The sequence below is a fragment of the Panthera pardus genome, unplaced genomic scaffold (assembly GCF_024362965.1).
Source record: "Panthera pardus isolate Hobbes unplaced genomic scaffold, ASM2436296v1 HiC_scaffold_20, whole genome shotgun sequence".
Classification (NCBI taxonomy): domain Eukaryota; kingdom Metazoa; phylum Chordata; class Mammalia; order Carnivora; family Felidae; genus Panthera; species Panthera pardus.
This window is the reverse complement of record NW_026526766.1, coordinates 81,268,928-81,408,909: the sequence shown is the minus strand read 5'-3', so window position 1 is coordinate 81,408,909 and position 139,982 is coordinate 81,268,928. Positions and strand designations below refer to the sequence as shown.

The 139,982-nt window shown below is 38.6% G+C and overlaps 8 protein-coding genes across 8 annotated transcripts; 3 read left to right on the top strand and 5 right to left on the bottom strand.

Moving 5' to 3' along the window:
* Window positions 1–9,892: 9,892 nt before the first annotated feature.
* LOC109261928 (olfactory receptor 1L3-like) lies at window positions 9,893–10,870 on the bottom strand. Its single transcript, XM_019440340.2, has one exon. The coding sequence runs from the start codon at window positions 10,868–10,870 to the stop codon at window positions 9,893–9,895; it is 978 nt and encodes a 325-aa protein (XP_019295885.2).
* Window positions 10,871–37,788: 26,918 nt separating this feature from the next.
* On the bottom strand, window positions 37,789–38,736 carry LOC109261209 (olfactory receptor 1L1). Its single transcript, XM_019439779.1, has one exon. It carries the CDS (start codon window positions 38,719–38,721, stop codon window positions 37,789–37,791), a length of 933 nt encoding a protein of 310 aa, XP_019295324.1. The 5' UTR covers window positions 38,722–38,736.
* Window positions 38,737–65,639: 26,903 nt separating this feature from the next.
* On the top strand, window positions 65,640–66,614 carry LOC109261198 (olfactory receptor 1B1). Its single transcript, XM_019439767.2, has one exon. The coding sequence runs from the start codon at window positions 65,640–65,642 to the stop codon at window positions 66,612–66,614; it is 975 nt and encodes a 324-aa protein (XP_019295312.2).
* Window positions 66,615–77,462: 10,848 nt separating this feature from the next.
* Window positions 77,463–78,446, top strand: LOC109261199 (olfactory receptor 1361-like). Its single transcript, XM_019439769.2, has one exon. The coding sequence runs from the start codon at window positions 77,463–77,465 to the stop codon at window positions 78,444–78,446; it is 984 nt and encodes a 327-aa protein (XP_019295314.2).
* Window positions 78,447–89,547: 11,101 nt separating this feature from the next.
* Window positions 89,548–95,654, bottom strand: LOC109261200 (olfactory receptor 1Q1-like). Its single transcript, XM_019439770.2, has 2 exons — window positions 95,469–95,654; window positions 89,548–90,492 (listed from the first exon to the last, which is right to left on the bottom strand). The coding sequence occupies exons 1-2, from the start codon at window positions 95,535–95,537 to the stop codon at window positions 89,548–89,550; spliced, it is 1,014 nt and encodes a 337-aa protein (XP_019295315.2). The 5' UTR covers window positions 95,538–95,654.
* A 10,121-nt stretch (window positions 95,655–105,775) lies between these two features.
* On the bottom strand, window positions 105,776–106,708 carry LOC109261208 (olfactory receptor 1361-like). Its single transcript, XM_019439778.2, has one exon. It carries the CDS (start codon window positions 106,706–106,708, stop codon window positions 105,776–105,778), a length of 933 nt encoding a protein of 310 aa, XP_019295323.2.
* An 8,474-nt stretch (window positions 106,709–115,182) lies between these two features.
* Window positions 115,183–135,555, bottom strand: LOC109261201 (olfactory receptor 1J4-like). The gene is made up of 3 exons (XM_019439771.2): window positions 135,059–135,555; window positions 133,372–133,374; window positions 115,183–116,122 (listed from the first exon to the last, which is right to left on the bottom strand). Exons 1-3 carry the CDS (start codon window positions 135,553–135,555, stop codon window positions 115,183–115,185), a joined length of 1,440 nt encoding a protein of 479 aa, XP_019295316.2.
* Window positions 121,722–129,430, top strand: LOC109261202 (olfactory receptor 1N2-like). Its single transcript, XM_053908650.1, has 2 exons — window positions 121,722–121,761; window positions 128,463–129,430. Exon 2 carries the CDS (start codon window positions 128,483–128,485, stop codon window positions 129,428–129,430), a length of 948 nt encoding a protein of 315 aa, XP_053764625.1. The 5' UTR covers window positions 121,722–121,761; window positions 128,463–128,482.
* Window positions 135,556–139,982: the final 4,427 nt, after the last annotated feature.

The following is a 139,982-nucleotide window of genomic DNA, read 5'->3' as shown; positions in this document are numbered from 1 at the left end:
TGTGTTGTTAATTTGAGCCATTCTGACAGGTGTGAGGTAGTATCTCATCATGGTTCCAATTTGTGTTGTCCTGATGATGAGTGATGGTGAGCTTCTTTTCATGTGTCTATTAACCATCTAGATGTCTTCTTTGGAAAAGTGTCTATTCATGTCTTCTGCCCGTTTCTTCACTGGATTATTTGTTTTTTGGGTGTTGAGTTTGGAACATTCTTTATAGATTTTGGCTATTAACCATTTATCTGATATGTCATTTACAAATATAATCTCCCATTCCATAGCTTTGCTTCTTGGTTTTGTGGAAGAGAAATATTTCTTCTTTTCTCCGAAAGGTCATTGTCTTTTTCTTCTCTTGTTCCTCTTCACACATTGGCTAGGGAAGCAGGAGACTTGAGTGGTGCTTGATGGGGACAGACCTTGTGCTAGCTCCTCCCCCAAAGCCCTGATGTGTGGGGGCTGGTTTGCCAGTGGTAGAGCATCCTTTAGAATGTAGTGATTAGAACTTCATCCTTGGCTTTGGACCTCAGTTGCTGTTCTGTCACAACAGGTTACCTACCACTGGAAGTCCTTTTGCCAGGTGCATTTTGGGCAGCCCAGCACAGAAAATTTCCCATGGGCACTTTCAGTTTCACACTCCCCAGGCTCATGCCATCTAATGACTCCTTATTCCCTGAAAACTTATTGAGAGTGTAGGAGGGACAAGTTTGGGCCCCTTAGACACCCATAGTTCCTTCTTTTTTTTTTTTCAATATATGAAGTTTAGTGTCAAATTGGTTTCCATACAACACCCAGTGCTCATCCCAAAAGGTGCCCTCCTCAATACCCATCAACCACCCTCCTCTCCCTCCCACCCCCCATCAACCCTCAGTATGTTCTCAGTTTTTAAGAGTCTCTTATGCTTTGGCTCTCTCCCACTCTAACCTCTTTTTTTTTTTCTTCCTCTCCCCCATGGGTTTCTGTTAAGTTTCTCAGGATCCACATAGGAGTGAAACCATATGGTATCTGTCTTTCTCTGTATGGCTTATTTCACTTAGCATCACACTCTCCAGTTCCATCCATGTTGCTACAAAGGGCCATATTTCATTCTTTCTTATTGCCATGTAGTACTCCATTGTGTATATAAACCACAATTTCTTTATCCATTCATCAGTTGATGGACATTTAGGCTCTTTCCATAATTTGGCTATTGTTGAGAGTGCTGCTATAAACATTGGGGTACAAGTGCCCCTATGCATCAGTACTCTTGTATCCCTTGGGTAAATTCCTAGCAGTGGTATTGCTGGGTCATAGGGTAGGTCTATTTTTAATTTTTTGAGGAACCTCCACACTGTTTTGCAGAGTGGCTGCACCAATTTGCATTCCCACCAACAGTGCAAGAGGGTTCCTGTTTCTCCACATCCTCTCCAGCATCTATAGTCTCCTGATTTCTTCATTTTGGCCACTCTGACTGGCGTGAGGTGGTATCTGAGTGTGGTTTTGATTTGTATTTCCCTGATAAGGAGCGACGTTGAACATCTTTTCATGTGCCTGTTGGCCATCCGGATGTCTTCTTTAGAGAAGTGTCTATTCATGTTTTCTGCCCATTTCTTCACTGGGTTATTTGTTTTTCGGGTGTGGAGTTTGATGAGCTCTTTATAGATTTTGGATACTAGCCCTTTGTCCGATATGTCATTTGCAAATATCTTTTCCCATTCCGTTGGTTGCCTTTTAGTTTTGTTGGTTGTTTCCTTTGCTGTGCAGAAGCTTTTTATCTTCATAAGATCCCAGTAGTTCATTTTTGTTTTTAATTCCCTTGCCTGTGGGGAAGTGTCGAGTAAGAGATTGCTATGGCTGAGGTCAGAGAGGTCTTTTCCTGCTTTCTCCTCTAGGGTTTTGATGGTTTCCTGTCTCACATTCAGGTCCTTTATCCATTTTGAATTTATTTTTGTGAATGGTGTGAGAAAGTGGTCTAGTTTCAATCTTCTGCATGTTGCTGTCCAGTTCTCCCAGCACCATTTGTTAAAGAGACTGTTTTTCCATTGGATGTTCTTTCCTGTTTTGTCAAAGATTAGTTGGCCATACGTTTGTGGGTCTAGTTTTTCTATTCTATTCCATTGGTCTATGTGTCTGTTTTTGTGCCAATACCATGCTGTCTTGATGATGACAGCTTTGTAGTAGAGGCTAAAGTCTGGGATTGTGATGCCTCCCGCTTTGGTCTTCTTCTTCAAAATTACTTTGGCTATTTGGGGCCTTTTGTGGTTCCATATGAATTTTAGGATTGGTTGTTCTAGCTTCGAGAAGAATGCTGGTGCAATTTTGATTGGGATTGCATTGAATGTGTAGATAGCTTTGGGTAGTATTGACATTTTGACAATATTTATTCTTCCAATCCATGAGCAGGGAATGTCTTTCCATTTCTTTATATCTTCTTCAATTTCCTTCATAAGCTTTCTATAGTTTTCAGCATACAGATCTTTTACATCTTTGGTTAGATTTATTCCTAGGTATTTTATGCTTCTTGGTGCAATTGTGAATGGGATCAGTTTCCTTATTTGTCTTTTTGTTGCTTCATTATTAGTGTATAAGAATGCAACTGATTTCTGTACATTGATTTTGTATCCTGCGACTTTGCTGAATTCATGTATCAGTTCTAGCAGACTTCTGGTGGAGTCTATCGGATTTTCCATGTATAATATCATGTCATCTGCAAAAAGTGAAAGCTTGACTTCATCTTTGCCAATTTTGATACCTTTAATTTCCTTTTGTTGTCTGATTGCTGATGCTAGAGCTTCCAACCCTATGTTAAACAACAGCGGTGAGAGTGGACATCCCTGTCGTGTTCCTGGTCTCAGGGAAAAAGCTCTCAGGTTTTCCCCGTTGAGGATGATGTTAGCTGTGGGCTTTTCATAAATGGCTTTCATGATCTTTGAGTATGTTCCTTCTATCCCGACTTTCTCGAGGGTTTTTATTAAGAAACGTTGCTGGATTTTTTCAAATGCCTTTTCTGCATTGATTGACAGGATCATATGGTTCTTATCTTTTCTTTTATTAATGTGATGTATCACATTGATTGATTTGCGAATGTTGAACCAGCCCTGCATCCCAGGAATGAATCCCATTTGATCATGGTGAATAATTCTTTTTATCTGCTGTTGAATTCGATTTGCTAGTATCTTACTGAGAATTTTTGCATCCGTATTCATCAGGGATATTGGCCTGTAGTTCTCTTTTTTTACTGGGTCTCTGTCTGGTTTAGGAATCAAAGTAATACTGGCTTCATAGAATGAGTCTGGAAGTTTTCCTTCCCTCTCTATTTTTTGGAATAGCCTGAGAAGGATAGGTATTATCTCTGCTTTAAACGTCTGGTAGAACTCCCCTGGGAAGCCATCTGGTCCTGGACTCTTATTTCTTGGGAGATTTTTGATAACTGCTTCAATTTCTTCGCTGGTTATGGGTCTGTTCAAGCTTTCTATTTCCTCCTGATTGAGTTTTGGAAGAGTGTGGGTGTTTAAGAATTTGTCCATTTCTTCCAGGTTGTCCAATTTGTTGGCATACAATTTTTCATAGTATTCCCTGATAATTGTTTGTATCTCTGAGGGATTGGTTGTAATCATTCCATTTTCATTCATGATTTTATCTATTTGGGTCATCTCCCTTTTCTTTTTGAGAAGCCTGGCTAGAGGTTTATCAATTTTGTTTATTTTTTCAAAAAACCAACTCTTGATTTCATTGATCTGCTCTACAGTTTTTTTAGATTCTATATTGTTTATTTCTGCTCTGATCTTTATTATTTCTCTTCTTCTGATGGATTTAGGCTGCCTTTGCTGTTCTGCTTCTATTTCCTTTAGGTGTGCTGTTAGATTTTGTTTTTGGAATTTTTCTTGTTTCTTGAGATAGGCCTGGATTGCAATGTATTTTCCTCTCAGGACTGCCTTCGCTGCATCCCAAAGCGTTTGGATTGTTGTATTTTCATTTTCGTTTGTTTCCATATATTTTTTAATTTCTTCTCTAATTGCCTGGTTGACCCATTCATTCTTTAGTAGGGTGTTCTTTAACCTGCATGCTTTTGGAGATTTTCCAGACTTTTTCCTGTAGTTGATTTCAAGCTTCATAGCATTGTGGTCTGAAAGTATACATGGTATGATCTCAATTCTTGTATACTTATGAAGGGCTGTTTTGTGACCCAGCATGTGATCTATCTTGGAGAATGTTCCATGTGCACTCGAGAAGAAAGTATATTCTGTTGCTTTGGGATGCAGAGTTCTAAATATATCTGTCAAGTCCATCTGATCCAATGTATCATTCAGGGCCCTTGTTTCTTTATTGACCGTGTGTCTAGATGATCTATCCATTTCTGTAAGTGGAGTGTTAAAGTCCCCTGCAATTACTACATTCTTATCAATAAGGTTGCTTATGTTTGTGAGTATTTGTTTTATGTATTTGGGGGCTCCTGTATTCAGCACATAGACATTTATAATTGTTAGCTCTTCCTGATGGATAGACTCTGATTATTATATAATGCCCTTCTTCATCTCTTGCTACAGCCTTTAATTTAAAGTCTAGTTTGTCTGATATAAGTATGGCTACTCCAGCTTTGTTTTGACTTCCAGTGGCATGATAAATAGTTCTCCATCCCCTCACTCTCAACCTGAAGGTGTCCTCAGGTCTAAAATGAGTCTCTTGTAGACAGCAAATAGATGGGTCTTGTTTCTTTATCCATTCTGATACCCTATGTCTTTTGGTTGGCGCATTTACATTCTATTTACAGTCCATTTGCATTCAGTGTTATTATAGAAAGATATGGGTTTAGAGTCATTGTGATGTCTGTAGGTTTCATGCTTGTAGCAATGTCTCTGGTACTTTGTCTCACAGGATCCCCCTTAGGATCTCTTGTAGGGCTGGTTTAGTGGTGACGAATTCCTTCAGGTTTTGTTTGTTTGGGAAGACCTTTATCTCTCCTTCTATTCTAAATGACAGACTTGCTGAATAAAGGATTCTCGGCTGCATCTTTTTACTGTTCATCACATTGAAGATCTCCTGCCATTCCTTTCTGGCCTGCCAAGTTTCAGTAGAGAGATTAGTCACGAGTCTTACTCACGTGCTCCCTTTAGAGCACGTTTATCTCTAGCTGCTTTCAGAATTTTCTCTTTATCCTTGTATTTTGCCAATTTCACTATGATATGTCATGCAGAAGATTGATTCAAGTTACATCTGAAGGGAGTTCTCTGTGTCTCTTGGATTTCAATGCCTTTTTCCTTCCCCAGATCCGGGAAGTTCTCAGCTATTATTTCTTCAAGTACACCTTCAGCACCTTTCCCTCTCTCTTCCTCCTCTGGAATACCAATTATGCGTATATTATTTCTCTTTAGTGCTTCACTTAGTTCTCTCATTTTCCCCTCATACTCCTGGATTTTTTAATCTCTCTTTTTCTCAGCTTCTTCTTTTTCCATAATTTTATCTTCTAGTTCACCTATTCTCTCCTCTGCCTCTTCAATCCGAGCCATAGTTGTCTCCATTTTATTTTGCAGTTCATTGATAGCATTTTTTAGCTCTTCCTGGCTGTTCCTTAGGCCCTTGACCTCTGTAGCAAGAGATTCTCTGCTGTCCTTTATACTGTTTTCAAGCCCAGCGATTAATTTTATGACTATTATTCTAAATTCACTTTCTGTTATATTGTTTAAATCGTTTTTGATGAGTTCATTAGCTGTTGTTATTTCCTGGACGTTTTTCTGAGGGGAATTCTTCTGTTTGGTCATTTTGGATAGTCCCTGGAATAGTGCGGACCTGCAGGGCACTTTCCCTGTGCTGTGGTGTATAACTGGAGTTGGTGGGCGGGGCCGCAGTCCGACCCGATGTCTGCCCCCAGCCCACTGCTGGGGCCACAGTCAGACTGGTGTGTGCCTTCTGTTTCCCTCTCCTAGGGGCGGGATTCACTGTGGGGTGGCGTGGCCCGTCTGGGCTACTTGCACACTGCCAGGCTGTGGTGCTGGGGATCTGGCGTATTAGCTGGGGTGGATCGACAAGGTGCACAGGGGCGGGAGGGGTAGGCTCAGCTCGCTTTTCCTTTGGAGATGCACTTCAGGAGGGGCCCTGTGGCACCGGGAGGGAGTCAGACCCGCCAGAGGGATGGATCCACAGAAGCACAGCGTTGGGTGTTTGCGCGGTGCAGGCAAGTTCTCTGGCAGGAACTGGTTCCCTTTGGGATATTGGCTGGGGGATGGGTGAGGGAGATGGCACGGGCGAGGGAGATGGCGCTGGTGAGCACCTTTGTTCCCTGCCAAGCTGAGCTCTGTCGTCTGGGGCTCAACAACTCTCCCTCCTGTTGTCCTCCAGCCCTCCCGTTCTCCGAGCAGAGCTGTTAGCTTATAACCTTCCCGATGTCAAGTGGCGCTTGCTGTGGGAACACACTCCATCTGGGTCTCTGCTTTTGCAAGCCAGACTCGGGGGCTCTGCTGCCGGCGGGCTGCCCCTCTGCCCCTGGCTCCCTCCCGCCAGTCCATGGAGTGCGCACCGCCTCTCCGCCCTTCCTACCCTCTTCCGTGGTCCTCTCGTCTGCGCTTGGCTCCGGAGACTCCGTTCTGCTTGTCTTCTGGTGGCTTTCTGGGTTATTTAGGCAGGTGTAGGTGGAATCTAAGGGATATGCCACCCATAGTTCCTTCTGAGCAAGATGACCTCACCATAAATCCATGACAGGGAGAGAAACCCTAAGCAGAATCTCATGCAATATACCTGTGTTCCTTCTTGTAGGAGTTAGGGCTGCCAGGACAGAGGTTGACCAAAGGTGAATAAGCCAGCAGCTGAGTACCTGAATTGTAACCAGAATGTTTTACTATTTCCTGAACATCTTTTTCAGTCTTGGTAGTCCTTGGTTTTCTCTTTTTTTTCCTGACCTAGTAGTGCATCTGAGTTCTTATTTTTATTTGTTTTTACTTTCAGTAAATTCCTACAATAAATGCTCATAATTTAAGATGATAAACTAATTACCAATCTTAGAAAGAAATAGAAAAGGAAGTTCAATTAATGGCAGGTCAAGAAAATGTTACCAGGAAATACCATGTACTCATCTTTGCCGTCACCTGTGTTAGAAGGCAGGATAAGGCGCTGTCACAGGTTCTTCTTTGTCAGAGATTGACAGGAAGGTAAGACCCTCTCATTTCTCCCACATAATTCATGAGACTGATGACGGCCATATTGAAAGGTCCCGTGGTCACATTAATTCTTTACCTACTTGAGACTTCAGTTTAATCAGTGTTCCCTTGTCTTTTTGTTCCAATGTTGATCTTGTTCACCCCCATCTCTCATTAATTGAGTTCTGGGTCTTATTTCTAGGCAAGCTAAAGACTATGGTTAAGTTCCCAGTTTTATATCGCCTGAGATAATCCATCAATTAGGGATAGTCAGGTTTTGAAAACAGATTTCATTGCCAAAATGGAAGATTCGTGGCAAGCAGATATTGTGAATTAAATATTTGAGGATTAAGTTCTGTTTATTCGTCAGTTCTCACCAGCAAAATTATCAAAGTTATTGTATTAGTTTTCTGGGGCTGTCATAGCAAAGTGCCACAAACTGGGTGGCTTAAGCAATGGAAATTTATTTTTTCACATTTCTGGAGCCTAGGAATCTGAGGCTAAGGTATTGACAGGCTTGGTTTCTTTTGAGGACTCTTTTTGACTTGCTATCTTCTGTGCCTTCACATGGGGTTGCCTCTGTGTGTCTGTGTCCTAATCTCCACCTTTTGGAAGAATGCTACCTGGATTAGGACTCACCTGAATGACATCATTTTAAGTTAACTACCTCTCTAAAAACCCTATCTCCAAACAAATCACAACTTGAGATGAGGGTGGTGGTGGTTAGGATTTTAATCTACAAATTTGGGGGGGGGGGGACACAATTCAGTCCAACCCCAATGTATTAGATACCAAATTCTTAGCTTTTTAAGAGTCATCACTTAGGATCCACATATAATCCGGGGAAGAGTTGCAGGAGAAATCAAAACAATGGAACACATTTGATGATGCTAGAGAGTCTCTTGCAAGGTCCTTTAAGTCTGTGAATCTCAGAGTAGAGTGGATGTGTGCCTTGATCCCAATATGAGGGCTGTATTTGTGCTCCTCTTGTTCTTGCAGTTACAAAGAATAATAGAAAAATGGTGGCATTGTATTTGTAGACAGCAGAGGACTGGCTATTGCCCTCAGTGTTTTTCTGGAGGGAATACAAATGTTTTCCAAGGCCTGGAATGGTTCATGTAAGTAGATGAATGAGAGAGACAAAAGTCAGGTTGATGGAGAGAAGAGGCTAGACTAAGATCAAAGGGCTGTGTCAAGAAGCCCTTCATGATGGCCAAGGCTGGTATCATCACCATTGAATCATCATTACAGAGCAGAAGGAATCATAAAAGCCAGTCACCAATCTCAAAAGCAAGCCCTAACCATCATTCATGGTGACAAATGACTGGAAAAAATGCTGACTTCAGATGTCAGCAACTGATTCCAGTACAGGACCAAAGGATAGACTAATCTAAAAGAAAGACCCTGTCTGTCTTTGGAGACATCAGGGAGAAGCTGGATAATCCCTGATAGTTTTAAATGGGGCTTGAAAGGAGCAATGGTATCCATGAAGGGTGAGAAATGAATAAATGGGGTTATGAATAAATCAAAAGTCACTGGGGAAATATTGGATTGGATGGAGAAACGTCCATACCGAGCTATGATTAGGTAGTCTGAGGGCTCAAAATAAAAGATAAGTGAAACTATAGACATAAATTTATAGAAATTAATTCCATTTTTACATGCCCAGCGTATGGTGGCTAAAACTGCACTTTTTATATGTACCAGTACTTTTTGTGTCCATATTTACAGCAGACATTGTAATCAGTCTTTATTCATCCTTGTGTATTCAGCCCAGAGTTCTTTTGCTACGTAAGTGTAAAGTAATTCACCTTACTGGTTTCTTAAATAATTCATTTTCCAGCTAATTTGTGAGCCTTTTCATATCAGGCCTTTTAAACCAAAGGCTCTCACTAGTAGTTTACATACATTGATTTTTACTCTATCTTCAGTGACCATATGAAGCATTTCTGATAGAAAAAAATACTACTTCATTAAAAAAAAAACACTACAGAAGAGATGGAGGTATAGGCCTCTGTAGAGAGGATACAGGTAAGGAGCTCCAGAAAGTGTAGATTGATGAATGCACCCTGAGCATATGAAGGGTGCGATGTGTAGAGGCCAAAACATGTATAGAGGCACAGAGCTGGTTTACTAATAGTCAGTTGGGTGATTGATGTCAGTTGTTTTGACTCTAATGACTCCAGAGCCCAAGATATCCAGCTGTTTTGAGAAGTAAAAGCAGGACCATGGTTATATCATGGCATGATCAGGGAACACGGCCTCTATATTTGGGAAACTCCTAGTCTGCTAGTCTGAGAGTGAGGTTACACACACACCCACACACATGAACAGACATGCATGCACATGCGGATACACACATGTATGCACACCTGTAAAAATTTTTCTAACAGTTTCAAACAGAATAGGTGGCTATGTGTGCAAAATATATTTGCACATATATATTTGATTTCTACATAGTTATATATAAAAATTCTCTGGTAATTCAAGTGACCAAACTTGGCTGGAAATTTATAAACAGAAGGAAATATGGGAGGTTCCTAATAAGTATGGAAGGAGTAAAGGGATTGTGATTTTCTGGAATCAGGGAGTATTTGGGGATGATCTATACTGAAGCTTCGGTACCAAGACTGGGTAGTCATGTGGAACCATGGTATGACAGAAACAGCAGGGTAGGAAAGTACCCAGTGCAGGTAAAGTTGATCAAAGTGTATTCCCTCAGGTGTGTCTATCTGGATGTGTGTGTCTGAACACACACCCACACCCACACTCACACCCACAACTTGCAATCAGGGTTCATGGATTTTGTTGGCTTGTGCAGTAGAAAGCATATCCATTTGAGCCTTAATCCTGCTTATCAGTTTCTCTAAGCCCCGTTTCATGTCTTTGTTTCTCAAACTATAGATAAATGGATTCAACATGGATGTCAGTACAGTGTAGATGATTGTTGCTATTCTGTCCTTGACAGTATAGTTGGACAAGGGTTGGAAATAGACATAGGTAATACTCCCATAAAACAGAGTCACCACAGTGAGATGGGAGCTGCAGGTGGAGAAGGCTTTGCATTTTCCAGCCACTGAGGGAACATTGAGGACAGCAATGAGAATTCTTAGGTAAGAGATGATGATGCAGATACATGGGGCCATCACAGAAGCCAACCCTTCTGTCATGGCCATAACTTCATTGACAAAGGTGGAAGAGCAGGCCAGTTTCAGAACAGGGTTGACATCACAGAAAAAATGTTGGATTACATTTGATGCGCAGAACGTGAGCCGATTCACCAGGAGGACATGTAGGAGGGAGTGGAGGCAGGAGAAAGCTACGGAGAAGGCCAGCAGCAACGTACAGCGTCTGTGGTTCATCACAGTGACATAGTGGAAAGGATTACAAATGGCTACATAGCGGTCAATGGCCATAACTGCCAGGAGATAACTGTCTATGTTTCCAAAAACCAGGAAAAAATACATCTGTGTCAGACATTCAGCATAGGAAATGGTCTTTGTCTCTGATAAGAAGTTCACTAACATCTTGGGGACTACGACTGTTGTGTAGCAAATATCAGCAAAGGACAAGATGCTCAGGAAGAAGTACATGGGGTTTTGGAGTTTGGGATCAGAGCGGATAGCCAGGATGATGAGCAGATTCCCCGTTATAGTGACCAGGTACATGATAAGAAAGAGAGCAAAGAGTGGCTTCTGGTCCTCAGGGTGAGAGGAGAGTCCTATGAGGATGAATTCAGACAGTCTTGTCAGGTTGGACATTCCCATAGACTTGAATGCACCTACAGGTAAAAGGTCCTGTCAATTAATAGTTCTTATGTCATCTAGGACATGCACCTTTCCATCTGGTTCTTGCAATGAGAATTGGCAGTTACTAATAGAGCATTTACTTCAATGTTTTTCTTTACGAATATGGGCAAATGAGAGCCAAAGTTGCGTTTTCACTTGTTCTTTTAGAATCTTTGATATAGAGATCTATAGAAAACTGATTGAAGGAAAGAGAGAGACAGAGAGGAAGAAGGAAAACTAAACGGTGGAGGTGGAGGAGGAGGAGGAGGAGGAGGAGGAGGAGGAGGAGGAGGAGGAGGAGGAGGAGGAGGAGAAAAGAGGGAGAGCAGGCTTGATTCCCTTTTCCTCCTCCTTATTCTGTGACTAGTAATCACAGGAACCACAGATGCAGTCTATGAATCAGGTTAACGTCAACTTCTCATAAAGATTACCCATGGCTAATGCACATCTATATAATCATGAAATAGCTATTTCACCTAGTTTATGGTTGATGAAGAGCCATCTTTTTAAATCAAGATGCTTCTTCCCACACCATTTGCAGGGGAAGTAAGAATGGCCTACAAAACCATTTGGTTGAATGTTGAAAGTAAGCAGAGGGCAAAGAAAGATGGAGAAGGGAAAGTGAGAGAGACGAAGTGAATTTTCAAGAGAAAATTCTCTCCCCAAATTCCCTGTTCTTCAGCTCGTATTTCATATCTTGAGGTCAGGGGAAGGTGGCTTACAAGTGGACTGGGTAAAGAAAGATTTGACTATAGAATATAGATACCTAAATCTCAACATTTAGCACAAACGTTAAGTTATCTTTCTTAGTGTCCAATGATGACTAATTATCTGTCTGAGATCAAATATTTATATCTTCTCACCAGGCATTCTCAAAGTTCATTTCTTACCTGGGAAGGACATTAAAATCTTACTTCATGTATTCATTCCACTGCCTTCATTCATGCTCCATGGAATTATTAGTGAAAAAGAAGACAAACTGTGCCAAGAGATAGCATACAGAAAATGTGTCTGATTGTAGAAAACCTCCTAATTCTCCTTAAATCTGAATGCTCCCTTCCATGGATTCTTACCATCCTTTCCAAGATATATATACTTACAGCCCCTGCTTCCCTCATGGGAATATCCTCTGATGCTGTGTCACTAAGTCCCTGGTGTTTGATCGGGGAGATAATAAGAACAAAAACATGCATTAACTTTGTGCAGGATTGTCTCCAAGGATCCCAAGGAATTACATGTGTTCTCCTTCTTCAAATGGCCCCACATCCCTGTCTTCAATGGTCTGGGCATAGTGCAACATCTGCTTAGCCTGGTGTAGGTGTCCGTGGGAGACAATAACTTTCTGTCCCTGGCTATTGCAACCTCTCTGAGGGTTACCTTGGTTTGTGCCATGTGGGACTGAGGATAGAGTACCGGGGAGGGACACCTGGTTTCTTCCTTGAACCTATAAAGCTTCAATATGGACTTCCCCTTTTTCCCTCCATTTGTCTAAAGGACAACTATCTCAGAGCACCACAACATCACCAGTACCTTCTGCTCTGTCCTCCTCAAGTTTATTCTGATTTATTTATTTTTTATTCAAATGTCATTGACATACAATAATATATTAATTTCAGTGTTAATATAGTGAACTGCTAATACAATGAACATAGTTTTTGAACATTTATATGCATTCTAAAGTGATCACCAGGATAAATTTAGCTGCCATCTGTCACCATACGAAGTTGTTACAATATTGTTAACTATATTCCCTATGCTGCAACTTTCATCCCCTTTAATTATTTATTTTATAACTAGAAGTTTGAGCCTTTTACTCTTTTTCTCCTATTTCAACCATTCCCCACTGCCCCACACCCTGCCCACTCTAATCCCCTCTGGGGACCACCTGATTGTTCTCTGTATCTATAAGCCTGTTTCTGTTTTGTTTTCATTTTTTAAGTTAATTTATTTACTTTCAAGTTAGTTGACATACAGTGTAGTATTGGTTTCAGGAGTAGAACCCAGTGAGTCATCACTTACATATAACACCCTGCTCATCCTAACAAGTGCCCTTCTTAAAGCCCATCACCCTTCCCCCCACCCACCTTCCCTCTAGCAACCCTCAGTGTTCTCTGTATTTGTTTTGTTTTTTAGATTCCATGTATAAGTGAAATGATATAGTATTTGTTTCTCTCTGTCTGACTTATTTCAACTTAGCAAAATCCTTTAGGTTTATCAATAACATGTTGCAAATGGCAAGATTTCAATATTTTTTATGGTTGAATAATATTTCATTATCCATGTATACCACATCGTCTTTATTCATCTATTGACAGACAGGTTGCTTCCATATTTTGACTATGATAAATAATGCTGCAGTGAACATAGGGGTGCATGTATCTTTTCAAATTAGTGTTCTCATTATGTTCTAATAAATACTCAGAAGTAGAATTGCTGGATCTTATGGTAGTTTTATTTTATTTTAATTTTTTAATATAAGTTATTGTCAAATTGTCTTACATACAACACCCAGTGCTCATCCCAACAAGTGCCCTCCTCAATGCCCATCACCCATTTTCCCCTCTCCCCACCCCCCACCCCATCTACCCTCAGTTTGGTCTCTGTATTTAAGAGTCTCTTGTGGTTTGCCTTTTTCCCTCTCTGTTTGTAACTATTTTTTTTTAATTTTGGGAGGAATCTCTGTGCTGCTACATCCCCCAACAGTGCATGAGAATTTTCTTTTTCTGCATTCTTACAGCACTGTTTATGTCTTGTCTTTTTGATAATAGCCATTTTTACAGGTGTTCGATTATAAACAGTGGTTTATATTTGCATTTCCCTGATTATTAGTGATGTTGAGCATCTTTTCATGTGTCTATTGGCCATCGTATGTTTTCTTTGGATAAATATGTTTAGGTCCTCTGCTAATTTTTTTTGAAAAGATGACAGCACTTATTTATATTTGATAATCTGTTAGCAAAACTGAGCAAAAGTGAAAAAAATCCCTCAAAAATACAACTTTCACAAAACACAGGAATGAAAACATCAACAACAATGCACACTGCTGCACACCTGTGTTCCAATTTGTCTTTTCATTCAAAGCATGGTTTTGAAGTATACATTTTTCTTTCCCCTCTTACATGTAGCTGCCAAGAGAATCTGACTTTATAAATACAATGAATACTATTTATTGGCCAAGCACCACAAAAACTATATGAAATCTCCAGAAAACAGAGATAAAAATAAATTTAACACTGATCCTAAACATTCTACAAATTCTTTTAAGTTATTTGATACTTGTATTCTTAATTTTTTTCTTTTTATCCCATACATAACTAAACATGTGTATGATTTAGGCAATCTATTTTTTGTTGTTCAATACTAAAAATATATTTTGTTGAGTTGATGAAGGAAAGGTTATCTTTAATATGATATTTTTCTTTTTCTTCTATTACTTTACAGAACTATTTAAATTAGTACATTAATTATAATACTTAAATCTTACTGTAAAATGATAAATCATTCCAAATATTGGATTTATATATTTTTCTTTTAAAAAAATTTATTTCTTTAATTTACATCCAAATTAGTTAGCATATAGTGCAACAATGACTTCAGGAGTAGATTTCTTAATGCTCCTTACCCACTTAGCCCATCCCCTCTCCCACAACCCCTCTGGTAACCCTCTGTTTGTTCCCATATTTAAGAGTCTCTTATGTTTTGTCCCCCTCCCTGTTTTTATGTTATTTTTGTTTCCCTTCCCTTAGGTTCATCTGTTTTGTCTCTTAAAGTCCTCATATGAGTGAAGTCATATGATATTTGTCTTTCTCTGACTGACTAACTTCGCTTAGCATAATACCCTCCAGTTCCATCCATGTAGTTGCAAATGGCAAGATTTCATTCTTTTTGATTGCCGAGTAATACTCCATTGTATATATATATACCACATCCTCTTTATCCATTCATCCATTGATGGACATTTGGGCTCTTTCCATACTTTGGCTATTGTTGATAGTGCTGCTATGAACATTGGGGTGCATATGTCCCTTCGAAACAGCACACCTGTATCCCTTGGATAAATGCCTAGTAGTGCAATTGCTGGGTCATAGGTTAGTTCTATTTTTAATTTTTTGAGGAACCTCCATACTGTTTTCCAGAGTGGCTGCACCAGCTTGCATTCCCAGGTCCTCTGCTAAGTTTTTAATTGGATTGTTTGGCTTTTTAAAATAGGAGTCATGTGAGTTCTTTGTATATTTTGGATATTAACCCATTATGAGAGATGTCACTTGCAAATATCTTCTCCCATGCAGTAGGTTGCCTTTTTGTTCTGTTGATGATGTCTTTCACTGCATCACCCAGGTTTTAAATTAGGAAACCAAAAGAAATGGGGGAATTGATTTGTGTGCTTCAAGGATAATGTTATTCAAAGAATACAAACTAGTTCAATGGTTAGAACTGGTTTAAAAGCCATCTCCACGTGCATTGAAAATAATGCATATTTCTGTAGCTTAAAAATTTTTTTTTAAATGTTTATTTATTTTGAGAGAGAAAGAGAGACAGAGAGAGGGGGGGAGAGAGAGGGAGACAGAGAATCCGAATCAGGCCCCAGGCTCTGAGCTGTCAGCACGGAGCCCAACATGGGGCACAAACCCATGAACCGCAAGGTCAGACCTGAGCCAAAGTTGGATGCTTAACCAAATGAGCCACCCAGGTGCCCCTTCTGTCGCTTTTAGATGAAATGTTCTGTATATATCTGTTAAGTCCATCTGGTCTGATGTGTCATTCAAAGCCACTGTTTCCTTATTGCGTTTCTGTCTGGTTGGCCTATCCATTGATGTAAGTGGGTATTAAAGTTTCCTGCTATTATTATGTTACTGCCAATTTTTCCTTTATGTCTGTTAATATTTGCTTTATTTGTATTTTGGGACTTCTACATTGGGTGCATAGATATTTACAATTGTATATCTCTTGTTGGAATGATCCCTCTATCATTATGTAATGTTCTTCTTTGCCTTTTGCTATAGTTTTTATTTTAAAATTTATTTTTTCTGATATAATTATTGCTACTCTGGGTTTTTCACTTCTACTTGGAGGTAATATCTTTATTCATTCTTTCACTTTAGTCTGTGTATGTGTTTAAGTCTGAAGGGAGTCTCTTATAGGCAGCATATAGATGGGTCATGTTGCTTTTTTTAATCCATTCTGTTACTCTATGCATTTTGATTGGAACATTTAGTTCATTTCCATTTACACTTAAAAAAATTATGGATATTTTTTACTTACTAGAATTATGTTCATTGTTTTCTGATTTCTTCTTTTGTTGTCTTCCCTTATGATTTTGTCTTTCCTCAGTGTTGCTTGTATTCTTTTCTCTTTATTTTTTGTGTATCTGTTATTGGTATTTGGTTTGTGGTTACCATGAGGTTCATACATAGCACTCCATATATGTAGCAATATATTTTAAGTTGATGGTTGCTTAAGTTCAAGTATGTTCTCAAAGCACTAAATTTTGACCTCCCCGAGTTTTATGTTTTTCATGTCATATTTTACATAGTATTATTTCGTGTATCCCTTGACTAATTATTGTAGGTATAGATATAGTTGTAGATTTTACTACTTTTACATCCAACTGTAAAGTTTCTGCTGAAAACTCAGCTGATAGTTTTATGGGGGTTCTTTTGTACATAATTAGTTTTTATTCTTTTTCTGCTTTTAAGATTTTCTCTTCATCTTTAACTGTTGACATTTTGATTATGATCAGTTTTGGTGCTGGTATCTTTGGGTTCATCTTATTTGTGACTCTGTGCTCCCTGACTTATATGTCTGTTTCCTTCTCTAGGTTAGGGACACTTTTAGCCATTATTTCTTCAAGGCTTTTTTTGTCCCTTTCTTTCTTTCTTCTCCTTCTGGGACCCCTATAATGTAAATGTCAGTATGCTTGATGTTATCTCAGAGGTCCCTTAAACTATTATTTTTTTCCTTTTTGTTGTTCCAACTATGTGATTTTTACTACTCTTTGTTCCAGATTCTGATCCATTCTTCTGCATCATATAAGCTGCTACTGATTTCTTCTAGTGTACTTTTCATTTCAGTTATTGTATTCTTCAGCTCAGATTGGTCATTTTTTATGTTTTCTATCTCTTTGTTGAAGTTCTCACAGTGTTCATCCATTCTTTTCCTGAGTTTAATAAGCATCATTATTACCATTACTTTGAACTCTTTTTTTAAATTGTATTTAAGTTCAAGTTAGTTAACATACAGTGTAGGCTTGGCTTCAGGAGTGGAACTCAGTGATTCATATTTTACATATGACACCCAGGGCTCAACCCAAAAAGTGCCCTCCTTAATACCCCTCACCCATTTACCCCATCCCCCTACCCACCTCCCCTCTAGAAACCCTCAGTTTGTTCTCTGTATTTAAGAGTCTCTTATGGTTTGCCTCCCTCTCTGTTTTTATCTTTTTCCTACCCTTTCCCTATGTTCATCTGTTATGTTTCTTTTTTTTATGTTTATTTATTCTTAGAGAGAGAGAGAGAGCAAGAGCGAGCATGAGCATGGCAGAGACAGAGAGAGGGAGACACAGAATCTGAAGCAGGTTCCAGGCTCTGAGCTGTCAGCACAGAGCCTGAAGTAGAGTCTGAACCTAGGAACTGTGAGATCAAGACCTGAGCCAAGGTCGGACCCTCAACCAACTGAGCCACCCAGGTGCCCCTCCTCTGTTGTATTTCTTAAATTCCACTTATGAGTGAAATCATGATATCTGTCTCTCTATGACTGACATATTTAGCTTAATATAATACACTCTAGTTCCATCAATGTTGTTGCAAATGGCAAGATTTTATTCTTTTTCATTGTTGAGTAGTAGTCCATTGTGTGTGTGTGTGTGTATGTGTGTGTGTGCATACATACATATCACATCTTCTTTATTCATTCATCAATCAATGGATGTTGATCTGTTTCCATAACTTAGCTATTGTTGATAGCACTGTTATAAACATTGGTGTGCATGTGCCCTTTCAAATCAGCATATTTGTATCCTTTGGATAAATACCCAGTACCCAGTAGTGCAATTGCTGGTTCATAGGGTAGTTCTATTTTTAGTTTTTTTTTTGAGAACCTCCATATTGTTTTCCAGAGTGGCTGTACCAGTTGGCATTCCCACCAGTAGTGCAAAAGTGTTCCCCTTTCTTTGTATCCTCACCAACATCTGTTGTTTTCTGCTTTGTTAATTTTAGCCATTCTGATAGGTGTGAGGTGGTATCTCATTGTGGTTTTTTTTTTTAAATACGAAATTTATTGTCAAATTGGTTTCCATACAACACCCAGTTCTCATCCCAAAAGGTGCCATCCTCAATGCCCATGACCCTCTTTCCCCTCCATCCAACCCCCCATCAACCCTCAGTTTATTCTCAGTCTTTAAGAGTCTATTATGATTTGGCTCCCTCCGTTTCTAACTTTTTCCTCCTTCCCCTCCCCCATGGTCTTTGGGTAAGTTTCTTAGGAGCCACATACGAGTGAAAATATATGGTATCTGTCTTTCTCTGTATGACTTATTTCACTTAGCATAACAGACTCCAGTTCCATCCACGTTGCTACAAAAGGCCATATTTCATTCTTTCTCATTGCCAAGTAGTATTCCATTGTGTATATAAACCATGATTTCTTTATCCATTCATCAGTTGATGGACATTTAGGCTCTTTCCATAATTTGGCTACTGTTGAATATGCTGCTATAAACATTGGGATACAAGTGCCCCTATGCATCAGCACTCCTGTATCCCTTGGGTAAATTCCTAGCAGTGCTATTTCTGGGTCATAGGTTAGTTCTATTTTTAATTTTTTGAGGAACCTCCACACTGTTTTCCAGAGTGGTTGCACCAGTTTGCATTCCCACCAACAGTACAAGAGGGTTCCCGTTTCTCCACATCCTCGCCAGCATCTATAGTCTCCTGATTTGTTCATTTTAGCCATTCTGACAGGCATGAGGTGATATCTCACTGTGGTTTTGATTTGTATTTTCCTGATGAGGAGCGACGTTGAGCATCTTTTCATGTGCCTGTTGGCCATCTGGATGTATTCTTTAGAGAAGTGTCTATTCATGTTTTCTGCCCATTTCTTCACTGGATTATTTGTTTTTCAGATGTGGAGTTTGGTGAGTTCTTTATAGATTTTGGATACTAGCCCTTTGTCCGATATGTCATTTGCAAATATCTTTTCCCATTCCATTGGTTGCCTTTTAGTTTTGTTGATTGTTTCCTTTGCAGTGCAGAAGCTTTTTATCTTGATGAGGTCCCAATAGTTCATTTTTGCTTTTAATTCCCTTGCCTGTGGGGAAGTGTCGAGTAAGAGATTGCTACGGCTGAGGTCAGAGAGGTCTTTTCCTGCTTTCTCCTCTAGGGTTTTGATGGTTTCCTGTCTCACATTCAGGTCCTTTATCCATTTTGAGTTTATTTTTGTGAATGGTGTGAGAAAGTGGTCCAGTTTCAACCTTCTGCATGTTGCTGTCCAGTTCTCCCAGCACCATTTGTTAAAGAGACTGTCTTTTTTCCATTGGATGTTCTCTCCTGCTTTGTCAAAGATGAGTTGACCATACGTTTGTGGATCTAGTTCTGGGGTTTCTATTCTATTCCATTGGTCTATGTGTCTGTTTTTATGCCAATACCATGCTGTCTTGATGATTACAGCTTTGTAGTAGAGGCAAAAGTCTGGGATTGTGATGTCTCCTGCTTTGGTCTTCTTCAATATTATTTTGGCTATTCGGGGTCTTTTGTGGTTCCATACAAATTTTAGGTTTGCTTGTTCTAGCTTCGAGAACAATGCTAGTGCAATTTTGATTGCGATTGCATTGAATGTGTAGATTGCTTTGGGTAGTATTGACATTTTAACAACATTTATTCTTCTAATCCATGAGCACGGAATGTTTTTCCATTTCTTTGTATCTTCAGTTTCCTTCATAAGCTTTCTATAGTTTCCAGCATACAGATTGTTTACATCTTTGGTTAGGTTTATTCCTAGGTATTTTGTGATTCTTGGTGCAATTGTGAATGAGATCAGTTTCTTTATTTGTTTTTTGTTGCTTCATTATTAGTGTATAAGAATGCAGCTGATTTCTGTACATTGAGTTTGTATCCTGCGACTTTGGTGAATTCATGTATCAGTTCTAGCAGACTTTTGGTGGAGTCTATCGGGTTTTCCATGTATAATATCATGTCATCTGCAAAAAGTAAAAGTTTGACTTCATCTTTGCCAATTTTGATGCATTTAATTTCCTTTTGTTGTCTGATTGCTGATGCTAGAGCTTCCAACACTATGTTAAACAACAGTGGTGAGAGTGGACATCCCTGTCATGTTCCTGATCTTGGGGGAAAACTCTCAGTTTTTCCCCATTGAGGATGATATTAGCTGTGGGCTTTTTATGATGTTTAATATATGTGCTGATGAAGTGAGCACTTTTTATGATGTTTAAGTATGTTCCTCCTATCCCAACTTTCTTGAGGGTTTTTATTAAGAAAAGATGCTGAATTTTGTCAAATGCTTTTTCTGCATCGATTGACAGGATCATATGGTTCTTATCTTTTCTTTTATTAATGTGATGTATCACATTGATTGATTTGTGAATGTTGAACCAGCCCTGCAGCCCAGGAATGAATCCCACTTGATCATGGTGGATAATTCTTTTTATATGCTGTTGAATTCGATCTGCTAGTATCTTATTGAGAATTTTTGCATCCATATTCATCAGGAACATTGGCCTGTAGTCTCTTTTTTTCTCGGGTCTTTGTCTGATTTGGAAATTAAAGTAATGCTGGCTTCATAGAATGAGTCTGAAAGTATTCCTTCCCTTTCTATTTTTTGGAACAGCTTGAGAAGGATAGGTATTATCTCTGCTTTAAACGTCTGGTAGAATTCCCCTGGGAAGGCATCTGGTCCTGGGCTCTTATTTGTTGGGAGATTTTTGATAACTGATTCAATTTCTTCGCTGGTTTCAGGTCTGTTCGAGTTTTCTGTTTCTTCCTGTTTGAGTTTTGGAAGTGTGTGGGTGCTTAGGAATTTGTCCATTTCTTCCAGGTTGTCCAGTTTGTTGGCATATAATTTTTCATAGTATTCCCTGATAATTGTTTGTATCTCTGAGGGATTGGTTGTAATAATTCCATTTTCATTCATGGTTTTTCTATTTGGGTCATCTCCCTTTTCTTTTTGAGAAGCCTGGCTACAGGTTTATCAATTTTTTTCCCCAAAAACCACCTCTTGGTTTCATTGATCTGCTCTACAGTTTTTTTAGATTCTATATTGTTTATTTCTGCTCTGATCTTTATTATTTCTCTTCTTCTGCTGGGTTTGGGGTGTCTTTGCTGTTCTGCTTCTATTTCCTTTAGGTGTGCTGTTATATTTTGTATTTGGGATTTTTCTTGTTTCTTCAGATAGGCCTGGATTGCAATGTATTTTCCTCTCAGGACTGCCTTCGCTGCATCCCAAAACGTTTGGATTGTTGTATTTTCATTTTCGTTTGTTTCCATATATTTTTTAATTTCTTCTCTAATTGCCTGGTTGACCCACTCATTCGTTAGTAGGGTGTTCTTTAACCTCCATGCTTTTGGAGGTTTTCCAGACTTTTTCCTGTGGTTGATTTCAAGTTTCATAGCATTGTGGTCTGAAAGTGTGCATGGTATGATCTCAATTCTTGTATACTTATGAAGGGCTGTTTTGTGACCCAGCATGTGATCTATCTTGGAGAATGTTCCATGTGCACTCGAGAAGAAAGTATATTCTGTTGTTTTGGGATGCAGAGTTCTAAATATATCTGTCAAGTCCATCTGATCCAATGTATCATTCAGGGCCCTTGTTTCTTTATTGACCGTGTGTCTAGATGATCTATCCATTGTTGTAAGTGGGTTATTAAAGTCCCCTGCAGTTACCACATTCTTATCAATAAGGTTGCTTATGTTTGTGATTAATTGTTTTATATATTTGGGGGCTCCCGTATTTGGTGCAGAGACATTTATAATTGTTAGCTGTTCCTGATGGATAGGCCCTGTAATTATATAATGCCCTTTTTCATCTCTTGTTACAGCCTTTAATTGAAAGTCTAGTTTCTGATATAAGTATGGCTACTCTAGCTTTCTTTTGACTTCCAGTAGCATGATAGATAGTTCTCCATCCCTTCACTTTCAATCTGAAAGTGTCCTCAGGTCTAAAATGAGTCTCTTGTAGACAGCAAATAGGTGGGTCTTGTTTCTTTATCCATTCTGATACCCTATGTCTTTTGGTTGGCGCATTTAGTCCATTTACATTCAGCGTTATTATAGAAAGATACGGGTTTAGAGTCATTGTGATGTCTGTATGTTTTATGCTTGTAGTGATGTCTCTGGTACTTTGTCTCACAGGATCCCCCTTAGGATCTCTTGTAGGGCTGGTTTAGTGGTGATAAATTCCTTCAGTTTTTGTTTTTTTGGGTAGACCTTTATCTCTCCTATTCTGAATGACAGACTTGCTGGATAAAGGATTCCCGGCTGCATATTTTTTCTGTTCATCATATTGAAGATTTCCTGCCATTCCTTTCTGGCCTGCCAAGTTTCAGTAGATATGTCTGCCACTAGTCTTATCGGTCTCCCTTTATATGTTAGAGCATGTTTATCCCTAGCTGCTTTCAGAATTTTCTCTTTATCCTTGTATTTTGCCAGTTTCAGTATGATATGTCATGCAAAAGATCGATTCAAGTTACGTCTGAAGGGAGTTCTCTGTGCCTCTTGGATTTCAATGCCTTTTTCCTTCCCCAAATCAGGGAAGTTCTCCACTATGAGTTGTTCAAGTACACCTTCAGCACCTTTCTCTCTCTCTCTCTTCCTCTTCTGGAATTCATATTATACAGATACTGTTCCATTTCATTGCATCATTTAGTTCTCTAATTTTCCCCTCATAATCCTGGATTTTTTTATCTCTCTTTTTCTCAGCTTCCTCTTTTTCCATAATTTTATCTTCTAATTCACCTATTCTCTCCTCTGCCTCTTCAATCCGAGCTGTGGTCACCTCCATTTTATTTTGCACCTCACTTACAGCATTTTTAGCTCCTCATGACTATTTCTTAGTCCCTTGATCTCTGTAGCAATAGATTCGCTGCTGTCCTCTATGCTTTTTTCAAGCCCAGCGATTAATTTTATGACTATTATTCTAAATTCTTGTTCCGTTATCTTGCTTACATCAGTTTTGATTAATTTGTTAGCTGTCGCTACTTCCTGGAGTTTATTTTGAGGAGAATTCTTCCATTTCATCATTTTAGGTAGTCCCTGCAGTAGCTCCTAACTGCAGGGGACTTCCCCTGTGCTGTCCGGAGTAACTTGTGTTGGTGGGCGGGGCCGCAGTCAGACCCTATATCTGCCCCCAGCCCACCGCTGGGGCCAGTCAGACTGGTGTGTACCTTATCTCCCCCTTTCCCAGGGGCAGGACTCACTGTGGAGTGGTGTGGCCCCTGTCTGGGCTACTTGCACACTGCCAGGCTCGTGGTGCTGCTTCAATGGGATCTGGCCAAGGGTGTATTAGCCCAGGTGGATCCCCAAGGTACAAAGGGGTGGGAGGGGCAGGCTTAGCTTGCTTTGTTGTTGGTGGTCCCCTGTGGGAGGGGCCCTGCAGCATGGGGAGGGAGGCAGGCAGACCCGTTGGAGGGATGGATCCACAGAAGCACAGAGTTGGGTATTTGCCTGGTGCAAGCAAGTTTGGTGACAGGAACTGGTTACCTTTGGGATTTTGGCTGGGGGATGGGAGAGGGAGATGGCTCTTCCCAGCGCCTTTGTTCCCCGTGGAACTGAGCTCTGTCTTCTGGAGCTCAACACCTCTCCCTCCCAGTGTCCTCTCGCCCTCCTGCTCTCTGAGCAGAGCTGCTGACTTTTGACATTCCAGGTGTTAAGTCCTGCTGGCTGTCAGAACTCACTCCATCCAGCCCCTCTGCTTTTGCAAGTCAGACTCGGGGGCTCTGCCTTGCCAGGTTGGCTGCCCCTCCCCCGCCCAGCTCCTTCCCGCCAGGCCGTGTAGTGCGTACAGCCTCTTTGCCCTTCCTATCCTTTCCATGTGCCTCTCATCTATGTTTGGCTCTGGAGAGTCCATTCTTCTAGTCGTCTGGTGGTTTTCTAGGTTATTTAGGCAGGTGTGGGTGGAATCTAAGTGATCAGCTGGAGGAGATGAACCCAGCGTCCTCCTATGCCGCCATCTTCCCAGGTCTCCCTCAGGAATCTCTGTGGGTTTTTTTTGTATTTCCCTGATGCTGAGTGATTTTGAGCATCTTTTCATGTGTCTGTTATCCATCTGGTTGTCTTCTTTTGAAAAATGCCTATTCCTATCTTCTTCCCATTTCTTCACTGGATTATTTGTTTTTCAGATCAACCTTACTTTAGGTCACCATTCCCATATTAGCCAATTCTCAAGTTGGTTGGTCAGATACATAATTATAATTCTTCACAACCACTGCTAGGAAAAGCCATCAGTTTTGGATTTTACTCTTCTTAATCATGAAAGCACACAGAATCCCTACATCAGAGTCCCAACATGCCCTGGCAAATACATATTGCCCATTTCCTATCACTTAATGGCTTATTATCACATCTTACAATTAAATAACCTCACTCTTTAAGATTTCTCCCTTCACCTGGGTCTCTAGGCCCAAATGCAGACCCCCTACGGAGGCATTCCTTGATGACCTGATTGGAATAAAGTATCTAGTACCTCATTAATACCTGAATTTACATTAAACACAATCATGTTCACTGTCATATACTTTTTCAGTTAAATGAAGGTAACTAGTATTTATAGGTCTTTCTCGAGTCAACCACAAAACAACCTCATAACATGTGTACTTACTACCTTTGTTTTATGGTGACTTAGAAAAATAAAGTAACTGGTAAAATGTAACTTGAACCAAGGGCTGCTTGAAGACAAACTGTGTAGTCAATCCACTTCACAAAAAGGCCTCTCTGTTTTGCTTTGACAAAATTAAAAATTTTATGTTAAGAAGCAGCTTTCAAACAACTAATGGAGTCAAAATTTTGTGCAGTTTCTCTCTTTGCCAGATTAAACTGAAAAGCATAGACTTTTTAGCATGAAGTCTACTATCCCTTGGTACCCTGATTTAAATCCAGGCACATTTCTAGGCACTGTGAATTAAATTGTTCACGATCCAGCTATTTTATTGTTTATATGATTCATTTTTGTTTTTACATTTTAACATCTCTTATATTGGGATGCACTTAAATCCATGGCATGTCACACATAATTGGTAGCTTTTTTTTTGTCAACGGTACATTAAAATAATGCATGTCACAATTGATGGCATTTTAGATTCAATAAAATACAATAATTTAGAATCAGTGAAGTCAAGAATAATGTTTGTTTCATCTATGTTTGTCCCAGTCAGTTTATAAATCTTTCTTATGCAGTTTCTATGAGCTACACTTTGTTATTCACTGGAGGCATATAACATTGAGGAAAAGAAATATTATTTTTCCCTTTGTATCTTACAGACTAGGATCCCATAGCACTTAACACCCAGCCTTTACTGCAGAGGGTGCTCAGGAAATATTTGTGAAATTGACTTAAGCATGGACAAAGCTAACTAATTAAGCAATGTTTTCAAATGTTAGAAGACAGTAACTATCATTTACTTAGTTCTCTGATCCTACAGTTATTTCATCTATCTCTTACTCAGTTCTTTCCCATCCTGAAACTTCCATACTTATGATAGTAGAATACAAAAAAGTAAAATACTCATTTTAATCATGCTGTTTGTATCAAAGAGGAGACCTACTGAATAACATCCATGAGGTTATTATAATTAACACTCCTTCTAGTAGTCTTTGTTTCTCCTGAGATCTCTACTATAATTAGAAGGTATAATTAGTAGGTTTTCATTCTAAAGAAAATATTTTGCTATTCTAGAAAATAAGACACCAACTACAATGGAGGAAGTAGGTTTAAGTATTATTAAAATAATGCGCCTTTAGCTAATTACTGTTGTCATCCAAGAGCTCTAAATACTGGAACATTGGTATTAATCTAAACTAGATTATAATAAATATAAGATGTTAATATCAATCCCCAGGGTAACGACTAAGAAAATGACTAGTATATATTTAGATAAATATATATACATAAATACATATTTAATAATACAAATTAATATGCTAATATTGTTATATAATAATTATATATAATAATTATATATATAGTTAGAAAAGGAAATGAGAAGGGAAACAAACTGTACATTATAAAAAAACTGATTAAACACAAAATAAGGAAGTAATAGTTCTTAAGTCTTTTTTGGGGGAACAAAAATTGACACAAATCATATAGAAAACATGGAATAAAATGACAGAAATAAGTCCTTACTTTGCAGCAATTAACGTAAATGTAAATGGATTAAACTCTTCAATTCAAAGGAGAGTTTGGAAGAATGGATTAAAAAAGAAACCAGGATCTAACCATATACTATCTACAGGAGATTCACTTGAGGACTAAAGATACAAATAAAAGCAAAAGAGTGGAAAAGATATTCAATGAAAATAGTGACCAAGAGAGAGCTGAGATGGCTAAAACAGACTTTAAGTAAAATGTTGTTACAAGAGGTAAAGAAGGACATTATATAAGGAAAAAGAGTCAGTACCTCAAGAAGATATGAATGCTGGGACAATCCTCTTATCTATCAGAGTTTTAAAGGAAACGTGGAGAAAAGTGCACAAAAACTCTTAATGTTTGCAATTTGACAAGTAATAAGACAAAATGTCAAAGGTAAAATGTGGAATCACACTCATCTAAGGCTCTTCTGCATCACTACAAGCATAAAACATACAGACATCACAATGACTCTAAACCTGTATCTTTCCATAATAACACTGAATGTAAATGGACTAAATGCGCCAACCAAAAGTCATAGGGTATCAGAATGGATAAAAAAACAAGACCCATCTATTTGCTGTCTACAAGAGACTCATTTTAGACCTGAGGACACCTTTAGATTGAGAGTGAGGGGATGGAGAACTATTTATCATGCTACTGGAAGCCAAAAGAAAGCTGGAGTAGCCATATTTATATCAGACAAACTAGACTTTAAATTAAAGGCTGTAACAAGAGATGAAGAAGGCATTATATAATCATTAAAGGGTCTATCCATCAGGAAAAGCTAACAGTTATAAATGTCTATGCACTGAATACGGGAGCCCCCAAATATATAAAACAATTACTCATAAACATAAGCAACCTTATTGATAAGAATGTGGTAATTGCAGGGGACTTTAACACCCCACTTACAGAAATGGATAGATCATCTAGACACATGGTCAATAAAGAAACAAGGGCCCTGAATGATATTGGATCAGATGGACTTGACAGATATATTTAGAACTCTGCTTCCCAAAGCAACAGAATATACTTTCTTCTCGAGTGCACATGGAACATTCTCCAAGATAGATCACATACTGGGTCACAAAACAGCCCTTCATAAGTATACAAGAATTGAGATCATACCATGCATACTTTCAGACCACAATGCTATGAAGGTTGAAATCAACCACAGGAAAAAGTCTGGAAAACTTCAAAAGCATGGAGGTTAAAGAACACCCTACTAAAGAATGAGTGGGTCAACCAGGCAATTAGAGAAGAAATTAAAAAATATATGGAAACAAATGAAAATGAAAATATAACAATCCAAAAGCTTTGGGATGCAGCGAAGGCAGTCCTGAGAAGAAAATACATTGCAATCCAGGGCTATCTCAAGAAACAAGAAAAATCCCAATACAAAATCTAACAGCACACCTAAAGGAAATAGAAGCAGAACAGCAAAGGCAGCCTAAACCCAGCAGAAGAAGAGAAATAATAAAGATCAGAGCAGAAATAAACAATATAGAATCTAAAAAAACTGTAGAGCAGATCAACGAAACCAAGAGTTGGTTTTTTGAAAAAAAAAAAAAAATTGACAAACCTCTAGCCAGGATTCTCAAAAAGAAAAGGGAGATGACCCAAATAGATAAAATCATGAATGAAAATGGAATTATTACAACCAATCCCTCAGAGATACAAACAATTATCAGGGAATACTATGAAAAATTGTATGCCAACAAACTGGACAACCTGGAAGAAATGGACAAATTCCTAAACACCCACACTCTTCCAAAACTCAATCAGGAGGAAATAGAAAGCTTGAACAGACCCATAACCAGCAAAGAAATTGAATCGGTTATCAAAAATCTCCCAACAAATAAGAGTCCAGGACCAGATGGCTTCCCAGGGGAGTTCTACCAGACGTTTAAAGCAGAGATAATACCTATCCTTCTCAAGCTATTCCAAGAAATAGAGAGGGAAGGAAAACTTCCAGACTCATTCTATGAAGCCAGTATTACTTTGGTTCCTAAACCAGACAGAGACCCAGTAAAAAAAGAGAACTACAGACCAATATCCCTGATGAATATGGATGCAAAAATTCTCAATAAGATACTAGCAAATCGAATTCAACAGCATATAAAAAGAATTATTCACCATGATCAAGTGGGATTCATTCCTGGGATGCAGGGCTGGTTCAACATTCGCAAATCAATCAACGTGATACATCACATTAATAAAAGAAAAGAGAAGAACCATATGATCCTGTCAATCGATGCAGAAAAGGCCTTTGACAAAATCCAACACCCTTTCTTAATAAAAACCCTTGAGAAAGTCGGGATAGAAGGAACATACTTACGCATCATAAAAGCCATTTATGAAAAGCCCACAGCTAACATCATCCTCAATGGGGAAAAACTGAGAGCTCTTTCCCTGAGATCAGGAACACGACAGGGATGCCCACTCTCACCGCTGTTGTTTAACATAGTGTTGGAAGTTCTAGCATCAGCAATGAGACAACAAAAGGAAATCAAAGGCATCAAAATTGTCAAAGATGAAGTCAAGCTTTCGCTTTTTGCAGATGACATGATATTATACATGGAAAATCCTATAGACTCCAGCAGAAGTCTGCTAGAACTGATACATGAATTCAGCAAAGTTGCAGGATACAAAATCAATGTACAGAAATCAGTTGCATTCTTATACACTAACCATGAAGCAACAGAAAGAGAAATAAACTGATCCCATTCACAATTGCACCAAGAAGCATAAAATACCTAGGAATAAATCTAACCAAAGATGTAAAAGATTTGTATGCTGAAAACTACAGAAAGCTTATGAGGGAAATTGAAGAAGATATAAAGAAATGGAAAGACATTCCGTGCTCATGGATTGGGAGAATAAATATTGTCAAAATGTCAATACTCCCCAAAGCTATCTACACATTCAATGCAATCCCAATCAAAATTGCACCAGCATTCTTCTCGAAACTAGAACAAGCAATTCTAAAATTCATATGGAACCACAAAAGGCCCCAAATAGCCAAAGTAATTTTGAAGAAGAAGACCAAAGCAGGAGGCATCACAATCCCAGACTTTAGCCTCTACTACAAAGCTGTCATCATCAAGACAGCATGGTATTGACAAAAAAACAGACACATAGACCAATGGAATAGAATAGAAACCCCAGAACTAGACCCACAAACGTATGGCCAACTAATCTTTGACAAAGCAGGAAAGAACATCCAATGGAAAAAAGACAGTCTCTTTAACAAATGGTGCTGGGAGAACTGGACAGCAACATGCAGAAGGTTTTAACTGGACCACTTTCTCACACCATTCACAAAAATAAACTCAAAATGGATAAAGGACCTGAATGTGAGACAGGAAACCATCAAAACCCTAGAGGAGAAAGCAGGAAAAGACCTCTCTGACCTCTGCCGTAGCAATCTCTTACTCGACACTTCCCCAAAGGCAAGGGAATTAAAAGCAAAAATGAATTACTGGGACCTTATGAAGATTAAAAGCTTCTGCACAGCAAAGGAAACAACTAACAAAACTAAAAGGCAACCAACGGAATGGGAAAAGATATTTGCAAATGACATATCGGACAAAGGGCTAGTATCCAAAATCTATAAAGAGTTCACCAAACTCCACACCTGAAAAACAAATAACCCAGTGAACAAATGGGCAGAAAGCATGAATAGACACTTCTCTAAAGAAGACATCCAGATGGCCAACAGGCACATGAAAAGATGCTCAACGTCACTCCTCATCAGGGAAATACAAATCAAAACTACACTCAGATATCACCTCACGCCAGTCCGAGTCACCAAAATGAATAAATCAGGAGACTATAGATGCTGGCGAGGACGTGGAGAAATGGGAACCCTCTTGCACTGTTGGTGGGAATGCAAATTGGTGTAGCCACTCTGGAAAACAGTGTGGAGGTTCCTCAGAAAATTAAAAATAGACCTACCCTATGACCCAGCAGTAGCACTGCTAGGAATTTACCCAAGGGATACAGGAGTACTGATGAATAGGGGCACTTGTACCCCAATGTTTATAGCTGCACTCTCAACAAGAGCCAAATTATGGAAAGAGCCTAAATGTCCATCAACTGATGAATGGATAAAGAAATCATGTTTTATATACACAATGGAGTACTACATGGCAATGAGAAAGAACGAAATATGGCCCTTTGTAGCAACGTGGATGGAACTGGAGAGTGTGATGCTAAGTGAAATAAGCCATACAGAGAAAGACAGACACCATATGTTTTCACTCTTATGTGGATCCTGAGAAACTTGACAGAAACCCATGGGGGAGGGGAAGGAAAAAAAAAAGAAGAGGTTAGAGTGGGAGAGAGCCAAAGCATGAGAGACTCTTAAAAACTGAGAACAAACTGAGGGTTGATGGGGGGTGGGAGGGAGGGGAGGGTGGGTGATGGGTATTGAGGAGGGCACCTTTTGGGATGAGCACAGGGTGTTGTATGGAAACCATTTTGACAATAAATTTCATATATTGAAAAAAAATAAAATTAAATTAAAAAATGATATTGTTAGTATTGGTGTTCTAGAGAAAGATATTTTTGCTTTAATAATATTTATATGCAGAATGACTATTAACAGAAGGGGATGCAAATGACATTAAATAATATCAAGGGTGTGTTCAGTAGCTCAGGATAATCAGATATCATACTGAGCCCAAGTTGCCAATAAGTATCTTCAGACACCAAAATTACTTAAAAAAATCACTTTACAACTCTTTACGGTTGTCTTATTCACTTGAAGAAAAGTTTAAAATTTTGACTTTGTTTAGATCAATATTGAGTATCCAGAGAGCTAAAGAGATCTATCATCACGTCATGCTGTACATTAGTAGTAGTAATAATAATAAATAATAATTATTTATGGAGTCCACTGTTGTGCTAGTCAGTGTCCCAATCACATTATAAACACTTTATTATCTTATAGTCTTTATAGTACCTCATTATCTTTTTGTAGCAATAAATCTTAGAATAAGGGAAGACATAGGGTTTCTGTCTGAAAGCCACTGACGGTGACCTTTCTAATGTAAAATAATGTAGCCCCCATGACCACATGGCTGTTTTCTTAGACTGGTGAGTGGGAGAACCCCTGCGTTTATGTGCTTGCCTTCTGGAAAGGTGGCAGGTAAACACAGTACGGCAGGCAGAACTCTAAGTAGCCCCCCAATATCCATACCCTGTGTATTTTCTGGGACTCTGAATATGCTGGATTTTCCTCCTGTGATTAGGTTATGTCGTATGGCTCAGTTGAGTTTAAGAGATTATTTGGGTGGGTCAGACCTAATCACATGAGTCCTTTAAATCTGGGTAGGTAGGAGGTCAGAGACAGGGGAAGTCACAGATTAGAAACATGAGGAATACTAGCAGCACTTGTTGGCCTGGAGATGGAGGAGCCACATGGAGAAGATTGTGACTTGCCTCTTGGAGGTGAGAGATGTCCCTGGCTTACAGCTAGTAGGCAAATGAGATCCTCTTTTGCAACTGCCAGGAGCTGAATTCTGTCAACAAACTAAATAAGCTTGGATGCATAGTTTTCTCCAGAGCATCCAGACAGGAAGTCAGCCTGGTACATGCCTTGATGTTGCCCTTGTGATACTATCAACATGATTTATGACTGTTGAAGTTGACCTTGATTATCTGGATGAAGTAGTGTTGGTGAGCCTTCTCCACTATAAAGCTACTCTGGTCATACCCTCCAGCCTTTTTCTATATTGTCCTCTTCGGGAGAAAATCACTATACACAGCATATGCCTTAAGAGTAGGAAGTTATACTCCTTTATAAGGATGGGGTTGCTTTGTTTTAAACCTTTTTTTTTTTTTTTGCTTGTTTTCAATGGTTTTCTAATATATAATTTTTAAAATTTTAGTTTAATTGAAAATTTTTTTATTTGAGTATAGTTGACATGCAGTGTTACCTTAGTTTCAAGTATACAACATAGTGATTTGACAACTCTATGTATTTTGCTATGCTCACCACAAGTGTAACTACTGTCTATCACCATACAGTAGTATTACAACACTATGGACTAGATACCTTATGCTATGCCTTTTATTCCTGGGATTTATTCATTCCATAACTGAAAGCCTGGATCTTCCTCTCCCCTTCACCCGTTTTTCCCATACCCCAACCTATCCCCTCTGGCAACCATCAGTTTGTTCTCTGTATTTATAGTTCTGCTTCTAACACATAAGTTTAGAAAATGGCTTTATGTGGATATCTGATTGGAGAGCGGGGTCGGTGTCACAAGGAGGAGGCTCTACCAAGCACTACTAAAGGCTCTGTGTTGTCTGCCACAATGCCCAAGGCTCTAGAGTGATTGGAACTGGAAGCATTTGGGTACTCATTCAGGAGGAGACACATTTTGGCTCATGGAATTAATGTAATTGGGGTTCAAGGGACTACCTCAATGGCTGATTAGTCCCTGCAGGAGGGAATCCAAAAGTTTGCATCATAGCCTCTTCAGAGGGTTAGAAGTCTGGGCTGCATGGTGGCATCTTCTACTAAGAGGAGAGCACTGAACATTTTCTGGCCCATTTAACATCTGGGGACTCATGACTCCTTTGAGGCTGATTCCGCCTCCTTCGTTCAAAGATGGGAAGATAGCGCTTTTTTAAGGCTGGATTTGATGACAGACTCCTGCTGCAAACATCATGTGAAGACTTACACTACCCTCCCCCATAGGATTTATTGTCCAGTTCTGTATTATCTGGTCTTTTCAAACAGGCTAACAGTGAAATTCTTCTGAAACTTAAATGTAACAATTAATAGACTTAAATTTTGGATGTATGCTCTCCGATTGAGGAAGTTACACATAAGGAAATAGAAAAGCAACAACAAGATAGCCTCAACAGCCTATCTAGCTACCAAAAGAAGGGAAACAATGAGAACAAAGTATAAAAACAGAACGTTTCCAGCAATTCTCAGGGAAGCAACTCCACCATTTGTAACGTAAAGGAAATCAGGTCATGTTTCCACATCAAATGACTTTCATCATACTTTGGAAAAAAATGCAAGTTCTTTACCAGGACTTAAAAAGGCAACTCCATTCTAACCCTCTTGTTATAATCCAGCCATGCTGACTTTTGAAATGTTCCTTGAACTAAGGTTTTCCATCTCAGGACATTTGCACCTGACATTCCTTCCCTCCGAGCTCTCCACAGCTGGCTCTGTCTCCTCATTCATGTCTCAGATTCACTGTCAGTTTTTCTGAGGACACAGTCAATGGAACATTAGGTTTTCAGACAGCAATGACTGTGTGGGGTGTAATGGGGACAGCGTTGGACAACCTGGTTTAGTTAAGTGAGTGTGGCTTTTGAGCTGGACCAACTTAGAGTGGTGGCTCTGGCCACTTAATAGCTGCATGTTCTCAGACAAGTCCGTTCACCTTCTCTCTGCCCCCATTTCCTCTTCTGTACATAATGGGCAATAAGATCTTTCTCAAAGCTTTCTCTTGCCCTCAGGTGAAAATAATTGACTTGCATAAAGTGCCTACAATAGTTCTTGGTGTTTATTAGGCATTGAAATATTGCAAACTCCCCCTCCTTTAAAAAAACAGCTTTATTGTGTTATCACTGATACCCAAAAACTACACATATTTAATGTACACAATTTGATCGTTTGGACATTTGTATACACTCATGAAACCATCACCCCCAAGCAATTCCTCTTCTTTACTCCTCAGCAGTACTCTGAAACATGGCATTTCTTTTAAGTTAAAAAAAAATGTTTATTTATTTTGAAACGGGGTGGGGGGAGGGAGAGAGAATCCCAAGCAGGCTGCATACCCAGCATGGAGCCTGATGCGGGGCCCAATCCCACGATGATGAGCTCATGACTGGAACTGAAATCAAGAGTCGGATACTCAACTGATTGAGCCACCCAGGTACTCCTGAAGCATGGCATCTCCTAACTACTTCTATAATTCATGAAAGACCTCTCTTCTTAGTATGGATCCTTTTTTGAAATTGCTTAAGGCAAAATTGGTATCTTTGAGAAAATTTTCCTTGTGGTCATATTGGACCCTTAGGGTAAGGGAGAAGGTCATGGTTAAGGGTATGGAACTGAAGGACTGCCTTCCTCTTGAGGTCTAAGTTATTGTGGCTCAATTCCCCCATTCACCAACCTGCAGAAGTTTAAATTGTCCTGGTGATTTCTGCACATTTTAAAAAGGTATATGTCCTCTTGGTCATCTCTACCTCTGGGGCTCCTGTTTCCAAGAATGTCAAGTTGGAGCTCCACCTCACTGATCTAGAATCGATTTTTTCCCCAGAAATTGCAAAAGGCAGAATTAATAAGTCAGAGAAATTCTCTTTACAGCCACATATGCACCCTTAGGGAGGCAGGATAGGGGTTAACAGTAAAAACCATAATTATCCAGACAGATTTCAATCTCTAGAACTGAGGTTAAGAAATGTTTGATCTCCAGAAAGTTATTTATACTTTTTTGCTTGTTTTGTTTCAAGTTTTTATTTAAATTCTAGTTGTTTAACATATAGAGTAATATTGGTTTTAGGAATAGAATTTAATGATTCATCACTTATATATAACATCCAATGCTCATCACAACAGGTACCCTCCTTAATACCCATCATCCATTTAGTCCATCTCACGCCCACCTCCCCTCCAGCAAACCTAAGTTGGTACTCTACCACTAAGAGTCTCTTATGGTTTGCCTCCTTCTCTTCCCCACCCCCCCGCCGTGTTGATCTGGTTTGTTTCTTAAAATCCACATATGAGTGAAATCATATGGTATTTGTCTTTCTCTGACTAACATTTTGCTTAGCATAATACACTGTAGCTCCATCCACGTCATTAAAAATGGCAAGGTTTCATTCTTTTTGATGACTAATATTCCAGTGTATATGTATACCACAGCTGTGCACCCTGATGTTTGTACTAGCATTATCAACAATAGCCAAATTATGGAAAAACCCCAAATGTCCATTGACTGATGGATGGATAAAGAAGTTATTTATACGTTTTGATCCTCATGTATCCCATCTGAGATATGCAAATAATGAATTTGTGTTTTCTGTTAAAGACTTAGTAGAGAATTAGTATCATCCTGTATGTAAAGTCCCTAGTCTGGTCTCTTTTAAAGTTAAGTGCTCTATGGTTACTGTGATTATATAATCTTGAGTACCAGCAGGGTTTCTCTGCTGAAAGTCTAGGTAAGGTCAGATAGAATCCCTCACTTCCAAAGTCAGTGGAAGTTTAAACCTATGCCAATATTTCTGCAAGTCCAAGAGGATTGTGATTTTATTGTGACCTCTTTCTATTAGTTTCTGCTTCTGTTACTCCCCACATGACCAGATATGCAACTTAAGCCCTTTCCTAATGACTCATATAAGGAGTGGGGTTTGCTAAAGATGTTTAGAGTATATGTGTTTGTGTGTGTTTTGGAGGAAGTTGATACTTTCATAAAAGGAACAGTTTCTAACTGATCCTTCATCAACCTGCTATCAGTATCCATTGACAGGTCTGTCTTGGGAAAATTTTCACGTCTGGTTAAGTCCTATGTAGTCTCCAGTTTACCCCACCTGGTTGACCCCTCTCTCCTGTACATCTTTATATGAGAGTAATGGAGAAAAGCCTCTTACCCTTTGTGTGCTTCCCAAGACCACTGCCCTCTTCTGTGAACTGACTATAGAGGAGCAGCAAAATAACATATTCATGAATTTCGTATTTTCTGATAAATAACTGTCAAGTGCCTCAACCGTGTTCCAGCTCCGTTGGGCATGTCCATGCTTTGGTTCTTATTCTTTTGTGAGATTTGTTTGTGTAGCTGAGGTTTATGTGTCTCTTTTTCCCTTGTGAATCTTTACAATAAACCCCTGTGACAATATTGAATCCTACCTGAGCCCTGTGCTCCTGGAAAACAGTAACAGAGAAGAAATCCTCCCACCCTTTTGTGCTCTGAAAAATGACTGGACTTTGACCCTCAGCCAAAGTCCACATACCACCCCTGTGTGATGGCCCATCTGAATGTCCACTGATTTCTGGGAAAAACTTTCCCTGATCAACTATCCAATCTCACCACTGTCACCTGCTCATCCCACTTTACCACACGTGGTTCCTTCTAGCTTCTTCCTCTTCCTCCTATAAAAGAAAAGCCCTTTTCTGCCTGACCTTTGAGGCTTCTTGCAGATCTCCTGGCTGGGTATTCTTCTTGTTACAACAGTCGTCTCTCACTTACTACTGTGGCCCCTTCCCTCCATCTTGGAATAATCCTTTCAAATACAGTCTCTCTTTACTTAAGCCCAGAGGTTTTTTGTTTTTTGTTTTTTGTTTTTGACACCTGTTACTTAAAAGTATACATGTTCCTCTGTACCTTGTAACTGGAAACAACCCAAATAACACAAAATTTCACTCTAAAGTCTTGTGTTGCCCATTTTATTTTGTTTCCTTTGGCTCCTGCAGATTTTTGGCCATCAGACTGTTGGCTTATCATCTAGCACATAATCTTTGTTTTTAAGTCTCAGAGACTGGCACATAGTGGATAATAAATAGAAATTTGTCAAATGAACAAATGAATTCACAAATCTCTGAGTGGCCAAATAAATTTATGGACTAACAGCGACCTTAATATTTTTCAGAACTCACCAATGGACAAAAGCATTTTTCCATGCCCAATTCTGTTTTTCTGGTTAGTAGGTTGGGTCACATCTGTTAAGGAAGAAGAATCCCTAGCAGTTGGAGGCATCTATTATCAGGGTAATTGGGACATAATATCTACTCCCTGAGAGAGTGGCACCCTTAAATTTGGGTCAAATGAAATTAATAAGGAAAGACAATGCATAGTCGACTGTGCCAGGTGGGAAGCAGGGAAGAACACTGAGATGCTGTGCTCTTGAGGAACTGGCCTGGGACTGATTCACCAAGAGTCATCTACTGGGGTGATTTCATTTTTTTACCATATAATAACTATAGAAGTCAGGACCTTAGTCTTTGAAATTGACCTAGAGGAAGGAGTCATGACCATTATAAGGGGAGAAAGAGAGACCTTGCTATTGAAGGGCACTTGGGCTACCATATAAGTTACACACTCATACATGAGTACACACACACACACACACACACACTTAAAGTCATTCAAACAGCTTTAAATGACTACATAAGAAAACTCAGCCCTATGAATAGGGATACCTATAAATAAGGAGTTTCTAGTGATCAAACTCAAGGATAGGAGGGATTTCAATAGGATTGGGATTATGTGAAAGGCATGTGATGTCCTGGAAACCAGATGTGTTTTCCAAATTTAGACTGGTGCACAGAGAACAAGATACAGGTAGACTTTGTCCCAGTCAGATAATATTAGAGACCACTGGGAAATAGACATCATATTTAGGGGTAGCTTCAACACATTAGTTTCATCACACGCAATAAACATTCTTCTATCAGGGATGAAACAAATCATTAAAGTTACCATCCTTCAGAATTGAATGACAGACACGTTAAAAACCTGCAGTCAGGGGTGAGAGATTAACGGGCTTCTCTTAAGACCTCAGATTCCTTATTGGCATTTCACCCAGTGTATCAGCTTTGTCAAGCCCTGCTTCATGTCTTTGTTCCTCAGACTATAGATAAATGGGTTTAGCATGGGGGTTAGTATGGTGTAGATAATTGTTGCTATTCGATCCTTGACAGTATAGTTGGACAGGGGCTGGAAATAGACATAGCTAATGCTTCCATAAAACAGGGTCACCACTGTGAGGTGAGAGCCACAGGTGGAAAATGCTTTGCGCTTCCCAGCAGCTGAAGGAATCTTCAGAACAGTGATGAGGATTCTTAAGTAAGAGATGATGATGCACGAAAAGGGTGTCATTATGACAGCCAACCCTTCTGTCATTACTGTGATTTCTTTGACAAAATGGGAGGAACAGGACAATTTCAGCACTGGCTGGTCATCACAGAAAAAATGGTGGATGACATTAGAGGAACAGAAGATGAGTTGATTGGTTAGGAGAATGTGCAGGAGGGAGTGGAGGTGTGGAATGCAGAAGGAGAGGATCAGAAGCAGGACACAGCGTCTGTGATTCATGATGGTGATGTAGTGAAAAGGATAACATATGGCTACATAGCGGTCAATGGCCATGGCTGCCAGGAGGTAACTGTCTGTATTTCCAAAGGCTATGAAGAAGTACATCTGGGTCAGACACTCACCATAAGAGATGGTCTTTGTCTCTGATAAGAGGTTCACCAGCATCTTGGGGATAATGACTGTCACATAGCAAATGTCAACAAAGGACAGGATGCTCAGGAAAAAGTACATGGGTGTCTGGAGGCGAGTGTCTGAGCGAATGGCTAGGATGATGAGCACGTTTCCTATCACTGTGATGAGGTAGATGGGGAGAAACACAGCAAAGAGTGGCTTCTGATCTTCAGGTCGAGAGGAGAGTCCCAGGAGGATGAATTCAGACGGTCTTGTTAGGTTACTTTTCCCCATAGCTTTGAGTTCACCTAGAGATAAAGTAACACTATAACAGACTCTTCCAACATTCGATATAATCTACCCAAGAATTTTTTTGTTTATTCTTCCTATCAGCAATTAAAACAACCAAAATATTACAATTACCTGGATTGTGGCTTCTTTCCATTAACGTTCAGAATTCAGAATTTAATGTATATTTTAACCCCCTTTCAGTCTTCTGCTGTAAAGAGAGACTAATACAGGGAAAACAGAAATGGGAGAGAGCAAAAAGAAGATAGATACAGAGAGGGAATGAGAGAAAGAGAGAATTCTCTGAAAGGGCAGGAGCAGAATCCTGGAGAAATTATCTTTTGATTGAGGATTTTCATTCATTAATTCATGGCAGGAGGATCAGCAGTTTGCTTCCCATCTAATTTCCAGCTGATGGAATGATGATTTCTGCTAACTCTGATGTTTTTCTCTGCATCAATTATTCTGGAGGTTGAAAATTATCTGAAAAGGCATTAAAATATGAGATCACCCAACAGGTATTCCGTGCCTCTCACTTTCTAGTGAAAATTAATTGGAGCGAAAGAATAAGCATAAAAAGATAAAAGATAGGCAGAGATAATAGGACAGTGAAAACATTTCTTTTAATGATAATATCAATCCCATCCTGTGCCCAATCCCTGGATCTAAAAGTGTTATTGGTGGTATGTGCTTATTTGTGTTGGTGTAATTCTTTTCCAAATTCCTGTCTTAGCTATAGACAGGCTGCCCAGAAAAATCACAGAAGGAAGGCATCTGCTCCTAGACAAGATTTCAACCTTCATGAATCTGAAGGTTTTCTTCCCTGCCTCCTCTGGACCTTCTACAGGCTGAGGGGACTATAGACATTCATAGACTCCACCCTCTGTCAAGGGAGCATCCTTTGAGACTGTGAAGAAGTCCCCAAAGCTTAGGTAGAGGAGACATTAGAGCACAAGAGAACTTCAATTATTGAAGTTTTGGAGTTTCTTCCCTAAGGATTCTGTGAAGTATCAGTGCTTTGTTTCTCCTGTGGCAGTCACCATTTTGACCTTTCTCCTTTAGGCCAAAAACACCCTATATGAGGTTGGCTCTGGTGACAGAGGTGCCCAGTGCTGGCTCTCCCAAAATTCATAAGCATTTATCCCATAGCTGTATTATTTATATTGAGAGACAGTCTATGGTCAGATAACCTTTTTTCAGAGTGCACATAGCTTTGCATTAAAAAGACTAGAACATCTGATGCCACCACTTTTCCATCTCTCAGGTTTAGAAGCAGCCCCTGGTTGGTCAATATTTTAAAACTTCAGAATATAAAAGTTAATACTTCAGATTTTAGACCCCAAACTATACTCTTTACTCTTCTGTCTGAAGCATCTCTAAGTCTGGTTGTAAAATATTGATGTATGACCCTTGTTTTTTGACTCAGGGAAACCACCAGGTGAATATATTTTATGTTTTATGGAATCCTGAGTTCTTGGTCATTTGGGGCATCTCACTGTGTGTGCACTGCAGAATTACCCAATGAGGACTCAACTCCCTCCTGGTCTCCCAGTATAACCATTACCCAAGAATATCCCATTCTTTATTATTGATTGCCCCTTTACCCATTTATATTCTCATGCCTTTGTTTAGACTCTCCCTCATCTGCTCACCTAACCTGCAAGGCTTGAATTTAGCCTCCTCTAGGACACTTTGCTGGATGACTACCAGTTGGAATGAGTCTGTCTTCTGTCCTTTTTTAATACTTTGGACTTTAACTGTAGTCAGTGTCTCAATCTCTTTCTCTTATTGCTTATACATTAGGGGCGCCTGGGTGGCTCATTTGGTTGTGTGTCCCAGTCTTGATTTTGGCTCAGATCATGATCCCGGAGGCATGGGAGAGCACCGTGTTGGGCTCCACGCTGAACATGGAGGCTGCTTGAGATTCTTCCTCTCTCTCCCTCTGCCTCTCTTCCCCACTTTTGCTTTCTGTCTAAAGTAAAAAAAAGAATATAAATAACCCCAACTGTTATATGTAGGGTTCTATTGTTTAATGTACAATTTTTTGTGATGTTATTTAAATATGTATAAGCTCAAACTAACTGTACATTCTTTGTTATTTACTAAACAAATGTTTAAATGTTTATTTATTTATTTTGGAGAGAGAGAGCAAGTGAGCACAGGTGAGGGTCAGAGAGATTGGGAAAGAGAATCACAAGCAGGCTCCATGCTGTCAGTGTGGAGCCAGATGTGGGGCTTGATCCCACAAACCGTGAGATCATGGCCTGAGCTGAAGACAAGAGTTGGATGTTTAACTGACAGAGCCACCCAGGTGCTCCCTAACTGTACATTCTTAATATTTATACTGTTCATAAATCAAAAACCCTAAAAAATAGGAAATAATATTTTTACAAATTAAATTCACATAAAGTCATGTAAACTGTAACAACTCAAATGAAATTGAAAATAATTTAATTGGTGAATAATGTTATTTTGATTAAATTGATTACCTTTATTGGTATTAAACAATGAAGAGTATAGCTTCTAATCCAGTTCTTTATCTAATCTCTCTTTTTTTGTATTTGAATTTCAATAATACTAATGAAAGTAATGTTTGTTTGCACAAGCAGGTAGTAAAAATGCCACTAACAGGTTGAAGAATTTCTTTTTGGTGCAGAAAAATTAACACATCATACTAAATCAAAACTCTACTAGTTAGCAATTCATGATCATTAATATTAATGAGGTGTTTTTAGATACCTTCATGTATCTGTTTATTTGAAAAATAGATTAGCATTGGGATCATATTTAAAGATGCAATGGAGGGTACTCAGACTAGTAAAGAAATCAAACCACTAAAGACAACAATAATAACTCTTAACATTTTCGAATGGTCTATATGAGGCAGACTCTTAAGACTATGACAAATATTACTTATTATCACAGCATCCCATTGTGTACTGGAGGAAGACATGATGTCATTTATAATGTAAATGGGCATTCACCAAGACTACTTGGCTATCCTCCTGAACTGTTTAGGAAGGAAGTCCTATGTCACTGTCCAAATCTTCGTGGCAGGTAGTCAGATTGGTACTTGTTTCAGAGGAACTGGTCTGAAATTAGTCACACTGGAAAAATCAAGATAGCTAAGTAGCTATTGGGACTTCATCAAAATAAAAAACTTCTGCACAGCAAAGGAGACAATCAACCAAACTGAAAGGAAGCCTAATGGAATGGAAGAAGATATTTGCAAATGACATATCAGTTAAAGGGTTAGTATCCAAAATCTATAAAGAACTTGCCAAAGTCAACATCCAAAAAGCAAATAATCTAGTTTAAAAAAATGGGCAGAAAACGTGAATAGACATTTTTACAAAAAAAGACATACAGATGGCTAATGGACACATGAAAAGATGCTCAATATCACTCATCATCAGGGAAATACAAATCAAAACTGCAATGAGATATCACCTCACACCTGTCAGAATGGCTAAAATTAACAACACAGGAAACAACAGGTATTGGTGAGGATGCAGAGAAAAGGGAACCCTCTTGCACTGTTGGTGAGAATGCAAACTAGGGCAGCTACTCTGGAAAACAGTATAGAGTTTCCTCAAAAAGTTAAAAATAGAACTGCCCTATGACCCAGTAATTGCACAACTAGGTATTTACCCAAAGGATACAAAAATACTGATTCAAAGGGATATATGCACCCCAATGTTTATAGCAGCATTATCAACAATAGCTACATTATGGAAAGAGCCATTGACTGATGTCCATCGACTGATGATAAAGAAGTGGTATATATATACAATGGAATATTACTCATCCATAAAAAAGAATGAAATCTTGACATTTGCAATGACATGGATGGAGCTAGAGAGTATTATGCTAAGTGAAATAAGTCAGTAAGAGAAAGACAAAAATGCCATATCATTTCACTCATATGTGGAATTTAAGACACAAAACAGATGAACATATGGGGGGAGGAGAGGGAAACAAACCAGGAGAGACTCCTAAAGATAGAGAACAAACTGAGGTTGATGGAGGGAGGAGGTGGGGGATGGGCTAGATGGGTGATGGGTATTAAGGAGGACACTTGTTACGATGAGCACTGGGTGTTGTATGTGAGTGATGAATGACTGAAATCTACTCCTGAAACTAATATTACAGTGTATGTTAACTAACTGGAATTTAAATAAAAACTAAAAAACAAAACAAAAAAAAAAAAACAATAGAAAAGAAGGATATCGTTAGAAGATACGATGAGGAAATTGGTATAGTAACGAATAATTGAAATTTCAAAACAAAAACATTCAGAAATCCAAGAAATCTACCCTATATGGTTAGAGCAGAAAGAAGGGGAATATTCTTGAAGCAACAAGACACTGAATTTTCATGTCTTCTGCTTTTCATGTGGACGAAAGTATGGCCTAGTGGAGAAATTAGAATCAGAAAGACGTTGTGGGTTAGAATCAGCACATTTTTTTCCAAATTGTGGGGATGCAGGAAAGAACCTAATCCTTCTTATAGTTTCAGTCATCCACGTGAAAAGTAGTGTGAATAAAACTTCCCCCATCTTCACCTGTGCTTCTCTTTTGTTTACATGACACTTGAAATTATGTCTTACCTTTTATCCTCACTAGACTGAGGATCCATTAGGGACATAATCAGATATTTTTCATTGTTGTACCCTTAATGCCCCTCAGAGTTCTTTATAAAGAACAATGACCAGTTTTAAAAAAATACGTGGATGAATAAATTGTCTAGTCCAGAGTCTTGAATTAAGTAGGCTCTAATGTAAATGAGAGCTTCCTATCCCCTAATTTCTAACAGTATCTTGAGCCTGAATGTGTTGAATGATACCCTCATGACAAACTCTCTATCCTTAACAAGAATATATTCTTGCATGAATTAGTAAGAGAAAGATTGTAAAGGCTGAGAAATGTGATTTTACAACTTCAGTTAGCATAGCCATAGGAAAGTGCTACAGGTGGAGGTTAAGAACATAAGTTTAGTTTCAGACAGACTAGGAACTGAATCTTACTAAAATACTTTAAGACTGTAAAGAACCTCAATTTCCTACATTTGAAATATTTCAACAGTAATTTTTTATGTTTATTTTTGAGAGAGGGAGAGAGAAAGACAGAACACAAGTGGGGAAGGGGCAGAGAGAGAGGGAGACACAGTATCTGAAGCAGGCTCCAGGTTCCGGGCCATCAGCACAGAGCCTGAACCAGGGCTCCAACCCACAAACCGTGAGATCATGACCTGAGCCGAAGTTGGACGCTTAACCCACTGGGCCACCCTCAACAGTAATTTTTTAAATGTTTATTTATTTGACAGAGAGAGAGAGGGAGGGAGGGAGAATGAGTGGAGGAGGAGCAGAGAGAGAGACGGAGAGAGAGAGAATACCAAGCAGCTCCACACTCAGTGCAGAACCCAACATGGGGCTTGATCTCATAACCGTAAGATCATGAACTGAGCTGAAATCAAGAGTTGGACGCTTAACCAACTGAGCCACCCAGGCATCCCAACAGTAATTTTTCCTATGTATTAGGGTTGTTTTAATATTTTACATAATCTCATTTATTACCAATTAACAACCTTATGAGTTGTGGACTATTATTAATTCTCATTACTGGTTAGAAAACCGAGGTGCATATAGATTAAGATACTTGCCCAAGATGTCACAGCTGGTAAGTGGTAGAGCTGGGATTATAACTTCACAGTCTGTTAGCCCAAACATGAAGCTATACTGCCTTTCAAAGTACTGACACAAAAGTTCTATTGTGAGTATGAAATGAACAAAAAGCATGTGATAGTATGGTGTGTGTCATATAGTCCTCACTCAATACAAATTAACTAGTACTTGGTCATCATTACACTCATAATCCTCAGAGACTTTTCTGTCCCTGAGGAAAGTGTCTTCTTTCCTTTTGATCAATTTACAACATGTCCTCAATGAACTGTTCTTCAGCCTAACTTTTGTAAAAGGCTTAACTTCTGTCAATAATGGCCAGAACTCATCACACCATGAGTACACTGTACATGTGCAATGTTTCAATATTGATTGAAACAAATCAATAGTGGTGGCTTCAATAATGGGGATTTAAAGTTAAAGTCCAGTTATGACTTAATTTCAAACTGTTATTGACTTTACCAATGCAGATTTTATACCTATATAAGATTTATATATAAGGATCATATAAAATTTTTTTGAAAAAGGTTTTTATTTTTAATTCAGCATGGTTTGCTGATTGACTCTCAATGGCTCTTAATGGAATAAACAGATATTGGAAGTGATAGTTTAAAAAATGAATTCATAACAAATCAAATTTCTTACAATTATTTCCATTTTTATTAAGATTGGAATATATGTACTAGGAAATGCCTTCTTTGAAAACATGAACTAGGAAACACCTTCTTTCAGAAAAGCGAAAATAGTGAGTTAATTTCTATGTTACACCAATAATTGTCTTAATGTTTCAATGCCTTAAACAATTCAAGAAACTAAAGACTATAAAATATGTTTCAATTCTAAGAGTTTTGTTTTTAAATTTAAGTAATTCAACAGATGTATGTTGAAGGATGTTGAATTGTTTTCACATTTACTTTTAAGAGTAATTAGATTTCTGTAACTACACATTAAAAATTAATTGCTATCATTTTTATGTTATTCTTTGTTATAATTAACATGATAGATAAAACACACCAATGCCAGTGTTGAATTTGAAGGCCAGTTCTCCAATATAATGTGCTCACTTAGGTAAGTCTGAATATGTTTTACACTAATTGTTTTAGATTATTCCTGGCATGAAATTGCATTCTTAAGGTCTAGTAGAGATGATTCTGAACCCCTGAGGATATGTTCATAGTTCCCCAGGTATCCGTGCATCTCAGTTTGTAAAATACTTCTTAAAGTCCAAACTAGTTTTCCTTCTAAAACTTTGGCTTCCTTCTTTTATTTTTCTTTTTTTCTATCCTTTTTTAAAGTATTTTTTGAAGTATAGTTGACACACAATGTTACATTAGTTTTAGGTATACAATATACTGATTTGACTTTGTATTTTTATTTTTTTATTTTTATTTTTTGTTTATTTTTTTATTATGAAATTTATTGTCAAATTGGTTTCCATACAACACCCAGTGCTCATCCCAACAGGTGCCCTCCTCAATACCCATCACCCACCCATCCCACCCTCCCACCCCCCATAAACCCTCAGTTCGTTTTCAGTTTTTAGGAGTCTCTTATGTTTTGGTTCCTTCCCTCTCTAGCCATTTTTGACTTTGTATTTTTATTTATTTATTTTTTTTATTTTTTTTAAAAAAAAATTTTTTTTTTTTAACGTTTATTTAATTTTGAGACAGAGAGAGACACAGCATGAACGGGGGAGGGGCAGAGAGAGAGGGAGACACAGAATCGGAAGCAGGCTCCAGGCTCCGAGCCATCAGCCCAGAGCCCGACGCGGGGCTCGAACTCACGGACCGCGAGATCGTGACCTGAGCTGAAGTCGGGCGCTCAACCGACTGAGCCACCCAGGCGCCCCTTGACTTTGTATTTTTAAAGCAATGCTGTTAGCTAACATGATCAAGGAATGTAGACTCATAGTCATATCATTATTTTTAGCAAATGGAATTGGCAAATCTAATCAAACCAAGAAACAGTAAACATATAAGTCCAACCAAATAAAACCCCAAACACATGTTAATTTAAGTGAAAAGACTCTCATAGTCTGTCAAAATAACTGAGTAATATTCCACTTTATACATATACCACATCTTCTTTATCCATTCATGTATTGAGGGACAATTGGGTTGCTTCTGTTGTCTTAGCTATTGTAAATAATGCTGTAATAGGGAGTGCATATATCTTTTTGAATTAGTGTTTTTGTTTTCTTTGAGTAAACACCCAGTAGTGGAATTACTGGATCATATGGTAATTTTAATTTTAATTTTTTGAGGAACCCTCATTCTGTTTTCCAACAGAATGGCTGCACTAATTTGCATACCAGCCAGCAGTGTATAAGGGTTCCTTTTTCTCCACATCCTCACCAGCACTTGTTATTTCTTGTCTTTTAGATTTCAGCCATTCTGACAGGTGTGCAGTGATATATCCTTATGGTTTTGATTTGCATTTCCCTGATGATGAGTGATGTTGAGCGTCTTTGCAAGTGTCTTTTTGTTTTTTTAATGTTCATTTTATTTTTGAGAGAGAGACAGAGACAGAGTGCAAGTGGGAGGAGGGGAGAGAGAGAGAGAGAGAGAGAGAGAGAGAGAGAGAGAGAGAGAGAGAATCCAAAACAGGCTCCAGGCTCTGAGCACAGAGTCTGCATGGGCTCAAACCCATGCGTTGGGAGATCATGACCTGAGCTGATGTCAGTGTTCAACCAACTGAGCCACCCAGGCAACCCTCCCTGCATGTGTCTTTCCTGTTGGCTATTTGCAATAACCAAGATAGACCTAGAGGATGTAATGCTAAGCGAAAGAAGTCAGACAGAGAAAGACAAATACCATATGATTTCATTCATATATGGAATTTAAGAAACAAAATAAATGAGCAAACAAAAACCCAAACTCTTACATGTAGAGAACAAACTGGTGGTTGCCAGAAGGGAGGTGGGTGGGCAGTTGGGTGAAATAAAGGGGATTAAAAGTACACTTATACCTTGATGAGCACTGGGTAATGTATAGAATTGTTATATTGTACACCTGAAAAACTAATGAAACACTGTATGTTAATTATACTACAATAAAAAAAGAAGACAGGCTAGTAAATTGTAGGTTGAAAGTGTTTAAATGTTAAAGTAAGAAATAAAACAGTTTTGAAGGCTCTTATTTTTGCAGTATACATAAGGGAAAAGAAGAAAGTGCTCATGGCCTTCATCTGACTTCACAGAGAAAATTTTAATATGCTTATATTGTTTAGAAACAGAAAGCTTTCAATTTTAATATTATTACTATGGAAAGAAGTTATCAAAACAACCAGTCAGAGTTCTGGGTTTCTCTTTAAAGCTTACTTTTTCAGAATATGACAACACTTTCTAAAGTCTTTGGAATTAAAAAAAAATCATTTTCTTCAAATTGTACCTCCAAGAATAAATGAATAATAACAAGATAAATGAATTACAATAGAACAAGTTGGTAACAGCGATGAATATTCAGGCAAGTCACCAACTTTGATGCTCTTGTGAGAGTTCTCAACCTAACACCTTACTAAATCAGATTCTTTGAACGAATTTTATAAAAAAGAATGATATTTCTCCCATTGATGATTGGGTTAAAGGCCATTTAATTCATCTTTTTCTGAGATTCTCCTTGCTAATTATGAAAACTTAACATTTTAACATTTAAGCCAGGCTTTGGAATTTCACTAAGTTTGTAAACATAAATCACTCTGGAATATGAAGCAATCCTTGCTCTCCGAGATCACAGCATGGGCCTGAGTCCTTGCCACATCTGCCTTCACTTGTTGAGGACTGTGCCTATTTTGCCTTATGCATACTCCTAGGATAAAGCTCCATATAAGTTTGTTAGAGTATATTTTATTATTATAAAAAACATTAATAATAAATTGATCCCCAGATAAGGAATGTTCAATTAGCCTAGTAAAGAGATAGGAGAATGGATTAGCTGATTGCAAAAACAAAGGAAATAATGAGAAAACAATGCATTGATCTTTTTCATATTTACTCTTGGTAAATAACAGTTCTGTGTTGGAGAATGATAGACAAGGTAGGACATTTTGCTGGAGTTGGGAAATTAGGGCAAATGAGAGAAGGATGGTTACTCACTGGCCATTTATCCAGCCGGTCTTTTTTGAGTGCTTGCTTTCTGCGAGCACTGTGCTGAAATACTGGGGACAGAGGTGAGTTCATCACAGCCCCTTTCCTCCAGGAGCACATCATCAAATGGAGGAAATGAGCTGTAAACAGTGCATCTTAGCAACGTCTGAAAAACCTGAACTTACTTTGTTGTAATACCCACAATAATCATAGCAGTAGCGGTAGAAGCAGCCACAACAGCGATTACCATTTGAGTCTTTTACTACACGGGAGGCCCGTTCTCAGCACCTTATGTATAATATTCTAATCCTTAAATCAATGATTTTTAGAAGATTACATATTATTATAATTTTATTATAAGGAGGTGAAACTTCAGAGAGTCTAACGAATTTGCCAAATCCACAGAACTTGCAAGTGGTATGCCCTGGAATTATACTCAGTTGTTATTTGGCTCCAATGTTCTGGTCCTGGCCATTACGTCATCCTTTAATTATTGTAGAAAAGTAATAAGATGATGATGGTGTGAGTGACTAGAATAATGATACACAAGTGTCTGTCATTTGGGGTTGCCTGTGCATAGACTGAATGAAGAGCGGAGTGGAGCCATTTGGAGGGGCTTCCAGTGCTTTTAACTTTCCCTTGAGATCATGTCCACACTCTCTTGCTCCATGGTATGGTAGATGTTGTACTTGGTCTCCCCCAAGGAGACTCTAGGGGAAAAGTCTCTGGGGCCCCACAGCCTCTAAATCTCACTCAACCTTGCCAGCACTGACTTCCAGTCCCACGCACTGATCTGTCGTCCTTCAGCACCATGGCTATATCCCTGAGTTTGTAGGCTGGAGCCACAAAATCCAGAATCAGAGCAGTCCTTTCTTGCCAGGTGAGTGTGCAGGTCGGGAGCTAGCCTTCATTCTCCATCTTGTCTCTCCTTGACCCATTCTAGGATTTCTCTATCAACATTCTGTCTCTCACTCTGAACCTATTTTGTTTAGCATCATCCTTTGTGCTTTATGTCTTCACAGACATACCCCCCCCCCACCCTGTCCATCTCTCTTACCAGCCCTCCTTTCTGTTCCCATTCTTGATGTTCCGTTTCTCACACCTGCCTTCACTTTTCTTTCTATCTTCCAGAAACCATTTCATGTCACTCTATTCTTCTCTCCTTCTACCCTATACACATCATCACCCTTCTCTCACTCATCATCTACATGCCTTTCTCCTTTCTTCTAAAAAAGAAATCTTTATTTCTGCTTATTATCTATGCCCCAGTCATTAAAGTAATCCCCACCCTTAATTCTGCTCTTCTCCAATCAAAACTCTTCCTATTTTTTCTTATGTTTCTTTCATTCACCCATGCACTCTGTACTCTTATTCCATCATGCCTTTCTCTTCTCTTACCCCAGCACTTTGCATTCTTTTTTTCATTTCCTCTTCCCTTTTGTCCTTTCTTCCACTGTCTCCATTTCCATGTTTCTGACTCTCATTATTCTTCCCAGTCATCTCTCTGTGACAGCACACAATTATTTTTAGAAGGCTGAAATTTTAGGAAATAAAGTTTAAGAGAAACTCTCAACTGACAGTAAATTCTGCTTTCCAAGAATTATTTTCTAAATCTTTGTCACCTACTTACAGCTTATACACAGCACACACACGCACACACGCAGTTATATCACATTCACATTCTTCATTCAGAATGCCAGCTGTTCTATGAATAAAATAGAGGGCAGTTTTGGTGCCAGCCAGAAGAGTTTATATGTTACACTTTGCTGTGATTTTGCTATCTTCTAGAAACCTTTTCATGACCTCATCCCATCCCTGACCTCATCTAAGGCTGAGAAGGGACGTTCTCCAAGTAAACTCCACAAGCTCCTTTGCTTATATTTATCATATAAGTTATCACACTGTTTTTCACTTAGTGTTTATCTTCCCTTCTTTCCACACTGTGGCTTCCTCATGGCAGAGCCTTTGTGTGGTTTATTTCAATGTGCCATCATAGGTAAAGAAGTGCCATCATAGGTAAGAAATCCAGTATTTATAGAACAGATGAATTAATCAACAAATGGATGAATGAATGATCTTCTGGATCATGTGATTACCTTCTGCACTTGATCTAGCCAAAATTACTTTGTGGGCACCATAGGCAAACTTAGGTATTCAGATCAATTTTTAAATTCTTCATCCTTTCTGTTATCTCTCCTCTGAGATATTTCCAGAGGCACAGTTTCCAGTTGCTAATTCCTGCTTAGAGTAACAATTGTACTTTGAGGGAAAAATATTCTTTGGCAATTACTCTTATAAATGATTAAAAGCCCCTGGCATGAGTGATTCATAATGATTAGATCTACATTTTTTCCCCTGATCCATACTCCACCACCTCCTTTCCTGCTTTTCTTTTGGCTGTTATCCTGTCTCCTTTTCTCTTCCAGTACTCATATTCTCTCTATAATCTTTACCTATATTATTAATCCTCCCTGGTACACTCTGGTTCATTATGTGCTTCATTTTTTACCAAAAGTATAGGATGAATTCTTCTGCCTTTTACTATAGCAGTGAGGTTGGTCAGGTTTAAAGGTGTTGATTTATGAAAAATTAAAATTACGTTGGTCAATGAGGCTCTAGGACTGGATATGTTCTTGTGGTTTGCTTTTGGGGAGCCTCCATAGTGAAGGGAATGGGGGAAGAAGGGAGAAAAAATATATAGAAAAGCGCTAACCACTGAAAGAAGGAGGATGAAATTCACAATTTTACCGTATTCAAGAGATTGGAAAAAACCAAATGTCAAGAACATTGAGTATTGGTAGAGAAGGAAAATGAAGGATTGAGAGAAGCAGCGGTTGAGGTGTTGACTGTTCTCTGTGTTAAAATTCCAGTTCTTCCAGTGACTAGCTGTGCAATATTAAGCAAGTTGCTTAATTTCTCTATGCCTCCATTTCCCCATGTATAAAACGAGAATAAAATCGTATTTACCTCATGGAGCACAGGTTTAATAAAATCATACATGTAGAGTGTTTGTACTATTGTCACGTAGCAAGGGGTCCAGAAAGGTTACGTATTTTACTACTATGACTACGACTATGACTACCATCACCACCATTTTTACAGGTCATTGTATATGGTGAGGGCTGTTTATTGACAACCTTGGAAACAAAAATTTGAATAAATCATTTTAGAAGTAAACTATATTTAATTATACTATGTTTAATTATACAAACAAGATGGAGAAAATGGTTGATAGGTTAGAAAATATGAATCGTATTTTAAAATTTTTGAATATTCATTTCATTTCTTTTTCTTGCCACTACTTCAATGGCCAAGACTTACAAAGCAATGTTGAATAGGCCTTTAAAAAAGTTTATTTATTGTGAGACAGAGAGAGAGCAGAGGAAGGACAGAGAGAGAGAGAGAGAGAGAGAGTGAGAGAATCCAAAGCAGGCTCCATGCTCTAAGCACAGAGCCCAGTGCAGGGCTCGATCTCTCAAACCTTGAGATCATGACCTGAGCCAAAATCAAGTCAGATGCTTAACACACTGGGCCACTGACTGAGCCAAGGATAATAGTCATCCTTGCCTTGTTCCTGAACTTCAGTGAAATTATTTTAGAAATGCGCCAAGTATGACTTTCACTCTAGATTAATAGTAGACAAACTCTATTGGGTTATTCTTTTTATTTCTAGTATACTAGGATATTTTGGTTATGAATGGTTACCAAATTTTATCAAATTCACTTTCTGCATTTTTTGAGGTGACCATACTTTTTTATTTTGTAAACACTAATGGGAATTTTATTTAATTCTTCTAACATCTTTGTGAAAATAAATTCTATGTCCATTTTAGAAATCCATGATTCAGACAAATCGAGAAACTTGCCCATGTAAGAGTTACTAACTTGGAGCACAGAAATATAAACTATGTTAGCTTGGACCCATACTCTGTAGCAGGAATAACTAAGCAACACAAATACACATCACAGAAAATAGATAAACACATTGTGGTATATTGATACAAGGGGCTATTATGTAGCAATGAAAAATAAATAAATAAGCCATGGCTATATCCAATAATATCAGTGAATCTAAGTAGTATAATATTCAGACATAAAATCAAGTAACCCCAAATCATTTAAATTTGGTTATCCTTTTATAAATTTCATATCATTTCAAACTTAGCACTATTCTTCTTGGAATACCTTAGGAGATATATATCAAATATAAACATGTATTAATGAAAGAAAAGGAATGATTAACCCAAGATTCAGGAGGCTGGTTGCCTTAGGAAGTGACAGGGTGAAGTAATGTATGAGTAGATATGAATTATAATCAATGTTCTAGTTTCTGTGTTAACACCAATTTAATGGGTGTTTGTAATAGTGTTCAGAACTAAGGGAGCAAGCAGGTGATGCTTGGACCAATGAAGAAGGTGCAGTATGAACCAGGGATTTTGATTAATCCAGTCTTGGGCTCCTGAGGCCAGAGAAATATAAGCAGTTATGAGTCCTCCATCTCTGTCTATTATAGTCTTGCTGAAGATTTTTCCCTTCTCTTCCAGAGACCTGTCTAAACCTTGTTCCTGGCTATAGATCTCTAGAGTCAGTCCCAGATGAAAGAGTTTCTATCAGAAACTTACTGTAAAATTTACTACAGCCAGATAGAGAAATAGGAATGGTAATTGCAAACATGAAACGTACCTGGAATTAGGGAAAGACAATTTAGGGAAACTTCTCAGCCCAGTGGCTCATTATAGTTCTGATGGTTAATATTTCACATGTATTTTGAAATCTTCCTCCTTCCACAAGGTTTGGAAAATTGTTTTGGAAGTAAATCTCTGATTCTCCCTGTTCTAAGATAGATATTACCTAATTATGGATTCTCCATGATGTTCTGGCTTGAGTGTCCTGATGTTGAGTATGTGATTGAATTAACTGGTGGGTATTATTTGGAACTAGAATGGAATGCTTAGTCTTATGAAGGAATAGAGAAAGACAGAAATCATATGTTTTCATTCATATGTGGAATCTGAGAAACTTAACAGAGGACCATGGGGGAAGGAAGGGGAAAAAGTAGTTTCAAACAGAGAGGGAGGCAAACCATAAGAAACACTTAAATACAGAGAACAAACTGAGGGTTGATGGTGGGAGGACTGAGGGGAGGGGAAAATGGGTGATGGGCATTGAGGAAGGCACTCATTGGGAAGAGTACTGGGTGTTGTATGTAAGTGATGAATCATGGGAATCTACTCCCAAAGCTAAGGGTACATCGTATACACTGTATGTTAGATAACTTGACAATAAATTATATTAAAAAATAAAATAAAGATAAAAATAAGTTGCAAAAAAATATAAGAAAGTAAAAGCTCTTATATCTCAGTTTCTATTCTTGCCTTTACTGTTTATAGTTTTTAGTAAGAAAAGTTTCACAGTATAGAAAAATATATGGAAACCAAGTTAATACATATACCCAACATCCAACTTAAAAAAAACTTAACATTTGCCTTTTTTGGTTTCAGTTCTTATTTTGAAAAAAAAAATAGGTGGTTACAGATACAGTTAAAACCCAAACTAGGGGCACCTGGATGGCTCAGTTGGTTAAGTGTCTGGCTTTGGCACATCTGACTTTGGCTCAGGTCATGATCTCACAGTTTGTGAGTTCAAGCCCCACACTGGGTTCTGCACTGACAGTGTGGAGCTTGCTTGGGATTCTCTCTCTCTCTCTCTCTCTCTCTCTCTCTCTCTCTCTCTCTCTCCCTCTTTTTCTCTGCCCCTCCCCCACTTCCTCTCTCTCTCTCTCTCTCTTTCAAAATAAATAAACTTAAAAACAAAAACAAACAAACAAAACCCCAAACTACTTCTCCATCTTATCCTTATACTTTCTTCCTTCCCCAAAGATAACCACTATCCTGAATAAAGTATTCATTATTCTCATGCATGTTTATATATATAATATTTTTACATGTTTTAAATCTCCATATGTGTCATATTTTCCTGTCATTCTGAACTGACATTTTTAAAGTTAATATTATGTTCTTGAGACTTAGATTTATTGGTGCATCCTTTCTACTGATATATACTATGAGTAAACCACACGTTAAAATAAGTATGTACAGTTGTGGTACTATATTTAACTGAATAACCTATCCTTCAAAGACTGAGAATGTCATCTCTGTTATATATTGCAGGTTCTAGAAATTGTGAGTTTGCTGTGGGGTTGCCATTTGCTGTATTCCACAGGCCCGCACTTAGCCACGTATTAGCCACAATGTGAGTCTCAAAAAGCTTAAGAACTAATCTCATGCCGATTTAATTCTCAGGCCAGGACATTATTAAATTAGAGCTCAATAATGAAAAGATAGCTTAAGAAAACATATTTGGAAACAAAAATACAACTCAAAGCATTATTTAAGGCCTTACACAAAATTTGAGCAAGAGGTCATGTGCAACTCCTGTCAGTGCACGGATAAAAGTTAGAGAAGGCTGCATTTACAGAATCTGTTAGGATAAGGATGTTTGAAGCTTTCTAGAGTGTATTGTTGCTGAGAAATCTTTTACCAGAAAGTCTAATTATCTTTCCTTTGTAGATAATCTTTCTGTTCTCTCTGGTTGGTTTTAATATTTTATCTTCGTATGTAGGTTATGAATTACTAAATTTTACACTTGAAACTAATATTACACTGTATGTTAACTAACTGGAATTTAAATAAAAACTTGGAAAAATAAAATAAACAGTAAGGAAAAAAGTATTTTATCTTTGTATTTGCTGTATAGCAATTTCCCTAAAATAGTGTCTATGCATAGATTTTAAAAAATTTATCTTATTTGGAAGTCATTGTGATTCTGCAGTCTGAGGCCTTGTTTCTTTAATTAAATCTGGAAAATTCTTAGTCTGTTCCTTCAATATTGCCTCTCCTCTATTTCCTCATTATTTTTTTTTCTTGTACTTATTTGGTATCTTAGTGGATCTCCTTTATTTTTTTTCCCAAAAGTCTTGGCTCCTTTCCCCACATCTTGGTCACTTTTTACTGTTTATATGTATGTTGTCAGAACTAGCTCTTCTCTTTAGTCACTGCCCAAGTCACCCATTGAGTTTTTACTTTGAATGTGAATATTTGTGTTTTCTAGTAATTCATTTTGAGTCTTTGCCAAATCTGTTGTATTTATTTTATTTTATTTTATTTTATTTTATTTTATTTTTTATTTATTTTTTTAAACTTGTTTTATTTTTTATTTTTTTAAATTTACATCCAAATTAATTAGCATATAGTGCAACAATGATTTCAGGAGTAGATTCCTTAGTGCCCCTTACCCACTTAGCCCATCCCCCCTCCCACAACCCCTCCGGCAACCCTCAGTTTGTTCTCCATAATTATGAGTCTCTTCTGTTTTGTCCCCCTCCCTGTTTTTATATTATTTTTTGTTTCCCTTCCCTTAGGTTCATCTGTTTTGTCTCTTAAAGTCCTCATATGAGTGAATTCATATGATTTTGTCTTTCTCTGACTAATTTCACTTTGCATAATACCCTCCAGTTCCATCCAGGTAGTTGCAAATGGCAAGATTTCATTCTTTTTGATTTGTGAGTAATACTCCATTTTATATATATACCACATCTTCTTTATCCATTTTATACATTGATGGACATTTGGGCTCTTTCCATACTTTGGCTATTGTCAATAGTGCTGCTATAAACAGGAGGGTGCATGTGTCCCTTCGAAAGAGCACACCAGTATCCCTTGGATAAATGCCTAGTAGTGTAATTGCTGGGTCGTAGGGTAGTTATATTTTTAGTTTTTTGAGGAACCTCCATACTGTTTTCCAGAGTGGCTGCACCAGCTTGCATTCCCACCAACATACAAAAGAGATCCTTTTCTCCGCATCCTTGCCAACATCTGTTGTTGCCTGAGTTGTTCATGTTAGCCATTCTGATAGGTGTAAGGTGGTATCTCATTGTGGTTTTGATTTGTATTTCCCTGATGATGAGTGACGTTGAGCATTTTTTTCATGTGTCGGTTGGCCATCTGGATGTCTTCCTTGGAGAAGTGTCTATTCATGTCTTTTGCCCATTTCTTCACTGGATTATTTGTTTTTTTGGGTGTTGAGTTTAATAAGTTCTTTGTAGATTTTGGATACTAACCCTTTATCTGATATGTCATTTGCAAATATCTTCTCCCATTCTGTTGGTTGCCTTTTAGTTTTGCTGATTGTTTCCTTCGCTGTGCAGAAGCTTTTTATTTTGATGAGGTCCTAGTAGTTCATTTTTGCTTTTGTTTCCCTTGCCTCTGGAGACGTGTTGAGTAAGAAGTTGCTGCGGTCAAGATCAAAGAGGTTTTTGCCTGCTTTCTCTTGAGGATTTTGATGGCTTCCTGTCTTACATTGAGGTCTTTCATCCATTTTGAGTTTATTTTTGTGTATGGTGTAAGAAAGTGGTCCAGGTTCAATCTTCTGCATGTCGCTGTCCAGTTTTCCCAGCACCACTTGTTGAAGAGACTGTCTCTATTCCATTGGATCTTCTTTCCTGCTTTGTCAAAGATTAGTTGGCCATACGTTTGTGAGTCTAATTCCGGGTTCTATATTCTGTTTCATTGATCTGAGTGTCTGTTCTTGTGCCAGTACCATACTGTCTTGATGATTACAGCTTTGTAGTATAGCTTGAAGTCTGGGATTGTGATGCCTCCTGCTTTGGTTTTCTTTTTCAAGATTGCTTTGGCTATTCAGGGTCTTTTCTGGTTCCATACAAATTTTAGGATTATTTGTTCTAACTCTGTGAAGAATGCGGGTGTTACTTTGATAAGGATTGCATTGAATATGTAGATTGCTTTGAGTAGTATCGACATTTTAACAATATTTGTTCTTCCTATCCAGGAGCATGGAATCTTTTTTTTTTAATTTTTTTGTGTCTTCTTCAATTTCTTTCATAAGCTTTCTATAGTTTTCAGTGTATAGATTTTTCACCTCTTTGGTTAGATTTATTCCTAGGTATTTTATGGTTTTTGGTGCAACTGTAAATGGGATTGATTCCTTGATTTCTCTTTATGTTGCTTCATTGTTGGTGTATAGGAATGCAACCGATTTCTGTGCATTGATTTTATATCCTGCAACTTTGCTGGATTCATGAATCAGTTCTAGCAGTTTCTGATGGATTCTTTTGGGTTTTCCATAAAGAGTATCATGTCATCTGTGAAGAGTGAAAGTTTGACCTCCTCCTGGCCAATTTGGATGCCTTTTATTTCTTTGTGTTGTCTGATTGCAGAGACTTCCAATACTATGTTGAATAACAGTGGCAAGAGTGGACATCCCTGTCTTGTTCCTGACCTTTGGGGGAAAGCTCTCAGATTTTCCCCATTGAGGATGATATTAGCGTTGGGTCATTCATATATGGCTTTTATGATCTCAAGGTTTGCTCCTTCTATCCCTACTTTCTTGAGGGTTTTTATCAAGAAAGGATGTTGTATTTTGTCAAATGCTTTCTCTGCATCTATTGAGAGGATCATATAGTTTTTGTCTTTTCTTTTATTGATGTGATGAATCATGTCAATTGTTTTGTGGATGTTGAACCAGCCCTGCATCCCAGGTATAAATCCCACTTGGTCGTGGTGAATAATCTTTTTAATGTATTGTTGGATCTGGTTGGCTAATATCTTGTTGAGGATTTTTGCATCCATGTTCATCAGGGAAATTGGTCTATAGTTCTCCTTTTTTGGGGGTCCCTGTCTGGTTTTGGAATCAAGGTAATGCTGGCTTTCATAGATTTTGGAAGTTTTCCTTCCATTTCTATTTTTTGGAACAGTTTCAAGAGAACAGGTGTTAACTCTTCCTTAAATGTTTGGTAGAATTCCCCTGGAAAGCCATCTGGCCCTGGACTCTTGTTTTTTGGCAGATTTTTTATTACTAATTTGATTTCCTTACTGGTTACGGGTCTGTTCAAATTTTCTATTTCTTCCTGTTTCAGTTTTGGTAGTTTATATGTTTCTAGGAATTTGTCCATTTCTTCCAGATTGCCCATTTTATTGGCATATAATTGCTTGTAATATTCTCTTATTATTGTTTTTTATTGCTGTTGTGTTGGTTGTGATCTCTCCTCTTTTATTCTTAATTTTATTTATTTGGTTCCTTTCCTTTTTCTTGTTGATCAAACTGGATAGTGGTTTATCAATTTTGTTAATTCTTTCAAGGAACCAGCTTCTGGTTTCATTAATCTGTTCTACTGGTTTTTTTGGTTTTGATAGCATTAAATTTTGCTCTAATCTTTATTATTTCCTGTCTTCTGCTAGTTTGGGGTTTCATTTGCTGTTCTTTTTCCAGGTCCTTAAGGTGTAAGGTTAGGTTGTGTATCTGAGATATTTCTTCCTTCTTTAGGAAGGTCTGGATTGCTATATACTTTCCTCTTATGACCGCCTTTGCTGCATCCCAGAGGTTTTGGGTTGTGGTGCTATCATTTTCGTTGACTTCCATGTACTTTTTAATTTCCTCTTTAACTGCTTGATTAGCCCTTTCATTCTTTAGCAGGGTGTTCTTCAGTCTCCAAGTATTTGTTACCTTTCCAAATTTTTTCTTATGGTTGATTGCGAGTTTCATAGCATTGTGGTCTGAAAATATGCGTGGTATGATCTTGATCTTTTTGTACTGACTTAGGGCTGATTTGTGTCCCAGTGTATGGTCTATTCTGCAGAACGTTCCATGTGCACTGGAGAAGAATGTATGTTCTGCTGCTTTAGGATGAAATGTTGTGAATATATCTGTTAAGTCCATCTGGTCCAATGTGTCATTCAAAGCCATTGTTTCCTTGTGGATTTTTTTGATTAGATGATCTGTCCATTGTTGTGAGTGGGGTGTTGAAGTCTCCTACTATTATAGTGTTACTCTCAATGAGTTTCTTTATGTTCGTGATTAATTGATTTATATATTTGGGTGCTTTCACATTTGGCACATAAATGTTTACAATTGTTAGGCCTTCTTTGTGGATAGACCCCTTGATTATGATATAATGCTCTTCTGCATCTCTTGATACAGTCTTTATTTTAAAGTCTAGATTGTCTGGGGGCGCCTGGGTGGCTCAGTCGGTTGGGCGTCCGACTTCGGCTCAGGTCATGGTCTAACGGTCGTGGGTTTGAGCCCCGTGTCGGGCTCTGTGCTGACAGCTCAGAGCCTGGAGCCTGCTTAGGATTCTGTGTCTCCCTCTCTCTGCCCCTTCCCCGCTCATGTTCTGTCTCTTAAAGATGAATAAACGTTAAAAAAAAAAAGTCTAGATTGTCTGATATAAGTATGGCTACTCCGGCTCTATTTTGTTGACCATTAGCATGATAGATTATTCTCCATCCCCTTATTTTCAAACTGAAGGTGTCTGTAGGTCTAAAGTGGGTCTCTTGTAAACAGCATATAGATGGATCTTGTTTTCTTATCCATTCTGTTACCCTATGTCTTTTGATTGGAGCATTGAGTCCATTGACATTTAGAGTGAGTACTGAAAGATATGAATTTATCGCCATTATGATGCTCGTAGAGTTGGACTTTCTGGTGGTGTTCTCTGGTCCTTTCTAATCTTTTGTTGCTTTTGGTATTTGTTTACATATGTGTGTGTGTGTATAGATATATATATATTTTTTCATCTTTTCTCCCCTCAGAGAGTCCCCCTTAAACTTTCTTGCAGGGCTGGTTTAGTGGTCACAACTCCTTTAATTTTTGTTTGTCTGGGAAACTTTTTATCTCTCCTTCTACTTTGAATGACAGCCTTACTGGATAAAGAATTCTTGGCTGCATATTTTTCTGATTCAGCACACTGAATATATCCTGCCACTCCTTTCTGGCCTGCCAAGTTTCTGTAGATAGGTCTGCTGCGAACCTGATCTGTCTTCCCTTGTGTGTTAGGGACTTTTTTTCCCTTGCTGCTTTCATGATTCTCTCCTTGCGTGAGTATTTTGTGAATTTGTTATGCCTTGTTGATGGTCAGTTTTTGTTGAATCTAGTGGAAGTCCTCTGTGCTTCCTGGATTTTGATGTCTGTGTCTTTCCCCAGGTTAGGAAAGTTTTCTGCTATAATTTGCTCGCATAACTCTTCTACCCCTATTTCTCTCTCTTCCTTCTCTGGGACCCCTATGATTCTGATGTTGTTCCTTTTAAATGAGTCACTGATTTCTCTAATTCTTAAATCATGCTCTTTTGCCTTAATCTCTCTCTTTTTTTCTGCTTTGTTATTCTCTGTGAGTTTGCCCTCTATATCACTGATTGTCTGTTCTGCCTCATCCATCCTTGCCACTGCTGCATCCATCTGTGATTGCAGCTCAGTTATAGCATTTTTAATTTCATTCTGGCTATTTTTTACTTCTTTTATCTCTGCAGAAAGGGATTCTAATCTATTTTCGATTCCAGCTAGTATTCTTATTATTATGATTCTAAATTCTGGTTCAGACATCTAGCTTGTATCTGTGTTGGTTAAATCCCTGGCTGTCATTTCTTCATGCTCTTTCTTTTGGAGTGAATTCCTTCATTTTTTCATTTTGAAGAGAGGAAAGGAATTAATGAGGTAGAAAAATTGAAATTAAAAAAATTAAAATTAAAAAAATATTAAAATTAAAATTTAAACACACACACACATAAATTGAATAGATGACGCTACATCCTAGATGTGTTTTGGTCTGGGTTTTGAAAGTGATTTGACAGATTAGAGGAAAAACAAAGGTGGGGGAGAGAAAAAAAAGGAAATAGTTTGAGAATTTGAAACAATGAATACATTAAAGTAGACTAAAATGAGATGATGTGGTTAAAATAGAATTTGAAAAAATATACACAAAAGTAGAGAACATAGGAGAAAAAAATTAAAGAAAAATTATTTTTAATAAAAATTAAAAAGAAATATGAATTTTTTCATTTTCTGTATTTAAGAAAAAAGAAAAAAAATGAAAAAGATAAAAAAAGAAAAAAGAAAAGAAAAAAATCATTTGAAAATTTGAAAAAGTTAATACACTGTAGTAGACCAAGATAAAATGATGGGAGTAAGATCGAATTTGAAAACATTTACATAAAAGCAGAAAATATAGTAATAAAAATTAAATAAAAATATTTTTAGATGAAATTGAAAGTAAAAATGAAGTTTTTCTCTTTCTGCATTCAAAAAAAAGAAATGAAAAAGAGAAAAAAAGAAAAAGAAAGAAAAAAGATAATTGTTTGAAAATTTGAAAAGGTGAGTACACTGAAGTAGACTAAAATAAAATGATGGAAGAAAGTAGAATTTGAAAAAATTTACACAAAAGTAAAAAATATAGTAATAAAAATTAAAGACATATTTTTAATAAAAATTGAAAATAAAAATGAGTTTTTTTCTCTTTCTGTTTTGAAGAAAAAGAATTGTAAAAGAGAAAAAGGAAAAAGAAAAAAAAGAAAAAATTGAATAGATGAACCTGCTAACAGATGGAAGTAGGACTTAAATTGCTTCATTTTCCCCTAGAAGTCAGTCCATGTAGCTCTTTATAGTCCATAAATTAAGCCAGTGGTGAGGCTTGTGTTCTTGACGAGCGAATTTGGCCCAGTTGGGCGGGGCTTGGTGTAACAGCTCTGCTCTCCACTAGATGGCGCTGCTACCCTACTGGGGTGGATTGTCACGGTGCTCATAGGTGCGCATGCGCATGCATGGGAGAGGTGAAAATGGTGCCCCCATCTACCCAGTCTGTTCTCCTGGATCAGCAATTGCGCACCGGTCCTCTGTCTTCAGTTCTTGTCCACTCCCCACTTTTTCACTCTCTGTGACCAGGCCCCAGGCATTACTTCTCTCCCAAGTTTTGTCTCAGATGCAGCTGTTTTCCCCAGCTCCTTGCTTCTGAAAGACTGCGGCTTTGACCCATTCTGCCCCTCTGTGGGAGGGTCTCACCAAACAATGGCTGAATGTTGGCTGCACCCAGGAACACCAGCTGGACCCTTCTGTTGCCGGTGCCTCGAGACTGTGGCCAGGTGCCAGCCTGCCCCCAAAAAAGTTCACGAGACAGTGTAGCAGCAATGTTTCAGGGATTATGGAAAATTGCAACACACATCTGGCACCAGGCTTCACCCTCAGTGACCTTTCCCCAGCACCAGCTAATGTGGCCGCCTTCCAGGGTCTGCTGGGACCAGCTGGCTTCAACAGTTTCTACCAAGTGTCCTTCCAGCAGTGGAACCGCTTTTCCCCATGTGGCCTCAGAACCTCCCAGACCCCACTCTGTTCCTGGGGATTCACCCTTCCCACCAGAGCACCGCCAGGTATTGAGCGGTGGAGTTGCAGATTTTGCACTCCCCTTGTTTACAGTCTTAATGAAATTTAAACCCTCTCCTTTCTCCTTTCTCCCTTTTTAGTTTAGTCCCTGTGGCTGTTCCCAAATTTCCACTTTCTCTCCAGCTGTACTTGGGGAGGGGTGCTTTTCCCGTATTCTCCCCCTGCCCAGTCTCAGTCCTCTCTCCACCTGCAAAAGCGGCTCCCTGCCTGCCACCAGCTTCTCTCTCCCCAAGTTTACCTCTCCACGCCACATACCTGCTGAATTCTGTGGTTCAAGTTGTGCAGATTGTTGTGTTATTCCTCCAGTCAGTTTTCTAGGTGTGTAGGATTGTTTAGTGTTGGTACGGCTCTATTTCATGGACGCGAGATACACAAAAAGCTTCCATGCTGTTCTGCCATCTTGGCCTGTTGTATTTTATTTTTATAATATCATTTTATAGTCTTTATTCTCTCCCTTAGACACAAAGTATTTTAAACAAAATTTATAAAACCTGACAGATTAGTTAATTTTATAATATTTAGAGGGAAATGATTCTATTTATTGATTGCTGATTGTCTTCATAATAAATAGGTCTTGTTTTAGTAATTGTGAATCGTGAACTCATCTCTTTGGTTGGTTTTTACCTGTGGGATTCCTGCATCATCTGGGGTCTGCAAGTCCTTGAGGAGAAGTTTTATGTTTACTTCTGTAAGGCAGCAGTCTGAGAATGATTTTTATGTTAGCTTGTCAGTTTGCGGGGTGTGGGATCATATGTGTTCTGTAAATCAGCTTACCCATTCTGTGTGCTGTGCAGACCCATACCTTCATTCTCAAGGGAGACATTTCCCTTCCATGTAGTACAGGTTGGGAGATAAGAGTTTTCTTTGGGTGTCCTGTAGCCACTGGTATATATACATTTGCTTGTTTGTGTATATTCTCTCTTCGAAAGCTTAACTTTTTGAATGTCCTAAATTAATGTGATGTTGTATATCTTTTGGCTCACACAGGCCTATACTCTCACCTCCTGTTCCACATGGGGATTGTTACTTGAGCCTCTGGACAACCAAGACTGATATTATGCCCCTCTCACCTACCTGTTACCACCACCACCTACACCATCATGGACAATTTAGATATTAGTTTTTCATATCCCTACTTGTTTATCAACCCTTATATTTCCTTTACATTCTTGAAAGTTCAGTTATAAATTTAAAGAGGTGATTATTGTATTTTTTCAAAATTTGTACCTGTGTTGAGTGGGGAAGGTGCTTAGTACCTTATATTTCAGGAAGCTGAAGCTTTCAGAATAAAATATGAAGATCTACAGAAATCTGAGAGCTTACCATGTTCATAAAACTGAGAAAGAACTGTCTAGTTTTAAAAATACTGGGTAGGTTTCTCAAATTCCACATATTAATGAAATCATATGATACCTATCTTTCTCTGACTTATTTCACTTAGCATAATACCCTCCAATTCTATCCATGTTGTTGCAAATGGCAATATTTCATTCTTTTTGATTACCAAGCAGTATTCCATTGTGTGTATGTACCACATCTTCTGAATCCATTCATCAGTTAATGGACATTTGGGCTCTTGCCATAATTTGGCTATTGTTGATAGATGGGGATGGGGTAAATGGGTGATTGGCATTAAGGAAAGCACCTGTTGGGATGAACACTGGGTGATATATGTAAGTGATGAATCACTGGGTTCTATTCCTAAAGCCAAGACTACACTGTATGTTAACTAACTTGAGAATAAAAAAAAATACTGGGTAGGTGACTCAGCATGAACTTGGTAAGATAGTTTAGCTATTGACAAAGTTCTTTACAAGCCAGATCAAGCTATTTGGATTCTATTCTGAAGACCCGGACTCTTTAAATAGGGAATCACTTGTTGAAAGTTTTCCTCTCAAATCAGTATGGAAGATCTATCAAGGGAAATAAGTGGAGAAAATTGTCATGAGGTTATGAAATTAGCACTGGTCAGAGTTGCTGAAGCTTAAATAGTGTGAGTGGATTACACTCAAAGGAGAGCAAAGGATGGATGTAAGGAAAAATGTAGAAGTCAAGGAGTGATTGAACATGAGGAGATGAGGGAGAGATTGACCCCAGTTTTGGGCAACCAGATAGATGATAATGGTGATGCCATCAACCAACAAAATTGAATAAAGAGTAAAAATAAGTTATTTCAGGACAACCTGAAGCGATTTCACTATAAAAACCAACTACTGATAGTAAACCATTTTTATATGTCACATATTAAATGATACATTATGTTCTTTACAGGGTCAGAGAGAAGAGATCATGAGGGCTGCAGTGGAATGAGGTGTAAACTGAAGATGAGGAGCTAGTGCCTGTGAGTATAGGAATCTTGTCACCAAGTTTGCCATTGGAAGGAGAGGAGTAATAGTAGAATGAAAAGACCATATTGAGTGAAGGTTTTATAACTGTTTGAGGGACTTTATCAGGGTTGCTGGTTTACAGAAAAGGAGCCACTAGAGTGGATGAAAAGGAAGCAATAATGGAGAAAATGCTGTAATAAATTAAGGAAGTGAAGTCATAGACCTAGTAGAAGGGCCATGGCGGTCAGTTGAATTTAAGTCTTTAAGGAGCTTGAATATTGGAAGGAGAGGAGTAATAGTAGAATGAAAAGACCATATTGAGTGAAGGTTTTATAACTGTTTGAGGGACTTTATCAGGGTTGCTGGTTTACAGAAAAGGAGCCACTAGAGTGGATGAAAAGGAAGCAATAATGGAGAAAATGCTGTAATAAATTAAGGAAGTGAAGTCATAGACCTAGTAGAAGGGCCATGGCGGTCAGTTGAATTTAAGTCTTTAAGGAGCTTGAATAACGTACATAAATCAATTAGAACTGTTATGACCCTCAGCCTACTACCTATGACTTGATTTTTGATACAAACTCTCTTTCAGGCAGGCTCATTGTCATTTATCATGGGCTGCACCCCTAATGCTTCACACTCTCCAGTCTTCTTGCTCCTTGGGTTCTCAAGAGCTAGAATCTCCCCAAATCTCCTTTTTCTCCTGTTCCTGGCTATTTACCTGGCCACCATAATGGGGAACGTGACTCTAGTGCTGCTAATCTCCCGGGACTCCAGGCTCCACTCACCTATGTATTATCTGCTCCGTGGTCTCTCTGTGACTGACATGGGGCTGTCCACAGTCACCCTGCCCCAGTTGCTGGCCCATCTGGTGTCTAATTACCCAGCCATTCCTGCTGCCCGCTGCTTGGCCCAGTTCTTTTTCTTCTATGCATTTGGAGTTACGGATACGCTTGTTATTTCTGTCATGGCTCTGGATCGCTATGTGGCCATCTGTGACCCCCTGCACTACCATTCAGTGATGAATCGTCGACTCTGTGCCCGCTTACTGGCCTTGAGCTGGATGGTGTCCATAGTGCACACCATGCTGCATGTAGGACTTCTCTTGCCTCTATACTGGGCTGGGGATGCCAAGGGCAGCGTTAACCTTCCCCACTTCTTTTGTGACCACCGACCACTTCTGCGAGCCTCTTGCTCTGACATACATTCCAATGAGCTGGCCATATTTTTGGAGGGTGGCTTCCTCATGCTAGGTCCCTGTGCCCTTATTGTACTGTCCTATGTTCGCATTGGGGCCACCATCCTGCGTTTGCCTTCAGCTGCTGGTCGCCACCGTGCAGTCTCTACTTGTGGATCCCACCTCACCATGGTTGGCTTCCTCTATGGCACCATTATTTGGGTCTACTTCCAGCCTTCTTCCCAGAACTCTCAGGAACAAGACATGGTGGCTTCTGTGATGTACACTGCCATTACACCTTTGGCCAACCCTTTTGTGTACAGCCTCCGCAACAAGGATGTCAAGAGTGCACTTCACCGGCTTCTTGGATGGGGAAAAGTGATTAGCCTGCCTAAGAGCCATTTTGGTTAGCTGAGGAAAGAAGTGGGAAGATTTAAGCATGGCCAGTTTTGGAAAGATGAGGGACGGATGGCCTGGACAACTTATGGAACCCCAGATTCAGCTCTTGTTAATGTGGTGCTCTGACAGAGCTGTGAACATTCCACATTCATTCCACATGTGCTCAGGGCTTCCTCATCAGCATGCCTCAGGAACCCCTTCCTCAGACCATTTATCTTCAGTTATCAAAGTAGATATAAATGAGTCACTAGGGCTAGAATATGTAATCCCACAGTTTTGAAGAAATATGAGAATATACTATGAAATCTTAACTAAATCAGAGACAGTGAAGTTAATTATGACCATGTTTAACTTGGTGTGCTTGCTTGTGGGAAGTGTGTGTATCAGAAAGTTAGGGAAAGGGAACAATTTAGGCAAATAGGGATGGCAATTTTACATCTGTTCCATTCAGTGAGCACATATATGCCCAGAAGTGAGTGTGAAATGGGGGCCATGATTCTACCATTCCATATCTTAGTCTCAGTTTCCATGAGCCTGCCGTAGTGTGATCATCTTATCCTGATGTGTATGATTTCTATTTTTTATATTTTGAATTAATTTTATTTACATTTTCAAGTAAGATATAGAGAGAAAACGTAAAGTTTAATAGTTTTCTGAATAAAACAAAGAACAGCAAACTGTTTCAACAGTGAAGAAAACAAAATGGCTGTGCTTAGCCTGTTGGGAGGTGGACTTGACTTCTATTTTATTGGCTCCTATGAGATTTAGAATAATAATTAACAATATTTTGAACCCTTTTTTTACTGAAGTATAGTTGACACACAATGGTACATTAGTTTCAGGTGTACAACAATAGTAGTTTGATAACTCCATATGTCATGCTGTGCTCACCGAAAGTGTAGATCCCATCTGTCACCATACAATGCTGTTACAGTACCATGGACTACTTTTTAAATATAATTGAAATATAACGCTGTAAGTTTAAGGTGTATAATATGTTGATTTGATACATTTTTGTATGGTAATATTATTACAGTAGTCCTCCCCTTACCCTGAAGGGGATATGTTCCAAAACCCCCAGTGGATGCATAAAGCAGCAGAGAGTACTGAACTCTCTATATGCTATGTTTTTTCCCATATATACATAACTATGATAAAGTTTAATTTACAAATTAGGCAGAGTAAGAGATCAACCACATCGGTAATAAAATGGAACAATTATAACAATATGCTGTAACAGAAGTTACGTGAATGTGTTCTCTCTCAGAGTATCTTATTATATGGTGCTCACCCTTCTTGCAGTGGTGTGAGATGATAAAATGTTTATGTGATGAGATGAAGTGAGATCAATGACACAGGCAATGTGAAATAGCATTAGGCAGCTACTGACCTTCTGACAATATGTCACAAGGAGGATCATCTCCTTCTGGACTACGGTTGACTGTAATTAACCGAAACTGCAGAAAATGAAACCACAGATAAGGGTGGGTGGGGGGGGGGGGGGAGGGACTGTGGCACCAGCCAAGTGTTAGCTACCACATCTATCATGTCGTGTAATTATTTCTTCTTGTGGTACGAAAAATGAAGATCTAGTCTCCTAGAAACTTTGAAGTTTGTAAATACAGTATTGTTGCCTATAATCACAATGCTGTGCAAAAAAAAAAAAAAAAAAAAAAAAAAATCACAGTGCTGTGCATTACATCTCCAGGACTTATTTATCTACTAGTTGTGAGTTTGTATCCTTAAACAACATCCCCCCCCAACTCGCCCCACTCCTCAGTCTCTGGGCTACCATTTTACTGTTTTTATGAGTTCAGTTATTTTAGGTTCTACATATAAAGTGAGATCATACAGTATTTCTCTTTCTCTGTCTGACTTATCTCAGCATAATACCATCAAGATCCATTCATGTGGTCACAAATAGAATTTCCTTCTTTCTTATGGTTGAATGATAAATGGAATATTACTCAGCCATAAAAAAGAATGAAATCTAGGGGCACTTGGGTGGCTCAGTCGTTTGAGCCTCCGACTTTGGCTCAGGTCATGATCTCACAGCTTGTGAGTTTGAGCCCCGCGTGGGGCTCTGTGCTGACAGCTCAGAGCCTGGAGCCTGCTTCAGATTCTGTGTCTCCCTCTCTCTCTTCCCCTAACCCACTCGCATCCTGTCTCTGTTTCTCTCAAAAATAAATTAACATTAAAATTAAAAAAAAAAATGAAATCTTGCCATTTGCAACGACGTGGATGGAGCTAGAAGGTATTATGCTAAGAGAAGTAAGTCAGTTAGATTTCACTCATATGTGGAATTTAAGAAACAAAACAGATGAACATAGGGGGCAAAAGAGAGGCAAGCCAGAAAACAGACTTAACAATACAAACAAATGGAGGGGAGGTGGACAGGGGGAAGGGTTAAATAGGTGATGTGTCACTTGTGACGAGCACTGGGTATTGTATGTAAGTGATGAATCACTAAATTCTACAGTTGAAACTAATATTACACTATATGTTAACCACCTGGAATTTAATAAAAACTTGTCTGGAAGGCACCTAAGTTGTTTCCATGATCTTTTCTATTGTGAATAATGCTGCAATAAACATATCTTTTTGATATCCGTCTTTCATTTCCTTTGCATGTATACCCAGAAGTCATATTCCTGGTTCATATGGTGGTTATATTTTTAATTTTTTGAGGAAACTCCATGCTGTTTTCTGTAGTGGTTGCACCCATCTACATTTTCAGCATCAGTGCCCAAGGGTTCCCTTTTCTTCACAACTTGCCTTTTTGGTGACAGCTATTGTCACAGAGGTCAGGGGATATTTCATCATAGATTTGATTTGCATCTCACTGCTGATTAATGAAGCAGAGTACTTTTTCACTATTTGATTGTCTTTTTGTACTATTTGGTTGTCCTTTTTGAAGAAATGACTATTCAAATCCCTTGCCACTTTCTTAGTTGAGTTATTTGTGGGTTTTATTTTTGCTGTTGAGTTATATGAGTTCCTTATATATTTTGGATATGAACCCCTTATCAGATATATGGTTTGCAAATATTCTTTCCTGTTCCCTAGGTTGTCTTTTCTTTGTCTCTTTTACTGTGCAGAAGCTTTTTAGTTTGATGTAGTCCCACTTGATTATGCTTTTGTTGTTTGTACTTTTGGTATCATATCCGGATATCATTGCCTAGACCAATGTGAAGGAAATTCTTCCCTGTTTTCTTCTATAAGTTTTACATTGTCAGGCCTTATGTTTCTGTCTTTAGTCCATTTCAAGCTAATTTTTGTGTATGGTGTAAGATGGGGGTTCAATTTCATTTCTGTATATGTGGTTATCCACATATAGTTTCTCCAACACCATTTGTGGTGGAGATTATTCTTTCCCCACTGAGTATTCTTTTTAAAAATCCATTTATTTAAATTCAAGTTAGTTAACATACAGTGTAATATTGGTTTCAGGAGTAGAACCCAGTGATTCATCATTTACATAAAACACCCAGTGCTCATCCCAACAAGTGCCCTCCTAATGCCCATCACCCATCTAGCCCACTCCCCCTATCACACCCCCTCCAATAGATCTCAGTTTGTTCTCTATATTTAAGAGTGTCTTATGGTTTGCCTCCCTCTCTGTTTTTGTCTTGTTTTTCCTTCCCTTCCCCTATGTTCATCTGTTGTGTTTCTTAAATTCCGCATGAGTGATTTAATATGGTATTTGTCTTTTACTGATTTATTTCACTAACATATAATGTTTATCACAACAAGTGCCCTTCTTAATGCCCATCACCCATTTATCCCATTCCCCCACCCCCCACCTCCTCTCAGTTTGTTCTCTATATAAGTCTCTTATGGTTTGCCTCCTTCTCTGTTTGTAACTTATTTTTCCTTCCTTTACCCTATGGTTTTCTGTTAATTTTCTCAAATTCCACATATGAATGAAAACATATATCTGTCTTTTTCTGACTGGCTTATTTCGCATAGAATAATACCCTCCAGTTCCAGTTCCATCCATGTTGTGGCAAATGGCAAGATTTAATTCTTTTTCATTGCTGAGTAGTATTGCATTGTGTGTGTGTGTGTGTGTGTGTGTGTGTGTGTGTGTGTATGTGTGTGTGTATCACACACATACACACACACACACACACACACACACACACACACACCACATCTTCTTTATCCATTCATCAGTTGATGGACATTTGGGCTTTTTCCATAATTTGACTATTGTTGACAGTTTGCTATAAACATTGGGGAACATGTGCCCCTATTAATCCTGCTGCCCATTTCTTAACTGGATTATTTGTTTTTTGGGTGTTGAGTTTTATAAGTTTGTTATATATTTTAGATACTACCCTTCATTAGATATGTCATTCACAAATATCTTCTCCTATCCCAAAGATTGCCTTTTAGTTTTCTTGATTGTTCATTGTGTGAAAGCATTTTATCTTGATAAATTCCTAGTAATTCATGTTTGCTTTTGTTTTCCTTGCTTCCAGAGACATGTATAGTAGGAATTTGCTATGGCTGATGTCAAAGAGATTTCTGCCTGTGTTCTCCTCTAGGATTTTGATGGCTTCCTGTCTCACATTTAGGTCTTTCATCCATTTTCAATTTATTTTTTTGTATGGTGTAAAACAGTGGTCCAGTGTAATTTTTCTGTATGTTGCTGCTGAGTTTTCCGAACACCATTTGTTGAAGAGACTGTCGTTTTTCCGTTGGATATTTTTTCGTGGTTTGTCAAAGGTTTGTTGGCCATATAGTGGAAACCAATGAAAATGAAGACATGAGAGTCCAAAACCTTTGGGATGCAGCAAAAGTAGTCGTAAGAGGGAAGTCGTTAGCAATACAGGTCTACATCAAAAAGCATGAAAAATCTCAAATACACAACCTACCCTTATACCTAAAGAAGCTAGAAAAAGAACAATAAATGAAGCCTAAAGCCAGCAGAAGAAGGAAAAAAATGAAGATTAGAGCTGAAATCAATGATATGGAAACAAATTACATAGAAACAACAGCAACAAAAAACAGTAGAAAGGCATCTGAGTGGCTCATTTGGTTAAGCATCCAGCTCTCAATTTCAGCTCAAGTCATGATCTCACCATCATGAGGTTGAGCTCTCATGCTCAGCATGGAGCCCGCTTGGGATTCTTTCTTTCTGCCCCATTCTCCCCCTCTCAAAATGAATAAAGCAAACATTTAAAAACAAACAAACTCAGTAGAAGAGATAAATGAAACTAGGAGTGGTTCTTTGAAAGAATTAATAAAATTGATAATCCCCTAGTCAGACTTATCAAAAGGACCCAAATAAATAAAATCACAAATGAGAGAGGTCACAGCCACACCACAGAAATACAAACAATTATAAAAGAATATTATGAAAAATTATATACCAACAAATTGGGTAATCTGGAAGAAATGGATAAATTCCTAGAAACATATAAACCAACAAAACTGAAACAGGAAGAAACAGAAAATTTGAACAGACCAATAGCCAACAAAAAAATTGAATCAGCAATCAAAAATTTCCCAAAAAACAGAAGTCCAGGGCCAGCTGGCTTCCCGGGGAAATTCTACCAAACATTTAAAGAAGAGTTAATATCTATTTTTCTCAAACTGTTCTAAAAAATATCCTGGTATTTTTAATGAAATATTTCTAACTGACACAAATAACCATAACAGAATATTATAATTACCCAACTTTATTGTCAAGTCATTGCTGATGTTGTATCTTTTCTGCTTCTACCTGCTCTTCATTAGCTTTGAAATAAATCCCAGATGTCATATCATTTCATCCATATATATTTCAATACTAATCTCTAAAAGATAAGGACTTTTTTAAAGTTTATTTTTATTTCTTTTAAGAGAGAGAGAGAGCCAGTGGGGGATGGGCAGAGAGTGAGGGAGACAGAATCCCAAGCAGGCTCCGTGATGTCAGCACAGAGCTCAATGTGGGGCTCGAACTCACAAACTGTGAGATCATTACTTGAGCTGAAATCAAGAGTTGGTTGCTTAACCGATTGAGTCACCCAGGTGCCCCAGGATAAGGACTTAAACAAAAATCTCAATGTTATTATCATATCTGAAATGCAAATAATTCTTTTAATATTCAGAAATTCCTGACCAGTATTGAAATTTCTCATTGTTTTTATAAGTATAATAAAACACTTCTATAGTTTTTAAAATTAAGATCCAAGTAAGGTTTACATACTGTAATTGGTTATTTTGTCTTTTCAGTCTCTTTCTTCTCTCTCCCCCTTCACCTCCTTTTTTTCTTCCTCTTCTCTCCTCTCCTCTATCTCTAGCAATTTATTTGTGGAAAACATCATGTAATTTTCCTGTGGAATTCCCTACAGTCTGGTTTTGTGTGAGTTAATCAATGTATTGTAGTTTAACGTGTTCCTCTGCACTTTATATTTTCCATAAGTTGGAAGCTGGATGTAGAAGGTTTATCAGATTCATGTTTGGCTTTTGGCAAGATGAGACTACTTCCTAGGTTGTATGGGAGATGGAATGTCTGCTTATGTCACTTTTTTGGTGAGATTAGCAGCTGTTGCTATTCAATGTCTAGATCTATTTATTAGAGCAGTAATTAAAACAGAGGTGTACGTGTATGGATGGGGTAAGAAATCAGGTATTGGGAGGAAAGAACAGTCTAAAATCCAGGACTGTCTGCTCAGAGTGAGATTAGTAGAAATGAAACACAGCCGATTGACAATGCCATCAGCCTGTATCCATTGCGGGAAGAAATCACTTCCCCAAAGTAAGAAGGGCCATTAGAAAGTCAAATAGATCCACTGCAAACAAAAATAAATGTATTACATTTTTTGAGGAAATTGATAATATTTTGATTGTTAAAATCTCTTTGTTTCCACTGAATTTTGATCATATTCATCAGTTAATAATTTGGTTTTCTAGCTTGTGACTGAGCTACTTTTGCAGGTTAATCATGGAAAGTACCTGTTTGCATCCAATTTACAGTCATTTCCACAATGTATAATCTGTGTCAATAAGCTATATGTCATTATTTTATAGCGAGACCAAGAATATCTCTAATTTGCATATACTCTCAGATTTTTCAGTGTGGTGCTCCACTTCTTACTGCTTCTTTTATATTCAAAGACTGGTTCAAATCAGGTATTTTGAAGATGATAGTTCTAAAATAAATAAGCAAAATGGGCAGATGACTTTCAGCAAAGAATGCAGTTGAGTGAGGGCAGGAAATGCAAAAGTCACTGGAGAGCAGAATGGAAACAGCAGGGGTCAGAGTCATCCCACTGGTATCTCATAAAGCCTTATGCCTTGTAGCTAATTCAGCTGAGTTAAGATGTTTGATTTAATAACACTCAATAACAGAAAGGATAGGTTAGGAGAGCTGTATTCTTGAAATGATGAAATGGGAGCCATTTTCCTCTTGGGGTTTTTTCTTGCTCAACTGTTGACATTATGCAAGAAAACCTGTGGTGTCCCCCAGGGAGTAGACCTTCCCTATAGACCCAATTGTTTTCAGAAGTTTTATGGTGAGATCCAGGTGTAAGGAAGCAGAAGAAGCACACTCTCCAGCCCCAGCTGATAATGGAAGGTAGATGGGCTCAGCTCATTATAATTAATATTTCATCTGAACACAGAGGTGCCTGGGGTTGGTAGAGTCCAGGGTGAGTGTGTATAAGTGACACTTCACTGGAACGAGCTACTACATAGAAAGGCTTTTATGGAAAATGATGGCAAGAGAATCCTTATTTCTGTAAGATTGTGGTGAAGAGGGAGCACAACTCTACCTAAACTTTCTATCTTGAGTGTATGGTGGCAGATACAGAGAAAAGGTGAGAATAAGGCTATATTCTGTCCTAACGGTAAATCAAAAGGAAAGAAGAAATAATAAATCATAACCCTCTTTTAGAAAATAGTGTGGTATTGGTACTAAGAATATCAAAGAATAGAATGAGGAAGTCATGGGATGGGAGAATTGTCAATTATAACATTAAAAAAATAGGATTTTGAGTGTAATTATGAAGGCTTAAATGGAGAATATAGTCATGCAGTCAGGGAGGGTATGGAAAGACATTCCACAGTTCCCAGGTACACGAAATATGTGACAGAGCATCTAATTTATTTTATGATAATTTGGAAGATGCATTTTTGAGACAGAGAAAAGGAAATTCCAATTTATACATCTCAGATTCAAACTTTGTGATTCATCAACACAGGGGAACAGACTAGAAATAGAATTTAGACCAAGAAGGCATTTAATAGAGCAGATTCCTAATATTTAGATATGTATAAAACAGTGAATTATCTAATATCTCTTGGTTCTTTCATCAAAGAAGAAAGACAAGAATAAGCATGATTAAGGCCTGACACTCTAGCTCTGTTCCTTCTCCATGACTTTAGATATCCCCGAAGCACCAGGTGGGAACCTGAGATGCTTTTCTGTTTCATGCTGGGGATTCTTCCTTTTTTTCTCTCTCTGATTTCAGTTTAGTTTACTGTCTTGAGGTGTTCAAATCTGTATATGAATATGTGTCCATAACTTCCTTACCTAAATGGACTACTCCAAACCATCAGCGTCCTTAATCCCTCAAAATTGTCTAAATAGGACCTACAGAGCTCTGACAAGACTAATGTTGACATTTGGGGAAATAGGAAATATACAGAAATGAGTCTTGAAGAAGTCAGCCAAGAGTACTACCACTGCTTATTACTCTTTTTGCATATAATTAGTTTAAAAATACTGTTTTGCTTTTCTTGGAAGAAAATGGACTCTATGTTATTACATTCTCTTCATAATGGATAAATCTATATCTGTGGCACTTTTTCCTTCTTGAAGTTCATTTTCTTTCATCCTTTCCCCATGAAGGAACTTATCCCATCTCTCTTCCTTCCCATCTCTTCTTGTTCACCTTCATCTATATCTTCATGTTAATGTCTCTGTGTCACCACTGCCTTGAATGGGTAATAGGATCACAGGAGGGTGTAGCTTGATCTATATCCACAGACATAGAGAAAGATACAGGAAGATATAAAGACTATCAGACACTGGAAAATGTAAGTCCTTGTTATCATTTAAGCTCCTGTTCCATGATCTTTTTTTAAAAAATATTTATTTATTTTCAAGAGAGCACAAGCTGGGGAGGGGCAAAGAGAGGGGGAGAGAGGATCCAAAGTGGTTTCTGCACTGACAGGCTGACAGCAGTGAGTCCGATGTGGGCTTGAACTCAGAAACCATGAGATCATGACCTGAGCTGGAGTTGGACGCTCAGCCAATTGAGCCACCTAAGTGCCCCTCCATAATCTTTAGAGTGAAGAAAATCACTAAGAGAAGTGTTTTGATTCTTTCTCTGAATATTGGGAATACTCTCCCTTAGTGAGGTGGGACACTGGACTCGTCAAAGAATAAATGCAACTATAGCTCATCATTTGGCTCTGCAATGAAAATTATTTATGTAGTTATACTAATGTAAATGTTGTCTACTAATTTGTAGTTTTTACCTGGAATAAATAATTGTGGTTCCAACTCATAATTTATATGTTTTCAATTTTGACAATATATAGATCAAGATATAGCTTTCTAAATGTTGGGAGGGTCAGGGATGAGGAAGAGAAGTGGAGTCAGCAGTTGATGGAATAAAAAATATAGATTTTAAGTATACTGCTTGAAAGCAGAAAAGCAACAAATTTAAGAACTAAAATAATCATCAAAAAATTGGGGAAGGGAGGAGAGAAGAATGGGGATAATGGAAACAAGATAAACCATCTTGCATAGTAGAAAGCCAAAAGATAAATTGATAAAACTGGTACATAGATGCGTAAACAAGTAGTATTTTATTTAAAGGTGTAAATGTACGAACCACCAGATGTGATAAAACCTAACATGGAGCAAAGTTAGGGTCAGAGACTGATGCTTTTTATTGTATGTTCTTTTATACCTTGCGATTTTAAAACAATTTTTCTCACATTCATGAAGAAATATAAGTATTTCATCAAAATATCCTTATCCATATAGTAGTCCCAAAATGTTAGCTCTTTGGTGTACCATGTACATCTGCCTATAGGGAAAACCTGAACTGGAAAGAAACACTCCCGTCCACTGGCAGTTTACATTATTTATTGAAAATTAATCATTAATAAAAGCAACGATGTTATTAACCATTTCTACTCTCATCCCAGGTAAGTTAATTGACTTAATGGAAGAAGAACTCCCCTACAAAAGAACAATAGCTTCTGGACATACAAAGTTAGGACCAGATCTTCACTCCAGTGCCCCATCAGAGATGTAGAGACTCAGACATTTGCCTGGAGCCTTGACATAAGTTTCGTTTTCTTTCCAACTCTGACAATCAGCGAAATGTGGTGCTTGTGTCTAATAAAACTATACAGGGTTGAGTCAAGGTTTTGATTCCCAGCTCCTATAAGACCTTCAACAAAGTAGTTTCTTTGCTTTAGTTTTCTTGTCTGTAATATAAAAGTAGTTTGTACCATACGGGATTGTTGTGACAATTAAACGTATGATATTTAGTATGCTGTTTAGCACAGAGCGAACGCCAAAGAAATTTTGTGTTTAGTGATCCCTTGTTTGTTATACAGGGAATTTTGAAAATGCAGGAACCATGTGTGATTTATCCTGATGCCATTAATATATATCACATTGAGAGATTATAAAATAGTCAGTAAATGGACCTGGAATAAACTAAAGAGTGGGTGGGTACTCCAGTGGATAGATAGAAAGATAATGACAAGGGAAAGAAATGAAGGAAAAAACTCTTTTGGAAACTAGGGGCATGCGTGCAAGAAGTTTCCTAAAAGCTATCTCAGAGTAGATTTCAGCATTATTTGATACTAACACTTGCTCTTTGCAGGTGTTATAGATCATGTGTTATGGCCACTAGAAACAGGACAGAAGTAACTGAATTTTTCTTATTGGGCCTGTCCAGCTGGGCAGAGATGCAGCCAGTTATTTTTGGGATTGTCCTTGCCATGTACCTGGTGGCACTTATGGGCAATGCCCTATTAGTAATTGTTGCCCTCTCAGACCCCAAGCTTCAGACTCCAATGTATTTCCTGCTCAGTCAGCTTTCCTTTATCGACATGTTTCTGACAACCATCACTGTTCCCCAGATGCTGGTGCACACACTGTCTGTGAATAGAATCATCTCCTTTAATTGCTGCATGATCCAGCTCTTCTGTTTTATGGCTGTGGGCAGCATGGAAGGCCACTTGCTGGCTGCCATGGCCTATGACCGCTATGTTGCCATCTGTGACCCATTAAGATACTCTGCCATCATCAGCCGTGGCCTCTGTCTGCGTATAACCTTGACCTCGTGGGTGGTTGTCAGCCTCAACAGCCTGCTTTATAGTGTGTTGGTCACCCGCTTAACCTTTTGTGGCAACCAGGTCACCCATTTCTTCTGTGACATCACACCCTTGTTAAAACTCTCCTGCACCCGACCAGTGGTCAATGAAATGCTAATATTTACTGAGGGCGTAGCTGTGGTGGTCAGCCCCTTCTTCTTCATTTTAGGTTCCTATGCCCGCATTGCTGTTGCCATAGCTCACACGCATTCAGTTGCTGCCCTGCGCAAAGCCCTGTCCACATGTAGCTCCCACATTCTGGTTGTGCTGCTCCTGTATGGCTCTGTGATCCACATGTATCTCCGGCCATCCTCCAGCTATGACTTGGACCAGGATCACCAAGTCGCCATGTTTTACACAGTAGTTACTCCTATGCTAAACCCACTGATCTACAGCCTGAGGAACCAGGAGGTTAAGGGAGCTCTGCGAAGGCTTTTCAGGAAACGCTGCATCTCAAGAAACTTCCAACCTGGTTCCCAGGTAAATGGGGGACGGCAGAACATCTCCTGAGCACAGAGTTAAGATTTAACTTGAAAATACCTCAAATATATGGATTACATTCCTAATAACTGGTATGGTTCACATTCCTGTGGAATAATCTTCCTTGTTGGCTCCCTCTTGTTTGGATCTGGTAGAAAGAAGTGAGTTCGTGAATAAATAGTTCTGGTCCCCATTGACTGACCTAGAATCTCATCATATTGGAACTGAACAGATGTTTTTAGATCTCAACATCTGAATCTCTCATCTTTCAGATCTAATATAGGGCATAGGGGATTACTAAACCAGATTATTACACATAGTAAGGCTTGCAGAATTTTGATCATTTTAGTGATGTTGTGGCATGTACTGTTTTCCAGAGAAAAGTCAAAGTGAGTTACAATACCATTATACAGGAGAGTGTTTTTGTATCTATCTATCTATCTATCTATCTATCTATCTATCATCTATCTATAATTCCAGTATAATTAATTTACAGTGTTGTATTAGTTTTAGGTGCACAATATAGTGATTCAACAATTTTACACATTACTCAGTGCTTGTCATGGTAAGTGTACTCTTAATCCCCTTCACCAATTTTACCCATCCTCCCTCCCATCTCCCCTCTGGTAACCACCAGCTTGTTCTTTATATTTAAGGGTCTTGTTTTGTTTGTCTCTTTTTCCTTTGTTCATTTGTTTTGTTTCTTATGAGTGAAATCATATGGTTTTGTCTTTCTCTGACTTATTTCACTTAGCATTATACCCTCTAGATCCATCCACATTGTTGAACATGGCAAGGTTTCATTCTTTTTTATGGCTGAGTAATATTCCATGGTGTGTGTGTGTGTGTAGGTGTGTGTGTGTATCACATATTCTTTATCCATTCATCTACTAATGGGCACTTGGGTTGCTACCATATCTTGGCTATTATAAATGCTGCAATAAACGTAGGGGTGCATATGTGTGTGTGTGTGTGTGTGTGTGTGTGTGTGTGTGTGTGTGTATATATATATGTATATATTTGAATTCATGATTTTGTTTTCTTTGGGTAAATACTAAGTAGTGGACTTACTTGATCATATGGTAATTCTCTGTTTAATTGTTTGAGGAACCTACATAGTGTTTTTCACAGTGGCTACACCAGTTTGAATTCCCACCAACAGCACAAGCATTCTTTTTCTCCATATCCTCACCAACACCTGTTATTTCTCGTGTTTTTTATTTTAGCCATTTTGACAAGTGTGAGGTGATATCTCATTGTGGATTTGATTTGCATTTTCCTAATGATAAGTGATGTTGAGCATCTTTTCATGTGTCTCTTGGCCATCTGTATGTCTTCTTTGGTGTGTCTGTTCATGTCTTCTGCCCCTTTTTAATTGGATTATTGGTGGGGTTTTTTGGTGTTGAGTTGCATAAGTTCTTTATATATTTAGGATATTAACCCCTTATAAGATATATCATTAGCAAATATCTTCTCCCATTCAGTAGGTTGTATTTTTGTGTTATTGCTTGTTTTCTTTGCTGTGCAAAAGCTTTCTATTGTAACGTAGTTTCAATAGTTAATTTTTGCTTTTGTTTCCCTTGCCTTCGGAGCCATATGTAGAAAAATGTTGCTATGGCCAATGTCAGAGAAATTACTGCCTGCATTCTCATCTAGGATCTTTGTGGTTTCAGGTCTCACATTTAGGTCTTTAATCCATTTTGAGTTTATTTTTATGTATGGTGCAAGAAAGTGGTTCAGTTTCATTCTTTTGCATGCTACTATCCAGTTTCCCAACACCGTTTCTTGAAGAGACTTTTTCCCATTGCATATTCTGCCTCCTTTGTCAAAGGTTAGTTAACCATATAATATTGGATTTATTTCTGGGCTCTTTATTCTGTTCCATTGATCTATGTCTACTTTTGTGCCAGTACTGTTTTGATTACTACATCTTTGTATTATATCTTGAAATCTGGGATTGTGATGTCTCCACTTTTGTTCTTCTTTCTCAGGATTGCTTTGGCTAGTCAGGGTCTTCAGTGGTTTCATACAAATTTTAGGATTATTTGTTCTAGTTCTTTGAAAAATGCTGTTGATATTTTTAGAGGGGTTGCATTAAATCTATAGATTGCTTTTAGTAGCATGAACATTTTAGCAATATTTGTTCTCCCAGTCCATGAGCATGGAATATCTTTCCATTTATTTGTGTAATCTTCAATTTCTTTCATCAGTGTTTTATAGTTTTCAGAGTACAGGTGTTTCACCCAGGAGAGTGAGTTTTGAGTAGACCATGGAGTAGCCTAAACCTCTTTTATTTTTATTTATTTTTATTTTTAAAATATAATTTATTGTCAAATTGGTTTCCATACAACACCCAGTGCTCATCCCAACAAGTGCCCTCCTCCCTGACCATCACCCACTTTCCCCTCTCCTCAACCCCCTATCTACCCTTAGTTTGTTCTCAGTCCTCAAGAGTCTCTTATGGTTTGCCTCCCTCCCTCTCTGTAACTTTTTCCCCCCTTCCCCTCCCCCATGGTCTTCTGTTAAGTTTCTGAAGATCCACATATGAGTGAAAACATATGGTATCTGTCTTTCTCTGTATGACTTATTTCACTTAGCATAACACTCTCCAGTTCCATCCACATTGCTGCAAATGGCCAGATTTCATTCTTTCTCATTGCCACGTAGTATTCCATTGTATATATAAATCACATCTTCTTTATCTATTCATCATTGATGGACATTTAGGCTCTTTCCATAATTTGGATACTGTTGAAAGTGCTGCTAAACCTCTTTTAAAGCAGTAATAATTTTACAGTCTCGCATTATTTTCAACTCACAGTACTAATAAGAAGTTCAGTATTTATACTGACTGAATTATTCCATCTGAGTGTTCATGTCACTTCATAAAAGACAATCTAGGCCACTGGTAATAGAGACTGGGTGGGAGAGTCTTCATAGTGGCTCTAACACCAGAAGTAGGTGGTCTGATTTGGGACTAAAGGTAAGTGGAGCTGTTTAAACACACTGATAGACTTGATGTAATATTTCAGGGGAAAAAGAAGAATCAAGGATGGACTGTGGAAGTGGATGGAATCATTTTGCTAATTTCTAATATATGTGACAGTCTCTGTGGAGGTGAAAGTAATGCAGATTCGGTTGGGAGGGGGGCAAAATCACTAAGTCTGTATGGCCATGTTAATTTTGTAATCTCTACCCAAGTGGAGATATTTCATAGGCAGTTGAATGTATAATTCTTGAGGCTCATGGAGACATCTTGTCTTGAGATAGAAATGTCACAACCAAATGTAGATCGTATTTCAAGCCATAGCACTGGATAGAATCACATAGTAAGAGAATATAGAAAAGAGAAGAGCCCTGAGATGGGTGCACACCTAAAGATTTAAAGGCCTGGGAGTGGAACTCAGGGGCGCCTGGGTGGCTCAGTCGGTTAAGCGTCCAACTTTGGCTCAGGTCATGATCTCACAGTTCGTGAGTTCAAGTCCTATGTCCGGCTCTGTGCTGACAGCTGGCTTGGAGCCTGGAGCCTGCTTCAGATTCTGTGTCTCCCTCTCTCTCTGTCCCTTCCCTGGTTGCACTGTCTCTTTCTCTCTCTCTCCCTCTCTCTCTCTCTCAATAAATAAAAACATAAAAATTTAAAGGTCTGGGAGTAGAGGTAGGAAAGGAAACTGACAAGTGGCCATTAGTAGAAAGAAGGCAGGTAATTTAGTATGTAGTAATCCTAGGAAAGAGTATAGCCAGAATACAGGAGTCTCACTCACTCAAATGTAGTTAAGAGGTCATTAAAGAAAACATAATTGATTATTAGATTTGGCAAGATATAGATTACTGGAAACTTTGAAAATCAGAGTACTTAAGTGAAGTGTTAAGGGAAAAATTCTAATTACATTCCTTTTATGATAAAATTGCAACTGAGAGTGGAGGCTGTGATAATAGATACTTCTGAAGTATAGTTTTTTTGTTTTGTTTTGGTTTGGTTTTTTTGAGAAGGTAGACAAAAAGTGGTGTGTAATTTGAGAAGGACATGAGTCAAGGGAGAATTTCTTCTTAATTTTTGTAAAGGATAAAGATATTAAGCTTGTTTGCTTGCTGATAGAAATGATCCAGTATGTAATTAAAAATTAATAATTCAAGAGAAAAAGTATTTAATTGCAAGAATAAAGGCCTCAAAAGAGGATTCATATCAAATCATAGGGGATGATTTTATCAAGGGGCTGAGCCACATTACCCCCTCTAACAAAAAGGAAGTCAGCATACATGGGTTCAGATGTAGGTGGGCTGATGGATTTGATGGCAGGAAGATGTCATGTATTTGAAGAGACTTCAATAGAGAGTAGTGGGAGCAGGGTTGTTTTAGAGAATTGTAGAAAGAAGTGTGTGGAATATGCTAGAGTTTGGGAAAGTGAAGTTCTAGGAGATGTTATGGTAAGCCCCAACTCTGCCAATATTGGTGTTTTGTTCAGAAGCTTAATATTAAATCAGCAATATTGGGTGATGTTCTCCAACTATATTCAGGTCATCAAAACAAAATGTTGGGTTTACCTAGGGCTGGAATTTTGCCAGGTAGAGCAAAATGAGACAATAGAACTAAGGGTGTTTGCAAGAAGATGGTTACAGTTCTGGACCATAAAATATATTCTTGTTAAGGTGGGAAAGAAGAGCATGAATGAAGTGATGGATAATGAAAAACAATCTCAAGCAATGGTAATCTCAGCAGTGTCAGAGAATGGATGGAGTTGGAGATCTGAATTAAGTCAGGTGAAAGAGCTTGTAATAGCAAAGTCTAAGATATAACCATATGAGTGGGTGGCTGAGAGGAGGTGAAGGAAAAGATTGCTGGAGCTAAACAGGGTAGGAATGGAGAATCCAAGTTGCTAGATAAACCATTTGTATGGATATTGGTATTTCCAAATGTGAGAATTAAATAGTGGTGGAGACAGAGAATCAGATGCTAAAGTCATCAAGGAGTGAGGAAGGAACACTAGAAAGATTTTTTATTTTATTTATTTTATTTTTTAAATAAGAATTTTATATATTTAAGGTGTACAACATGATGGTTTGGTACAGACATACATAGTGATGTGATTACTTCAGTCAAGCTAATTAACATATTGTCTCCTCACATAGTTACCATTTGTGTGTGTGTGCTAAGCACACCTGGAATCCAATCTCTTAGCAAATTTTCAATAGGCAGTGCAATATTATTAACTATGTTTATCATGCTGTACATTAGATCTCTAGACTTCATACTTATCCTACACAACTGCAACTTTGTATCTTTAAGCAGTATCTCCCCATTTCCCCCAACTCTCTGCCACTGGTAACTTCTGTTCTACTGTCTGCTTCTTAAGTATTTGATTCTTTTAGATTCTTTTATATTAGGAGACATCATGCAGTTTTGTTCCCTTTCTATGTCTGGCTTATTTCACTTAGCATAAGGTCCTCCAAGTTCATCCATGTTGTTGCAAATGACTAGATATAATCTTTTAAACCCGAATAATATTCCGTTGTATATACATACCCAAATTTCTTTATCCATTCATCTGTTGACAGACGCATAGTTGGTTTCCATATCTTGACTATTGTCAATGATGCTGCAATGAACATGGGAGTGCAGATATCTCTTCTGGGCACTAGTTTCTTTCCTTTGTGTGTATACCTGGAAATGGAATTGCTGGATCATGTGGTAGGTCTATTTTTAAATTTTTGAGGAACTTTTCATACTGTGTTTTCCATAGCAGCTGTATCATTTTACATTCCCATCAACAGTGTAGAAGAGTTTCAGTTTCTCCTCATCCTTGCCAACACTTATTATTTCTTGTCTTTTTGATAATAGCCATTGCAATGGGTGTGAGGTGATATCTTATTGTGGTTTGATTTGCATTTCCCTGATGATTAGTGATATTGAGCACTTTTTCATATACCTGTTAGTCACTTGTATGTCTTCTTTGGGAAAATGTCTATTGTGGTCCTTTGCTCATTTTAATAGGAATATATGGTTTCATTTGCTTTGTTTTTGCTATTGAATTGTATGAGTTCCTTATATACTTTGGATAGTAACCCCTTATCAAATATATGGTTTGCCATTGTCTTCTTCCATTCCATACATTGCCTTTTCATTTTGTTGGTTCTTTCTTTTGCTGTGCAGATACTTTTTAGTTCATGAAATCCTGTTTGTCACCTTTTGATTTTTTTGCCCATTCTTGTAATTGACATATTGAAAAAAAAAAAGGTTTCCAAGGGGCACCTGGGTGGCTCAGTTGGTTAAGTGTCTGACTTTGGCTCAGGTCATGATCTCGTGGTTTGTGAGTTTGAGCCCCACATCAGGCCCTGTGCTGACAGCTTAGAGCCTGGAGTCTGCTTCAGATTCTGTATCTTCCTCTCTGCCTCTCCCCTACTCATACTCTGTCTCTCTTTCTCTCTCTCAAAAATAAATAAACATTAAATTTTTTTTTAAAAAAAGATTACCAAGATCAATGTCAAGAAGGTTTTTCTCTGTTTTCCTCTAGGAGTTTTATGGTTTCATGTCTTACATTTCAAATCTTTAATCTATTTCAAGTTAATTTTTGTGACTGGTGTAATTTAGGGGTCAGGTTTCATTCTTTTGGATATGGATATCCAGGTTATCCAACATCATGCATTCAAAAGACTATCCTTTTCTGAGAACAAACTGAGGGTTGATGGGGGGTGGGAGGGAGGGAAGGGTGGGTGATGGGTATTGAGGAGGGCACCTTTTGGGATGAGCACTGGGTGTTGTATGGAAACCAATTTGACAATAAATTTCATATATTAACAAAACAAAACAAAACAAAACAAAAGACTATCCTTTTTCCTTTGTGTGTTCTTGGCGCTTTTGTCAAAGAGTAGTTGACTATATGTGCTTGGGCTTATTTCTGGGCTCTCTATTCTTTTCATTGGCCTATGTGTCTGTTTTTATGCTAGTACCATACTGTTTTTGATTACTGTAGCTTTGTAATACAGTTTAAAATTAGGAAATATGATGTCTCCAGCTTTGTTCTTTATCAAGATTGCTTTGGCTATTTGGGGTCTTCTCTTGTTCCATAAGTATTTTAGAATGTTTTTCTGTGAAAAATGCCTTTGAAATTTTTATAGGGATTGTGTTGAATCTGAATATCCCCTTGGGTAGTATTGGTATTTTAGCAATATTAATTCTTCCAATCCATGCATGTGGTATATCTTTCTATTTATTTGTGTCTGCTTTAATTTATTTCATCAGCATTTTACCATTTGTAGTGTACATATCTTTCAACTCCTTGGTTAAATTTATTCCTAAATATTTTATTCTTTTTGATGCTGTTGCAAACGGGATTGTTTTCTTGATTTCCTTTTCAGATAGTTAAGTGTTGGTGTAAAGAAACACACACCTTTGGGAGATAAAGAGTACAGTATTTATAATTACACTGAAACAATAGAAGTAAGTAGCTCTTTTGTGCAAACATATTATCTTCCAGAAATTATTCTCCTTGAAGAGGTCAGCATGAAACAGAGTACAGAAACCCAAGAGAAATGCTAATGGGCTTTCTTGAAGATGGTGTAGGATAGTGTTTAAGGGGATGGATTCTGGAGCCAGATACTATGAATTAGAATCCCACTTTTGTCATTACTTGCTGTGTAATTATTTTCTCAGGCTGTTGATAACCAGTGTTGTAGCTGGACCTACCCCTGTGGTTCTTACTATAAATTGCAAGAGGCCTCAGTAATAAGCACCGGGAAACTTTGAAAAAAAAAAAAAAAAGGTTTATTACTCACAGGTCCTGGAAAGCATACAGCATACCTAGGGGCACACAGCAGGTTCACAGGTAGAAAGGGAGCGTGAGAGAGCTTGGGCTTGGTGTTCTGTTTTTATTGAGGTAAAATGAGGGGCCTAGGGTTTCACAAGTTCACTTTGTGGGCAGATTTAAAACATAAGAGCAGGAGTTTAAAGTGTGGGATGAGAAAAAAACAAACAGCCCAAATAGTCAGTTAATTTAAATCAATCAAGATCTCTAAAACAAATGAGCATTCTGTGTGTGTGTGTGTGTGTGGGTGGGTGGGTGGATAGAAAGTGGCAGGGAGTGTGGCTGGCAATGTATTTATTTGAGATAGCCTTTAAAATGGATCCCTCCAAAATCAAAGTTAAGTCAGGTACTTGCATTACAGAAAGAAAAGCCAACTATAGGGCTTACACTAGAATGATCTTTCACAATGATTCAACTACCCTCTGCCTCAGTTACCCATCTGTAAAGAAGAGAGAAATTGTGTCTATAATTTAGGGTTGTTGAAAGGATTTTATGAATAAAATATATGTAAAGCACTCATAATAACGACCAGCTCATGAGCACCATATGTGTGTATATCATCATCACCATCATCATCATCAACATCATCATCATCAATAGCATACAAGTGAAAAAAATAATGGGAGAAAAGAACAAACTGCTGGTGGTTAGTGGTTTGGATATCTGTATGTACCTAAAGGCTATTGATGATCTGAGAGTAAGGCCAGGAATTAATCTGCCTTATTCTTTTTATTGACTGCACAGCAGTTCATGGTATGCGTGTAATGTATTGGTTGAAATTTCCTTCAAAGTACTGAAGAAGAGACATTCCCCAAACCTCAGTGGCTTATAACAATAGATATTTATTCCTTGGTCAAAAATTTGCAGGTTAGAAGAGGCAACCGTGCATCAGTCCTGGGTCAAGTTCAGGTCTGCTCTATGTGTTTCACATTCTGAGACTAAAGCTAAGGGGCTTTAGCTACATGAGATGAGCTTTTTATCTCATGGTGAATGACAGAGCTCAAGAGGGCAAACCAGATGATCTAAATCCTTTCAAAGCTTTTTATTGGAAGCAGCATTTGCTATGCCTATTCATAAACTGCTAGCTAAAGCCAGCCCAAAGTCAATGGGATGGAGATGTGGATTCTGCCCCAGAAAAGCCATGACAAAGAAAGAAAAGGAAGGAAGAATTGTGAACAGATAATACTGTCTATCTAACTACCAAACAAAATGAACCAGAATTCCATTAGTATACATGAAGATTATTTCTAATTTTTCACTATCATAAACAAAAGTGTATTGAACATAAAATATATTTATTCACTATATATATCCATTATGTGAGATAAACTCCTAGAAGTGGAAGTGTATTATCTAAATACAAAATTTTTCCATAGCATTTCCCAGTTCTTCAATTATTAATGTATTAATTTACTCTCTTGTCCATTTCTTTACCTGAAGAAAGTTCTTTCCATAGGGACATTTGGGGCTTCTTAGAAGAGGCTACTGTGCTAACAGGTGATGCAAATCATTTGGTAAAGCATAAAGGAGATCAGCCATGGAACTGCCACCTAAAGACACAGAAAGGAGGAAGGTAGGCCAAGGAGGCAGGAAAGACAAAGTAAAAGAAAACAGTATAATCCAGAAGAAAAATATTGGATATGTTAGGTACTTCCTGGAAAGTGTGAAGAACCAGAGTTAAGTAATCAAAAGTTGGTTTCATTTCTCTGTTATTATCATTTTATAAGTGTCAGGGCCCTCTTTACCTTGGAAGAATTTATTATCCTGATGCAGTCAAAGACTCAAGGAGTTTAGCTCCTCAAACCAGTTTCATTGGTGACCAATACTTACATATAGGTTCCAAGAAACCATTCTTCTATCCCATTACACAAAATTACCACAATGTTAGCTCCTTCTCAATTCAGTGCTATAACTGCTCATATCCTACAATAAAACTTTCTACAGTCTGATGGCCTATAAATCAGCCTGCCCTTGTAATTTCTGCCCCATGTCCTGGGAGGTCCTTCTCACCTTTTCCTTTCAGAAAGAAACTGGAAACACCCATGAAACCAAAGAATTGACATTTTATTTTATTTTATTTTTTTTAAATTTTTTTTCAACGTTTTTTATTTATTTTTGGGACAGAGAGAGACAGAGCATGAACGGGGGAGGGGCAGAGAGAGAGGGAGACACAGAATCGGAAACAGGCTCCAGGCTCCGAGCCATCAGCCCAGAGCCTGACGGGGGGCTCGAACTCACAGACCGCGAGATCGTGACCTGGCTGAAGTCGGACGCTTAACCGACTGCGCCACCCAGGCGCCCAAGAATTGACATTTTAATAGACATCTTAGCTCTCGGACCCATTTCTCATTTCTAGCACTGATTAGTTGGCAAATGCCCAGTAATATAGGCAAGTTCCACAAATCAGCTACAGAGAAGATTAGGAGCATGCTGAGACAAAAAGAGTTTAATTTATCCCTGAATGGTGCAGCTAATAAAGGTTAAGAAAATGCAAGTTGGAGAGCTGTGACAGTGCTTAATTCCTGACTCTAAATAGTAGACATTTGTCATTATGTCTCTCTTCCCATACTGGAGTAGTTCCACCATTTCATTTGTCTTGGTGGGAGGTAGAACCTCTCACCCACTTACAGATAATGAAAGCAGCAATATTGCTTGCCCAGTTTCCTTGAGAACTAGAGCATGGACGCCATGACCAAGTCTTGGCCAGCCACATGGACCACCTTATTTTGAATCTAGATGTGTTGTTACAAAGAACAAGAAGTGGGCAGTTCTTTCTGGAGGTTGTCACATCTGGTTGTCAGGCCTCCAGGGGCTATGCAAATGGCTAGTACTGATAGTGTTGTTGATGATACACGCGGCAGTGAAAAGAGTCTACAGCAGTGACCTCATCAGACCAATTCTAGGATATGATTTTGATTGTGGTTATGACCATATGATCTTTCTTAGTCTTGTTTATTTTATTGAGCCCGGTTGCTTAGCCTTCTTGGAAATTCATGAGTTTCACATACTCTATTAATAAACTCATTTCCTCCATGAATCAACCAGAATTGGTTTCTGTTGCCTGCATCTAAGAATGTTACAACCTTGTTGTTTAATGGCAGACCCAGAAAACATTCTCAATTATAATTAAGGTTACACAAGTGGCTTACACTAAATACATAGTTTCACGTGCTTTGGAATTAAGGGACAGCTCAGGATAATATTCAATGGGAAAATCCATAATATGTTCCTAATTTAGATATTTCTGAGAAGTTCTAAAGGAAACAGATATGCGAAGGGCAAAACTGTTTCCCCAGAATCATAGATAAAACTGGGAACTGTGTTTTGGGTTTTTATCTAAAGGAAGAAGTCCACATTCTGCTCACCCATTTTCTGAAGGCTCCCTTGACATCCCCATTCCTCAGGCTGTAAATGAAGGGGTTCAGCATGGGGGTCACCACTGTGTACATGACTGTCAGAATGCGACCCTCAGTCACTGAATAGCTGGTAAGGGGCCAGAAGTAGACCCATGTGAGTGTGCCATAGAAGATAGACACCACAGTGAGGTGGGAGCCACAGGTAGAAAAAGCTCTCCATTTGCTCTTGGCCGAGGGGATCTGGAGGACCACTGAGATGATGCGGGCATAGGAGGCAATGATGAAAGCCAGAGCTCCATTGATGACAATAACACCCTCCGTGTGAATCATCAGGGTGTTGAGGTAGGGGCTGGAGCAGGAAATCTTCATCAGAGGGTAGAGGTCACAGAAGAAATGGGGGATCTTGTTATCTGCACAGAAGATTAATCGGCCCATAAGAAAGGTGTGCAGCAGGGCATGAACATGGGAGAGGATATGGCACAGAGCCACCATCTGTGAACACAGCATTCTGGTCAGGATCATAGGGTAGCGGAAAGGGTAGCAGATAGCGATGTATCTATCATAGGCCATCACAGCCAGAAGGAAGTTTTCCATGGCTGCAAAGCAAATGAAGAAATAGGTCTGGGCTAAGCAGCCCATGTAGGAAATGGCCTTTGTAGGCGAGAAAATGTTCTGAAGCATCTTGGGGACCGTGGTGGAGGTGAAACAGATGTCTGCCAAAGCCAAATTACTGAGGAAGATGTACATGGGGGTGTGGAGACGTGGAGTAGAGATAATCAATGTGATGATGGCAAAGTTCCCAAAAATGTTGATTGTATACATCAGTAGAAAAAGAAGAAAGAGTGGGATCTGCTCTTCCAGGTGGGTAGATATGCCCAAGAGAACAAAATGGGATACACTGGTCCAGCTGTTATTGACCATCTGTTGCCATAAGAACAAACAGGATTATTATTTTTTTATTGAGGTATATAATTGGCATATAATATTATATTAGTTTCAGGTATACACCATAATGATTCAATATTTGTATAAATTGCAAAATGGTTGCCACAATAATTCTAGTTAATGCCCATCCCCACACATAATTACAAGTTCTTTTTCTTGTGATGAAGACTTTTAAGATATACTCTCTTAGCAACTTTCAAATAATGCAGTACAATATTATGAACTGTGCTAAAAATGCTGTACATTACATTTTCATGACTTATTCATTTTTTAACTGGAAGTCTGTACCTTTGAACTCCATTCACCCATTTCACCCACTTCCTGCCCTCTGCCTCTGGCAGCCACCACTCTGTTCTCTGCATCTATGAGGTTTTTTTTTTCTTCTTTATATTCCTCATATAAGTGAGATCATATGTATTTGTTTTTCTCTATCTGATTTATTTCACTTAGAATAATGCCCTTAAGGTCCATTCATGTCATTGCAAATGACAAGTTTTCATTCCTTTTTTTATGGCTGGATAGCATTCGTGTGTGTGTGTGTGTGTGTGTGTGTGTGTGTGTGTGTGTGTGTGTGTATACATGCCACATCTTAAGCCATTCATTCATCCATGGACATTTAGGCTGTTTTCATGTCATGGCTATTGTAAATAATGCTGCAGTGAACCTAAGTGTACATACATTTTTTTGAATTTAGTATTTTTGTTTTCTGTGAATAAATACCCAGAAGTGGAATTGCTGGACCATATGGTAGTTATAATCTTATTTTTTTAGGAAGCTCTGTACTGTTTTCTAAAAAAGGATTATTTTTATAGATTTGAACATTTGAGAAGCCCGCTTAGTTACTATCACTTTTGTGCTCCAATATAAACTACACACGGTGTTGATAGACAGATCAAGGACTTAATTCTTTTCCAAAATAACGAGGTGTGGATTTTTCATTATCATCAACATCACCACTACTACAAATTGTACAGATTCACCAGTTTTAAAAATTAGAAAACTAAGGCATGGAAAGTTTAAGCTTTTTTGTTTGTTTTGTTTTGTTTTGCCCATAAAGGGAAAAATCTGAATTTAAAGTCATGTTTATTGGGCCCCAAAGACTATGCTAGTGATACCATATAACATGACTCCTCAAATTAAAACCAAGGCACCTTATACATGGTAATAAGACCTCTTGATGGGCTACATAACTGAGAAATCCACCTACTAAAAGGGTTTCATAAGTTATTTGGTCCAACAGTTTCTATTTTGAGGAATGCGTATCCCTGGTGGTACCCAAAGACTTCTCAAAGAATATACAGACACGTTTTAGGAGAAACAGTTTCCAGATTCTCAGCTTCTATGTTTCTCTTTTCTGAAATCATTTTGTCATCAGGATTACTTGAACCTTATGCATTATTCTGTCTTTTGCCTAACAAATGAAAGACATATTTTCATTCATCCCAAATCTTACTAGATGCACTGACTCAAGATAGAAAACCTCAAAGAAGTCAAATGAAGGAACAATCAGAATATGAATAAAATGAATGACTTTAATAACCAATAGCAAATCCTTTTTTTTTTAGATAAGGGATTTCCAATCTTTTGCTCTCAAAAAAACTGAAGGAGACTTAATCTAATTGTCAGCACACCATTAAAAATAATTTTTGATAATATGCAACACTAGTTTCAGTCCTATTACTTGGACAGTGTTTGGCCCTTTGGAATCTCACAGAACAAGTTTATTCTTCAACATGAAAGCCCTTAAGAAACTAAACATCAGTCAAAAAAGGCAGACGGTGCAGTGGTGAAAAGCCCAGACACTGGCCTGGGATCCCGGCTCTTTCATTTAACAGCCTTATGATCTTGAGAAAGTCACTTATCCTCTTTGAGCCTCAGTTTCCTCATCTCTAAAATGGGGGTGTTAACAGCACATCACTCATGAAGTTGTGTTTATGAGGATGAGGTGAGAGTTCCTGGTTCTTGGTAAGTGCTCAGTAAATGCTGGCAATTAAGCCTATCAATTTTTCAGTCCTGTTCTACTGGTCTCCAGGTTTTTCTGGGAGTGAGTGTTTCTGTCATCCAGGTCTCTCTACAGCAAACCTACTCCACACTGTCACTGTCATTAAAATTTGGTTCCCAGAACTAAGCAAAGTGCTGTGTGTCTGGCCTTTCCTCACAGGGTTGTCATAATGATCTGGGCTGGTCATAAATCATAGCTTTTGGGGAGGAAATCAGAGTTGGAAGTGCACAAATGAGCTGTGTCCATGCCTAAACCCAAGAAATCTTAAACTTCACAATTAGACTATTGGGAGAAAAAGTATGAACTAATGAAGAACAGCCTCTCTGTAAGGCACTTGTACATATATTATCTCATATAATCATTAGAGCTATTCTGAGACACTTCAGCTGCAACAGTCACTCTTCGCATCTCACAGATGAGGAACCAAAGCTTAGGGAAGTGACTTGCTGAGCATAACTCAGTGTTAAGTGGTCACCTTATGTCTGGATACCTTGAGTTCTCCAAATGTCCAACTACATCACACTGCCCACTTGGTTTACTTAGCTTCTTGCCCCTTAGAAATGGATTTATTCACCTCTGCTGGCCTATCTGCTTTTATATTTCTAACTAAAGGATGTCACCATGATACTACTCAAGAGAGTGAACATAAGACTTTTCAATTATAAAAATGTGGAAATTGATAATATGCTATAGACTTATTCTGAATTGGTTTCATTATGGAATGATGATGCATGAGATCTAAAAGTTGTAGCCACTCATGTATTGAGCCCTTTCTACAAACCAGGTATTGTTCTAAGAGCTTTACCTATGTGCTTTTCATTTGGTGACCACAGAAATTATGTGACGTAGGTATTATTATTTCCATTTTATAGATGAAAACATTGAAGCTCAAAGGGGTTCTGTGACATCCTCGAAGTCACAGAGTTAATAAATGGTAGAACTGGAATTTGAATTCAGTTCCATCTATCCTCAATGTCCATGCTCTTAACCACTGGGCTATGCTATCTCTTAAACATTCCCTAACTATTCCAGTTTCTATGTTTCTCTTTGTTTCTTCCTTTCCCACTGTGCTATCTTGTGACTTTGGCCAGTGATGGGTGTCTACCACGTTTCTTTTCTAGTTTAACTCCCATTTTAGAATTGGAGAATAGATATTATTCTCATTTTCAGATCATTAAATTAAGAACCAGAAGGATGGATTAATGTCCCCAGGGCCACTAAACATAGGGTTGGATCACAGAGCTAACTCAGAAGTAATGCTCTTTCTGTCCCAGCTCACCCATTTAGGATCTATGTTTTATTCTCATCCTGCACTTCCATCACCTAACTACTTTGTCACTGTAACTGGACCCTCCAAATAGGAGCAGGTGGCCCTGAGTTTATGGTTTAGGAAATGTGAGATGTTTCCTCTCAGTTCCTCTCAGGGAGGCTGTAAGAAGGGAATGGTCTCTACTGGACAGTTAGCAGGCTATGGCTGCTACCTGGGGTAATGCCCATAAAGCTCCTGTGGCAAAGCTGCTCATAAGAATGGAGAAAGCCCCAGAAGCAGTTGGAAGGTGGGCTGCCCTGAACCTTGGAGTCCTCCTCATTTTCCTTATAGCTCCTGGAGATTATCCTGCGTGACGAATAGTGCAGCATATCGACTCCCTATGGGCAGAGGAGAATAATGTGGTGTGGAAGGGGGTGGGAAGCCAGGAATGCGGAACTACTAGAGAAGAAACTTGCTTTTTTTTAGTTTATTTATTTATTTTGAGAGAGAGAGAGAGAGAGAGAGAGAGAGAGAGAATGAACAAGAGGGGGAGGGGCAAAGAGAAAGGGAGAGAATCCCAAGCAGGCTCTCTGCTGTCAGCACGGAGCCTGATGTGGGGTTAGATCTCACAAACCATGAGATCATGACCTGAACAAAAATCAAGAGTTGGAAGCTTAATGAATGGAGCCACTTGGGCACCCCATGACTCTTGCTTTTTAAAAGGATGTGGATGGAGAAAAAGTAGTGTAGTGTGTGAGAATGGTCTTAATCCAGGAACCAAAAGATTTTGGCTTTGGTCCCAAATTGGCCATGAAAATTTTTCTGGAGACCTTAGGAAAATCACTTCATTTTGGGTTCCCCAGTTTCTTCATCTGGGAAATGGAAAAAGTAATACCTGCTTTCAATACAGAGCCTTTGTAAAACAACAACAACAACAACAACAACAACAACAACCACCAGCAGAAGGGACCATGGACATAGAAGCCCTGTTAACAAGTCCTATGAAACAGTGCAGAGTTGTTTCTTTTAAACTCCTGTAGGAATTCTATCACAGAAGAGGTCCCCACAGCTCCTGACAGATCACAAACTTTCCTGATAATAAGAGTTGCCTCTTTCCAAAGTGACCTTTATAAATAGAAGAAGCACCTGGATAACAGGACTTACTCTATTTTCTGAGTTTCTCAGTTTGATCATTAGTTCCTAGAAGTGGAAAGAAAAGTCTTGGTCCATTTTTAAGAGAAGACAAAGATGATGACCATGTCCAGGGGTTCACTGTAGGATCATCCAATCCTGACTACCCATGAATACCTCCCCAAGTGATTGAAACTTTCTGGCATTCCATCACATATTTTCTCTTTGACTCAGGAAAATTTCCCTGAAAGGAAATACTCTTGACTGTGTAAATCATTTGGGCTCTTTGTGTTTGTTTGTTAGTGGCTAGGTTTTCATAAGGGAAGGGAGAGTCCATGAAGACATAGCATGTGTGAGGGTGGCATAAGGAAGAGGCACTATGAAAGGAAAGAAAGAGAAAAAGAGAAGAAAGAGAGTCAAAGACAAACCTCACGATGTGCACACTGCTGCAAAGGATCCAGTTTGGGAAAGGTGCTCATCCCTCCATAAATTGCAGAGAGCCTAGAGAGGAATTGCCTGAACTGCTCAGAAACTGCTGTTGGGTATGCAGTCCCGAGTGCAGAGACTCACCTTATTGGGAGCCTCTGACTGGACTGGAGTCGGTTGGGCTTGGCACTTCCTTCCTCCCTCAGGCAGCATATGTCATGATGTCTTGTTCTGACAGTGGCACAGAGCTATCCACTCCGGGAGGAGAGAGGAAGTTGCCCAACCTAGAAGAGAGGAAGGCATCAGGAAGGAGTTGAAGAGGAAGAGCAGCCAGCCTTGTGGGGGTTCTTCTGCTGGTCAGGGGCAGGAAGGCATGTCTGGGAAAGGGACTGGAAGGTTTTATCCATGCTCCTACATGATTCCATGGTTCTCACTGGCACAGAGCCCCAAGTGTGTCATCGTCCAAATTTGCTGCCATCTCTGGGGAATGGGGCTAACAAGGCAGTTCTTCCAATATTAGCGTCAGTGACTGCCTGTGGTTTGGCATATGATCCTGGGAGAGTGGCCAGGACCTGAGAGATCAGCCTGGACATGAGGTTCTCTGACAAGGGCTCCAAAATTGGACTCTGACAAGAAAGCCCACAAAAACTTAGATATGGTCAAGGCGTGGATGGGGTGTCTCACTACCCTGAATACTTAAAAATGTAGCCTCTTGTTTTATATTTCATTTAAATGGTACACTCTTATTCAAAAATATTTAGCAGTGAATGAAGTATCAGGTGAAAAATGAGAGTCTAGGAGTAATTGCTATTAATGTTTTGACATGTACCCATCCAAACACTTTCCTATGCATATATGTACAATTTTGTTTTTACAAAAATGAGATCATTTGTTCTTGAACTTTCTTTGTTTCTCTCATCAATATATCCTAGATGTTCTATGTCACCATCGGACCTACCTTGTTGTTGTTATTTAAAAGACTTTTTAAATGTTTACTTTTGAGAGAGAGAGACAGGCAGAGTGTGAGCAGGGGAGGGGCAGAGAGAAAGGGAGACACAGAAGCAGAAGCAGGCTTCAGGCTCTGTGCTGACAGCACATGGGGCTCAAACCCACGGATTGCAAGATCATGACCTAAACCAAAGTTGGACACTTACTGATTGAGCCACCCAGGTACCCCATTACCTCGTTATTTTAAAAAAATATTTAATACATTATTAGATGGACCACAAATTATTGTAGTCTTTACTCATGCCATGTATCTCATTTTTGGGGGCACTATTAAAAAAGAAATGCCACATGGACATTCCTTTACAGATATCTTTGTGTACATATATTTTTCTAGAAATGGAAGTGCTCGATGAAAGTATATGTGAATTTTTAATTTCAGTTGGTACTATAAGATTGTCCTTCAAAAAGTTGCAGCCAATTTATACAGCCTCCAAGAGCATATGAAAGTGTCCTTTTCCACACAGCCTAACACACTGTGTGCAAACTCTTTACTGTCTCCCAGTCTGATGATGGAAAAAGAAACAATACTTTATTGTAGCTTTACTTTTTATTTTTCTAATTTCTGAGGGAACTTTTTTTGTATTGTTTTTGACAGTTTTAGGGTTTCTCTTCTTTGAGTTTTCCAACTATATCCTTGCCCATTTTTTTCTCTGTGGTTGCTCTGAGTTTATTATGAATTTGTAGGGATTATAGTGTGCTTAAATATTGTTATGTTTTCCTTCTTGATCTAACTCATAACTCTCTAACTGTTCTTAGTGTGCAGCTTGGATAGATATTTTCCCTTTTATGTATGCTCTCTCCATTCTGGGAACAACACAAGTCATTCATTTCCCTAGAAACAGAAATGGGACATTCTTATCAGCTCTCATGTCAGCCTGTTCTCAAACATCTGAAATTCACATGGACACAGACATCATTGAATGCACATAGTTGGCAATCATAATAGGTAACATATGTTGAGTATATACTATGTGTCAGGCATTTAAAGTGCTCAGATGCAAGTGATGAATCACTAAATTCTATTCCTGAAATCATTATTACTGTATATGTTAACTAATTGGGATTTAAATTAAAAAAAAAAAAAGGTTTATAGAATGGAAAACCAAATCAAACCAAACCAAAACAAAACAAAAAAAACAAACAAAAAATAAAGTACTCAGATGCTTTTGTGTCAGTTAATCCTCTCAAGGGCCATATGAGTTACCTCGATGTTCATTGTGGCATTATTCACCATAGCCAAGATATGGAAACAACCTAAGTGTTGTCACCAGATGAAAGGGTAAAAAAAAAACATATGGTATCTATACACCCAATGGAATATTACTGAGCCATACAAAAGAAGGAAATCCTTCCATTTGTGACAACATGGATTAAGCTTGAGGGTATTACGCTGAGTGAAAAAAAGACAGAGAATACTACTACTATGTAATCTTGCTTATATACGGAATCTAAAAAAGCCAAACTCATAGAAACCAAGAGTAGATTGGTGGTTTCCAGGGGCTGTGGCAAGGGTGGTGGAGAGAAATGGGGAGAAGTTGGTCAAAATGTATACATTTCCAATTATTAAGATGAGTAAGTTCTAGGGATATAATGTTCAGCATGGTGACTATAGCTAACAATACTGTATTGTTATTGTCATTGTATTGTTTAAAATATACAACAGTACACAAGAGTTGTTGTGTATTTTAAAGTTGCTAAAAGTGCAGATTTTAAGTATCCCCCCCACACACAAAAGGCAACTATATGAAATAGTGGATATATAAACCTTACTGTGGTAATCATTTCACAATATATATGTATATCAAGTTATCAAATTCTACACCTTAAACCTACACAGAGTTGTAGGTCAATTATATCTCAATGAGTCTGGAAAAAGTAAACAATAAAAAAGCTTTTAATGGGAACAATTAAATTATAGTGTTTGGGCACAGATGTGTATGTGGTCAAATTAAAAGGGAAATCAAGGAAGTAATTAACATAAAAAGTAAGAATAGTGGTATTTTCATAGGAGAGAGAGAATAGCACTTTGAAAGAGGCACACAGGCAATTTCTGGAAAGCTGGTAATGATCTATTTCCTGAACAGGCGGTAGATACCTATGGTTTGCCTTGTGAGAAATCATCAAAGTGTAAAAACAAAAATTAGAAATTAAAATAAATTTTTAAAAATTTCAAAAAAGTTTAAATAAACATTCCAAATAGAACTCACTCACTTATTCATTAATTTCTATATTTATTTCTTCACTCTTTTATTTAGCTAAATCCTATGGGATGCAGGAATGGAATAAGACAGAGCTCCTCCTTTCATAGAACTTAAAAGTGTAGAAGATGTTATATACTAGACTACAAGCGCCATGAAGTCAGGGGCAAGGTGTGCTTTGTTCTTCACCCAGTCCCAGTGTCAAATGGAGTGTCAGACACCTCATAGGAACTTAGTATATATTTGTAGAATGGGTGGAGGAATAAGTAAGTAATTTCTGAGGAAATTACTTATTGAAATACTATTGAGATAAGTGCATTGAAAGAGAAATGGGGATCAGTTCTAGCAGTTTTTTGATGGAATCTTTTGGGTTTTTCATATGGAGTATCATGTCGTCTGCAAAGAATGAAAATTTGACTTCCTCCTTGCCGATTTGGATGCCTTTTATTTCTTTGTGTTCTCTGATTGCAGAGGCTAAGACTTCCAATACTATGTTGAATAGCAGTGGCGAGAGTGGACATCCCTGTCATGTTCTTGACCTTAGGGGGAGCTCTCAGTTTTTCCCCACTGAGGATGATGTTAGCCGTGGGACTTTCATATATGGCTTTTATGATCTCGAGGTATGATCCTTCTACTTTCTTGAGGGTTTTTATCAAGAAAGGATGCTGTATTTTGTCAAATGCTTTCTCTGCATCTATTGAGAGAATCATGTGGTTCTTGTCCTTTCTTTTATTGATGTGATGTATCACATTGATTTGTAGATATTGAATCAGCCCTTCATCCCAGGTATAAATCCCATTTGATCATGGTGAATAATTATTGTAATGTGTTATTGGATCCGGTTGGCTAGCATCTTGTTGAGGATTTTTGCATCCATGTTCATCAGGGAAATTGGTATGTAGTTCTCCTTTTTAGTGGGGTCTTTGACTGGTTTTGGAATCAAGGTAATGCTGGCTTCATAGAACGAGTTTGGAAGGTTTCCTTCCATTTCTATTTTTCGAACAGCTTCAAGAGAACAGGTATTAGTTCTTCCTTAAATGTTTGGCAGAATTCCCCTGGAAAGTCATCTGACCCTGGACTCTTGTTTTTTGGCAGATTTTTGATTACTAATTTGATTTCCTTACTGGTTATGGGTCTGTTCAAATTTTCTATTTTTTCCTGTTTCAGTTTTGGTAGTGTGTATGTTTGTAGGAATTTGTCCATTTCTTCCAGATTGCCCATTTTATTGGCATATAATTGCTCATAATATTCTCTTGTTACTGTTTTTATTTCTGTTGTGTTGGTTGTGATCTCTCCTCTTTCATTCTTGATTTTTTTTTATTTGGGTACTTTCCTTTTTCTTTTTGATCAAACTGGCTAGGTGTTTATCAGTTTTGTTAATTCTTTTGGAGAACCAGCTTCTGGTTTCATTGATCTGTTCTACTGTTTTTTTGTTTTGTTTTTTTTTAGTTTTGATAGCATTGATTTATGCTCTAATTGTTATTATTTTCTGTCTTCTGCTGGTTTGGGATTTTATTTGCTGTTATTTTTCCAGCTCCTTAAGGCATAAGGTTAGGCTGTGTATCTGAGACCTTTCTTCCTTCTTTAAGAAGGCCTGGATTGCTATATACTTTCCTCTTATGACCGCCTTTGCTGTATCCCAGAGGTTTTGGGCTGTGGTGTTATCATTTTTATTGGCTTCCATGTGCTTTTTAATTTCCTCTTTAACTTCTTGGTTGACCCATTCATTCTTTAGTAGGATATTCTTTAGTCTCCAAGTATTTGTTATCTTTCCAAATTTTTTCTTGTGGTTGATTGCGAGTTTCATAGCATTGTGGTCTGAAAATATGCATGGTATGATCTCAATCTTTTTGTACTTGTTGAGGGATGATTTGTGTCCCAGTATGTGATCTATTCTAGAAAATGTTCCATGTGTACTGGAGAAGAATGCATATTTTGTTGCTTTAGGATGAAATGTTCTGAATGTATCTGTTAAGTTCATCTGGTCCAGTGTGTCATTCAAAGCCATTGTTTCCTTGTTGATTTTCTGTTTAGATGATCTGTCCATTGTTGTAAGTGGGGTGTTGAAGTCTCCTACTATTATGGTATTATTATCAATGAGTTTCTTTATGTTTGTGATTAATTGATTTATATATTTGGGTACTACCACATTTGGCACATAAATGTTTACAATTGTTAGGTCTTCTTGGTGGATAGACCCTTTAAATATGATATAATGCCCTTCTTCATCTCTTGTTACAGTCTTCATTTTAAAGTCTAGATTGTCTGATATAAGTATGGCTACTCCAGCTTTCTTTTGTCGACCTTTAGCATGATAGATTGTTCTCCATCCCCTTACTTTCAATCTGAAGGTGTCTTTATGTCTAAAATGGGTCTCTTGTAAACAGCATACAGATGGATCTTGTTTTATTATTCAGTCTGTTACCCTATGTCTTTTTTTTAATATTTATTTATTTTGGGGAGACAGAGAGAGCTAATGCAAGCAGGGGAGGGACACACACACACACACACACACACACACACACACACACACAGAATCTGAAGCAGGCTCCAGGCTATGAGCTGTTAGCACAGAGCCTGATGCAGGGCTTGAACCCACGAAGTGTGGGATCATGACCTGGGCTGAAGTTTGATGCTTAACCGACTGAGCCACCCAGGCACCCCAACCCTATGTCTTTTTATTGGAGCATTTAGTCTATTGATGTTTAGAGTGAGTACTGACAAATATGAATTTATTGCCATTATGTTTCTTCTAGAGTTGGAGTTTCTGGTGGTGTTCTCTGGTCCTTTCTAGTCTTTATTGCTTTTGGTCTTTTTTTTTCCTGTCTTTTCTCCTTTCAGAGAGTCCCCCTTAAAATTTGCAGGGCTGGTTTAGTGGTCACATACTCCTTTAATTTTTTGTTTTTCTGGGAAACTTTTTATCTCTCCTTCTATTTTGAATGACAGACTTGCTGGATAAAGAATTCTTGGCTGCATATTTTTCCAATTCAACACATTGAATATATCCTGCCACTCCTTTCTGGTCTGCCAAGTTTCTGTGGATAGGTCTGCTGCAAACCTCATCTGTCTTCCCTTGTAGGTTAAGGACTGTTTTTCCCTTGCTGCTTTCATGATTCTCTGTTTGCCTGAATATTTTGTGAATTTGACTATAATATGCCTTGTTGATGGTCAGTTTTTGTTGAATCTAATGGGGGTCCTCTGTGCTTCTTGGAATTTGATGTCTGTGTCTTTCCCCAGGTTAGGAACGTTTCCCATTATGATTTGCTCACATAACTCTTTTACCCACTTTTCTCTCTCTTTCTCTTCTGGAACCCCTGTGATTCTGATGTTGTTCCTTTTTAATGAGTCACTGATTTCACTAATTCTTAAATCGTGCTCTTTTGCCGTAGTCTCCCTCGTTTTTCTGCTTCATTATTCTCCATAAGTTTGTCCAATATATCACTGATTCGCTGGTCTGCCTCATCCATCCTTTCTGCTGTGGTATCCATTGAAGATGGATGCCATTTTTTATTTCATCCTGAGTAGCTTTTACTTCTTTTATCTCTGCAGAAAGGGATTTGAATCTATTTTCAACCCCAGTTAGTATTCTTATTATCGTGATTCTAAATTCTGGTTCAGACATCTTGCTTGTATCTGTGTTGACTAAGTCCTTGGCTGTCATTTCTTCCTGCTCCTTCTTTTGGGATGAATTCCTTGTTTCGTCATTTTGAAGGAAGAAAAGGAATTAATAAGGTAAAAAATAATTAAAATTAAAAAATTAAAAACAACACCCCCCCGTATAAAAATCAAATAAATGATGCTAGATCCTAGGTGTGTTTTGGTCTGGTTTTTGAAAGGAGCTTGATAGATTAGTGAAAAAAGGGGGGAAAAAGAAAAAACGAGAAAAACAAGAAAAAGGAAAAAAGGAAAATGTTTGAAAAATTTAAAAAATGAATACAATGAAATAGAATAAAACGAAATGATGGAAGTAAAAAAAAGAAATGAAAAAGAGAAAAAAAAGAAAATTGTATAGATGGACCAGCGAACAGAGTGAAATACAATGGAAATTGCATTGTTTTTCCCTATAAGTCAAACTATGAAGCAATTTATAGTCCATAAACTAAGTAGGCAGAGAGACTTTTGGTGTTCCTGAAGAGCAAGGTTGGCCCAATTGGGCGGGGCTTAGTGTAAAGGCTCCATTCTCCACTAGATGGCACTGCTTAGCTTACTGGGGTGGATTGCTGTGGCACTCGTAGGTGTGTATGCGCATGCACGGGAGGGGTGAAAATGGCATCACCCAGCTACCCAGTCTCTAGTATCAGAACTCTGTTCTCCCTGATCAGCAGTCGTGCACCTGTCCTTTGTCTCTGGCTTCCATCCACTCCCCGCTTTTACACTGTCCATGACCAAGCTGTCAGGTTGCCAGGTGGCACCTCCCTCCTGGGTTTTATCTCAGATGCAGCTGTGTTTCCCAACCCCTCACTTCTGAGGGATTGTGGCTTTGATCTGCTCAGATCTTCTGGGGGAGAGTCTCACCAAGCAATGGCTGGGTGCCAGCCACACCCAGGAACATTTGTGGGACTGTACTGCTGCTGATGCCCAGAGGCTACAACTGGGTGCCAGCCCGCCCCAGAAAAAGTTCACATGATCGTGTAGCAGCAGCGTTTCAGGGATTATGGAAAATCACAACACACATCTGGCACCAGTCTTCACCCTTAACGACCTTGTTCCAGCACCAGCAAATGTGGTTGTTCTCCAGGGTCTGCTGGCACCTTTGCCTGTTTGTTGGGGGGGAACACATGCCTCTACCAAATGTCCTCCCAGCAGGGGAACAGCCTCTTCCTGTGTGGCCCAAGGACCCCCATATCTCACTCAGCTCCTGGGGATTTGCCCTTCTCACCAGAGCACTGCCAGGTATGGAGCTGCGGAGTTTCAGACTCTGCACTCCCCCTGTTTGTAGAGTCTTAATGGAATTTAAGCCCTCTCATTTCTCCTTCCTCCTTTTTAGTTCAGTCCCTGTGGCTGTTTCCACTTTTCCACTTTCTCTCCAGCTGCTTTTGGGGCGGTGCTTTTCCCATATTCTCCCCCCATCTCAGTCCTCTCTCCACAAGCAAAAACAGCTCCCTGCCCCCTGTGGCTTCTCTCTCCCCCCATTCACCTCTCTGTGCCACATACCTGCTGAGTTCTGTGGTTCAGGTTGTGCAGATTGTTGTGTTAATCCTCAAATCAGTTTTCTAGCTGTGCAGGATGGTTTAGTGTTGCTCTGGCTGTATTTCATGGATGCAAGATGCAAAAAAAACAAAACAAAAAACTTCTATGCTGTTCTGCCATCTTGGCTCCTCCCCCCAGAGCAACAACTATTATAAAGTATATGATTCAATTGGCTGACTGATTAATCAGCAGGGGAGGGGTCAAGCTGACAAGACCTACAACAATGCCAAAAGCAGCTATGAAAACAGCAGCAGCTCTGTGACAACAGGGGCAACAGCTATTTTTTGAGTCCCTTCTGTCTGTTAGATATCATGCTAAGCACTTTAATTACATTTTTTCATTTATTTGCTATTTTTCAAAATTATAAAAACTCATATTATTACCTCATTATTTCAAACAAGGAGATCCAGAGGTGTTAAATAACTTACTGTAGACTCACCCAGCTCCTACGTGCTGGGGCTATGATTTTCAGATTGTTGGAGGTGTTTGGGGGAGCCCAATAAATGGGCTACTACTTTCCCAGTTGGGTTCTAAATCAATTAATGAATAAGACAAGGACAAAGAATAGACAGGAGCCAAATCACCACTTTACTACAGATGATGTCTAGGTTGAAGACATGACTTGAGGTGAGAATCTGCATGCTTTTCTGGCCAACTCCAGAAACAGGTATTGCTGGATTAGGGAGAATTCCCAGGTGTATAAGTGGCTGCTTTGCTCTTAGAGATACATAGCAGAGCGCATGGTCCCTGTAAACAGGGCTGGTTCTCAATAAGAAACAGGGATGGTCTGAACTGAGTGTGCCCAAATTTATGTTCTGGGGAAGGATGAATAAAGGAAGAAACTGGGTAGTTGTTGTGCAAATTGAATCTCATCCACATGGAGGTACAGGTCAAGCCAGGTGAAGAAATATTCCTCCCAACACTAGTGCACCATTCAGTGTATATTAAGTCAACTTTTGGTAATCCTAGTGAAGCAAATAGGAATTACATAATTACTGGAAGAATTCTCCTTAATTCATTTTCCACCTCCATCTTCAAAGACCTCCCAAATATTTACCCAAGAAAGCAGTTATCTAGAAGATCCTTCATAAATGACATGAAGATTGGAAACAGGGCTTCCAGAGTGTGAATGATTGAAGGTTGTCCTAACAGACAGAGGGAGGTCCTAAGATTGATCAAGGTAAATAACAGAACTGAAGATTTAGATTCCATAAACATTTATTGAGTATTTACTGTGATCCAAGTAAGCTTATGTATTATTTATTATTTGTTACTCTTATGATATAGGTGTTTTACCAGCTTTAAAGATAAGAAAACCAGAACTCAAAGAGGAAGAATGTTCCCCAAATTACAGAGTGTGAAAGTGGAGGACTTTTGGTCCTGACTAGAAACTTCTGACTTCAAATCTTTAGTTCTTGTCACAATAACATTAAATATTATTGGAGGTGGAGTATATGACTGTAGAGTCTTAGACCAACACAATTCAATCACTTTATTTTATCAGAGACATCAAGCGATTATCCAGCTGTCACACAGTTCATTTATGGCAAAGCCATCCCTGGAACCCAGGACTTAAACTAACGCCCCATTATGGCATTTCTATAGAACACTGTCTGTTTAAATATAAAGTACCAGATTATTTCCTTTGTATTTCTTGTTACCAGAAATAATGAATCCTATATTCTTGAGCTAAAGGGGTCTTCCATAGTTCTAAGTTGTGCTAAACAAAATTTTGGGCTTTCAGTCTCATTTTATAAGTGTGCAAGTCCCTCCACCCACAGGCTTCTCTTAGCCACCAGTAAAAATAACAAGAGCCATTTTGATAGTGGATAATAAGCTTCTCAGAGCCTGGGCACTTCACAAAGATGATATAAGGTTACTGATATCACTGGTCCCTCCCTGTCCTCAGTGTTAATCAGTACTTTGAAATATAAACATAAGAAACAAAGAAGTTTCAGGTTCAGGGAAGCTACAGTGGTTAGATTCTCAGGCGGCCAATTTCAACTCCCAGTTCCGAGTCTTGGATTCAGGACCCTGAGATCCTGAGAAAGAATGTTAGAGTGTTTTTCTTCTGAGTAGTTTTCCTAGCGCCCCCTTCATATCCCTGTTTCTTAGGCTGTAGATGAAGGGGTTCAGCATGGGGGTCACCACTGTGTACATTATTGAGAAGACTCTATTCTTTCCACCTGAGGGGGATGATGGAGGACATAAATAGACACCAATAGCTGTGCTATAAAACAGAGAGACCACAGAGAGGTGGGAGGTGCAGTTGGAGAAGGCCCTTTGCTTACCCTTTGGGGAACTGATTCTTAGGATAGCCAATGCAATATAAAAGTAAGATGTAAGGATGCAGATGAAGGGTCCAATTAGCAATGTTCCTGCCACAAGGATGAGCACCAGGTCATTGACATAAGTACTGGAGCAGGCCAGATTCAGGAGTGGGACAAGATCACAGAAGAAATGGGGGATGATATTGGGGCCACAGAAAGAAAGCCTAGTTACCAGGAAGGTATGCACTAGGGCGTGGAAGGTAGTGACCACCCATGACCCAGCCACTAATAGGACACAGCGTTGGTAGTTCATGATCATGGCATAATGGAGGGGGTGGCTGATGGCCATATAGCGGTCAAGTGCCATCACAGCCAGGAGAAAGTTGTCCAGATCTGCAAATAGGCCAAAGAAATAAAGCTGTGTCAGACACCCGCCATAAGAAATCCTTTTACTTCCTGAGCCAATATTATCTAGCATCTTGGGAATTACTGTAGAGATGAAACCAATGTCAGAAAAGGACAGGTTGGCTAGAAAGAGGTACATGGGGGTGTGGAGGTGGAGGTCTGAGGCAATGGCCAGGATGATGAGCAGATTCCCCACCATGGTGACCAGGTACATGCCCAGGAAGAGTCCAAATAGGAGAGGTTGCTGCTGTGGCCACTCAGAGAGGCCCATGAGAAGAAATTCATAGATGTTGGTATGGTTTCTTCTATTCATGTCTGGAATTCTGTATGAAACAAATTTTATTATAAATAGCAAAAAAGTAAAATAATACTGTAGAAAGTATTTCATATTCCTATTAGAAAAATCATGTGGTTTAGACAATTCTGTTTTGGCAAAGCTCGAATTTATAATTATGCATGTTAAAAAGATAGTTTGGATCAAACTATTTGTAAATTTACAGATTGGTGAGAGCACTTGACCAGCTATCCAGGGCACCCTTCAAACTATTCCAGCAGTCTCCATGAAACATGGTTGTACAATGTGAAAAAAAAAGTGTGCTCTGATTACACAGATCCCATCAGCATATACTATTTTTCTCATTGAAGAATAATATAATATAATTAAGTAAATAATGTTTTACTTACATTTAAAAGTTAATTAAAATGAAATGAAATCAATTAATATTATATACAATAATTATAATTATAAATAAGTATATAATCAATTTAAGATTTTTTAAAGGTAAAATTTCAGAACAGCATGTATATTTATAATTCTATCTTAGTTAAAATTAAAACATAAATGTCTTATGTTTTAGTTTATTCAATTCAGGCCCTTTTTAAAGTTCCCAGCTTTAAAAACATTTTTTTTAAATGTTTATTCAACTTTGAGAGACAGAGAGACAGAGAGAGAGAGAACATGAGTGAGGGAGGGACAGAAAGAGAGGGAGACACAGAATCTGAAGCAGGCTCCAGGCTCTGAGCTGTCAGCACAGAGCCCGACACAGGGCTCAGGCTCACAAACCACGAGATCATGACCTGAACCGAAGCTGGATGCTTAACTGACTGAATCACCCAGGCACACCTAAAGTTCCCAGCTTTTTTTTTACAGAAGAGGCTGTAGAAGTGCATTCTGTTCCAATTCCCCCCAGCATGTCCAGGAACTATTTGTCCCTTTCCTCTGAAACCTTGATGTCCCTCACTTACCGATTTTTTTTTTTTTGCTGTAAGTAGGCCTCTTATATTTGTTTTTTTTTTTTTTTTTGGATTCATATATGGCAAACCTAATTGGAAAGAGTCAAATCCTTAGTTTGCACCCCACCCCAAACTACACCTCAGTTTGTTTCTCGCAGAGTTCTGTGAAGAGAGTATCTTGATTTGAGACTTGAATATCTTTCTGTTCCACAGCAGCCACAGTGAGGCTACACGAGGAATCTCATTACTAGATAATTATGGGTTTTGAATTTATCCAATCCATACTCCTGTCTCTAACTCAATGAAAAAGTCAGTCTAACAATAGCTAACACTGGCTGAGCACTAGCTAGCCATGTGCCAGCCACTGGATTTTCTTGTGGTAACCCTGTTCAGTGACGCTATGCTTATCTTTATTTTAAAGATGTAGAAACTGAGGTCAGGAGGATGAAGAAAATTGCCAAAGCTACACATTTAGGGTGTGATGTAAAGTTTATCTGAGTCAAAAGTCTAAGTTCTTAGTTCTGCTATGCTGCTTTTCAGGGTTTACTAAATCACTTTCTGACTCTTGTTCAGCTTCCTGCATATTTTCATGAGAAAATGCACCATTAGGGACTTAACAAATAAACTCCTTCATTTATTCATTTCACTTTATCAAGATAAAGTTGGCAGATGAAAACTGTATATATGTAAGGTGTACAGTGTGATGTTTTTATATATATATATATATATATATATATATATATACACATTGTAAAATGATTACTACAATCAAGTTAATTCACATATCTATCACCTTAGAGAATGTAAATATCCATTCAATTTGGTAGCTACAGTTTTCATGACAAATGAAGATACTGATATTTTTGGCTTGTGCATCAGTCTCTTGTGAGTGTGACTGGTGTGAGTCAGTCCATTAGTCCATTTTAATTTAACCCAATGCTTGGATATGATCCAGTTTCTATACATGCAAAGCTAACGACCTCAGACCATGATTATCACTCTGAGAAGCTCAGATTCTTTTCTTTCTGGTATCTCTGTCTTTTACCACCAACTGCAACCAAGTTGATTCAAGAGCTTAGCAAATAGAAGGAAGTACAGTGATATAATTTGTTGTATTCATTTAGTCATATCACCTTTCTAGTCAGAATTAGAAAAATGAATATTTATTCCAATTTTTCACTTGCAAAGGTAATCAACCTTTAGGAGCATACAGCCCATCATAAACAGCTCCATTGATTCCAAATGAAAAACAAAAATAAATGAATATTTTCAGACTTCTGATATTCTGGGCGAATAAACTAATAGAACTTAAAACAATTGACTTTTGGGGAAAAGATACATCCTCTGGTTTTGACTTTATTCTGACAGATGGTCTAACACCCTGGCTAGTGGTCCAGGCTGTAGGAGAGTGTCATACCCATGTGGGGGCATTTCCTGTACTTCTGAAAATGGAATCCCTACTATATCTATGCACTTAAAACTGCTACAGTAGACTCATTTATTTGTCTCCAGGGAAAGTATTTAGGCTGCATAGTGTAAACGAAAAGAAACATTTCGTTGGTACAAAGGAAATTTTGACTCACCTTCTGTATCAGACCCAATAATGAGGCTTTGAGTAGTTCATTTAACCTCTTGGACTTTAGTTTCTCCCTCTGTGAAGAAGGATAACTGAATTATGCCATAGGCTGTTGTGAGTCTCCTTATTACCATCAGGACAATATCCAGGCTTTTTCTTATCATGACATAATTAGCCCTTCCTGAGTCTGTCTCCATCTGTCTGTCCAGTGACACTTCCCTGTCATGCTATGCCACCCCCGGCTCACCTATGAAACTGCCCACAGCCCTCAAACAACTCACATGTCCTGCCTGCATGCCTTTGCTATTTAGCCATTTCACCTTCTTGGATGCCTCCCCCTCCTCTCTACCTGGTGATAGGTCAGGTGTTCAGCACTACAACTGATACCAGAAACAGGGTTCCTCAAACAATTTCCAAAGGACTAATCTGCTTCCCTTGACTGACTAGAAAAGGGGAGGTATGGTCAATGACTTACTCTCAGTCTTGAGTTGGGCCCAGAAGAGCTCCTCATTTTTTCATGTTAAGGTCAAGATTTGTCTCTTCTGATCTGGGATCTTACTTATCAAGAGTGGAGAAGCCATATTTGATGGCAGAAGAAAAGACATCTTCCCCTATGTTTAAGGCATAAGTGGCTCCTGGGACATGGACCCCTCATCTACTCCAAGGATGGAGAAATGAGAGCAGGCCATCCTTGATCCTAAGTCAGCCAAACTGACTAGAAACCCAGAAAAAAAAGAAGCTACCCACCTGCAGTTTCTAAAATAATCCCTAGAGCTCCCTATTGGAAGTTGCTGAGACACCTGGAAACACCAGTCTCTGAAGTATTCATTGTGGGAAAAAATTTGGTCTGTTGCCCAGTCCTCAAACTTGAAATGAACTTCTCTGTGACTTTGTGAAGTTCAGTTATTCTCTCTGGACTTTGATTTTCTAAGGTAAATAAGTCAGAAAACAAAACACTCTCTCACAATAAAAATCTTAGTGTTAACATTTTTACCATTTGAAGTGATAACTCATTATGATTTCAATTTGCATTTCCCCAATTCTTAATAATGTTGAGCACATTTTCATGTACTTATTGACCAGTCTTAGATCTTTTTATGAAGAATCTGACCATTTTTATTGGGTTTATTGTCTTTTGATAATGATTTGTAGGAATTTTAATTCTGATTTATAATGGATATACTTTCTCATTTTTCCTTTAGTTTAAACCTTTAAAAAACCCAAATTTTATCAAGATATTTAATCATCCTTAATTTCCAAACATCTTGCAACATTTCCTAAAAATGTTTATTTTTTAATTTGAATGTTTCCTCCACAAAGCTCTGTGTGGCAAACCTTCTGAGGCTTTATATATCTATGAATATTTGTAATATATCTCTACATTTGAGTGGTACCTTTGCTTGATATAAAATATTGATTTTAAAACCATATTCCTTCTATGCATTAAAAATATTTCATTGTCTGTTTACATCCAGGATAGCTATTAAGAAGTCTGATGTGAGTAGGATTACTGTTTTTGTGTAGGCAAACTTCCCTTTCTGTCAGAATTTTCTGTTTGATTTTGAAATTTATTAAATTTATGGAGGTGTAAGCCTTTTATTTTCTCTCCTTTTTATTACTCTATAGAGTTTTGAAATATGAAGTCATTTATATTTGAATAATTTGTCTCCATTATTTTTCTAAATATTTCTTCTCAATTTTGTTTCTTATTCTTCTGGGACTCATACATAATATGAATTATATAATATGTATTATATATATGTTATATATAATTAATGAAACAGATGCATGAAGATCTTAAGTTGCCTAGCATACATTCTATACATAGAAAGCATTCAAAATTGTGAAAAATTTAAAAAGTATTATGAATATTGAATTAATGAATATGAATATTTATTATATTATGAATTCATATTACATATATAGTAGTTTCAAGTTTTTATTTAAATTCCAGTTAGTTAACATACAGCGTAATATTAATTTCAGGAGTAGAATTTAGTGTTTCATCACTTACATAAAACACCCAGGGTTCATTACAAGTGCCCCTCTTAATGCCCATTAGCCATTTAACCAATTCCCCACTCACCTCCCTTCCAGCAACCCTCAGTTTGTTCTGTATAGTCAAGAGTCTGTTGTATGGTTTGGCTCTTTCTTTTTTTCATTAATCCTTCTTTTATTTTGCTTAGGGGATAAATTACATTATTTGATTACTTCTTATTGTGCTAAAATACACATAACATAAAATTTACCATTTTAATCATTTTATTTTTAAAATGTTATTTATTTGTTTGTTTGTTTAAATATAATTTATTGTCAAATTGGCTAACATACAGTGTGTAAAGTGTGCTCTAGGTTTTTGGGGTAGATTCCCATGGTTCATCGCTTATACACAACACCCAGTGCTCATCCCAACAAGTGCCCTCCTCAATGCCCATCTTCCCCTCTCCCCCACCCCCACATCCACCCTCAGTTTGTTCTCTGTATTTAAGAGTCTCTTATGGCTTGCCTCCCTCTCTCTGTGTTTGTAACTATTTTTTCCCCTTCCCTTCCCCCATGATCTCTGTTAAGTTTCTCAAGATCCACATATGAGTGAAAACATATGACATCTGTCCTTCTCTGACTGACTTACTTCACTCAGCATAATACCTTCCAGTTCCATCAATGCTGCTGCAAATGGCATGATTTTATTCTTTCTCATTGCCAAGTAGTATTCCATTGTATATACAAACCACATCTTTATCCATTCGTCAGTTGGTGGACATTTAGGCTCTTTCCATAATTTGGCTATTGTTGAAAGCACTGCTATAAACATTGGGGTACTGTGTCCCTATGAATCAGCACTCCTGTGTCTATTGGGTAACCATTTTAAAGTGCACAATTTAGTGTCATTAAGTACATTTACAGCGTTGTGCAACCATCATCTCTATCTAGGCTTTACCTAGATAGATTGTTCAGGAACAATATCACTTCTCTTCAAGGTTTACTGAAGGTTCTAGTCAGGGCAGTCAAGAAAGAAAATAAAATAATAGGCATCTAGATTGGAAAGGAAGGAGCAAAACTGTATTTATTTTCTGATGATTTTGTATATACAGTTAACCCTTGAACAACACAAGTTTGAGCTGCATGGGTCCACTTGTATGTGGATTTTTTTTTTTTTTTTGTAAGTACAACATGGTACTATAAATGTATTTTCTCTTCCTTATGATTTTCTTAACATTTTTTCTCTCTAGCTTACATTATTGTAAGAATACAATATATAATACATATAACATACAAAATACGTTTAAATTTTTTTTAATGTTTATTATTTTTGAGAGAGAGAGACAGAGAGACAGAGAGACAGAGAGCAAGCAGAAGGGGGGTAGAGAGAGAGGCAGACACAGAATCCAAAGCAGGCTCCGGACTCACGAGCTGTCAGTGACAGAGCCTGGAGCCAGGCTCGAACTCATGAACTGCGAGATCATGACCTGAGCCAAAGTCAGACGCTTAACCCACTGAGCTACCCAGATGCCCCCAAAATATGTTTTAATCAACTGTTTATGTCATTGGTAACAGTAACAATAACCTAAGCCTGACAATAGGCTATTAGTATGTTAAGTTTTGGGGGAATCAAAAGTTATACATGGATTTTCAACTGCATGTGTGTGGGGGGTCAGTGCCCCCTAACATCTGCATTGTTCAAGGATCCACTGTAAAAGATACTAAGGAATAAAAAAATAAACTACTAGAATGAACAAATGGGTTCAAAGATGGCAAAGTACAAGGTCAATACACAAAAATCAATGGCATTTCTACCCACTAGGAAGGAACAATCTGAAAATGAAATGAACAATTCTACTTACAATAACATCAAGAAGAATAGCATACATAAGAATAAATTCATCTAAATAAGTGGAAAATTCATAGTCTGAAACAACAAAATATTGTTGAAAGAAATTACAGATGTAAATGAATGGAAATACGTCCCATGTTCATGGCTTGAGATACTTCATACTGTTAAGATAACAGTACTTTCCAAATTGATTTATATATTCAGCATAATTACTACCAAAATCCAAGCTGTTTTCTTTGCAGAAATTAACAAGCTGATTTTAAACTACCTACATAAATTCAAGGGATCCCAACTAACAAAAGCAATCTCAAAGGAATAGAACAAAGTTTCAGGATCCATATGTCCTGATTTCAAATCTTACTACAAAACTACAGTAATCAAGCTAGTGTGATATAGTCATGAAGATAGATATAGGCCAATAGAACAGAGCCGAAAGTCCAGAAGTAATCCCTCAAATTTGTATCCAGCTGAATTTTTATAAGGTGCCAAGACAAATCAATGGGGGAAAGAAATATCTTTTAAATAAATGACTCTGGGAAAACTGGATATCTACATGCAGAAGAATGACATTGAAGCCTTTTTGTGCATTAGTCACACAAAATTAACTCAAAATAGACCATTAATATATTGAAAAAGGAAGCCACATAATGAAAAAAATCCTCAATATGTATATTTGGCAAAGGACTAAAATGTAGAATATACAAAGAATTTTTACAAATTAATGTTAAAAAGCAGACTACCCAATAAAACAGCAGCAAAGGATTGGGAACAGGTCCTTTACAAGAGAAACTATCGGAATGATCAGTAAGTATAGGCAAAAGGGATAAACTACACGAGTTATCAGACAAGTGCAAATTAAAGCCACAGCACACTGTTTCTATAAACCCATAAAAATGTGTATGGCGGAAAAGATGGATAGTATAAGTGTTGGTGAGGAAGTGGACCACATTTTTCCATATGTTACAGAAATGAGTGTAACTGGTGTAAGCACTTTATCTAACTTTCTGGTATTATCTATTAATGCTGAAAATACACATACATTGTGGCCCCCAAATCCCATTCTCTAGTATATAGAGGTCCCAAACCGGAAACAGCCCAAATGTCAGTCAAAACTAGAATGGATGAATATATTAAGTTGTGTAGACACATTTGAAAATTATAAAGTCTTGAGAATGATTTAACCATAACTATACTGAATAAAAAGTGGAATACAAAACAGTACTTATTGTATGCTCTATATAAGGATCAAAAATGTCCAAACTGGTCAGTGGTACAGACCGAGATAATGGCAATAAAGTAATCTGGTTAAAGACATGGTTTTAAAGTCATGCATGTCTGAGATTAGGTCTTAGGGCAGCAATTTACTTGATCTCTCTGGGTTTTGGTTTGCTCTCTACATAAAATATTAGTACCCTCATAAGAGGCTTGTACTGAGGATTAAATAAAATATACATTTAAATGCTTAATTAATGCCAGCTGTGATGGACACCATTCAATAGGCAAAACAGTTTGGTAACTTCTGAATTCTTCACACATGAAATAAATGAAGTTTGGTGGTAGTAAGAAAATTCACATAAATATATGTTAATATCAGCACGAGATAAAGAGAGTTATTGAAGAAAAAGATGGGAGATAAGAAAAGCTCTTGAAGCCCAGTGAAGTGGGCTCAAAAGTCTCACAACCTTGCAGTAAACATCATAGGAGGACTTGGGATTTCCCTATAGAAACATTAATACACAGAATTCAGAGAACAGGTAGGGGAAAAATCAGGTGAAGAAAAAGATGAGAGGAAACATAAAATGAGATCAGATGAAGAATGGTGTCAGCAGTAAGAGCTGTCCAAGTCACAACTTTTATTTTTTTTTTTTAATTTTTTTTTAACGTTTATTTATTTTTGAGACAGAGAGAGACAGAGCATGAATGGGGGAGGGTCAGAGAGAGGGAGACACAGAATCTGAAACAGGCTCCAGGCTCTGAGCTGTCAGCACAGAGCCCGATGCGGGGCTCGAACTCACGGACCGTGAGATCATGACCTGAGCCGAAGTCGGCCGCTTAACCGACTGAGCCACCCAGGCGCCCCCCATGTCACAACTTTTAAAGGAGACATGTTTATAGCCCAATGAGTGTTCATGACAACGGGGTTAAATTAACCATACCAAAGAGGGTCCTTGACTCTAAAAATTTTCTGAAGAGCATGTTTCATGTCCTTATTCCTCAGGCTGTAGATGCAGGGGTTCAGCATAGGGGTGACCACCATGTACATTACAGAAGCAATTATGTCCTTGTCTTTGGAGTTGCCTGATGAAGAGAAAAAGTAAACACCTGCAATTGTCCCATAGTATAAACACACCACAAAGAGATGGGAGCCACATGTAGACAAGGCTTTGGAGATTCTTTTGAAGGAGGGGACCTTCAGAACGATGCCTGCCATATGAATATATGAGCCCAAGATACCACTCAATGGTAGAATGAGTACCAATGCTCCTTCAGTGAGGATAAGCAGCTCATTGAAAGAGGTGTCTGAGCAGGAAGACTTGAGCACAGCAGCAAGATCACAAAAGAAGTGTGGGATGACAGTCCCTGCACAGAAGGACAACTGGTCCACGAGGAGGGTGTGCAAAAGAGCTTGGATGCAAGAGAAGAACCAGGATCCAGCCACTAGGATGATACACAGCTCCTCCCTCATGGTGGTGGTGTAGTGGAGAGGGTGACAGATGGCCACATACCTGTCATATGCCATCACTGTGAGAAGAAAGTTGTCAAGGCAACCAAAAAATATAAAGAAATACACCTGTGAAATACACCCCATATAGGGGATGGATTGTTGCTGAGTCTGCATGTTCATGAGCATCTTTGGAACTGTGACAGATGAAAGGGAAATGTCAGAGAAGGCCAAGTGGCTGAGGAAGAAGTACATGGGGGTGTGAAGGCGAGAGTCCAGCCTGATGAGCAGGATGATGAGCAGGTTCCCCAGCACTGTGGTCAGGTACATGCCCAGGAACAGGGTGAAGAACATTCCCTGCTGCTCTGGCTGGATGGGGAGCCCCAGGAGGAGGAACTCACTGCTCTGGTTCTCAGGCCTCATGCTGTGCTTTTACATGCTGGGGATAAAGGAGGATTGGAAATATCAGGAAGAATGATAGGGACACATTCCATACTGTAATATTCTGAGAAAACAATGCATTTTAAATTACATTCCTATTAATTTCTCACACCTGTGGATGCATGCATCTTCACTCTGTCCCAGTCTGGCTCTAGGAAAACATTATAACCAAAAGCAGCCAACAAGACCTCATTGCACAGAAACAAGAGAGCATTCACTGTTTCATTTGACCATTATTTACTGAATGTTGAGATTGAACCTGGCCCTCTGCTAAGTACTGAGAATGTAGTGGTGGACAAGAAAAGCAAGGTCCCATATACTGGGATAATTTATGACACCAAGACAGAGCCAGACAAAAACAGTTCACTGTGGCAGAAGTAGTAGATGGTCCTTGGCAAACTAGTATCAGTTGTTTCTGCCTTAAAGTGACATGCGATGCCATCACTGAGGTGGCCTTGTTGGAGTGTTGTCACATTCCTCCTGTGAACCTGGCTGGATCACACTCATCTACAGCTGTAAGCTCACCAGCACTCTAGAAATGGGGGGTCATTCAAACCCCACCTGAATGCCAGAACAACTCCTAAACCAGAATACCTCTCAAACAATCTTCCATAATAATGGTGAACATTTGGGGGGTTATACTATGTGCCAGGCACTATGCTTAAAGGCTTTACTTATGTTTCCTAATTAAATACACACATCAGCCTTCCATTATCAGATAAAATCTTTGCTGTTTCACTAAAAATTAGGGTAATTTTCTCATTTAAGCCATTAAGAAATTGTTCCATAGGCAACAAGTTGCTGTTAGAAATAGGATACATGTATGTCCATATATACCTAAGGGGATACATACACACATACACACAGATGGGAGTGTTTGTATACATATATATTCCATCTATCTCTACATTCCATCTATGCATATACATATACTCAGATGGAATATATGTAGACATACATATGGGAATATATATATATATATATATATACACACACACACACACACACACACACACACACATACACATGCACACACATACACATATATATGAGATATACAGTCAACCCTTAAATAACATGGGGGCTGGGGTGCTGACTCCCATGCACAGTCATATAACTTTTGACTCCCCCCAAACTTAATTACTAATAGATAGCCTACTGTTGACCAGAAGCCTTACCAATAACAAATAGTTGATTAACACATACTTTGTATGTGTATTATATACTGTATTCTTACAATAAAGTAAGCTAGAGAAAAGAAAATGTTATTAAGAAAATCATAAGGAAGAGAAAGCACATTTATAGTATTGTACTGTATTTATCAAAAAAATCCATGTGTAAATGAACTTGTGCAGTTCAAACCCATGTTGTTTAAAGGTCAACTGTATGTGTGTGTGTGTGTATGTATACATACATATATATATATGTGTGTGTGTGTGTGTGTTTATATATGTATATATATATATGTATACACACCATATGTATGGATATATATGAATACAGTACATATATATATCCCTATAAATAAATATATATATTGAACTATTGTCCTACTTCTATAATTGCCATTTTCTATAGATCAAATATTGGTTACCTCATATAGTTCAACTTAATATTGTGTGATCATCACTTATGCTTTTAACATGGAAATCTCTCTTTTCACTGGTTGTGAGTGCCAGAGACAGTATGTTATTTTAGGGTTGCAAGGAGACTGAAGTTGTCCAAAATTTTCTTGGTGCCTGTCTGTCATTTATATTTATATATTTTCCAGTTGACAAAAGACTCTCACATACATTAACTTCTATTCAAGCCATAAATACTTACAGAAGGCCTGTAAGCCTCCATTTTCTAGATATGTAAAGCGAGGCCAAATAGTTAAGTGACTCTCCCAAGGTCTTGCCGCCATTTGGTGAGACTCTGTGCTCTAACTTCACTCAGCAACACGCCTAACATTCCTTTGCCTGGGACATTAAGTGAATGTGCAAGGGTTACAAACCTCTGAGCCACTGACTCACACAGGTATATGAAAATGATAACAGACCCTTTTTAGGAAATAGTCACTTAGAGCAGTGGTTACGTCCATGAGAAGGAGGTCACTTAAGGAACTAATTGAAGTCATGAGTGCAAATCAGAAGTCTCCAAACACACATACAAACACCACACGCACACACACACAGATACACAGACACACACACACTGCTGATTTGAAGATTTCAGTCACCTGTGTCTGAGCCCCATTGTAAGAGAAAGATAGCCAGTATGTGGTTTATTTCATAAATACTAATATACATACAAGTCATGAATAACACACAAGGCAGGATGTACATAATATGCAATTATGTATCACCCACAAATACATTCACAATGCACCATTAACATACAAACATGTCATACCTGGTAAAATACACAACTCACATATGCATAACTCATCACTATACATACACATCACCAAAAACACACAAGGCCATACACAATTTCAAAATCTCACGAGAAACATGCACCAACAACACATGCACACTTAGTCACTCTCTACCAGCAGCATGCCCACGCCCATCACTGAAGTGATGGCCCCTTCCCAGTGAAGGCAGTCAGTCATCATGGGGAAATTAAGTCTATTCAGTGACAGGCACCATCATTAAACCGCCAACAACAACCCATAAACATGGCAACATACACATGGTAACAGACACACAGACAAAAGGAAACAATACACATTCCTGCTCTTACATACAAGTTGTCACTCACAAACATCTTGCATGCACACTAGCACATGCTGCTGAGGACAGATTTGGGCCCCTTCTAACCTTGGTTCCTTGAAGAGGTTGGATATCCTTTCCCCAGCAGTGGAGACAACAGTCTTACTCCTAATGCTGAGTTCTCATCACTCAGCTGTGATGCCCATCACCCCATTGGGAGAATGCCACTGTCATAACAATAGAGGCAAATATTGAAGATCACAGATATGAATCAGAAGTCCCTAATCACATGTTGGAGGCTGATAACTTATGCACTAAAACACAGCCCAGATTGGGTCTAACTAACTGAAGAAAAGAATCAGGCTGTGAATCAGTTACGTAGTACACACACAGCCAACTACCAAACAACAGGTATACAAGCATATACAATGCATGCACACACACACACACACACACACACACACACACACTCATGAACACAGAGATGCTCATACACAAACCCACAAGTATATAGGCAGATCCATTGCCACATGCAGATTTCCAGCTCCTTCTGACCTGTGTTCGTCATCCGTGAGTTCAGACACTTCTTCCAGACTGTTGCCAAATTCTCAGCTTCTCTTCATAGTAAAGGAGGAGCCACTGTGGGTTAACTGGCCAATTTCTTCCTGCCATATGGAGAACATCGTGTCCAGGAGCCAGAGGGGACTGGAGTCACAAGGGACAGTGTCTCCAATGCCAGGGATGTCTTGGACTTGTTTCTTCTTGGGCACAGTTCCAAGCTCAAATATTTTTGGGGCTTGGTTCCAGCTGGGATTCAACTTTTTAAAATTTATTTTTAAAAATGACTTCATGCTTAGAAAAAAGTTGTAAAGATGATAGAATAAATTCTCTTATGCCCTTGACCCATACTCTTTTACAAAAGCTAACATTTCACCATGTTTGTGTATGCATACACGTGTGTGCATGTGTGTGTATGTGTGTGTGTATTGAAGATTCTAACTATAGATCTTTCATAAGCCTACGACAGTGCATATTATCAGGAGGCACATGCTTTGGTTCAGAAGTCAAGGCTGATGACACTTCACGTAGGAAGAGAATTTAAAAGAAAGAATGAGGCACAAAGGATTCTTGAGGAATCTGGGTGGGTACAAGCTACAAGTTGGCTTAGACAAAGCAGAGAGAATGGGTTTGGGAATTTGTAGTGGTAAAGGGGTGGGAGTGGAGAAAAGTTTCTGCTGGAGAAACAGACTATGTATTGTGCTATCTGAGAAATTTTGCCTGTATTATTTGTCAGCATGCAACAATAAGTGCCCTTATGGGAAAAAATGTCCCCTTGGCTGGTCATCAGATAATCTAAGGCTAGGCAATTATTAGCAACCATTGTTGCCAGGGATCATTGTCTTTCATTCAGGGCTCCCAGGGCTGTGGCAGTTTGAATCATATATATGGATATTATTTTAGACATTTCCTGACTGGCATAATTCTTTCATTATGTTGCATAATATGGTGGCCTCCAAGGCAGCACCAGTGACCTCCATTGTGGTCAGCAGAATGAGGGCAGTTGACAAGAATATAACATACTTGGTGGTGAGAATAAAATTGGTGGGTTTTGTTTTGGAGTATGAGTCCAAAATGCAGACAATACAAGTCAAATTATGAAGAGAAGCCAGGGTTAGAGAGGAATAAATTAGTGCAGGAGTAAGGGATAGTGGAGAAGAAGAGAATATCTCTCATGGACTAGAAGCTTAGACTGAGAATTTGGCATGGGCAATGAAGAACTACTAAATTTCCAGTAAGCATTTTAATCAAGACATAATATGGGGCTATTCTGGATAGTTGGAGTTAGTATTTTAAAGGAAAGACCAGGAGAAAAACAAGGTTTAGGTTCAGAGATGTGGACCATCAGATATATAGGGGCTGGGTTGTGTTATTGTGAAGGTTTCTTTAAGATCATTTTGATAGGCTACAACATGGCCAGGCAGTTGAGAGGGTGCCTTATGGCATACCCAACAATTCATATCCTTTAAAACATGGCTATTTGCTCAGTAAGGTTTACATAACAATTATTTTATAACGCATCCTTCAGTGCTGGTTGTGTATCAGAGATGGGGGCTAGAAGTGCAGACATCTGAGGAAGGAGCAGAAAATGCAAGGATGGAAGGGGAAGGGAGTAGCTTGTGATGGTTGGGGTTGAACTGGGAAAGAAAGGATATGAAAAGCAGGAGAGTGTTTAGAAGGTGAAGGGAACATTGGATAGGAGATTTATAAGGGACATGAGAACTGGATGAGTCCAGTGGGTAGATCAAGGTCACCATCACAGGTAAGCCCAGCTGTATGTCTGATGCCATCATCAGGAATGAGTCAAGTTGTGGGTCTGATGTCACCTGATGGTCCTTCAGGCTGTCATGGTGTTGGTTGAGGGTGAGGTCATGGATATCACTGGGTTTACAATAATCTTGGGCTGATGTTAGAACTTCAAGGCATAAAACCTTGTTGGTTAGGGATTCACAGAAATGTATAAATATAGTTGAAAGATGAGGGACTCAATGATCCAGAAAAGATGCTACTGTATTGGCATCATTTGGAGATAAAATAATTCCAGAGAGACTTGTTGCATGCATCCTTACGTTAGGCGTCCATTGCCATTTCAATAATGGCCTGGCATGTATTTTGAGAAACGAGATCTGGGCATAGGTAAGAAGCCTTCAGGACCACTTTTTGTAATTATTTGTGCCACAGGACACGTTGTTGCCACCGAGGCATGTAAAGCAGCAGTGGCAGTGGTATATAAGGATCTGGTGAGATATCCTGACTGTTCTTGGGAATGCAGACCTCATACACCATACAATGGCTGTTGTTTCTCTCTCTCTCTCTCTCTCTCTCTCTCTCTCTCTCTCTCTCTCTCTCTCCCTCCCTCCCTCCCTCCCTCCCTCCCTCCCTCCCTCCCTCCCTGTCTTTAAAAATGATGGCTCATTCATGAGCAACCACCCAATGGGCTTGTATCTAGAATTACCTGAGTTATTTGATTTTCCCTTTCTGTCTGATCATGTCATTTGAAATGTTAGATTGTTTTATTTTCACTCCGCTTTGCTTTGTTCATTCCTGCTTATTTATTTGAGAAATTGAAAGATAACACAGTAAAAACTATACAAATAGGTGTGCTCATCTTCTCAACTTTCCCACCTCATTCCCACCCACCCATTGTAGCTAACCAAACTCATTAATTTGTCATTTTTAGTAAACATTTTATTGCAGAATAATCTTAGATACCAGAAAAGTTACAGAAGTAGTACAGAGACTTCCTATGTGCTTTTCCCAGTTTCTCCTGTTGTTAATGTCTTACACATCCATGGTACATCAGCACAACTAAGACATTAACATTGATAAATTTACCAGTTTTTCCATTAATGCCCTTTTTTTGTTCTAGGATCCAATTCAGGATAGCACATTGAATTTAGATGCATCATCTTTTTTTTTGAAATTTATTTGTTTAATTTACATCCAAGTTAGTTAGATATGGTACAACAATGATTTCAGGAGTAGATTCCTTAATGCCCCTTGTAGACCATCCCCCTCCCACAACCCCTCCAGAAACGCTGTTTTTTCTCTATATTTAAGAGTCTTTTATGTCTTGTCCCCCTCCCTGTTTTTATATTATTTTTGCTTCCCTTATGTTCATCTGTTTTGTATCTTGATTTCTTCATATAAGTGAAGTCATATGATATTTGTCATATTCATGTATCAGTTCTAACAGTTTTTTGCTGGAATCTTTTGGGTTTTCCGTATAGAGTATCATGTCATCTGTGAAGAGTGAAAGTTTGACTTCCTCCTGGCTGATTTGGATGCCTTTTATTTGTGTTGTCTGATTGCTGAGGACTTCCGATACTATGTTGAGTAGCAGTGGTGAGAGTGGACATCCCTGTCATGTTCCTGACCTTAGGGGTAAAGCTCTCAGTTTTTCCCCATTGAGAATGATATTAGCAGTGGGTCTTTCATATATGCTTTTATGATCTTGAGATATGATCCTTCTATCCCTACCTTCTTGAGGGTTCTATCAAGAAAGATGCTGTATTTTGTCAAATGCTTTCTCTGCGTCTATTGAGAGGATCATGTGGTTCTTGTCCTTTCTTTTACTGATGTGATGAAATCACATGGATTGTTTTGTGGATATTGAACCAGCCCTGCATCCTAGATATAAATCCCACTTGGTCGTGGTGAATAATTTTTTTAATGTATTGTTGGATCCGGTTGGCTAGTATCTTGTTGAGGATTTTTGCATACATGTTCATCAGGGAAATTGGTTTATAGTTTTCCTTTTAAGTGGGGTCTTTGTCTTGTTTTGGAATCAAGATAACATTGGCTTCATAGAAAGAGTTTGGAAGTTTTCCTTCCATATCTATATTTTGGAACAGCTTCAAAAGAATAGGTGTTAACTCTTCCTTTAAATGTGTAGTAGAATTCCCTTGTAAAGTTATCTGCCCCTGGACTTCTGTTTTTTTGGGAGATTTCTGATTACTAATTTGATTTCTTTACTGGTTATGGGTCTGTTCAAATTTTCTATTTCTTCCTGTTTCAGTTTTGGTAGTGTATATGTTTCTAGGAATTTGTCCATTTCATCCATATTGCCCATTTTATTGGCATATAACTGCTCATAATGTTCTCTTATTATTGTTTGTATTTCTGCAGTGTTGGTTGTGATCTCTCCTCTTTCATTCTTGATTTTATTTCTTTGGGTCCTTTCCTTTTTCTTGTTGATCAAACTGGGTAGGTGTTTATCAATTTTGTTAATTTTTTTAAAAACCAGCTCCTAGTTTCGTTGACCTATTCTGTTTTTTTGTTTTGTTTGGTTTGGTTTGGTTTTGATAGCATTGATTTATGCTCTAATTGTTATTATTTTCTGTCTTCTGCTGGTTTGGGATTTTATTTGCTGTTCTTTTTCCAGCTCTTTGAGGTATAATGTTATGTTGTGTATCTGAGACCTTTCTTCCTTCTTTAGGAAGGCCTGGATTGCTATATGCTTCCCTCTTATGACTGCCTTTGCTGTGTCCCAGAGGTTTAGACCCATCATCTTTTAAATACTTTCTATATTTGAAGAAATGCCCACATCTGCTAGAATCAGCTTCTCTGATTTGTAACTAAAAGCCTGATGGACAAGGAAAGAGTAGGAAGGTTAGGAGAGGTTCCTCAGTCATCATTGAGTCAAGAGATTAGGGAACCTACTGAAAAGAATGGGGTGGGGAGTCAATTTCAAACTCATTTATTTCTGATTTATTATTCTTGTAGTTCTTTATGTTCAAATGAGCAGATATCTATGTACATTTTATTATTTCCTCTTCGTTTTATTTTACTTATAGCTGAAATATACACATAAAATGGTTACCATTTTTATTATTTTAAAGTATACCATTTAGTGATGTTATGTACATTCATTATGTTGTGCAGCCATCATGACTGTCTGGTCCCAGAACTTTTTCACCCCCCCAAACAGAAACCATGTGCTCATTAAGAAGTCATTCCCCATTCCCTCCTCTCCACAGTCTATGACAACCATTAATTTTCTTCCATCACCATAGATTTGCTTATTCAGGATATTTAATATAAGCAGAATCATACAATATGTGGCCTTCTGTGTCTGCCTTCTTTCACCAGGCATGATATTTTCAAGGTTCATCTATGTTGTATAGCATGAATCAGTACTTCATTCCCTTATGTGGCCATATAATATTCCACTGTACATATATACTACATTTTGTTTATCTATTTATCTGTTGGTGGACATTGAGATTATTTCCACAGTATGACCACTGTGAATGGAGTTGCTACATTTTTGTACAAATATTTGTTCTATTATCTGTTTTAAATTATTTTGGATATATACCTAGAAGTGGAACTGATAGATCATATGGTAATTCTCTGTTTAAGTCATTGAGGAAGAACCAAACTATTTTCCGCAGTGACCACTCCAGTTGCATCCCACCAGCAATATACAAGGGTCCCAGTTTCTCCACGTCCCTTTCAACACTTGTCACCTTCCATTAAAAAAAAAAATTATGGCCATCTTAGTGGTTATGAAATGATGATTTTGATTTGTATTTTCATAGTGGTTTCTGATCTGCGTTTTTCTAAACACTAATGATGTTGAGCATCTTTTCATGTGTTAATTGGCCATTTGAATGTCTTCTTTGCAAAATATCTATTCAAGTCTTTTGGCCATTTTTTAATTGGGGTAGTTTGTCTTGTAGTTCTGTCAAATTTTGCTTGGCTACTGTTTGTATGGAATATCTATTTCCATTCTTTTATTTTCCCTTGTGTCATTGGATTTAAAGTTAGTTTCATAGACAGTATACAGATGGATCATGCTTTATTTTAAGTCTAAATTGCCAGCCTCTACCTTTTAATTCAAGATTGTAATCCATTTACACTTATAATAGTTACTGGTAAGGAAGAACTCACTTCTACCATTTTACAGTTTGGTTTGTATATGCTTTATATAGTTTTTTATTCCTAAAATTTCCATTACTGCCTTTCTTTGTGTTTAATTTTTTTAGTGTTATCTTTTTGATTTTCCTTTAATTTCTTTTTTCTGTATATATCACTCATTTTCTCAGTAGTTACCTTGAAGATTACAATTATCATCTTAAACTCAATCTAGTTTGAATTGGTATCAATAGCATACAAAAATTCTGGTCTTATATATCTTTATCCCTCCCCCTTTATATTGTTATCTTCACAAATGACATCTTTATACATCATGTGCCCATTGACATAGATTTATAGTTATTGTTGTATGAATCTGTTTTTCAACCATATAGCAAACTAAAAGAAGAGTTGCAAAAAAGTTCAAGAATACTTGCTTTTATATTTACCTATGTAGTTGCGTTTACCAGTGGCCTTTATGTCTTTATATGGTGGTGAGTTACCATCTAGGATCTTTCTTTTTTCCTTTCTTCTTCCCCCTTCCTCCCTTTCTCCTCTCCTTCCTTCCTTCTGATCTGCCTTTTCCTAATGACTAATGAGCATCTTTTCCTGTGTTAATTGGCCATTTGGATGTTTTCTTTGGAAAATATCTCTTCCTTTCTTTTTTCCTTCCTTCCTTCCTCTTTCTTTTTCTTTCTTTCTTTCTTTCTTTCTTTCTTTCTTTCTTTCTTTCTTTCATTTGTTCATCCATTCATTCTATCTTTCTATCTTTCTTTTCTAATTACTCTTTATTTTTTTGGTATTATTTTTTTTTTATTTTATTTTTTGAGTCATTTAAAATTTTATTTTCATTTTGTTTTTATTTAAATTCCAAATAGTAAACATATAATGTAATATTAGCTTCAGTTGTACAATTTAGTGATTCAACACTTCCATACAAAATCCAGTACTTGTCACCTATTTAAACCATCCCTTCCCCACCTTTCCCCCCTATGATCATTTGTTTTGTGTCTTAAGTTCCATATATGAGTGAAATCATATGATGTTTTTCTTGATCATTTTATTTCAGCCTGGAGGACTCCTTTTAGCATTTCATATAGGGAAGTTCTATCTGAACAAATTCCTTATTTTTTTTATTTGAAAATATTTAATTTTCTCCTTCACTTTTTTTTGCCAGATATAGAAGTCTTCGTTGATAATTTTTTTCTTTCAGCACTTTAGATGTATTATCTCAGTGCTTTCTGGTCTCCATGGCTTCTGATGAGAAATCAACTGTTAATTTTATCAAGGATTGATTTTACATACTGGTTAGCTTCTCTCTTTCCACTTTTAAGATTTTCTCTTTGTCTTTGTATTTCAACAGTTTGATTATAATGTGTCTCAATGTGGCTTTCTCTGAGTTTATCCAACTGAAGATTATTGAACTTCTTAGATGTGTAGATTTATGACTTTTATCATGTCTGGGATGTTTTTGAACTTTATTTCTTGAAATATTCTTTATTCCTTTTTCTCTGTCTTCTGTCCTTGAACTCCCAATATTCATATGTCAGCATGCTTGCTGGTGTCTTATAGGTCTTTTAGGGTCTGCTTATTTATTTTTCACTCTTTTCTCTTTCTGATCCTCAGACTGGATGATTTCATGTGATCTATCTTCAAGTTTGCTGATTCTTTCTTCTGCTTGCTTTACTCTGATCTTGAACCCCTCTCATAAATTGATCACTTTGATTCCTGTGCTTTCCAGCTTTATCATTTCTGTTTGGTTTCTTTTTAAACTTTCATCATTCTTTAGACATTCTCTATTTGTTGAGATATTGCTTCCTGCATCCCTTTAGCTCTTTGAGTATATTTCTTTAAAGGCAGTTGATTTAAAATCTTTGTCTAGAAACTCCAAAGTCTGCACTTAACTGAGGGACAGTTTCTGTTCATTTCTGTCTTCCCTTGAATCAGCAATACATCTTTGTTTCTTTGCATGCCTGAACCTTTTTGCTAAAAACCGGATATTTTGAATATTGTGGTATGGTAACTCTGGAAATTAAAATTTCCTCTTTTTCTGGGATTTGTCATTGTTATTTTCTGTGGGTATATGTGCATGAAGAATAGGGATCCACACATATCCCTGGGGACAAAACTTATCACATGCAAAACCATCTATGTGCTGTGCATTCCCTTTGCCCACACTCCTTGGTGAGTGTTGGCCTAGGGAGATGAAGCATGAAGGTAGAGCAATTACTTCATATTTGTCCCTGGGGATCAGCCTGGAAAATCCTACTCCTGGGACCCAGAACCTAGAAATACTTCTGTGACAGCGTGCACAAGGCTCATCCCACCTCCACTGCTGTAGTCTAGGTTGCTGCTCTCTGGCTGGCCCAACATACCCAACAGCCCTGGGGCCTCGGATTTATCATTTGCTATGGCTAAGAAGAGCCTGCATGCCTAAATCAAGGTCCTGTGACACCAAAAGGGAGAACACAGGTGCAGGGAGTTTTGTCTCTGATGGTGAATTCTGTCTGAGCTAGATAAATGAGGTGAGTGCTCCAAAAAAAAGGCAGTTATGTTTTTCCCTCTGAGATACACAAAAGATCCCAGGTGGAGCCCCTGCCTCCTGTTTCTGCCAGTCCTGAGATGGGCAGTAGAAACTTCTCCCTTAGAGAGAGTCCCCTATGTCTGCCTCCTGCAGAGGAAGAGTTTAAGTAAAGGTAGCCTTGATTCAGGGTGTTTAAGGGCACCAGAAATGGCTTCAGGCCCCCCATGCTGTATTTACTACCTTCTTTGTGATATTATGCAAGTGAGTTAATTTCACTGAATTTCAAAAACTCATTTGTGAAGTATATGTAATAAAATGTATGGGTTTTCAATTAGATGCCACATTGTGTAGTGCTTACAGTTCAAAGTGTCAGCTCTTACTGCTTGCAAATTAGATGGGCTTAGGCCATGGAAGCCAGGGTATTTGGATCTTAGTGAACATGTAGCATTGATGGAAGTATCCTGAAACTCATCTTCCACCTTTCTTTTGCATTTTAATCTCTCTGCCTGCTTGCCCTCCTTTCTTGGGTGGATTGAGGAGTAAGGAATGATGTGCAGACCTTGGAGGGAAGGTCCAGGAACTTGGAGTAAAGACATATGTGAATTGGGTGAGGGTGTTTCTTTTAGAGAAGGATAGAAGCACCAACTTTTTTTTTTTTTAACACTTTTTGACTTATCTTTTCTCTTCCTCCAGGAAGAGTAGTGGCATGGACAGAATCAACCAGTCCAGTGTCACTGAGTTTCTTCTGTTGGGTCTTTCCAAGAGGCCAGAGCAGCAGCCTCTCCTATTTGGCATCTTCATGGGCATGTACCTGGTCACTGTCGTGGGAAACCTGCTCATCATCCTGGCCATTGGCTTTGACTCACACCTCCACACCCCCATGTATTTCTTCCTGGCCAACCTCTCTTTTGCTGATGCCTGCTTTTCTTCCACTACAGTCCCCAAGATGTTGGTGAACATCCAGACACATAGTCACACCATACCGTATGAAGGGTGTTTGGCCCAGATGCATTTCTTCATGACGTTTGGAGCACTGGATGACTTCCTCTTGGGGGTGATGGCCTATGACCGCTATGTGGCCATCTGCAGGCCTCTTCACTACTCCAAGCTCATGAGTCCTCTTGTCTGTGTGGTCCTTCTGGCAGCATGCTGGGTCCTCACCAACCTTGCTGCCCTCCTACATACCTTGCTTATGGCTAGACTTTCTTTCTGTGCAGGCAACAGCATCCATCACTTCTTCTGTGATGTGGTCCCTCTGCTGCAGCTGTCATGCTCAGACACCAGCACCAACCAGGTAGCCCTGTTCACTGTGGGCTCCATGATACTCACTGGTCCTCTCTCCCTGATCATTTTGTCATATGCATACATCATCTCCACCATCCTTGGAGTCTCATCTGCCCCTGGCAGGCAGAAGGCCTTCTCCACTTGTGGCTCCCATCTCACCATTGTCTTCTTGTTTTATGGCACAGCTATTGGTGTCTATCTGTTTCCCCCTTCATCACACTCTGGGGTTAAGGACAGGATTGCAGCTGTATTTTACACTGTTGTGACTCCTATGTTGAACCCCTTCATATACAGCCTCAGGAACAATGATATGAAGACTGCACTCAGTAAGATTTTTGGAATTCATACATTCTCTTCTCAGAGAATTTGATCCTATATTCATATTTTGAAGTTGCGCCCTGGAGAACCCATGTGTTTATGAAGAAATATCATCCCTTATCATATTTGCTTAGGTTTTAAAAAAATGACCCAGAATCATTCTCTTAAGCTTTAGATCTAACAATGTATGTGGTTGGTGTATTTCATAAAGAAGTTGTCCTGTCCTATAAATGTGAATATTTCCCTGGTGTTTGTGTAGGGTGATGCTAAGCCACACAGGGGCAAGGTCAATTAGAACTTCTTTTGTTTGCTGTCATTCTAAGGTGTGAATCTTTTTTTAACCTACAATTCAACCAAATTCATTAATCTCCCATTTGCCAGATACTGTGTGAGGCAGAGGAGGTACTGATTCCATGCCTTTATGGAATTCATCTTAGAGAATTCCATATGGTATGTAGTTGCACATATATGCAATTAACTGTAACACAGGTCCAGTCATCATGATTTCTCCATAAAGCTTAATATCTATTTTATTCCATGTTCTTAACTCTCTAAATGTATTATGCCATTTAGTTCTCCAATTGTAAAGATCTTGGGTTAAATACTATAATTATCACCTTTTACAGATTGAGACTATAGCTAGTAAGTGGGGAAAGAAGGATTGAAATTTATTTCTAGTCTGACTCTGGAGTCCAAACTGTTGCATGCTTTCGTATCCTGATTTCAATGCTAATGGTTGTGGCAAGAAACATGGTCACATTAAGCTAGAATGTATATGTTGATACCTACCATGTGCCAGGTACTGTGCTATGCACTATTGGTAAAATGTAAAAATAAATAAGATATTGTCCATATTGTCTATACATGGTAGAGTCATGTGTTCAAGTTAGCGTTAATCAAATAAGATGGTGATAGCTGCCATGACAAATGTTGGACCACAGAAGGAAGAAAAATAATCTGCACAATGGTGGTCAGGTAGTTTTACCCATCATATGACATTTTATTGAGCCTTAATGTGTGAGCTCACTTGAACTGGTGGAGAAAGAAAAGTGAAGATTCTACAGGGATAGGCTATTTAGAATAGAGGTCATGCAAGTTGTTGGAACCAAGCCAGCCCAACCTTGGTAATGTTTCGTAGTGGTCTCTCTAAATATGGGTCTTGACTTTTCTTTCCCAGTTCTGTTTCCATAACATCTCTTGCTCACTTCTACTCTTTGTAGCTTTCTGTCATTGTCAGTGCTTTTGAATTCTAGCTGCAAATTAGTATTTCCTGGAGCTTTAGAACTCTTTAGAGAAGGGACCCTCATATTTTTTGTAAAAACAAAACAACACGACACAAAACAAAACAAAACAGGTGATCCTAGTGCAACCGAATTTGCGAATACCATTGTGGAACATCCTTCATGGCAGCAAAAGGACAGATAAAATAAGGTATAAAAATACTTAGTTCATTATTTACCCTATCAAGGTAAAAATCATTGGGGTATCGAGCATATTGACAGCAGCAAGAAGTTCCTGAATACTTATCCCTGGTTGAATCCTTGTATACCTTATTCATTTTTTTTATTCTTTGCTGTAATTTGCTACCTTTCCATAAAAGTCCTTCTGGACCTGCTACGTACTATGTATAGTTCTATCTCTGAATAATGTTTAGTTTACTTTGACACGTGATTTTAAATTATACTAACAATATTATCAGAGTAAGGGATTCATCACTTCCAAAGAGGCTGTTTATATTCTTATCTTTGGCTTCTATTCTTGTGCAAAAATGATAAGCAAGTGGATGCTGTGCCCACTGGATTTTTCCTTGCCTCCCTTCCTTAGAGTCACTCCTGGGTGGGGTTGTCTGTGACAGTGTACATTCCAGGCAGTATACATCCATCCATTTTCAGCTCATTACAATGTATTATGATTTTGTCCATGAACCAGGTTCAAGTGTTTTCCACCCCAGTGACTAATGATGTGTGTGGAGTGAAAAGAAACTGAAAAAAAGGTGGAGAACATGGGGATCTGTGCTGACCATCCCTGTTTGCTTGTGCTTTCTGGACCTGCTTGCCCCTAATCCCAAATAGAGCATTTCCCGTGTGTGATGGCTTGCTGCTGGACCCTCCCTTGCACCCTGTCTTAAGTCTTATAACTGGGTGAGGGACTATGATTCTTTATTGTAAAAGCTACCATCAGTGTCTACATAGTTTTATTTTATTTATTTATTTATTTATTTATTTATTTATTTATTTATTTATTTATTTATAATTTAAGCAATACCCTCTTTGGCTTCCCCTCTACTTCAGCCCTAAAAACAGAGCCATTTATTAGCTACTTCAACAAATCCCTATAGGAGATCTGGCCTTCCATGGATTTTGATATTTGGTATTTTCATTCATATTACTTCTTATGGTTAAGTGCTGCCACCTGGACCTGTTGATACCAGGGAGCCAAGCTCCATGTTAGCATTTTCTATTCATTCTGTCCCAAGAGAAAGAGCCCCCAATCAACTTCTCAGTGATTCTGTTGTCCTCCTCACTAGTGTGTTCTTTCTTGCTTTAGTGAAAGGAGTATCTCCTGTCCTGTCTTGGGCACATAGTTGCCTGGTGTGTTCTCTGGTTTTATAAATACATTCTAACATGGCCATATCTTTGAGATTCGGACCTCTCCTTCAGTACTTTAACAAGGTGTACTAGCATCTACATTCCATTTGCTGTAAGTGCCATCATGTCCAAGCCTATCAATGATCCCAACAGCCTGTGAGAACTTGTTCCAGGTGTTCCTGTCTTTTGGGTCATAGGAGAGTGCTCATGCATTGTGCACTTTGACCCCTCCCAGGAAAATGTTTCATAACTTTCTTGTCCAGCGATTTGTATCCCTCCACTTATGAGTGGTATGTGTTGCTAAATCCTACTCCCCTTTTGATGAATCAAGTAAATGTTCCTGTAACCGGGACTGTTATTTCATGTTGGGGCTGTGCTGAAATCTGTTCCAAGTTATTAGTCTAGAGAAAATGAGGGAGGCAGACATTCTAAAGAAAGCAACTTCCATCTTGTGTATCATCTTCCTCAAGCAGAGCTTTATCAATTACCAAGTGCTACGTAACAAAGGCTCCCCAGACTTAGTGTTTAGAGCAACAACCATTTACTTTGTTTACATTTCTTTGGGTTAACACTTCAGATTTGGCTCAGCTGGCTAATACTTTTAGTGGTTTTGGGTAGGCTCACTAATGTGTCTGTAGTCAGCAACCCATCAACTGGGTGAGGCAACTTCAGGAGATTGGCAGCTAGTCGTAGTGAGTGAATTTCTGGTACAGGAAAAATAGCCTCCAGCTTTAAAAAGATATTGGAGATATGTCTCAGTAATAAGGCTATCTCATGGCTCTGGACCACCTTCTCCTTAAATGAGGTATGCTCCTGCAATTCTCTGCTACTACCCATGCATTCTAGTGATGCCAACTAGGGATACAATACCAGCAGCAAATCCCTGACTTTTCCTGCTACCTGAAGTCTAGCCAGATATTGATGTCACCATCCTTCTTGCCTTCTAGTGTTTGAAGATCAGTTGAATCATAAGCATACACGGACCAATGAACTAATGGCCAGAGACCATTTTAGGTGGCAGTACCCAGTCTGCATACATTGTAAAGTTGACTACATCAGGAAATGATTGGACATCCCAAGATTGGGAACATTACATCCCCATCTCAACTCACCTACAGAGCTATAGCTTCTCATTTTCCTTTCTTTACATAAATTTATACCTTTCTGTATTCTGTTCCTCCTGCCTTGAAAAACTTCTCTTTTCTATTTTGCAATGACATACCCATACTTTAAGACCCATCACAAATGTTACGTCCTCAGTGAAGTCCTCTAGATTCACCTATCCAGAGGGAGAAGAGAAAATTGCATTTGAGCTGTGTTTTAAGCAGAACTTGAAGATTGTAGCATATGTGTCAAGCACTGTGCTAAGCAGTTTACATGTGTTATCTTTTTGATTTCTCACAACAGCCTTAGATGATAGTTACTATAGTTACTATTACTACTCACTTGTTTATGTTTGGAAACTGAGACAGAGGGGCGTTGGTAACTATCTAGAAGACATACAAGCAGTGAATAGTGGAACTGATACATAAACCAGGTATTTCTGATTCTAGTGTAAGTCTTATTTTCACTTAAAAATTATTTTAAAAATCTGAGTTTGTCAGTGGGATCTCAGAGTTCCAATTATGCATGGAAGAAATGGATTGAATGTATTGAAGTTTCCAAAATTTATCCTGTGGATTATTGAAAAATCTTTATCCCCTTGTGAGGATAAATCCTTAGCAGCATCCCTAAGGGAGATACAATAATAAAACTGATATATTTTAAAATAGATCTGAACATAGATTGTTGGCACTGTGCAGAAGAATAATGGCCCCATAAAAGAAACTCGGTGACAGCCCCACATAATGTGGTCCAAGTACCCTTCTCTCTGATCATGTGGCTTTATTCATAGATTATTTCAGAATATCTAACTAGAGACTTATGCTCCAGCAGGGGGTGTGCTCCCTTGGCGAAGTATCAGGATCTCTGAGAGTGTTCATTCTTCCATCCTAGTTTCTGATTTGCCTTGCCCCAACCTCAAGTCATTTGCTAGTATAGAGAGAAGTTGTTGATTGGAACTGTGTATGTGAATGATGTGAGGGAAGCAAGAAAAGAAAGCAAACTAGTAATTGAGAGAAATATGTGGATTTCATGTCCATTTAGCCATCATGTAACCATTAAGGTATGCATTTTGGAATCAGATATCTGGGTTCAAATTCTGGCTCTGCCATATATTAGCTGTGTAACTTCAGATAAGTAATTTAACTTAACCCCCCCCCCCCCCCCACACACACACACTGTTTTTGAGCCTTTGTTTTCTTTTCTGTAAAATGCAAATATTTACCTCAAGGGAATATGTTGAATATTATTAAAAGTAATAAAAATCTAAGCATAAGACCCAGAATGAGAAAATTTACATATTTTTCTCCTAATTCTTCCAGAAACACTGCATGATAGAGAATATATTTTAAATTATTTTTTATTTTAGTGTAGTTAACATGATAGAGAATATTTAATTACCTCCTTTTATGAGCAGGCAAACTGTGGCTCACTGAGGTTACTTAATTTGCCATAGGTTGAAAAATTAGCAAGAGGCCGATGCAGGATTTGGATAACTCTCTAAGTTGATCTCCCCTGCATTCCCAGAATGACATCCTTGGCCTCATGAAGATTGCAGTGCCCTTCCGCTCAGGAGTCTCCCCAAGGCACTCTTCATGTCTTTGTTTCTCAGGCTATAGATGAATGGGTTCAGCATGGGGGTCACCACAGCATACATCACTGCTGCAACCCTGTCCTTGCTGGCTGAATCAGCAGAGGAGGGAATGAAGTACACCCCAATAGCAGACACATAGAACAAGCAAACTGCTGAGAGGTGAGAGCCACAGGTGGAGAAGGCCTTCCACTTCCCACTAGCTGATGGGACTCTCACAATAGCAGCCACAATGCGGACATAAGAGATGATAATTAGCAAGGGGATCAAGATGGTCAATGCCCCTCCCCAGTACATCAGCACACACTGGTTGGCGTAAGTATTGGAACAAGAGAGCTTCATCAGGGGGAGAAGTTCACAAAAGAAGTGGGGAATGATGTTGTCAGTGCAGAAGGATAACTGAGTCAGGAGACTGGTGTGGGTCAGAGAGTATGACTGAGTGAGGGTTAGGGACATGACCAACAGACCAGTACAATATCTGGGAGTCATGACCAAGGTGTAGCGAAGGGGATGACAGATAGCCACAAGCCGGTCATATGCCATCACTGCCAGGAGGAAAACATCTAGACCGATGAACCATAGGAAGAAGTAGATCTGAGATAGGCATCCAGCATAGGTGATGGTATTCCTATGGGCCTGGATGTTCACCAGCATCCTGGGGACTGTGGTAGATGCTAAACACAGATCAGTGAGGGAGAAGTTGGCCAGGAAGAAGTACATGGGGGTGTGGAGGTGTGGATCAGAGACAATGGCCAATATGATGACAGTGTTCCCCAGCACAGTGAGCAGGTACATGCTCAGGAAAATGCCAAAGACGAGAGGCTGCTGTTCCTGCTGCTCACACAGGCCCAGGAGGAGGAATTCAGAAGCACTCAATGTGTGGTTTCCTGGTTTCATGTTGTTGGTGTAACTAAGGAGAAAATGGAGGATGACACTTCAGAAACTTTTCCTGCCCTGAGATTGTCTAGGTGGAAACAAAGACATAAATAAAGATGGAATCAGAATATTAATAGACGTGCAGTATCTCACTGAGATCCAAAAGAGCTCTATGAGAAAGTCATGGTTAGGCCCATTTTATTGATTAAGAAATTGAGTCACCTAGAAAAAGATGGAGGTTTAAAGTTTAAATCTGGTAATTCTGACTTTAGAGTCTGTGATCAAAGCAGTCCTAAAATTTGTATGGAACCCAAAAGACCATAAGTAGACAAAACAATGTCAAAAAAGAAAACCAAAGCTGGAGGCATCACAATTCCAGATTTTAAGCTGTATTACAAAGCTGTAATCATCAAAGACAGTATGGTACTGGCATACACACACACACACACACACACACACACACACACACACACACACACACACAGATCAATGGAGTAGGACAGAGAACCCAGAATGGATCCACGAATATCTGGCCAACTAATATTTGACAAAGCAGTAAAGAGTATCCAATGGGAAAAAGGCAGTCTTTTCAGCAGATGATGTTGGAAAAACTGGACAGTGACATGCAGAAGAATGAAATTGGACCACTTATTTACACCATACACAAAAGTTAATTCAAAATGGATGAAAGACCTAAATATGAGAGAGGAAACCATCAAAATCCTATGGGAGAAAACAGGTAGCAGCCTCTTTGATCTCGGCCACAGCAACTTCTTCCTTGACATGTCTCCAGAGGCAAGGGAAAAAAAAAGCAAAAATGAACTATCCTCATCAGGATAAAAAGCTTCTGCACAGTGAAGGAAAACAACAAAGCTAAAAGGCAACCAACAGAATGGGAGAAGACATTTGCAAATGACATATCCGATAAAGGGTCAACATCCAAAATCTATAAAGAACTAAGAGACTCTTAAATACAGAGAACAAATTGAGGGCAGGTGGGTGAAGGGATGGGTCAAACGGGTGATGGATATTAAGGAGGGCACTTTTGGGAAGGTGCACTGGCTATCATATGTAAGAGATGAATCACTGGGTACTATTTCTGAAGCCAAGACTACACTGTATTTAACTAACTTGAATTTAAATTTAAAAATAATAAGAATAAAAATAAATAATAAAAATAAAAATATCATTGCTTCACTGGAAAAAAAAAAAGAACTTACCAAACTCAACACTCAAAAACCAAATAATCCACTTAAGAAATGGGCAGAAGACATGAATAGACCCTTTTCCAAAGAAGACATTCAGATGGCTAACAGACACGTGAAAAGATGCTCTACATCACTCATCATCGGGGAAATACAAATCAAAACCACAAAGAGATACCACCTTGCACCTGTCAGAATGGCTAAAATTAACAACTCAGGAAAGGACAGATGTTGATGAGGATGTGGAGAAAGGGGAATCCTTTTGCACTGCTGGTGGGAATGCAAACTGGTGTGGCCACTCTAGAAAACAATATGGAGTTTCCTCAAAAAATTTAAAATAAAACTACACTACAACCCAACAATTACACTGCCAGGAATGTATCCAAAGAATACAAAACTGCTGATTCAAAGGGGCACATGCACCCCAATGTTTGTAGCAGTGCTATCAATAATAGCCAAAATATGGAAAGAGCCCAAAATGTCCATCGACTGATCAATGGATCCAGAAGATGTGGTATGTGTATATACAATGGAATACTACTAGACGATCAAAAAGAATGAAATCTTGCCATTTGCAACAACATGGATGGAGCTATAGGGTATTATGCTTAGTAAAATAAGTTAGAGAAAGACAGATATCATATAATTTCACTCATATGTGGAATTTGAGAAACACAACAGATGAACATAGGGAAAGAGAAGGGAAAATAACGTAAAAACGGGGGGGGGGGCCAAACCATAAGAGACTCAATACAGAGAGCAAACTGAGGGTTGCTGGAGGGGAGGTGGGTGATGGGCATTAAATGGGTAATGGGCGGAGAGGAAGATGGCGGCGTAAGAGGACGCTGGGCTCACCGCGCGTCCTGCTGATCACTTACATTCCACCTACACCTGCCTAAATAACCCAGAAAACCGCCAGAAGACTAGCAGGATGGATTCTCCAGAGCCAAGTGCAGACGAGAGGCCCACGGAAGAGGGTAGGAAGGGCAGAGAGGTGGTGCGCGCTACACGGACTGGCGGGAGGGAGCCAGGGTGGAGGGGCAGCCTGCCGGCCAAGCAGAGCCCCTGAGTCTGGCTTGCAAAAGCGGAGGGGACAGTCGGAGTGTGTTCCGACAGCAAGCGCGACTTAGCATCTGGGAGGTCATAAGTTAACAGCTCTGCTCAGAAAGCGGGAGGGCCGGAGGACAAAGGGAGGGAGAGTTGCTGAGTCCGGAGACGACAGAGCTATTTGGCAGGGAACAAAGGTGCTCGCCAGCGCCATCTCCCTCGCCCATCCCCCAGCCAAAATCCCAAAGGGAACCAGTTCCTGCCAGGGAACTTGCTTGCTCCGCACAAATACCCAACGCTGTGCTTCTGCGGAGCCACACCTCCGGCAGCGGGTCTGACTCCCTACCGCTGCCACAGGTTCCCTCCTGAGGTGGATCACCTAAGGAGAAGTGAGCTAAGCCTGCCCCTCCTGCCCCTGTGCACCTTGCCTACCCACCCCAGCTAATATGCCAGATCCACAGCACCACAAGCCTGGCAGTGTACAAGTAGCCCAGACGGGCCACGCAACCCCACAGTGAATCCCACCCCTAGGAGAGGGGAAGAGAAGGCACACACCAGTCTGACTGTGGCCCCAGTGGTGGGCTGGGGGCAGACATCAGGGCTGACTGCTGCCCTGCCCACCAACTCCAGTTATACACCACAGCACAGGGGAAGTGCCCTGCAGGTCCGCACCACTCCAGGGACTATCCAAAATGACCAAACGGAAGAATTCCCCTCAGAAGAATCTCCAGGAAATAACAACAGCCAATGAACTGATCAAAAAGGATTTAAATAATATAACAGAAAGTGAATTTAGAATAATAGTCATAAAATTAATCGCTGGGCTTGAAAACAGTATAGAGGACAGCAGAGAATCTCTTGCTACAGAGATCAAGGGACTCAGGAACAGTCAGGAGGAGCTGAAAAACACTTTCAACGAAATGCAAAACAAAATGGAAATGACCACGGCTCGGATTGAAGAGGCAGAGGAGAGAATAGGTGAACTAGAAGATAAAGTTATGGAAAAAGAGGAAGCTGAGAAAAAGAGAGATAAAAAAATCCAGGAGTATGAGGGGAAAATTAGAGAACTAAGTGATACACTAAAAAGAAATAACATACGCATAATTGGTACCCCAGAGGAGGAAGAGAGAGGGAAAGGTGCTGAAGGGGTACTTGAAGAAATAATAGCTAAGAACTTCCCTGAACTGGGGAAGGAAAAAGGCATTGAAATCCAAGAGGCACAGAGAACTCCCTTCAGACGTAACTTGAATCGATCTTCTGCACAACATATCATAGTGAAACTGGCAAAATACAAGGATAAAGAGAAAATTCTGAAAGCAGCAAGGGGTAAACGTGCCCTCACATATAAAGGGAGACCTATAAGACTCGTGACTGATCTCTCTTTTGAAACTTGGCAGGCCAGAAAGGATTGGCACGAGATCTTTAATGTGCTGAACAGGAAAAATATGCAGCCGAGAATCCTTTATCCAGCAAGTCTGTCATTTAGAATAGAAGGAGAGATAAAGGTCTTCCCAAACAAACAAAAACTGAAGGAATTTATCACCACTAAACCAGCCCTACAAGAGATCCTAAGGGGGATCCTGTGAGACAAAGTACCAGAGACATCGCTACAAGCATAAAACATACAGACATCACAATGACTCTAAACCCGTATCTTTCTATAATAACACCGAATGTAAATGGATTAAATGCGCCAACCAAAAGACATAGGGTATCAGAATGGATAAAAAAACAAGACCCATCTATTTGCTGTCTACAAGAGACTCATTTTAGATCTGAAGACACCTTTAGATTGAGAGTGAGGGGATGGAGAACTATTTATCATGCTACTGGAAGCCAAAAGAAAGCTGGAGTAGCCATACTTATATCAGACAAACTAGACTTTAAATTAAAGGCTGTAACAAGAGATGAAGAAGGGAATTATATAATAATTACAGGATCTATCCATCAGGAAGAGCTAACAATTATAAATGTCTATGCGCCGAATACCGGAGCCCCCAAATATATAAAACAATTACTCATAAACATAAGCAACCTTATTGATAAGAATGTGGTCATTACAGGGGACTTTAACACTCCGCTTACAGAAATGGATAGATCATCTAGACACATGGTCAATAAACAAACAAGGGCCCTGAATGACACATTGGATCAGATGGACTTGACAGATATATTTAGAACTCTGCATCCCAAAGC

Excerpts from the sequence above, each read along its gene's own strand:
- LOC109261202 (XM_053908650.1), top strand. The coding sequence starts at position 128,483 with ATGGACAGAATCAACCAGTCCAGTGTCACTGAGTTTCTTCTGTTGGGT.
- LOC109261208 (XM_019439778.2), bottom strand. The coding sequence starts at position 106,708 with ATGAATAGAAGAAACCATACCAACATCTATGAATTTCTTCTCATGGGC.
- LOC109261199 (XM_019439769.2), top strand. The coding sequence starts at position 77,463 with ATGGCCACTAGAAACAGGACAGAAGTAACTGAATTTTTCTTATTGGGC.
- LOC109261198 (XM_019439767.2), top strand. The coding sequence starts at position 65,640 with ATGGGCTGCACCCCTAATGCTTCACACTCTCCAGTCTTCTTGCTCCTT.
- LOC109261928 (XM_019440340.2), bottom strand. The coding sequence starts at position 10,870 with ATGGGAATGTCCAACCTGACAAGACTGTCTGAATTCATCCTCATAGGA.
- LOC109261200 (XM_019439770.2), bottom strand. The coding sequence starts at position 95,537 with ATGCTGCCTGAGGGAGGAAGGAAGTGCCAAGCCCAACCGACTCCAGTC. Across the intron at positions 90,493-95,468 it reads AGTCAGAGGCTCCCAATAAG|ATGGTCAATAACAGCTGGAC; the intron begins GTGAGTCTCTGC and ends TTATGGCAACAG.
- LOC109261201 (XM_019439771.2), bottom strand. The coding sequence starts at position 135,555 with ATGAAACCAGGAAACCACACATTGAGTGCTTCTGAATTCCTCCTCCTG.
- LOC109261209 (XM_019439779.1), bottom strand. The coding sequence starts at position 38,721 with ATGGGGAAAAGTAACCTAACAAGACCGTCTGAATTCATCCTCCTGGGA.